A 130,590-nucleotide genomic window follows, 5' to 3' on the forward strand; every position below is an offset into this window, starting at 1 on the left:
TGTGTGTGTGTGTGTATATATATATATTATTGTTGACACTTGTGAAAGTAGAGTTAATTGGAAGTTCCAAAAAAGTCCAAGCAATTTTGATAATGCTGGTCCTTCCCTTTCCCTTGACACGCATGCCCTTGAGCACCGCTTTAAGCTTATTAGTCAAGATTAGGGACATATTTAAGTCATAGATATAGTGGTACATGTTAATACTGAGAAATAATTAAAGTCCCTACATTCTCTCCACAAAGCAATATTTTCCCATTATTTCTTGATTCTTCATTTTTTACACACATTCTTTTCCAGGGTTTCTCTCTAGTTCTCTTGAGTTGCTTTCTTTCATTCTAAAAATATATCTGAGTGCCTTGATTACAAAACAAGTTTTAGCCCAGAGGGATTCTGGTTTAAACCATACTCTCCACAGCTCACAGACCACACACACACTCACCCCACATACACCTGACAGCTGCACAGTCAGCAGTCTCAGACCTGAAGTTCATGGTCATACATCAGGGCCGAGGCTTCACGTGGGCTCATTCAGAGAAAACATACTAACCCTGAAGTTACAACTTTGCCAGGGGCTGGGACCGCAGGCAGGGGATGCCTGGTTCCTGGCCTCCAGACTCATAACCTCATCCCCCAGAATAACAATGCTATAGGAAATAGCAAGGCAGTTAGAGGGAAGAGCAAAGAGGAAAATTTCTCATTATTTGAGAAACACTAACATAGCATTTACTCTTTGCCAGCTCTGTTTTAAGTGCTTTACAAATATTAACCTGTGAGGTAGATGCTATTATTCACATTGAAACATGAAAAGATGGAGGCCAGAGAGGTTAAGTAACTTGTCTAAGATCACACAGCTACAAGATGATGAATTTGACCCAAGCCGTCTGGCTTCAGAGTCTGTGCTCTTAATTATGACTCTCTGCAACCTCCTTGAGCCTACTCTCTACCTTTCTAATCCTGCGATAATTAATAATCTGTTTCCATCATCGAAGGAATAGAGAGTGTGGGTGGGGAAAGGGCTTGGGCTAAGCCCAGAATCTACCTTTCCAGGCAAGCAGAGGAGCAGAAGCTAGAACAGGGGAGTCAGGGAACGAGGGTGTGGGTTCAAGATCTGAAGAGTGAGAATCTGGTTCTCCCTGGCCAGAACATGCTTGGGGATGGATAATGCTGGTCACCAAGGTGGAGAGAGGTGACTCCGGGCCTGGAAGCCATTCATAAATAGGAAATAAGCCAGAAGCAGAGGTTAAAGTCTGTCTGAACTGATAAGAGGACTCTGTGGATGGAGCACATTGGAAAATGAGCCAAATCACTGTCATCAGAGAAGCATATAAATAGCATTAAGACCTTGGCCTCTTTTCCCATTCAACTCAGTGAATGTTCATAAAGGCCTACTGTGAGGAAAGGGTCACATTCGACAGAATAAAATAAGGATATGGCCCAGACTTTTCTCATCTTGATGAGCCTTTACATTGAACTTGACTGTGGGTGTGATAGGCATGAGATGTTTGGAGGGGACCTCAGCCACCAAGGCCCCTTGAGAGCGCCGTCAGCACAGTCTGCAAGACTGAGAGCAGCAGGGCTTCTGGGAACCTCCACCAGGTGGAGGGGAAAATAAATGGGGGCGGTGGGGAGGGGAGCAAAGCAGCCAATATTAGTCAAGATAAAAGAAATCCACAATAGAAGGTCAGCCACTCTAAGAATAACTGTCCTGCAAAAACAAAACCAGGCCAAATATAACGTCTCCTACCCCAGCCAAAAGCATCTGCCTTTTGAAGTTAGTGTTATGTTCCGGCTTTGTTTTGTGTTTTTTCTCCTTTATCCCCTATAGGTTCTTCTAAGGTAGGCCATTCCTATGAGAAGATATATGTGAACAAGGTTTCATTTGACATCTGTTTTCCAACTATTAAACTTGAGGTGGTTATTTTTAGAATAAAAGACCATTTAAGAAATAATTAGGTGCCCATAGATAGTTTTAAAAAAAAAATTAGGGTTATGTCTAAAATAATTCAGACTGATTGAAAAGTAGGAGAAAATAATTTAGGTTTGAAGTTTATTAAAAGGACCAAATATTTAAAAATCAGCAATATAATGTATCTGCGTGCACCTCAATTTCCCCATTTTCATGCTGTACTGCCGTTTGCAAAACATGGCTCCCCTGACCCTCCCAGCCCCCAGCCTGGGAGCCAGCTTGAGCAGTTGGGTTTCCGGGAGTGGTGATGTGGTGATGGATTTGCTATGATCCACCCTCACCCTTTCTCCCGTTTCCACCCATGATGAATGGACACATTACAAGATGGTGACTGGGGTTAGGAGTGCACCTAGGAGAGCTCACCTCCAAGGGGGAATCAAACGCTGGACCTTGGCCTCTTTGGTGTGATGCTTTACCCCCACTGACCCAATCAGAAAAATGAGAATGCTTATCACTGGCTTGCCAAATGGAAGTGCTGTGAGAATGTATTTTTTAAAAAGAAGGAGAAGCATGAAGAAAGATGTTAGAAGCTTTGCTTTCACAGTAAAAAAAGCTTTACTTTCAAATGCCAGCTAATATTACTATAAATCAGGAACTGAGGCAATGGCATAAAAGCTGTTTCTGTAAGTCAACAACTGGCTAGAGACTACATGTGTCTACAAAATAGGTTTTGTAAGATCATGCTTATTTTAGAAACATCAATACTAAAACAGCAGTAACGGAAAGTGTTTTTCCCCTTAGTTTAAGCACTGCTTGAATATGCATTATATCCAGCCAAGCAATAACTGAGCAAATTCCTTTCTTAAATGTCCCCAAGTTCAAGTATATGGCTTCAAGCACACCACAAGCTTTATAAAACAGCCTAGCTTTAAGTGTGCAATAATCGCTCATTTCCTGGCCATTAATTCAGACATCATGCAATCAGTCAAAGACATCCATTTTCCTCTGCTGCTATTTTGGGGACTGCTGCCCTATTGTCATCCCTGCCTGAGACCCCTGACTTAGTCGTCTTTTAATTAGAGCCACCAAGAATGACAGGCGGAGCCAGCCCACTGAGGGTGATCCATCACATGGCCCATTTTGCTCCCTGGCCTCGTAAATGACAGTGTATAAACAGGACATCTTGGATATCAAGAGAGCTGCTTAAGGAAACAGAAGAACAAATGGCGACCACCTTGTAAGCTCCTTCCCTGCGATTATAAGCTCTAGTCTAGGGCTATATTTACTGACACAGTATTTTGATTAATCATCCAAATAAACTTTACCAATGATGATGCTATCGAAGATGTTTTCTCTAAGCTTGCCCTTAAACAAACTGATGTCATAACCTAACACTTGTCCAAGGCATTGATTCATACCAATATACTTACACTGAGCAATTGGGACAATTTTTAATGGAACTGCTTTTTAGCTAAATCCTTTCCACGTTGGTCAACAGCTATAGTCCCAGTCCTAGAAAATAAAATAAAAAAATCAACTCAATACTGGTAGGCTCTTTCTTTGTCATTACAGAAAGCACTACACATTAGCCTATAGAGTGTTACTATTCAATTATATTTTCCAGGTAAAATTAAAGGAGTTCTTTATGCCTGATTCAATATAACCTTATTATTACAGAGAGAAGATATATAAGGCCCAAAGTTATGTTAGGCTGGAACTCAACTCTATACCTTTGTGGTGAGCCAGAGAAATGGGGTCTGGAAGTGACGAAGGCCAAGAGGTAAATACTTGGTATTACCCTCCTGGGCTCAATGATTTGCCCATGTCTGGGAAGGTGCATGAAGTTTTGGTCCTCACATTCAATATCTACATATGGCCAGAAAGTTAGATGAAAGACAACTAAAATAATCATGTGGATGAAGCAGTTTTCATAAAAAGGAAGACTTAAAAAGTTAAGACTCCCTACCCAATCAAGTCTAAAAGGGAAACTGCATTAAAGCCTGTGAAATTAAGATAAATAATGAGTAGGCTACCATGATATACTTGCTCATCAAATCCAAGAGATCAAATTTAGACAAAATCCAGGCAACCAGGGCATTTCACATTAACCCAAAACTTGCAGAACTTCCAAACAAGGACCTTGGTATTTGAATTTTAACAAATGTCTCAGATGGTTCTTATGCTTAGGCAAATTGGAAATAACTAAAAGTAGAGGCTGCAAACTCCTAGGATGAGTAATATTAACTGCAAAAACGTTCTCACCTGTCCTGCTGTTTGTCTTACATATGCCAATTATCAGTGCACAGGACAGCTCGGATCCCCCCGAGGGATGGCTGGGGCTATTTATGGATAACACAACTGACCCAGAGCTCACCAGCCTCTTCAGCCCAGGGAGACAATAAAGGTTCAAGCAACAGTGTGTGACTGTGACGAGCTCAGCCTCCTTCAAAATGCACCTGTGGTTTCCCCAAGTTCCCTCACGGGAACATGATCATTTCAAGTCTTCTTCTCAAGCCACAGGCCATTGAAGGCAGTCATCACAGGGCAGCGGCAGCTCCTGGTGGCCTCCTGTGTCCCCCTCCTCTCTCTCTCTCTCTCTCTCTCTGCCCTTCTCTAAAGCCCTATCCTTCCTTCAGACTTCAGGACCACAATGGCTGGAGGAAGGGGCTGGGACTTGTGCGACATTCCCGTTCCTGGGTTTACTTTTCCAGGACTGCACTGCTAAAGGCAGTCCCCCTAAAAGACTTGATTTTTACCTGCTTGTCAAAAAATTTATTTTCATATTCACAACTATCACATTAGGTAATATTCCCAAGCACATAAAAGGTATTTTTAAATATCTTTATTTTTCAATTACAGTTGACGTTCAATATTGTTTTATATTAATTTCAAATATACAGCATAGTGGTTAGACCATTATATAACTTACAAAGTGATCCCCCGATAATTTTTGCACACATCTGGCACCATGAACAGTTATTACAACGTTATTGACTATATTCCCTGTGCTGTACTTTACATCCCATGACTATTTTGTGGCTGCCAATTTGTACTTCGTAATCCCTTCACCTTTCTCACCCAGCCCCCTAACCCCCTGGCAACTCTCAATTTGTTCTCTGTCTCTATGAGTCTGTTTTTGTTTTGTTTGTTAATTTATTTTGTTAAAAGAGAATTTTTTTTAAAAAAATATCTAGAATATAAATTGTTTTGTCAAATTTCAGCTTGATGGCATTTGAAATACAGAATCAGTCAAATGATGGGGCTTCTGCATCCTAGGAACCACTGGGGAAAGAGCATGCCTTTCCTGGCACTTGCATAAGCCAAAAGCAAATGGAAGACATTTACAGCTTAATGAATATGGTACGTAGCTGTTTCTAAAATGTACTTGCATTTCAATAATCTGTATTAAGTGAATATGTTCTAAGTAAGAGCTCAACTGAACTAGAATCATAAATACAACTGCATCACAAACCAAATCCAAAGCTCCAAAGGTTTAGGGTAAGTGTAGAACCTTCATTAGTCTGAGTCAAATTTGATCCCTTGTTTTTTGGTCATTTCACTGCCTGCTAAAACTGTCAACAAAAGGCAGAGGAAAGACCCCCAAATCAATCAATGACAGATGTTGATTTGCTACATAGAGAACTCTACAGTCTGAAAAGTCTGGAAGAACCCCTTCCTGGGTAATGTAGGCCAAGAGAAGTTTCTACGGGTCAAAACATTCTCATATGCTAAACAAGTGCATCAACAGTAGACATTCTGTTTACAACTTAATCAAATTTACTTACTAGTCAACATCAGGGTCAATTTACTACAACCACGTGACTCCTCAAGAGAATTACCTGAGTTTCATAAAGGGAGAAGAAGCCATCGCCACAGAGCCACTCCCCGGCTCAACCTGTTATCTTCAAAACACATATTGCCCTCGTGTGAAAGTGTGTAGGTCTTTGGTAATGATAATTCTCCTACTCAGATGCTTGCCCAGGATTGGGGTGTGCTCGCCCTGTCACTTCTGTTTCTCCATGTGATTAAAGTCTGGCCACTTGTGATGTGGATCTTTATTTAGAGAAGGGAATAGTTCTCTAAAGATGTCAGCCCTAGTCATAGGTACTGATCAACCACTTTTCATTATTCAACATTTTGTACCACAAGACCCTTTTCAAAATAAATTATGCGACAATATATTTGTTCATCTGGTGTGTTTTGGGTCCTAGACATACATCAGTGTTATTCTCTTTTCCCCCTTCAATTCATTGGATAATAGATCTTAGTGTTGAAATGCTTCTTTCAATTAAACTTGCAGTAGATCTAAAGATTCAGGATTGTAAACTCATTACAATGGGAGTAACATAGGAGAACAATACCATTGCTGGTGGCCCTGGGTACCCAGATGTAAGGGGGGGGGATTCCTTATAACAAGTTTCAAATTTAATCTTTGTGTGAGAGGATTCAATTCCTATGAAGAAGACAGAATCAAACATCAAAATGCATAAAAGGAACTCTGAGCATGTAAAATCAGTAGTGGTGAAATATTTAATAAAAGCCAAATATTGGACTTGGACTTGGACTTGGACTTGGGGAAGAAGACTTTGTTTCTATTGTGACCTGTTGGGGGTGAAATGGAAACCCCCAGTCCTACGTTGAGCCAGACAACAGAAAATGGCCACATACTCCAGCTCAGACTGTGGTGAAAGACAAGCTTGGGGGGGGCGGGGGGAGGGAGGAGTGTTCATTCCCAGACTATTTTACTTGATTATTTAAGCCCAACAACTAGGGTTGCCCTATTTAGCAAACAAAAATACTGAATACCAATTAAATTTGAATTTTGGATAAGAAATAATTTGTTAGTATAAATATGTCCCATACAATACTTGAGATATACTAAAAATATATTCTTTCTTTATCTGAAATCCAAATTTAACTGGGCATACTATAATTTGTTTTTGTTTTTTGTTAATTCTCATCCAATGATATTTTTTCATTGATTTTAGGGAGAATGGAAGAGAGAGGGAAAGACTGAGAGAAACATCGATGTGAGAGAAACACATCAATTGGTTGCCTCTTGCACAAGCCCCAATCACAGCCCAGGCCAGGGAGGAGTCTGCAACCAGAATCCAACCTGGGACCCTTTGGTCCACAGGCTGATGCTCTATCCACTGAGCCAAACCAGCTAGGGCTGGGCATACTATAATTTATCTGTTAACTCCACCAGTTCACTGCCACAGAAGGAGACCACATTTGAGTCTAAGATAAGAAACAAAATTTGAACTAATTTGTCTGGTTCAATATTACCTGAAGACCAAGAGTCCTAAAGCAGAGAGCAGAGATATGGTACAAAAGAAAATCTCTTGTTTTTTCCTTAAAATAAAAGGACATTGCATGTTGTGATGGTGGTTTTATTTTTGTTAAATTTCCTTGAGTTAATATAAAATCATAATCCTTTGCATTTGTAGTAGCCTGGAGAAATAAGAATGTCATCCCTATGGGAGTTTATGTGCATTTCTAACGAGACTACAGTGACAAAGGACTAAGTACATACCACAGTTGTATTTAACAAGGGAAAATAGGATTGTCAGTGTGGCCCTTATGATTCGAGATGGGCAACCTTAAGGTGGGTTTATTTATTGTTTGGGGTTTAAGGTTTGGTGTGTCTGTGGAAATGTGTGCATTTGAGAATGTCTCTGTTATAATAAGGTAAATCTCAGAGATGCATTGAACAGTGCACTGATAAAAACAAATTATTTTAAAAATCCATGATAAAAGATTTACATGTATTTTTTAGAATGCAGAATACATATATCTCTTTTTATAAATAGCAACCTGTAAGGACACAGAACACATTTATTAACTTGTACTAAAAATACCAAGGTGACTCAAGATCAAAACTTATCATATGTAATTCATTCCCAAATACACCGACTATCTGAGATGAAGGAAATTACCCAGCCACCTACTATACTTCTTGGATATTCTGATGTTTTTTAACATATATAAAATCCTATTTTCTCATTATGCATCAGGAAATCAGAAACTGATTCCAAAGTAAAAGTAAGATTGAACTTCTTTATTACACACATCAGTCTCTCTTTATTTATCTAGAAATCTCTTAAGCACAAGAATGTCTCTTTGTTTTTTATGTCCCTGCAACCCGGCAGTGCCTGACTCACCATAGGTGCTCAGGAATTATGCTCAGTGGATGAATCAATGATTCCAACAAGATTTTTTGGAAAATAATTCAATACTAAAAGGTGTCAACTGCCTTTTAGCATAGGTTTTATTGGGTAAGACTTGAAATGAGGTATGTGTGTTTTTTAATCTCCATAGTTGGGGGTCTAAGAAAAGTGACGTCAAGCCCTAACTTGGCTTTAGCTTCCAGCCTAAGACCTCCAAAAGGCGCGCTGGCTTTCTCTGCATCCAGGAAGGGCCCCGTTTGCTTCTGCGGGAGCAGAGCAGCGAGATTCCTGCATCTGTTCGTGTCTTCCAGGAGCCTGACCATGAAAGCAGGCAGCTTACTTACCAGCTCTTGTTACAAATACCATTCTATCAAAAAAAACCAAACACGTTGTTTTTATTCCTTTATATCTAACTCCAAATAAAATGAATTATATGAAAAAAGAAATATAAATTAAATGTGAATTTCTTCCATAGCACAGTATTTCTTCCATAGACATAAAGCTGTTGTGTCAATGGGACCCTGCAGAGAAAGGACAGGGAATGAAATAAACCATAGGTCTCTCTACCCACACCTGCATTACTGACGCCTTCGTAAAGGACAAGGGAGAAAGGAGGGTACTGCGCACTCAGCACCATATTGGAAAGCATTATGTACTCATTTTACAAATGAAGAAACTGACTTTGCAAAATTAGGAATCAGCAGTGCTAAGATTTGAACCCAGGTCTGACTGATCCCAAATGCTGCACTTTTGCTAAGGTATCATGAAGTTCTCCCTACACCAAGGGCAGATGGCTTGCAGCAGGCCATCACTGCTACTGCCTAGTCAATTAGTACACATAGCTGACTATGAGTGGATAAGGGGTGTCACGGCCTACTTGAAAGGACAGCAGATAATTCTATTCTTTTATGGAATGAGAAGTGCCAAAGTTAGGACGAATCAGTTCTCACTAAAAATTGCAATGGAGCACACAAGATCAGATTAGTACAAAAAGAATAAGATACATGACTTCTTGCATTGTTAAACTTGGATTTCTGTTCTCTGCATTTTTCATGCTAGCTTGCTGAAACATCAAGGTTAATGTCTGGGGAACCTTCCAATTCCTGAATGACCTTTATCCCAAGTATCCTTCCATACAACACCTGCTTCAGAAAAATTAACCTTCAAAATTCCCCTGAAATGGAATTTTCCCGAAGATCTGTATCCCATTCCACTCACTTCTTGAGTTAAATATGCTCAAATGTCCATGCTGTCACAAAGGGTAAGATTTCCTTCTTTTTTATGGCTGAGTAGTATTCCATGGTGTAAATGTACCACAGCTTTGTATCCACTCATCCACTGGTGGGCACTTGGGCTGCTTCCAAATCCTAGCTGTTATAAATAATCTGCAATGAGCATAGAAGTGCACGTATTTAAAGCTGATACAAGTCATCTAGAATCTAACTCTACTCAATGGCGCACAGGAACAATGGGAATGCGTGTATAGACAAGACTGTCTGTGAGTCATTACTGTTGAAGCTGGGCAATGAGCACAGGGAGCTCACTATAGTGTTCTCTTTGAATTTTTATATGTTTAAAATTAGGCATAATAAAAGTTTTTTAAGTACCATATGTAAATAGTCTAAAGTAAAAGAGAAATCAAGATCTGGACATGTGAGCTAAAAGTAGATGCCATGGAAAGAGCAAGCAGAGTTGGTAAAAGCTACAACTCAGCTTAAAGAACAACATTCTACAACTCGATGCAAGAAGTTAATAAGATAATAATGTTTGATAAGACATGTTTGATGAGACATAAATAATCAATCATACAATAAGGCCATGAAGTTCCTGGAGCTGGAAGAGGAAAGCAGTACACGGACCACAAGGAAACATGTACCCAGATAGAGCAGAGGAAGAAACTGGAGACCTCAGTCTGGAGAAAATAGTTAGCAAAGAGTAATAGAAGAACAATGAGGATCTGAAACCAGGAAACAGACAGTGACGTGAAGATGATGGGATAAGTTATAGAGATAATTCATAACAACAGTTGGCAGCTCTTGATATTGGGATGAGAAAGAAAGAGGAGCCAAAGATGATTCAATTCACTACAACAAATATTTACTGAGCTTGTCTCAGTAAACATTTACATGGTCTCAAAGACCTGCAGTCTAATTGAAAAGCTAAAAATCAAAACAATTGACTATATACAAGTGTTTTATAACAGACGTTAGCATGAAAGTTGTAGGAGATCACAGACGAAGGAGCAACTATACAGATGGTGATATTAACTGAGATGGGGAAACACTGGAGGGACCGCAGGTTAGAAAGGACTGGAGAATTTAAGATGCTTATGGGACATCCAGTTGCATAGGTTCAATAGGAGGTTAGACATAGAGTTCATATATCAGCATATCGCCAACGACTTCTAAAATAAATGGATTAGCTATGTGTGTTGGAAGACAATTTTTAAAATGCCATCTTTATACTTTGGGCCTATAGATATAATTTGATTTTATCAGCATCTTCATCAAGTTAAAAAATTTTTATTTAAATCTTGCCTGAATGCTAAGTAAACAAACTTCCAATTTAATGCTACTATAAAGATTTGCCTAAATCATCTGAACCTAATGTCAAATTCCCTGATGCACCATTTAAGTGCATCATTTAAGATAAATTAAAACAACTTCTTTGTAAATGCTTGCCTCACTGCACTTATCAGTACAGATATAAAACAGCAGCATGATAATGGCTACCTTCAATGAAAAAAATGTTACTTCAAAAATGGAAATGCAATAAATCTTTGTTTTAAGGGCTATGTAGCAGAAGACAAATGCAGCTCTGAATGGCAGTAATTTTCCAAATGAAAACAAATCATATTTCTCTTTAGAAATGTTTGTACTCAATTTCTGAATGCCCTTAGAATTTATTGTTTTCTTGCAAAGTAGGAAATTGTGAAACTGTCTTTAAAGTTCATTTATCAATTGGTCCAAATATATGCATAGAGCAATGACTCTGAAGTGTCTGCAACATTTGCTATGTATGGTTAAGCTGTAACACACAATTTTCAACATCAGTTGACGTCATCAAGAACTCAAAAAGCAAAAAGTGCCATATGGCATAAAGTTCATACTTATAGAAACAAGGGACTACACCATCTACTATTGTTTTTATGAGTGTGATTTATTTATTACACTTGAACTATGTGAGTCATACTGGAGAAGCAATTTTTGAAATGTGTGGTGCCATAAGCTAGTCTGAAGGGAAATCTTCTAGATTTTAACTTATATTTATAAAAGAAATTTGATAGGAATTTTTTTTTAATTTGACGATCATAAAAACTTACTGTTCATGAATTATAAATCTGAAAGAAACATTATCAAAAGATCAATGAAAAATAATTTATCAACCACAGCTAGAGAAAAGAATGAATTATCTTTCTATAGAAACTATTACAAATTGTTATGTTAAGAAGTGGCCGTCTACTATTTAATCACCACAATAATTTTCTTAGGTTGAGAAAGAAATCCCATATTACCAATATACAATATATAAAATTTAAGCAGGCTATGAGATATCATTGAACATTTGCATATGAACTTCTTTAATTTATTAGAAAACATAAGCAAAATTCTTTAGGATGAGCCATTTTCATCTTATACCTGTCTGCAGATCGTCATCGTGAGAAATGAAAGGCGATATTCTCCAAAGTAAACTCGCCAACTTGAACAATGAACTAAAGGTGAGTAATGGTACAGATGGAAAGGTTTATTTACTAGTAACTACCACCTCACCCAGATATGGCATGGAAGGCTGCCTGGAGATCCCCGCCCCCTGGAATGCACGTTTTTGTTTTTATCTGCGCAACGTGCATGATACAGTACATGACTAAACATAATCCGACTTGATTTGTGCCGCGGTGATTCTCTGAAGAACAAATCTGTAAAATGACAACGTGTGAAAGCTTAACACAGTGATAGAAAATGGCAGTGGCACGGTTCATATCTTAAACTGACAGACTGATGGTGATTATTGCAAGGACAATGCCCTGCATATGTCAAACGATTTGCAAATAATTTATGTCACCTTCCCCTCCATTATTGTTTTTGCAGAGGACATAAACTGTGTCACCAATATTAAACTGTCTGCAAAAAGAGCCGAGCTCAGCTCTCTCCTCTCTGACAAAGCAGAGCCATCTGCACCCAGACAAACATGCATATGGCCATCATTTGTCCAACATCTTACACAGTGTGAAGGTTTTTTACTTGAAATGCCAACCTGGGTGGCAGATGATGTATGTGTTTCCTCAGTCCTGTGATTACCAGGCCCGCGCGCCGCGCCGCGCTCTCACCTCATCAGTTCCACAAGCTGCGCGGCGAGGTGCGTGAGGCATTTGCAGCAAGATGGCTTCTGACACGCCGCGGTGCAGGCGGCCTGGTGTGACTATCCGACTCCAGATTTTGTTCCAATCAGGGTCAAAGTCTGACCCGCCGAAATCGGTGTGGGTAGAGATTTAGGACTGAAAAACGGCCATTTGAAAACTGGAATGAATATATTTTGATAAAGGGGAAAGCAAAGGGCGTTCGCTATCCCCCGCTTAACTGCTGTGCCAGATGCCTTGGAAATGGCCCGAGCATTGTTCCTCTGGAAGAGGATGCCGAGGAAGGCGCATTGGTTAGCCCCGGTGGTAAATAGGAAAGGTTACATCTGCAACTAGAAGGTGTCATTAGTTTGGGGGATTTGCCAGTACTCTCCACAAGAGTAGAGGGAATTGTCACCTCTGCAAAATGACATGACAAGGCAGCTCTCCTGCAGACCTGTAGTAAGGTTTATAGGGACACTTAGGTAGGATTTTCTTTTATGTATTTGTGTGTGTGTGTGTGTGTGTGTCTGTACACAGAGGATATGCGACCCTAAAATATAATTTCAAAACTATGAACCTCTTTTCTTTTTAAGAGCTCTCCAGAATCCAGGCATGTGATCCAAGGCAGAATGCATTATTTTTTCTCTTCCTGTGAGCCTCTGTTTTTATTGGGGAGGGAGAAGAAGCAATAGAGGAGAACTGAGTTTAAAATTGTCCCAAAGGGATCTGTTTAGACATCAAATAGCTTTTACAAAACCACACATTTTGATGAGTTACGTGTAAATTCATTAGAAACATATGGACTTAGTTTCCTATAAAATTCACATGGACATAAAATATCTCCCTGAGCTCCTTTATTCAGTGACGGGTGGTCGAGGGACTAAAAGAAGACATGTATACTTAGTTCTCATCTCTGTCATAAACAAAACACTTTTCAAACATGGACTTTGAAAATTCAACCAAATACCTAATTTTATCCCCCCCCCCCCCACTGATTTTTAGAGAGAATGGGAGGGAGGGAGCAAGGGAGGGAGGAAGGGAGATGAGAGAGAGAGAGAGAGAGAGAGAGAGAGAGAGAGAGAGAGAGAGATGAGAGAGACACATTGATTGGTTGCCTCCTGCATGAGCCTGACCGGCCTGGATTGAACCTGCAACCCAGCTACGCATCCTTGACCCTTGACCAGGAATCGAACCTGAGACCCTTTGGTTTGTGGGCCGACTCTCTAACCACTGAACAACACCAGTCAGGGCCAAAATACATAATTTTAATTAAAAGAAATAATTGCTCAAAATTAATTTATTAAGAAAAAAGTCTCTGTACTTGCCAAATTGAAAACGTATCCCACCTAGGAGCAGTTATGCTTATGGGAGTGAGTGAAATATAAGCCATCAAGACCATCTTAATAGTGACTCAATGTGATATGATTTCCAGAAATTGAATTCTCTCGATTGAAAATAATAGGCAGTTAACATTATTTCCATCAATATTTGCCACTTCCGATTACCTGCAGTTCTTTCAATTAATGACAAGAGGGATGAGAATGGAACATACATATGTTAATAATAAAATTATAGAAAAACAAGCATGATGGATTTTGTGAACTGACATTTGGGGAGTTTGTAAAATGTGGCCAGCAGCCCCTTAGGAACTTATTTTGACAAGTTTAATTTACATGTTTTTAAATGAGCAGTGTCAAGGTTGGCAGAGCTAAATAACATTCAGTTTACCCCTCCTCCAGGCTTTTTGTTCTCCTACACCTTTAAAATATCAATGATATGGTTATTAAAGGTCTCTTTTATGCACAGAAAATTTTTGAGATTCATTAAATTAGAATTATGAAAATTTAGTCTTATTTTTTTATATATTTTTATTTATTTCAGAGAGGAAGGGAGAGGGAGATATAGAAACATCAATGATGAGAGAGAATCATTGATTGGCTGCCTCCTACACACTCCCTACTGGGGATTGAGCCCGCAACCCAGGCATGTACCCTGATGGGGAATCGAACCTGTGACTGCCTCATAGGTTGATGCTCAACCACTGCAGGGCTAATGTCTTTTAAAACTGTCAATGGGGGGAAAAGGAGATACATGTAATACTTACAACAATAAAGAATTTTTTAAAAAGAGAGATGTCATATGCAGAAAAAAAAATAAAAATAAAACTGCCTACTGGACCTTTCCATTTGGATGTCCAACACAGCATATCTGAAACTGGCCTCCAAATTGTTAATGTCTCATGAATTGCTTTTCTATTAATTGCTTTTCTTCCATTGAGGTTCAAAGTCTTTAATGCTACTTTCTCCTTCACCACATCTGATTAGCTATCAGCCCTGTAAACTTTCCCTTTCCAGTTCTTATCAGATCTGCCCCTTTATTTCCTTTTCCTTGGCAATGTTTCTGACCCAAGTACTCATGACCTCAACTCAAATTAATGAAAAGGCCTTTCATGCTTGTTTCCTACCTCTAGGAGGCAGATGCCACATCACTTCCTGATCAATCCTTCTCAATGGTCAATCTAATCATATCTTATTCTTCTCTCCAATAAGAATAATATTTGGGATTGTGGAATACTTAAAAATCCACAAAGCACTTTCACATTCATAAATCTGTTTGACCTTCACACCAAGCCTGTGAGGTGGGCTGAACAGGTATGGACATTTCTGTTTTGTAGATGAGGAAGCTAAAACTTGGAGAGGCACTTGCCTGCAGCTGTACATAGCTACCAATTGGAGCAGAAGTCCAATCCCAGAGCAATTTCCATTACACTATTCTGTCTAGGGTAACTGCATGTTGCCTAAATGTAGAAATTGCTTAAGTACACTCAAGGCCTATTGCAATCAAGTCCAAATTTACACCTATAAGTTTATGTTTCATGGCTACACTACAGAAATCTTCTGATCCAACTGCATTGATTTACCTACTGTTCAAAATGTGCAAGGCACTCTTTGCTCCTACTGTGAGCTTCTAATAAAAGTCATCCCCTATTCAAAGTCTACTACCTACCTTTTATTTTTTATTTTTTTAAATATATTTTATTGATTTTTTTTTACAGAGAGAAAGGGAGAGAGATAGAGAGTCAGAAACATCGATGAGAGAGAAACATCGATCAGCTGCCTCCTGCACACCTCCCACTGGGGATGTGCCCGCAACCCAGGTACATGCCCTTGACCGGAATCGAACCCAGGACCTTTCAGTCCGCAGGCCGACGCTCTATCCACTGAGCCAAACCGGTTTCGGCTACCTACCTACCTTTTAAAATGCAATTTTTACCTTCTCCATGAAGCTTTCTAAAACCATTCCATTAAATGTCAATAATTTTTTCACATGTTTAAACTCGGGGTAATTTTTTTTAATACTAATTTGGTCCTCATCCCCTTCTGAGGCAATACCTCTGGGGATTCCATTTGATGACCATGCTTATCAGGTGATCTTTCCACTCACTGGTGGGAACACAAAATGACTTCCAGTCCTTTGTGAGCTCTAAAGATCGTTTTTGCTTGTTCTTTTCCAATAGTTCTTTTTTATTTAAAAGTCTTTATTTATTCTCTTCTGGAATGAGAACAACTACACCACTAGTTCTTTCCTGAGTCTTGGTAGTGTCTTCATATCCATGTGATGACCAACACTCAGTTGAAGTCTTGTAGCAGAACCCTCTACAGCTCTCTCGAGTTCTCTCTCTACGCAGTTATCTCATCTCCAGTGTTCTGCTATGTGAATTCTAGCCGCCTTAGTCTTCTCGAACTCTAAACCCTTTTTGTCTCAACTCAGGGAACCTCCTGGGCTGCATGGTTCCCCTCTCCTGTGCCTGGACATGCTCTCTAAGCAGAAGCTGGAATAATGAAGGACTCACCTTGTTTCTCTTCATGCAAGGATCACTATTCTGAACTACTGTTTCAGTCTGAACCATTGTTTCCTAAATTTTGTCTGGTTGCTTTAGTTATTTAAAGCAGAAGAATAAACCCAGTCCCTGTTACTCTCATCATGACAGGAGGTGGACATTCTTAGATAGCATTCTGAAATGTAAAGATTGCTCTAGAAGTCAGAGTAAAAATAAACCTTTCTTATTTGGAATTGCAAAAATAAAAATAAACAAAAAAAACAACAAAAATAAAAATTTACCCTTTCCAAAAATAAGCCCTTCAGCAATGGTATTTAGTTCAAAGTAGAAAAAGCAAAATGTATCGACTCTTTAGAGTGAAATCTTTAATTTATACACATATAAGGAGGTAATTCAATATTTTGGAAGTAATTTACCTACCTAACCTCTTTCAAACTCATTTTAATTTTTTAAAGGTCACAAAAAATTATTTCAGTAGCCAGAAATATTTTCTGATGTACTATTAAAATATAAGGCATTTCTCCATTTGTGTTGTTTAGTCTCAAAAAAAAAAAAGTGGGATTGGCAACACAAATATGTTTGTAGTCAGAGAGGGAGAGAGGGAGAGGGAGAGAGGGAGGGAGGGAGGGAGGGAGGGAGGGAGGGAGAGAGAGAGAGAGAGAGAGAGAGAGAGAGAGAGAGAGAGAGAGAGAGAGAGAGAGAGAGAATAAACAGAAAAACTGGTTTGAGCAAGCTAGTACTTTTTTTTCCCTACATGCTCCACTTTGTATTGGTAAGACCAGATAATGAGTAGCACTTTTTCTTTGTAACAATTCATTAATCAGAGAAATGATCCTTGCTAGTGTTTAGATGTTTTACTTAATTTGGTACCTCTGGCCTGCTGCCCCACTAGTGCCAAAATTATTATTTCTCACCCAGCAGGTGATAAATAACAACTTCAGTCGTGATTAATACCATGAATCCTTCAACCTGACTAATGCAAAAAAACCTTGAGACCTACAGAACAAGTGGGTGATAATTGTTGTGAGAACTGTTGAAGCTCTGCTCAGCTTGTGAGGAAGAAATCCACAGGAAATGGAGCGTTTGCTAGCAGTCCAGCTGATCCAGGGAGGCTTCATTAAGCCCATCTCAGCCACATTCGCCATGTGAATACCAGTGTTAGATTTTTCTCCCTCCCAATACTAAATTTTAAGTATCTTCTGAGAAAAGAAACCACTAACTCATTTTTGCATACATTTAAGTATTTATTGAATGGATAAATGAATGGATGAATGAATAATAAATGAGAAAATAGAATTCTTGCCGAAGTACTTGTCATTGTTAATATGGGTCATTTGAGAGCTACATATGGTTATTTCTCTAATAACGCAATTGTGCACAAATGTAGTTTTGCTAAAGCCCATAGCAGTATTAACACCCTCTTCTGGCGAAAAGAAAACTGTTAGCAATGGTCAGTAACTAAGGCCATCATCGTAATTATTATTGCTTAGCAATAGATATCAAGGTAGTATATGAGTAGTCAATTAGGCAGATGGTAAAGGGAATATGTATTGTTTGAAGAGCTTCTCTGCATACTCCTTGCCTCCTGAGAAACTTCTTTAAATGGTACAATATATTTTAAGTCAATGAATGGTGGTCAACCAGTTGAATATGGCTTGCAGGCGTATTTGTTTGGCAGACAAGTTGTTTTAATTTTTTAGGTTATTTTAATGGTTTAGGTGGAGATATGCATTCTCCAGTTTGGCACAGCCCCCCCCTATTCCTATTGTCTTAATAGCCAGTCTGTCTCACTCTCATCACCATATGCCTGGCTTCTGAAGTAAGTTTGTGATCCCCGACTAAATGGGGAGATGTAAAATAATGACAACCAAGGGGGGGGGCCCAGGGGGATGAAAAATTAGCTTGGATTGAGATATGTGGCTAAATACAAGGTGGGTCAAAAATAGGTTTGCAGTTGTTGATGTTGTAAACCTCCTTTTGCCCCACCCTGTACATCCAGAGATTTTTCAAGAATCACAAATTATCTAAGCATCAATTTCTTCAGTTAAAAAATATTTTACCTCACGTGGTTTAATTACATTTACTTGATGACTAAAAAACCTTTTTGCCTAATCCAAAGTTCTAAAGATTTCCTTCTATTTTTTTAGAAGTGTTATTGTTTTAGCTCTTACATCATTTAAGTGTATAGTCCATATTGAATTAATTTTAATGTATGGATTGCAGGTTGCAGGTCTGATTCCCAATCAGGGCACATACCTACGTTGCCAATTCAATCCAGGTCGGGGTGCATATGGAAGGAAACCAATGGATGTTTCTGTCTCTCCCTTCCTCTTTCTCTAAAAATCAATAAAAAGTGAGGATTAAACATACACATATATAGACCTGTTATAAATAAAAATTGTGCAAAGATTAAGTATATATACATAAGCCTGTCATAAAAATTGTGCAAAACCAGGTAATTGGGATTTTTTATTTTAAAAACAACACACATTACAAAAATTAGTTCGTGGAAGCTATAATAAATAGCACTGTAGTCCAAAGAGAGAACCCAAAGTTTAGGGGGGATTTAGACTAAGGAGACTATAATGTACGCCTTATATGGTATAAATTTATAATCTTCAAAAAAATAAGTATAGTGTTCCTTAAAGGCCAAACAGATGCCACACTGCCTGCGTTTGAATTCCAACTCTACCACTTACAACTCTATGACCGTGTGCAAGGTATTACCCTTTCTCTCTCCATTTCCTCTTTTTTGATTTGGGGATAACAACCTTTGCAGTGTTTTTGTAAGGATTAAATGAGTTAAAAATGCATGGTACCTAAAAATACAAAAGTAATATTATTATAGAAATTATTTTTACATCTGACTCTTTATAGCATCCCTGGCTTTATGTAAAGTATTAGAAAAATTGAAAAGGTCACAACATATAATCCTTATTGCTTATATATAAACTCTTGTTGATACTTCTGTGAACACTATCCTCCCTTCCCCACAAAAGGAATAAAAAAGCATTATTAAAATATTATCTCAAAGTTTCAAAAAAAGTTTTAAATTTATCAATATAAATTATAGTTGCTCTGATTAAATTTTTTTTAAATTTAAGCTTATTTTTATTCCTTTTTGAGTTTATTGGGGTGACACTGGGTAACAAAATTATACAGGTTTCAGGTGCACAATTCTACAACACATCATCTGTACACTATATTGTGTGTTCACCACCCCAAGTCAACTAAGCTTAGACATGAAGAATGTTCTTAAATGGTAATCTGTTCAAGGCTTTCATCACCTTGTAATCATTCACATTTTCCAAGAGTATACTCATTAGGAACATTTTTCCTATGAACAGGTTTACCATGTAGCTAGCAAAATAATCTTGGGTGTAGAAACACAAGCTACTTGCCTGAGAAAAGACACTGTTTACTTCATGTATGAAGCTCAGAAAGTGACTCTCAGAAAGATCAAGTAAATATAGCAGCCATATAGTTGTTCAAAGTTTATTTTTATGTGCATACAAGTTTCAAGAAAACAAAACTTTCAAGATACAGAGTATAACATATCAAATGGAGTCATTCAGAATTATTTCAATTTGTACATAAACAACAGTATAAAGTACATGTACAAGATACATTATATAATTTGTTTTGAGGTTTCAAAAGCAGTGTGTTGGTTTTAAAATTTTGATACCATTCACATTATCATTCAAGTAACAGATTTCAAAAGTTAAATTTTTTAATAACAACTAAATTAACACATAACTCTAAGACAATCTAATAGATGAGCTGCCTTTAGCACGATCTTCAAAATAGTGCTGTTCAATTCTTCTACAAAAAGCAAGAAGATTGCTATAGTTTTTCACCTTCTCAGAAAGTTCATCATTGGTCAATTGTGTGGTAAGAATGGTGTACAGATGGCCAAATACCAGTGCATCTAGTTCAGTAGGCCTAAAACAAAAGTAGAAATGAGAGTAACATAGTGTTTAACTTGTATGGTAGGGTATATACTATTTTTAAAAACATTTTATTCATCTATTTAAAAGAAAAAATCATAGAAAGAAATTCTACCCAACTTGATAGAATTTATTGTTTTAACTTAGAGTTTGTTATAAGATATGAAAAAATAATTTTAAACTATGATTTGCTAGTGTGTGGCTTGCTTTTTTGAATTAGTAGTATTATTTAAATGTGTTAAAATAATATTGGTATGTTTGATCATATTCGTTTTATTTATTAGTTTGTTCACTAGATAAATACAGCATGTTGCCAATGTGCCAGAACCGTGCCAGATGCTAGAGATAAAAACAAGAAAGATATTCTAAAACATAGACACAAATTACCACAACAGAATTTAGTAAATGTGATAATAGATGCATAGACAAAATGTTGGCAAAGCACAGAGAATTTCACTGTGGTGCCGGGACAACAAAATGATACCTGATTACCCAGTCATATACTAACAATATATCATTTTAATTTGACCATTTTTAAAGTGACTTAACTTTAAAAATGAAGTTGGCTTCAACAAAAATTTTTCCAAGGGGCTTTCCCTATAAAAAAATGAAATTTATCTACCTCACAACTAATGGCCTATAAGTGGGGCATCACCAATCTATATTACATTAAGATAACCATGATAATTATGAACTATTGGTAATTACTGCGATTAGTCTTACAGTGATACAAGTTTTTGAGAAAACATGTGTTAGTCCACCTAAATGTGAAAAAGTGTTACAGTCATCTGGTTTGGCAGAATAGATTGGGGGGGTCTATCAAATCTAAGTTTGAATCCTAAAGCTGCCACTTAGATTGGGGGGGGGGGGGGTCTATCAAATCTAAGTTTGAATCCTAAAGCTGCCACTTACTTACTAGCTATGTGGCCTTAATCACTATTGATGAATGAGCTCATGCAGTTCCATGGCTTTAAATGCCTCTTTATACCGCTAATTCCCAAATATTTATCTCCAGTTCTAGTCTTTCCCCTAAATTCCAGAATCATATATTCAATGATCAATAAAAAGGTGATACCACACTAAAACTATAACACCCCTCCCCCTCGATTATACTTCAAGCTATTTAAAGGTAACACTGCACATATCTTGATATCCCCAGTTCTTAGTAAAATATCTGAGGAACTGAATCTGTATTTGGTGAAAGAATGAAATAAAAAGAAAGCATCTTGCCTAAGTTATGTAAAATACTTAATTTTTCAAAGTCTCTTTCTCTCTTTTGACACATTCATGAAGTTTTCATCAAAGTCAGATACACAGTTGATGGCCATGTTTAAGCCGGAAGACAATAGGATGGTTTCAAAAAAATCACAAGTGTCCTTGGACTTAATAGAAATATAATTCTATCAGTATAAATGGACTATCAAGGGGGGAGGGCAGGAAGAGATTAACCAAAGAACTTATATGAGCACTAGAGGCCCGGTGCACGGATTCATGTACCAGTGGGGTACCTTGGCCTGGCCTGCGCCCTCTCGCAATCCAGGAACCCTTCAGGGATGCCAGAGAGTCGGTTTTGGCCTGATCCCCGCAGGCCAGGCTGAGGGACCCCACAGGTGCAGGAATCCATGCACCGGGCCTCTAGTATGCATATAAGATCTTTGGTTAGTCTCTTCCCGCCCCCTCCCTTCCCTCTGAGATTCATCACTCTGATCCATGTTTCCATGCCTGTGGTTTCTGCTCCTGTGTTGAGCGTCTGCCCCCTGGTGGTCAGTGCATGTCATAGCTACCGGCTGTTCGCTTAGGCTTTTATATATGTACACTAGAGGCCCGGTGCACAAAAATTTGTGCACTTGGGGGGGGGGGGTCCCTCAGCCCAGCCTGTGCCCTCTTGCAGTCTGGGACCCCTTGGGGGATGTCCACCTGCTGGCTTAGGCCCGCTCCCCAAGGGATTGGGCCTAAATTGGCAGTCAGACATCCCTCTGGTAGCCTGGGAGTCCTCGGGGGATGTCCACTTGGCAGCGGGGAGCAGGCCTAAGCTGCAGTCGTACATCCCTAGCGCTACTGAGGAGGCAGGAGAGGCTCCTGCCACCACCGCTGTGCTGGCAGCCATCAGCCTGGCTTGTGGCTGAGCAGAGCTCCCTCTGTGGGAGCACACTGTCCACCAGGGGGCAGCTCCTGCATTGAGCATCTGACCTCTGGTGGTCAGTGTGTGTCATAGTGACCAGTCATTCCCAGTCATTCTGCTGTTAGGGTCAATTTGCATATTATCCTTTTATTATATAGGATAGAGGCTTGGTGCATGGGTGGGGGCCAGCTGGTTTGCCCTGAAGGGTGTCCCAGATCAGGGTGGGAGTCCCTCTGGGGTGCCTGGTCAGCCTGAGTAAGGGGCTGAGGGCCGTTTTCAGGCTGGCCACACCCCCTTCAGAGTGGGGGTCCCTATTGGGGTGCCTGGCCAGCCTAGGTGAGGGGCTGATGGCTGTTTACAGGCTGGCCAAGCCCCCCAGCAAGGACCCTCGCCCCATGGGGGTGTGGCCAGCCTGGGTAAGGGGCTGAGGGCCATTTTCAGGCTGCCCACAGCCCCTTCAGGGTGGGGATGGGGGTCCCGCTGGGGTGCCTGGCCAACCTGGGTGAGGGGCTGATGGCTGTTTTCAGGCTGGCCATGCCCCCCGGAGACCCAAGCTTCCATCCTCTCCTTTTTTTTTTTTTTTTTTTTTTTTTGGTGAGCTGGAAGCAGGTATTTGGGACTTATTTATCTTCTATAATTGAAACTTTGTATCCTTGAGCGGAGCCCAGGGCAGGTCGGGGCAAGCAGGGAGCTTGGCTTCCTCCGTCACCGGGGGCAACCCAAGCCTCCTGCTCACTCCAGCTCCGTGGCCGCCGCCATCTTAGTTGAGTTAATTTGCATTCTCACTCCTGATTGGCTGGTGGGCATGGCTTGTGGGTGTAGTGGAGTGATGGTTAATTTGCATCTTTCTCTTTTATTAGTGTAGATAGATAACCCATAGACACAGACAATAGTACAGAAGGCCTTGGGGTGGGGGTGAGGGTCAATGAGTGGAATAAAGGGGACAGCTGTAATACTTTCAACAAAAAAGATAAATTTTAAAAATATATACCCCCAAAAAAAGAACAAATAAAAAACAGATACCTGGAAAGAACCAAGGCTGTAGAACAAGCATGTCAAACTTGCAAGCCTCGTTTAAATAAACCGTAGAAGGTGGATAAATGTAGAGCCTTGGCACTTTGTGAGAACTAAAACATCAACACTTCCATATCCCTAAACATATTTCTTAAAAGATTTATCTTATCTTACCAATGCAAAATTTATCTTTCTAATCCTTTTTTTATGGTGAACTACCCTTTGCTTCTTATACTAGAGCCTTAAAAAGTTGAATACATTCCCTGATGAAATTTCCAGTAGTGTAGATAGCATCCACTAAATGCTCTGAATGAGTTGGAAGTATACATGTATGTTTAACCTACTGTGGTCTAGAAATGCCTCTGAATTGTACAAAATGTTCTTAGCTGCAAATATACATCCACATAACTCAAAAGGTGCTGAATTACATATGGATAACAAGCACACAAAAACTGATCTGAAGTTCCATAAAAATAGTAGTTTTGTGGCCAGTTACTCTAGAACAAGCATGTCAAACTCAAAGGCTAACATGGGCCAAATAAACAAGGTTTAAGTTTATGTGAGCCGCAAAAAACCAAAAGCTTCAATTTTTATAGAAACATAGGTTTATTTCAAAAAGTACAGTACAAAAAAAAAAGAACAAGAGCAATGATAAAATTAATGTTTTCTTCCTGACACTTGGCATCTCTTCTCTGCTACTATCTTTCCTACTTCAGGGGAAATCTTGTTCAGTGATTACTTTTAAAACTGAACCAAGGTGAATGTCAGTAATTCTGGATCTGATCTGACAGGAGATTTATTTCCTTTCATAATTGTGAATTACTGCTCACACCGTTATATTGGCTGGGCCGCAAAAATATTCATTGTGGGTTGCATGCGGCCCACAGGCCACAAGTTTGACATGCTTGCTCTAGAACAGCGGTTTTCAACCTGTGAGTCACAACCCCTTTGGCAGTCGAACAACCATTTCACAGGGGTCGCCTAAGACCATCCTGCATATCAGATATTTACATTACGATTCATAACAGCAGCAACATTACAGTTATGAAGTAGCAACGAAAACACTTTTATGGTTGGGTCACAACATGAGGAACTGTATTTAAAGGGCCAGAAAGTTGAGAACCACTGCTCTAGTACATCTAGGGAAGTAGAATAAATACACCAAGTCAAACAAAACACACATACACACAAACTTTAATGCGTATTTGTTGCCATCCTTACGAATTTCAGCAATTACTTATATTTATTGACTCTGATATAAGTAAATTACCAATTCCCTCAATTCTTTCTTCTTAAAAGTATGCTTATAGTAGTGATTAACATAACTGTACACTATTACTAAAACTCATAGAACTATGTACATAAAAGTGTCAATTTTACTATATGTAAATTATACCACAATAAACTTAACTTTAAAAATGCAACAAACTCAGAAAAATGTTTGCAACTCATATGCAAGACAAGCACAAAAAATACACTTTACCCAATATTTCTACTGAATTATTTAATCAAGCCAAAATCCTTAAGTACTTCCAATTTAATTACCTCTCCTGTATCATATGGATAAGAAACATAACATTTGCACCCTTCTGTTTACTAAGTAGTTGGTGGACTGTAATTTGGATATAGATAACAATTCTCCTACTATGACTTTTAACATCTTTCATATATATTATTGCATTTATTTTTATACACTTTTTATTAGAAAAATATTCCAGGGTGACAAATATATTTTTAAAGTCCTAAGCAATTTGTTGCCTTCTTATTATTCTTTCCGCATTTCTGTTGGTTAGCTACTATTTTTTCATGTGAGTATTAAAATAAAAACAGCACTGTAAATGTGAATATTTTCCTAACCTTCCCCATTTAAATTGTTTGCACTAATCTTTTTTTGCTTTACTTATTATCTATACTAATAAAAGGGTAATATGCTAATTAGACTGATGTCTTCCAGATGACCTTTCTGCTAAAACTGGGCCCAGGCGAAGCCGCCCACAGTCTTGGGTGCCTGCAGCTGTGGCTGGCCTGGGAGAAGCCACCTGCGGTCCCGGGTGCCTGCAGCTGGCCAGAGGGAGGGAAGCCCAGGTCCCGGGTACCTGTGGCCAGCCGGAGAAGGGAAGCCTGGGTCTGGGTGCAGGGGCCAAGGCAGAGGCAGTTAGGGGGAATCAGGCTGGCAAGGGAGCAGTTAGGGGCGATCAGACTGGCAGGGGAGCAGTTAGGGGCGATCAGGCAGGCAGGCAGAGGTGGTTAGGGGTGATCATGCAGGCAGGCAGAGGGGTTAGGGGCGATCAAGCAGGCAGGCAGGCAAGCGGTTAGGAGCCAGCAGTTCCAGATTGCGAGATGGATGTCTGATTGCCGGTTTAGGCCTGATCCTGCAGTGATCGTGCCTAAACCGGCAGTCGGACATCCCTTGAGGGGTCCCAGATTGGAGAGGGTGCAGGCCGGGGTGAGGGACCCCCCGCCCCTGCACAAATTTCATGCACTGGGCCTCTAGTGATTTCATACTTTTCTTTCTGTCACAGTCAGTCTGGTTTCAAAAAGATGAATTTTGTCTGAGTGTTCCTTAATCTTTCTTTCCAATTACACTACTAACTTGTCATGTCTTCAGACCACTAGAAATAATCTACATATCCTTTCTTTAAATACTGGCCACTAATCTTTAGGAGAGTCATTCAAGTTTGTAAATCAAGCCCCTTGCCATCAACCTTTTCTATATTTTGTGTGTGAATATTTTTGAGCTATTTTCCCTTCATTTTCTTAACTGGTGATTTCTTAATTGAACAAACCTCAATAAAATCTTATTCCTTCCTGAAACTTTTCATCTTAAGATTCCCAAGTATAATTCTTGCACCATTTCTTCAATATACCTTCCCATCTGTATATGAAAGTATATTTTCAAATTTTACCATTTACTTAATGGTTACTAGCAATATTTTTTCTTCTTAAAATCTAACTCCTTTTCCAATTCCTCATTCACCTTAACCTAGTTTAACTAACATTTATTGAGCTGCTTCTAGCTAACAGGCTTTGTTTGGAAAACACAGCCCTGCAAGAAGGTCATAAATACTTTGGAATACTATAATTCTTTCTTGATTAAAATATTTCTTGATCTAAAATATTTTTTTCTACTATTTCTTCTCCTTTATTAAAAAGGTCACATATAAATATCACTTTAAGTTTTCAGTTTTCATTCCAAGTCTACACTTGAAGGGAACTAATGACCATGTAGTCTTTGTTTAGGTATCTTAACAGATCACACATCAGCAAGATAGCGTAGTACCAATTTTGGTTTTGTTGCATTTCAGAAATATGACTTAAGATAGTTAAAAGCTACCAACACTATATATTTGAAGGAATAAAAGCCACATATTTTAGCATCATTCATTTTCTTCTGCCTTTCCACCACTTAAGCTTCCTTGTCTTCTTTTCCCCATTACTATTCTTGCTGCAAATCTCCCTCAACTACCCTTTTTCCCTCTCTCATTAAGTTAAGCTATTGGGCTTCTTTCATGAGCTCTCTCAACAACCCCAGTAGGAAAGCAAGGAGAAAATTTTATTCTAATTTAAGAGGGTAAGGAGAGGACACATAGGAGAGTCAAGAATAGAATTCAGGGCCTCTAACTTGGAATCCAGTATTATACATCTTGACTTAAGCCAGTCCTCTTTTCACTACTCTTATAAAGTAAATATGCCTGCAATAGATAAAGGAATGAGAAAAGTTTTGGCACAACAAAACGCAAATACAAGTTACCTTTTCCTAAATGTAACTTTCTTTCATGTTAATATTAATTAAACAGTTGGGTGAAATTAAAATTAAAAACCAAACCTATTCTTTAATCATAACTGTTAAGGAAAAATGTTTATCTAGGTCTCATATAAGGTAAAATTATTTCAAATACCTATACTTAATATCAATTAAACTGTTCCTTGATAGGAAACCTCTTTGGTTTTGCAACTGTTCTAGATTTTTAATTTTTCATTACAAGTTTAAATATAATTGTACCCTTATGAAAAAAAATATTTTTTTAAATATGTTTTATTGATTTTAGAGAGAGAGGAAGGGAGAGGGAGAGTGAAAAAGAGAAACATCAATGTGTGAGAGAAACATCGATTGGTTGCCTCCCGTACACACCATGACCCGGGACCGAATCCCACACTGGCCAGGGCAGAATAGAAAGTTTTAATATTTTCACTAAGTCACATGCCAAATGTTACCTGGTTACTAAATCTTTGACAATGAGTTTAAATGAAAAGAAAAATAAGTTCGATCTATCCTCCCAAGAAGACAGCATGTATAACAAAACTAAATCCTAACACACAAGATGCACTTTAAACAGTAAAATGCACCCCTTCTGAGCTTCTCAACTCCTAGGGCTTTTGAACTCTTATGACCTTCCTTCAGAGATATTAATATCTCTAACCAAAAGATGTTTGATAAGGCCATAGAAAATGAGTGCCTATAAGACATAATAAATAAGAGCAAATAAAGGTTTATAAAAAATTATCAATCTAGCCCCGGCTGGTGTTCTCAGAGGTTAGAGCACTAGCTTTGATCCATGGCCCATTGGGGAATGTGCAGGAGGCAACCAATCAATGTGTCCCTCTTGCATCAATGTTTCTCTTCTCTTCCCCAATCTCCTTCCATTCTTTCTAAAAATCAATGAAAAAATATCCTCAGGTGAGGATTAAAAAAAATTATCAATCTAAAAAGCAAGAAAATTTTATTAAAAAGCCAAGAAAAGGTTAGAATTTCTAAGCAAACCATTGAGATTAAACTGCTAATTTAATTCCATCTTAAACTGGATCACAGGATAGCTGATCCTGGTACACTAAAAGTATAACTTAAAAAAAATCATTTTTTGCCTACATTAGATATTTTTCTCCAAATTACCAAAAAAGAAAAAATCTGTCTTAATGAAACATGAATTAAACTATATACATAAATATTTAATCTATATCCTTCACATTCTCTCTACGCTTTACAAATATTTTCACTACTTTAAAAGATAAGTTCATAATCGTGCTTGTCTACCCAACAGTATTTTTTATTGCTTAGCTTTTATTCACTTTTCTAGTCTTAGAGCATCACCCTACATAGACAAGTGTGTTCACTTCACTTCATACGTTAATAGTACTTTGCAAGCTTAGAATTCTGTTAATTAAGATGTCGTATTTCGCCTTGGCCAGGTGGTTCAATTGGTTGAAGCATTGTCCCATACACCAAAACGGTTGCTGGTTCGATTCCCAGTCAGGATACATACCTAGGTTTTGGGCGGGTATGGGAGACAACTAATGGATGTTTCTATCTCACATTGATGTTTCTCTCTTTTTCTCCCCCTTCCTTTCTCTAAAATCAATAAAAACATAACCTTGGGTGAGGATTTAAAAAAAAAAAGGTCATTATTTCCATACACAGCACCTTGAACTACCTCTAGTAGAACCTCTATCATATCATACACTAATGACTGGTTTACATATTTGCCCTTTAGAGAAATTCTCAGTCTCCCAGAGCCTAACACTTTGCCTGACACCTATGAGGTGCTAAGTAAATGTTTAATAAAAGCAAAAATAAACTTAAATACAACTAAATTTTTTCACAAATATTTCTTGATAAAACAATTCCTCTATGATTAAATAAGTTTGTAACCTAACAATATAGAAAAGAAACTAACTTTAAAAAAATAAAGTTTCTTACTGCTTATTGAAGAAATATGGCTGTGTTCCCAGTCTTTGAGAAAGAGCTTGACAGCACTGGTCAACATCTTCCAAGACCTAATATAGGCAATAGACCCCAAAGAAAAGTATTTAAATTAGCAAAACAATAAAATGTGTCTAAAACTATTTATAATACAGTTTATAACAAAAATATAAATTTAGGTAATCTTTTATAATATATTTAAATCTGCCAATAGGTCACATATAAAATATAAATAATATTTCCTATAGAAGACATACAAAGAAAATTTGAGAGCTAATTTCCTTTAAATGCAAGTACACTTAAGTTACTTATAAGGATTACTATCAAGTAAGTTTTTACCTTAAAACTTTACTCCATACGAAAACTGTTTTGCTGAATCCAATGATTTTACAAATATTAAAAAACCTGCTTCATAAAAATGACACTGCTGACCTACGATTGAGCAAAAGCATTTCAATTGTTTTTCCACTAGTAGAGATGGATTTTACTTACTCCATCCCTATTCGCTTACTCAAGATCCCTTACGGCCAATAGCACACACACATAAGTGAGTTGTCAGGCTAAGACTAGGGGTAGCCTTATAAAAGAGACATTAATTAGTCTAATGATATTTAAACTCATGACCTTGATAAGATTTGTATTTTTTAATCTTGCTACTTCAGTACATTTAAGACCAAAATCTTTAAAAATATATATTAAGCACTGTATTTAACAGGGTGTTTTTTAAGCCCTGGTATTGTAGATCAATATTTATTGGCATAAAAGATGCCCACAATATGTTGTTAAATGGGAAAAACATCAGGTTATAGAGTGGGCAGGTATAATATGATCCCATTTAAGGAAAATATTATTAAGAAACATCTAGAATAATGTTCTCCAAATAGTTAACAGTGGCTATTTCTAAGTGGTAGTATTTCAGGCCATTTTTATTTCCTTTTTTAGCTTTTCTGTATTATATAATTTGTTTTACAATCAGCATGTGATTTTTATAAAATTACTTCATGTCAAAGAAAATAAGAGCAAATGTTTTGTTAGTTTTTTATTATGTTGGGATTTTTTAAGAACTATCAATACAAAAAAATGAATTTAATACTTTAAAGGTTTATCTTAAATGCATTAAGGGTTTGTGAACTTCAGTCTGAACTGACCTGGTCCAGAGTCTTCTTACCCCATCCAATAGCTTTCATCTTACGTTTGACCTCCCACTGTTTCTGATAGGCCAAAATACGATTCAGAGGCCAAGGGTAAGGAGATCCATATCTAGCATGTGTGATCTAAAGCAAGAAGATTTTGTTAAAAACATGATTCTTCCTAAAAACAAAGCCTCTTTTTCACAAATAGAATTCTAAGGGAAACAGACTGTCAGAGAACACAAATAGAGTAACCTGAAAAAAAATACAGAGCTTGCAATCTAAAAAATTAAATTTTAAAACATTCCTTTTAAAAATATATAAACTTTTATGTACTTCGCAACCAGTTATATCAAACAATGACACATAGCTTCCCTAAAATGTATGTGCAAGCAAAATTAAAGTAAGTGAAAAACTAAAGCACTAATGGTATAAACCACAATGTTTCATTTATGAGCAGGGACTTACAATTCTGAACAAAAGTATTTTCTCATTAAATTTTAATTAAGATTAATGCTGCAGAACCACTCACCTCCCCTACTGTAGCTTCATCACACCACTGGAGATACAACTAGGAACAAAAGAAACAGTCACAAAAACTTTAGAATATCAAAGAGAAAAATGGTTAAAAGGAAAGTTATTTCTTGCCATGGTAATTTTTTATAAGCCAACTTTATAAAAGTCACATATGTGAGGGGCTTTTATCTTCACTAATGTTGCTATATATAAGTATTAAATTTAATGGTGGTACTTAATAAAAAGATTTTTTATTCATATAGTAACATCTCCAAATACCATTCAAGTATTTTACAGATATTATTTAAGTACACTTAACAAGGCCAAATAAAATGATAAGTGAGCAAGAATCATTGCTTTTTATAAACAGAAAATTAGAAGTGAAAATGTCAGGCAATTTGTTCAAAGATAATGATCAAATAATTTGGGTAAGCATCCTAGTCCTTGAATTGCTTGACTATTTTCCTATTTCTCAATAACTTTAGATAACCCATAAGAAAAGACTATCTTTTATGAAAGAAATAGCTTATTTTTAAGGCCTATTATTTTCTATTATACCTCTGCAGTCAACAGCATATTGTTGACTAATTCCATGTAGGCTTTCATTTCTGCTTTTTGGACTTCATCCAACCCATCACTAAGAGAATGGCCCTAAAGGGAATTTAAAAAAATTTAAGAGCATCATATTAAATATACAAAAACTTTCAGTTATGTTACTATCAAGTAATATAACATCAATCCTTTTACTGCAAATGTCCAATGGATTAATTTCCAAAATGTTTCCGAAAAAAAATTAATATCAAAAAATTATTTTATACTCTTGCTACAACATATTAATAAGTCGTATTTGTCATTATAAAATGATTCTTTCAATGGATAAAATTACGTTATCAACTATTTCACAAAAGAAGAAAACAACAATGGTCTATAAACATTGTTACTTTAAGAGACTAATCTTATTAATAATAAAATAAATGCCAAAAGATTGCCATGTGTTACTTATAAAATGGTCAAAGATAAATAAAGGTATAGGGAAATAGATACTAATTTTTAAAATCTACACTATAGTAATGAGTGAATGCATAAAATGATATAACCTTTAGTTCAATCTGGCAATCTGTTTTAAGATTTTAAATTGCATACCCTAATATCACAATATCACTCTTAGGAATTTAACCTAAGGAAATAATCTGACAAGTGTACAAATGTGTATGTACAAGAATATTTCTCGTAGCACTCAATAATAGCGAAGAATTGGCAACTTGCAACGTAAGTGTCCATCAGTAAAGACAAAAAATTATTATATATCCATATAATAAAACACTAGACAATTTAAAAGGGTAATTTATATATATATAGGTATACACATATGTAAATTTATATATATAGTCATTACTATGGAAAAATTTCCAAGCATACTGATGATTTTAAAAAACAGGTTGCAAAATAACTAATAATAGTATGATTTATATCTTTCTATATATACAAAAAAAGTCAGGAAGGGTTTCCCCAAAATGTTAATGGAGGCTGTCCTTTAATAACTATTAAAATCTAAACTGAGTAATTCAAATGAATAAATTAATACATTCAACTTCTAAACAGATCCTATATCTCCCTTCTTAAAGGTTAACTTGCTATTTTTTAAAAACTTAACAGTTTTCATTCATGGCCAAAATTCTCATAAGCATATTACAAAATTATCTACCATTTTGTAAAAATCAAATTACCTCTTTTGCCAATGACTTTCATTATTTAAAAAACTTGCACTTTAGAAATATTTCTCCAATAGTTTATACTGGCATTTTCTAAAACCAGGTTAAAATCAATGTAAATGTTAAGATATGCTAAGAAATGCTGAATGACTTATTTGAGTGGCTGTAATCAAATGCACTTAGTATCTTTTTTATTACCTTGGCTTTAACAAATTGGACTATTGGACCAAGTTCTGATACTACTTGATTTCCTACATGAATAAAAGGTACTTTACCTGTTGAAGAAAAAAAAAGTGTGAAAACACTTTCAGCATATTAAAGTTTGTGCTACTACACATAGGAAATTAACACAAAACTGAGACATGTTTTAATAATACAGAATACCAGAAAACTATAACTTTTGAAAATTACAGTTGAATGTGTATGTTAAATTCTATACATTTTTAAATACTGATTACTTAGTAATTTTAAAAAAAAGACAAAAGAACTATTTGAATTATTCATTTACAGACTTCTCACTTATATATAACAACAGATCACAATAGTCCCTTTTCAGAGCTAACACTAACAAATCACTCTATAGTAGTAAATATTAATTATTCAAATTACATGAACCAAGCCCAGATACTGGTTCATGACCACTGATAGATTTCAAAGCAATTCAACTTGGCCTTCTCTTCAACCCATATTTTAAACTACACTTAAGAAGACTTCTTTTTGTGTCTTCTACTTTCAAGTCTCAGATATTCATTAAGGTCGATATTTTAAGTACATAATGGTGTATTAATAAATGTCTTTGAATCAGAAATATCAGGAATTAAGAGTATTAACAATCCTTGAAAGTATGTTAGTTTATGAATTATAATATAAAGTATGTTTCCAACATATACTGGAAAAAAGAACAAGTAGGATACTTATAAAAACTGGCTTTTCTAAATAAATGTCATGTTAAAAAATTATTTCATTCCTATAAGCACTAATAGTTGATGAAATTATCAGAGATGATGAAAACAAAATAATCTCCAAGTAGCAATAAAGTTTACCCCAAAAACCAGAGAATAAACCTTGTTGTCAGGCCTAGTTCAAATAGAGTTCACATTAACAGCAGGTTTCTTCATGGTCCTTTTCAATAGATTCATTGCTCTCTGGCTCAGTTAGCCTGAGGGTAATGGATGAGGTGCAAAGCACCAACAAAAGCTTCATCTGCATCCATAGGATAACACATTACAAAGGAAAGTCAGGCCTCTTGGAATACAACTCAATAGATGTATTTAGAAGACATATCCATGTTACCAACATAGAAACACTGAATTCTGCATTCTTTTCTTCTACTGTTTTATAAACCTTGCAATAAAAAAAAGTTTATTATCTGGTTAAGCATTAGGGCATATTGTTTTTTAGTACAGATCCTCTGAGATAAAATAATCTTAGAATAAAAACTATTTATTAATGAATGCCTAGACCAGTGGTTCTCAACCTTCCTAATGCCGCGACCCTTTAATACAGTTCCTCATGTTGTGGTGAACCCCAACCATAAAATTATTTTCATTGCTACTTCATAACTGTAATTTTGCTACTGTAAACAATATGTAATTATATATGTGTTTTCCGATGGTCTTAAGTGACCCCTGTGAAAGGGTCGTTCGACCCCCAAAGGGGTCGTGACCCACAGGTTGAGAACCCCTGGCCTAGACGGAAGGGTATTTCTGGGGTGTAACATTTTGAGAGCAAAGTGTATTTCTCTTTTTCAATAACCAGTTTGGAGTTCTTGGAAGAAAGAGATTTCATTTTATTTCTTTTCTTAAAAATATTTTGAGCACTACAGTTTCTGAAAAAGGGAAGCAGTGTGGGTAATCAATTAAATACTTATATATCACTAAATATAAAGGTATATATAAAAGGCTAATATGAATAAAGTATATTTAAAAAAAATAAAAGGCTAATATGCAAAGTATCCCCTTGGGAGTTCGACTGGGAGTTCGATCGCTCACTATGATGTGCGCTGACCACCAGGGGGCAGCGCGGAATGAAGGAAGGCCCCAGCCAGTGGGCGGCAGCCAGGGAAGGAAGGCCCCAGCCGGCAGTGGAAGGCCCCGATCGGCCCTGATCACCGGCCAGGCCTAGGGACCTTACCCATTCACGAATTTCATGCACCGAGCCTCTAGTCTATATATATATAAAAGCCTAAGTGACCAAACGACTGGTCGATTGGTCACTATAACATGCACTGACCACTGGAGGCAGACGCTCAACTCAGGAGCTGCCCCCTGGTGGTCAGTGCGCTGCCACAGCCAACCTCCTGTGGTCCCTCACCCTGGCGGGCCAAACCTCCCCCAGGCTGGCCAGCCCCAATTGGCCTTGATCGGGCAGCCGGCCAACCTCCCGTGGCCCTGACTGGCCCCAAACCGGATCACCAGCCAGGCCTAGGGACCCTACCCGTGTACGAATTCATGCACTGGGCCTCTAGTATATATATATATATATATATATATATATATATATATATATATATATATATATATATATATATATATATATATGGCAGTGAACGTTTCTTGTTACTTGCTTGATTTAAAGTGAAGCCAAGGTTATATCTTTATTGTATCCTTATTATAAGGCAAAAAGCACAGTGAGACAGTTATTATCTGGCACCAATCAAAGGTTATAAAAGAAAACTAAAGGCACTTTTACTCACTTTAGGCAGAATAATCATTTTTAGAACTTTTATTTCTAAAGAAAGCAACGAGATGTCGCCAAGCAAGTATGAAGATTTAGAGAATATTAGAAAAAGAAAAAACCTTGGATGTCATCATATCCAGCCATCTCATATTACAGATGTGGTCACCAGAGCTCAAAAAACAGATGTCAAATTTCCCAAAGAAACTGTTAATATGTGACAAACTCACAGAAGAATTAGACTAAATTTCCTAACACTTAGCCAAGTGCTCTTCTGACTATCCCATGATCCTCTTTGCTTTAAAAATCTTCCACAAATTAGAAAACTGTGGTACATCTACACGATGGAATTCTATGCTGCTGTAAAAAAGAAGGAATTCTTACCATTTGCAACAGCATGGATGGAACTGGAGATCATTATGCTTAGTGAAATAAGCCAGTCAATGAAAGAAAAATATGACATGATCTCACTCATTTATGGATAATTAAGACCATTATAAACTGATGAGCAAAAATAGATACAGAGGCAGAGCAACATCGAACAGACTGTGAAACTACAGTGGGAAGGCTGGGGAGGGTTGGGGGGGTGGGTAAGAAATCAACCAAAGGACTTTTATGCATGCCTATAAGCATAACCAATGAACACAAGACACTAGGGGGTATGGGAGGCCAGGGGAAGGTCAAGGGGAGAAAAAAAAAAAAGGAGACATACATAATACTCTTTGTAATACTTTAAGCAATAAAACAATTTAAAAAAAATCTTCCACAATAACCCTGGCCAGGGGACTCAGTTGGTTGGAACACAGTTTTGTACACCAAAAGATTGTGGATTCCATTCCTGGTCAGGGCACATACCTAGGTTGCGTGTTCAATCCCTAGTCAGGAGGCAACCAATTGATGTTTCTCTCTCTCTCTTTCTCCCTTACCCTCTCTCTAAAATCAAGAAAAACATACCCTTGACTGAGGATTAAAAAAAATTTTCCAGGAGACCAACCAAAGGACTTGTATGCATGCATATAAGCCAAACCAATGGACACGGACAACAGGGGGATGAGAGTATGGGAGTTATTGGGGGGATGAGGACACATTTGTAATACCTTAACCAATAAAGAAATTTAAAAAAAAAAAATTCCACAAGGTCAAATAATAAGATGAAATACATTCCCCTGATCACCCCATGATGAAAAGACTAATACTAGAGATATGATAAAATGTAAATATCTTAACAGAAAGTGCCATTTCGTCTACCTATAGAAGCCCCCTCCTATGAATGAATGTATATCTGTACGTATGTATTACTGTAGTCTCTACAATATTTATCTGTTTATCTTTCATAGTCTATAAAAATAAGGTAGATATCTATCTAGGTGATACTTAAGTATATAATACAGTCATTTTAGGAAGCAGGTAGGTATGGCTTCTCCTTATTTGCCAAAGATATCAACTTCAGTATTAGATTACTAGCCATTTGGTACTAGAGGCCCAGTGCACGAAATTCGTGCACGGGGCGGGGGAGGGTCCGTCAGCCCAGCCTGCACCTTCTCCAATCCGGGACCCCTCTGGGGATGTCCAACTGTCTCTCACAATCCAGGACCGCTGGCTCCTAACCATTCGTCTGCCTGCCTGCCTGATTGCCCCTAACTGCTCCCTTACCAGCCTGACCGCCCCTAGCTGCCCCCCTGCTGGCCACCCCTGATCACCCCTAACCGCCTCTGCTTCACCCTGCACCCAGGACCCAGGATTCCCTCCTCCAGCCGGCTGCAGGCACCCAGGACCTGTGCCAGCTTCGCCCAGGCCAGCTGCAGCCATAGGGGACCGTGGACGGGTGACCTCGCCCAGGCCGCAACTGCAGGTGCCCGAGACCACGGGGTGGGCAGCTTGTCCCTCTCCCATGCTGCAGCCACAGGCACTGGTGCCTGGGATCGATGGGCGGGTGGCTCATCCCTCTTCCGGGCTGCAGGCACAGGCACAGCTGCTGGCACCCCGGACCGCAGGGCAGGTGGCTTGTCCCTCTCCTGGGCCGCAGGCGCAGCCGCTGGTGCCTGGAACCGCGGGGTGGGCGGCTTGTCCCTCTCTCAGGCCAGGCAGCAGCCTGGCTGGTCCCCATTTCTCTCTCCCCAATGTTGAGTGTCTGAGCCGCTAGGGCATGATGGTGTGAGTGTGTGACAACCATTTGCATATTAGCTCTTTATTATATAGTATGTGTACTTACATTCTTTGTATGGCTACCTAGAGAAAAAGGATAGATAGAACCCAATATAATTCATTTCTCCAGAATTCAGTAAAATTAACAACAACAAAAAATGAGTCAGCTAATGGCCTTCAAGAATATAAAATATGGGAGAAACTAAGATGGCGGCATAGATAAACACCGGGAAATTGTCGCCTCACACAACAATTGAAGAATGCCGCAAGGGTCAGAGCAAACATCGTCCAGAACAACAGGAAGGCTGGCTGAGTGTAATTTCTACAACTAGAAGAAAACAGGGGCATGCTGAGAGCCAGAGGAGCTGCGGAGGTGAAGTGCAGAGGTACGGCGGCGGCTCGCGCGTGGAAAGGAGGTGGCGCCTGAGGACGCGGCTGTCTTTTTGAATCACAAGCTCCCGACTGCTCTGAACTCCGGTTCCAGCGGGTCTCTGGGGACCCAGGGCTCATACGGGGAGAAGCTGCACTGTCGGGCAGCAGGCGAACTTGAGGGCGGCTTTCCCTCAGAGGTGCTTGCAGCCGTTACCAGGTCACTGAGACGCGCGGCTCCGGGCGCGGAGAATCACCATAGCTGCTTTCACCACCCTTTGACTCCCTGAGACCCCGCCCCACCCAGGCTGCGGCAGAGGCTTTTGCATGTGAATGTACCTAACTACAGCCGAGTCAGGCAGACCCGGAACTTCCAAGAGAAGGCCCAAGGCCCCGCAGCGGCTTGCATTGCTTCACAGCTGAGCCTCTTCGTGGCTCCTGCTGTGTGGCCTCAGGCAGAGGCTGAATTAGCACCTCCTTAGATCCAGGAGCCACTGTACCCAGTGGTCAGAGGGGGACCATTCTCCCACTTCAGACACAGCTGATTCCCACAGCCAATTGGCCTGGAGGTCAATTCCTCCCAGTGATCCTACAACAACCAAGGCACCAAGAGTGCACCAAGAGTGTCCACCTCAGGTAACTGGGGAGGCTGAGCCACTGGGCCCTACAGGACACCTGGCACACAGGGCCACTCTATCAACACAGGGAAGCAGCCAAAATGCGGAGACAAAGAAAAAGGTCACAAATGGCAGAAACGGAGGAAAGCAAACGACTGGATATAGAGTTCAAGGCCACATTTATAAGGTTTTTCAAGAATTTTATGGAAACCGCCGATAAATTTAATGAATCCCTCAAGGAGTATAGTGAGACCATGGAGGACATGAAAAAGGACCAACTAGAAATTAAGCATACACTGACTGAAATAAAGAATAATTTACAGAGAGCCAACAGCAGACAAGAGGATCCCAAGAATCAAGTCAAAGATTTGAAATACAAAGAAACAAAAAATACCCAACCGAAAAAGAAAAAAGAAAAGAGATTCCAAAAATATGAAGATAGTGTAAGGAACCTCTGGGACAACTTCAAGCGTACCAACATCAGAATTATAGGGGTACCAGAAGGAGAGAGAGGGCAAGATATTGAAAACCTTTTTGAAGAAATAATGACAGAAAACTTCCCCTACCTGGTGAAAGAAATGGACTTACAAGTCCAGGAAGCGCAGAGAACCCCAAACAAAAGGAATCCAAAGAGGACCACACCAAGACACATCATAATTAAAATGCCAAGAGCAAAAGATAAAGAGAGAATCTTAAAAGCAGCAAGAGAAAGACAGTCAGTTACCTACAAGGGAGTACCCATATGACTGTCAGCTGATTTCTCAACAGAAACCATGCAGGCCAGAAGAGAGTGGCAAGAAATATTCAAAGAGATGAATAGCAAGAACCTGCAACCAAGATTACTTTATCCAGCAAAGCTATCATTCAGAATGGAAGGTCAGATAAAGAGCTTCACGGATAAGAAAAAGCTAAAGGAGTTCATCACCACCAAACCAGCATTATATGAAATGCTGAAAGGTATTCTTTAAGAAGAGGAAGAAGAAAAAGGAACTCTTACCATTTGCCACAGCATGGATGGAACTGGAGAGTGGATAAATACCACAGGATCTCACTCATTTGTGGAATATAATGAACAACATAAACTGATGAACAAGGACTGATCCAGAGATGGAGAGGCATTGATTGGACTGTCGGGCCTTGGAGGGAAGGTAGGGGAGGGTGGGGGCAAGGGGGAAAGATCAACCAAAGGACTTATATGCAAGCATATAGGCCTAACCAATGGACACGGACAACGGGGGGGTGAGGGGATGAGCGGGGGGCGGGGGGGGTAGAGGGTACACATATGTAATATCTTAATCAAAAAAAAAAAAGAATATAAAATATGTCTATGTTTACAAGTCTGGAAATTATTTTATGGAAATGTTTTAAAATATATATTCATAAACCTATAAACACAAGGTGGGGCAAAAGTAGGTTTCAAGTTGTGAATATGCAAAACAGTTTATATCATATATTTTTTGAAATATATTAAAATTTAATCACTCATAAAAGCTGTAATTATTCTTATATTATTATTATATTATTTTCCACATGAATATCTGTAAAGCTACTTTTGCCACACCCTCTATAGAGTATTCATATAGAATTTTAGAATTTTCAATGTGTATGGAGAAAGCATCTTCACAGCTTTTGACAATTATTACGACCCTTAAGAACATAAGATGGAAAAAAATGTTTAACACAAGTTATCATTACAATGAAGAGACGGGTAAATGTTTCCCCCCAAAAAAATGTAATACACTTATGCCCATCAGTTATATTCAACAAGATTTATTCATAAAAGAATGACTCTATGTTATTATTGCTCCAGAAAAAGCATAGTTATAATATTCCATATCAATTTTACTTAACATTTATCAGCATTATATTTTATATTAAAAATATCTGAATCATCCTTATGTATTTTTTATAAATATATTTCTTTATTGATTTCAGAGAGGAAGGGAGAGGGAAGAGAGAGAAACATCAATGATGAGAGAGAATCATTGATCGGCTGCCTCCTGCACGCCCCCTACTGGGGATCGAGCCTGCAACCCAGGCATGTGCCCTTGGCCGGAATCCAACCTGGGACCCTTCAGTCTGCAGGCTGACGCTCTATCCACTGAGCCAAGCCGGCTAGGGCATGAAGCATCCTTATTTAAAACTGTACTAATACATGACACATAAAAAAGCAATACTGATTACGAAAAATAGCAGAAAGGCTAAAATCTTAATAGAAAGTATCTTAAAACTTGTTAAAACAAAAGGAACTAAAAACCAAAAACATTCAGAAATGACATTAAGACTTGTGACAAGTTAATTTAATTATTTCACAATTTCTCTTCTTCCATATTTATAATGGGACAATATAATTTAGAGAAGTCTGTTTAATAATAAATGGGTCCATCAATATTAAAATTTGTTTTGTGAAGAGGAAAACAGTCCTGTGTAAAAATCTGGCAAAATCTAAGATTTTCTATTTTCTTAAAATCTACTATTTAAAACAATTCCTTAACTTTCCAGTAAATATTTCTGACCACAGAGCTGAAATGCATAGAGAGGCCCACCACAGTACTGTCAAGTTTGCAATTTTACTTTATAAAACCATAGGGAAATTCTTCAAAAAGTAAACAAAAAATATACGCATTTTAAAAATCTAGGTACAGCCCTAACTGGTTTGGCTCAGTGGATAGAGCGTCGGCCTGCAGACTGAAGGGTCCCAGGTTCAATTCTGGTCAAGGGCATGTACCTTGGTTGTGGGCACATCCCAGTAGGGGGTGTGCAGAAGGCAGCTGATGGATGTTTCTCTCTCATCGATGTTTCTAACTCTATCTCTCTCCCTTCCACTCTGTAATAAAAAAAATCTAGGTACAAATTGGACTAGCACCAAGTTTGTCAATGTATAATAACAGTAGAGAAGAAGACACTTACCAGATGGAGACATATATTCTGCATTTGCCCTACAAACTACTTTGATAGGCAGATTACACATTTGCAAAAAGGCCTGTAAATCAAGAGAAATACAGTAAGCCTAGGGAAAGTATATGCATATTTGAACACAACTTTTTAAAAACTTCTTTTCTAAACTTAAGTAATCACTTAGATAATAGTAACACTTTATTGGAAAAGAATATATCTATTGAAAGTGAAAGATTTGTATTCCAAACAAAAATAAAATATTTCCCTACTGAAAACCCAGTATGATGTAAACACCAGTGAGTGTATAAAGTTTAAAGCATTTACACATTTAAGACTGGAAATGTAAATTATCACATTTATTTTACTGTATTCATTTTCATAAGTCAACAGTACTGTACACTGTTTTAATTTTCTTTAATAGATGGCAAAAGTCCAATTTTTATAAGGTATTATTACTTAATTTCACTATTCTTTCTTGTCTTAGGAAAAAGCTCTCAAAATGTTATTTCTGCTATTTTAAAGTTCTCTCCAATAATACTAAATATCCTAACATGTAGTTTTTATGCTCACTAATCACTTACTAAATATATAGTTTATTTTTATTTTGTTTAAAGTAACAAAAATTTTAAATATTTAACAATAGGAAATGGGTAAATCATTTATAAATCCAAACCATGAAATATTATACAATGTTAAAAATCACACTTTTAAGTAAAGAATATGACAGGAAAAATATCCATATTATAATACTAAGTGAAAAAATATAAAATTGTATTGACAATATATACTAATTCATTTTTAAGTGTTTTTAAGACATCAGTAAACTCTCTGCCAACCTATATGCCTTCCGACAGATTCTCTCCACTGTTTTTTTGTAACACTCAAAGGTTACTCCCCTTGTTCTCTTTTCTATGACATCTAGGTTTCTTTTTCTCCACTCACTATATTTACCTATCTTCTTTCTATAAAATTGTTCAATTGGGGTAGTCATCCTATATAATAAAAGGCTAATATGCAAATTGTCCCCTCTACCAGGAGTTCGACCAGGGGGTGGGGCCGGCCCACCAACTGCCTGCAGCCCCTCCCCCCGGCCAGCCACAGCCCCTCTCCCTAACTGCCCCATCGGTCCCCCCACCCTGATAAGTGGCGGGGCAAGCCAGCCAGCCTCCCGTATCCCCTCGGCCCCCACTTTCTATTCCCCACCCCCCGGCCCTGATCGGGCAGGGCAGCCAGACCCCACCGTGCACAAATTGCACCAGGCCTCTAGTATATCACAATGGTTTTCATTACCACATACAAATTAGAAAACAAAGTTTTTATCTATTTCAAAACTGAGGAAACTGCTATAAATACAGTCAAATGTCAGTTGAGAGAAATTAATAAATAACAAGGCTAATACTTATCATATATTAAGACTATTAATAGACCAGCCTATCCTAGCCAATAAAGATTTCTCATAGGGCTGTCTATTTCAATTCCTTCCTCAGTTTTATGTTGGAAATCAGTCTTAAGATTCTTTCAAAGTAGTAAGAGTGTTCAACAGTGATTATTATCTTATACGAAGAGCTCTATTTACCTAAAAATATGTCAATTCTCTTCTTTAAGTCTGTCTTCACAAAACTCCAGTCTTCTAGAAATGCTCCTCTCTAAAAATAAACCACACATGACTCTGATCCCTCTCTACTTATACCCTCTGATTCCTTCATTGCTCTAAAATTTATGTCTACATGTCTGATGTCAAGTAAATGTAATATCTTAGAGAAGCAAAGAATAGATTTGAATTTTTGTAATTCTGTCACCCCTCCAACCTCCCTCATTTTCCTACAGCTACCATAAGATAGTGCACTACTTATACTAAGCATTCAATACTTAGTGACTGAGCCAACCAAAGCTCTCAGAGTTTATTGTGGCAGAGGTGCAATTATCTCCCTATATATATGTTCCCCCACTTTCTCTATAGTGGTAGAACCCATGAGTTATATCTTCACACGTTACTGCCTGAAATAAGAACTTTATTTCCCAGGCTCTCTCGTAACAGGGTGTAACTTATGTGGAAAGATTATTAAAACACAGTTTGCTAGGAAGAGAATTAGAGAGGATAAATTTAAACAGCTCTTTCAAGAAGACTAGTGAGAAGAAGGAAGGAGGGATTAAAAAGGTGAACTCCCTTCCATTATATATGCAACTGCACTGATGATGGAGAAAGGCTGAGCTCATTAAAACATAAATAGAAAAAAAAGTGAAAATGGGCTGAAATGACAAGAAACAGTAGAAAAACTGACATGCAAAATCCATGCGAAGGTAAAAAGGAATGGAATAAAAGCACAGGTGGAGAGAATTTTTGTCAAAAAACAGGACACTTTTTCCACTGTAATATAAGGGGTGGTCGGAAACAGTGATGAAGACTGCAGTATAATAAGAAAATTAGAGCGTGCTCACATTCCGTGATTAACAGGAGAAATCATGTGCTAAGAATGAGGAACTAAGAGAGGACTGAGGCCCTCAAAAGAAGAAAGGAATCTGAAAAAACTGCTTATATCTTCTCAAAGGTCTAAATGATATTCAGTTGTTAGTTAACAGTCATAATATATAAAAAAATAGTAAATATGGTATACTGCACTTTGCTATACTACATGAATAGTGGCAACTGTACTAATCAATGTTCCAAAAGCTGTATTTCACAAAAGTGATTAAGCAAAATTTTAATGTTCTGTAATCAAAGCCATACTTCTAGTCCTGTTAATTTTTTACCCCTTTACTATAAATACAAACTTAATTTTGTCCAATTTAACATCAATTTTGTCCAATTGATGGAATAACTCTGCTTAGCCAAAGATTAGTTTTACAATATTTACTATAATTACTCTTCATCCCTGATTCAAAATACGTTTTCTGAATTAATCTGTACTTCACAAAGAAGTCTGATGTCACAAACACAGTATTTTCATCCAAACTTTCAAAATACAAAATAAAACAATACTACGATTGTGTTCAAGAATATAAAAATTCTAAAACCAAATCAGGCTTTGATTCAAACAGTATTACCCTTTCTCTTGTAGGATGGAAGAAAATCCCAAAAACATTCCAAAATAGTATTTTCATCTTTCATTTTCGTTTTCAATCCCCTATCGGAACTCCATTTACTCCAAATAAAACAGGCATGAAACAACAACCTAAAACACATTTTACTTTCAATCTGAAATCGAAATCTGCATGTTTTTATTCTTAGCTAAATCCAAAGGAAAATGTAGTTCTAATTATAGTAAGAAAACGTAGGATAACTCACCTAAGTCCTATTCCTCAGTTGGATATTTTATTCCAAACTAATTCAAGTGATTGACAATATAAAGTTTCTGAGTCAAAAACTTACTACATTCTATCAGAATAATGATGTATAAACTGTCCTGTCCAATATGGTAGCCACTAGTCATCTGTGGCTATTTAACTTAAATTTAAATGAATTAAAGTTGAATAAAATTTTAAATTCAGTTCCCCAGATATACTAGCCACATTTGAAGTGTTCAAAAGTCACATGTGGCTACTAGATATTATATTTATGGAACAGCACACAAAACACACACACACACACACACACACAAAAAAAAAAACAAAAAAAAACCCCACCAGAACATTTACATCATTGCAGAAAGTTCTATTGCACCCAGTGGGTCTGTAACAATGGTAATCAGTGCATTAAAAACATCTTAGCAAGAAAGGACATGAATAGCAAATAACTCCGCTCTCTTTTCAAAGACCTGGAGATGCTAAGATACAATTACATTCTTTGAAACCAGACAAGCATGTTCTACTGAAACACTGAGAAGCCCAATCTTGCAGGCCACCCCATCTCTTTTACGGACACAGGTGACAGAAGTATGTACAGATCAATATCATCTTTGTCAACACTTTCCTGGAGGTCTGTAATCAAGGTGTTAAGAAACTAATATTATACAGAATAAAAATACAATCAAGGATAGTTTTATCTTTGGTGATTTCTATCCCCTGCATCTACAGCCCACACCAAGTGAAAAGTCAATTTAACCGCCTGGTTAAAATAAGCAGCTTTAAGAAGCTAAGAAAGCCATCCAATCAGAGCAGTATTATCTTTCTGAAATTTTGCTGAGACATGAGTGACATGAAAAAGCCACTGCCAGCAGGAGTCCTTTAAAATCTCAGCAACTATGGCTCAACCTTCAGGAGATTAAAAATAAGTATGCAGGTCTCTTATAATTAATACAAGTAGGAAAGTAGAATAACATTAATGAGAAAATCAAACAAAACAATACATCTCAAGTATTACGCATATCTAGTTTCTTCAAGTCTTTATTCATGGAGAAACATACTAATAATATTCCAGAAGGAAATGTAGGGAGGAAATCAGTGAAATTAAATTCAAAGCCAAAAAGTCATTCAGTTCTTTTACAAAAAACAATAAATATGATAGTTCCTGACAGAAACAAGGAAATAGAAACCACAATATTAAAAACCTTAAAATATCTAATATTCTTTGATTTAATTGCATTATGGCTTTTCAAAAAGGTAACTAAAAACAGTTCAGAAAATGGTGAAAAGGGCTCAACCCCAGTTGAATGGAAACACAGCCAGCCAACAACAGGCCTGCCCTGGTGGCTACATTTACACAGGGAAGATGTTGCCTCATTAAGATGCTATCCTTACCATCATTTAGAGCAACTGACTTTCTGTTGCTGACTCATAAGCCATACCACTATTACGACTGGGTGAACCATTAGCACATCCCCACTCCTTAATTGTCACTGGGTAAGTGCCCTAGCAGAACTTAATGGATCCTAACAGAAGATAGATTTAAGAAGCAAGTTGTTTAAATGGAAGACTACAATATCTTTGAAAAATGAAAAGTCTCTGCATCAGTTTTAAGAGTCAATATAAAACAAAAAGGAGTTAATAGAGCAGAGCCTCCCAGTGAGACATCTCTCAGTGGAGTCTTAGTGACTAACTGCTTTAGCTTGAGAAAGTTCCTTTATCTCATAAGCATTCTGATTTCTAAAATGAAGACAATATATTAAGCAGAGTAATTGAGGTACTGTGTGTAAAATACCACTTAAAATCAAAATAGCAAAATTGTAGACTAAGCTAAAAATCTCTAAATAGATATTTAAAAGATAAATAAGTCAACACAACACAAAGTACTTTTTTAAAGAATAATGTAAAGAGCAAATATATGTCTGTTTTTAATATGTATCTCATTAATATAAAATCTTTCTAACAAGGCAAAAACAAATGAATAAAGATATTGACATAAACTTTTACTTTACAAATAATTTTTCTAAGTAATACACACTGATGAAACTGATAAAAGGCCTCTACCTCCAGAATACACGCTCCATTAGTACACAATGACCATGTCTATCTTATCCAGTACATTATCCTTGGCATACTACAGTTCTCAATAAATATTTGCTTAATGAGTAAGATATTGATATTCATAATAATAAATGCAAACATAACTTCATAGATAACTAGTAATATACAACAAAGCTCACTGTTTTTAAAAATTAGATGTGGGAGGAATGGGGGGGAGCATCTATAATACTCTCAACAATAAAAATTAAAAAATAAAAAGTCTGCAACCCAGGAGAGGGCCCTCCCTCACCAATGCTGCAACCCTGTCTTGAACTTCTAGCCTCCAGAACTATGAGAAATAAATTTCTATTGTTTACATGCATATAAAAAACTAGATGTAACTCCTGTTAAATTCAGAGAATTTTTAAAAGTCAATAATATTACAAATATCTATAAACAGTGTTTTAGGAAACAGTAATAGGAATTCAACTTAAAAAAAAAAAGCTGTGCAGAAGTAATCAGAAACCACAATTCAATAAGCATAAATAAGTTTTAAATAGAGCAAATTTGTTGCCAAAAACATAAAATGCTATTGAGAGCACATCAGAGGACCTCCCACAATACAACTTTCACCTGAAAACTATTCCTGGAATATTTGAGTCAATTTTAGATACATCAACATCTGACAGCTGTAGAAAAAAAATCAAGTTCAGAATAAAAGCAACAAAAACAATAACCAGAATAGGAAAAGATACAAGCTTTCCCTGTTAGAATAAATAAAAGTAAGTTGTAGGGTCGAAATTAAGCAAAGAGCTATAAAATAGGCAAAGGAAGAAAAAGAGTAATTCTTGTAAACCAAGAACCTAATGCAATACCAGTTGCCTGGCTGGCACTCAATGAATAATTTGGGAGTAAAGAAAAGAAACTACTTTTTTTCCCCCTGAGGTCCTATAATGAATGTTTTAAAGTTTTGTTATTTACAGATAAAATAAATATCCCCAACTGAGAAAAATAATAAAAACAGAAAAAAATTAAAATTCTTAGGATAAGCTAAATCGCAAATGGCAAGAATAAAATGTATTCCTTTCATTTTAATAAAATAATGGTAACTCAATATTGAATCATTTACCAATGAGCAGTAACAACAATCTTCTTTCCTCTCCTTTATTCCAAAAACAAAATGAGCATTGGTCTTACAAGAAAAATACATAACGGTATTCTTTAATTGCACTAAAAGAAATTCAACATCGCTTCCCAATCCTGTGTAATAAAAGCCTAATGTGCAAATCAACGGAGCAGCGGAACAACCGGTGGGATGACCAGTCACTATGACGTGCACTGACCACCATGGGGCAGACGCTCAATGCAGGAGCTGCCCCCAGCCCACAGGCCCCAGACCAGCCAAGGAGAGTGCCAGCGGGGGCCCCCAATTGCCCCTCTAGTCGCCCCACAAATCGGCCCTGATTGCCAGCCAGGCCTAGGGACCCTACCCAGGCACGAATTTTGTGCATCAGGCCTTTAGTAAAGATATAAAAATAATTCCAAAGTTTAAAGAATTATATTTAATAAGTATACTAATTAATTTTGTGGAATTTAAGGAATTATAAATATAGCTTCTTAAAAGTATGTGCATCACATTAACAAAGTTATCCAAATTCTAGATACTGGACAATCAATCCATTTTCAGTACAACCAGGTAAATCTATCCTGACAGCAGACCTCAAGTTTTCTTCTTTAGGACAAAGCTTTTATTCATTTCATAATTAAATTTGAAGTATTTTATGTAAAGATTCACCAAGGACTATTTTAAAGTGTGCAATGCCATTTTCAGGACCCAAAATGAAAATGGTTCTGAATTTTAATTCATATCTTGTTTTACTAGGATACAAAGGAAAACTATGATGACAACTGAAGAATTATTTTTCACTTTACTGAAGAGGCATGTTTTAAAATTAAAAACCATGAACAAATCTATCTACAAAATAATTCATTTTTATATCAAACAGCTGCAGATCTGGTAATTGAAATAATATATCTAAGGTTACAAATGAAAAGTGTTAGGTATCATTCTTGAAATGACAGATTAAGTACCTAATCCAGTTAAAGTAATAGCCATATTTGTAGTTTAACATAAATTAAGACCTTAATTATATTTGTGACTATTTTAAACAAAATAACAAACTCCTTTGTACCTGGGAATGTAATTTATAGCAAAGCCAGGTTCATTTTCCAAACCAATCTATTTCACACTGCAGAAGTACTTTGGTATAATGGTATAATGTAATTCTTGTTGTAGAATGTTGAAAGAGTAGATTCACTAAAAGCACAGAAGAGGTTTGAAGATAAATGAAGATGCTATTCATTCAAGGGTAATTTCATCTTAGAACTATATGAAAGATGTTTCACTCAGACGAGTAGTGTATGGCCTCAAATTTAAGTGTATTTTCAGCTCAAATACAATGCTGCTAGATCGATTATGTTGATACTGTATATCTAATCATGAAGAATTCTAGCCTTTTTCTGTTTAAAAAATTGACTGTCATTTTTCTCATCTTACTGCTGTCTTTATTGCTCTGTTTAACAGCAACAAATTTTGAAATTCTGGTTGCTATTTACTTTTTAAACAAAAAAGTATACAATCAATGTTCTTGTAATCTCTCAGAATTACAGGAGTATGATTTTTTTGCTAAGTTAAGTAGCTATTTATATTAGTAATCCATTACCCTATATAATCACTTTACATTATTTCACTAATTATTAAAAATAACAACTCTAGCCCTAGCCAGCTTGGCTCAGTGGATAGAGCGTCAGCCTGCGGACTGAAGGGTCCCAGGTTCGATTCCAGCCAAGGGCACATGCCTGGGTTGCAGGCTCAATCCCCAGTGGGGGGTATGCAGGAGGCAGCCGATCAATGATTCTCTCTCATCATTGATGTTTCTATCTCTCTGTCCTTCTCCCTTCCTCTCTGAAACCAATAAAGAAATATATTTAAAATTAAAAAAAAAATAACAACTCTAATAGCCACCTAATTCTATTTTAAATATTCTTCATTTTCACAAATCTGGTAAGATTAATTTAAATATTTTATATAACAATACCATTTCTGTGCTCATGGATTAATATTAATAATGAAAATTCTGTTTGTAACTTAAGTTTTATATATTTAAACTAGTGGCCCAGTGCACGAATTTCGTGCACTGGAGGGAGGGGGTCCCTCAGCCTAGCCTGCCCCCTCTCACAGTCCAGGAGCCCTCAGGGGATGTCCCACTGACAGCTTAGGCCCGCTCCCCATGGGGAGCGGGCCTAAGCTGCAGTCTGGCCTCCCTTTGCGGGAGGCGACCGGGCTGATCAGGGGAAGGCACAGCCCCCATCACCCCGCTGCTGCTGCCACTACCAGTCGCCACAGCCACCGCAGCTGCCAAGGTGTTTTCATCAACACGGACTCCAGTCCCTTCACCATGAAAAAATAACAACTTCCTTTAGGCATTTTCAAGATATCTCTTTCATAGAATATGACATTTCTTTTTTATCCTCACCTGAGGATATTTTTCCATTGATTTTTAGAGAGCGTGGAAGAGAGACAGAAAGACAGAGAGAAACATCACTGTGAGAGGCACACTTCAATTGGTTGCCTCCTGCATGAGCCCTGACCTGGGCCCCGGCCAGGGAGGAGCCTGCAACCTAGGTACATGCCCTTGATCAGAATCGAACCTGGACCCTGCAGGCCGCAAGCCAAGGCTCTATCCACTGAGCCAAACCAGCTAGGGCAGGATATGACATTTCTTAGCCCCTCTAGCAACGGACCTTCGTTTTTTCCTCCAGGAGTGAGGTGGAAAAACCCTTGATCACCGTCTTGGATTCTTATTACCCAAGTTAACAAGAACACTGTGAGCGGCGTACAGGGAGCTTAGCCAATGAGCAGTAAGAAAAGGTGTTTCCTCTGCAGCTCACTCACAGAGGCGGGACTGCTGGCACGCTGCAGCTGGCAGGCACCCTGTGTGTGTCTCCACTCCGGGCCCGCCCCCCTGTGTGTGTGTCTCTGCTCCGGGCCCGTGCCAGCCCCCCCTGTCGCCCCCGCACCCCCCCGTGTTTGTGTGTGTGTGTGTGTGTGTGTGTGTGTGTGTGTGTGTGTCTCTGCTCCAGGGCCCCAGCGGCCACGCCATGGACCACTAGGGCCGGGGGCGGGCCACCCTGTGTGTTGTGTCTCTGGCTCTAGGCCCGCCCCCAGCCGCTTCTCCTGAGCCGGTAGTGACTGTTACTGCGTCCTGGCCTAATTTGCATATTACCTCTTTTTATTTATATACTAGGGGCCCGGTGCACGAAATTCGTGCACTGTGTGTGTGTGTGTGTGGGGGCCGGGGGGGAGTGTCCCTTAGCCGAGCCTGCCCCCTCTCACATACTGGGAGCCCTCAGGCGTTGACACACATCACCCTCCAATCGCAGGATCGGCCCCTTGCCCAGGCCTGACGCCTCTGATAGAGGTGTCAGGCCTGGGCAGGGGACCCTCATTTTCTCCCATCACTGGTTCCGCCCCCAGCCCAGGCCTGATGCCTCTGGCCCAGGCGTCAGGCCTGGGCAGGGGACCCCCAGACCCCTCCGATTGCTGGCTCTGCCCCTTGCCCAGGCCTGATGCCTCGGCCAGAGGCGAAGACCCCCATCACCCTCCGATCGCCTGATCGGCCCCTTGCCCAGGCCTGACGCCTCCGCCAGAGGTGTCAGGCTTGGACAGGGGACCCCCATCTCCCCCCGATCACTGGCTCTGACCCCCGCCCAGGCCTGAGGCCTCTGGCCCAGGAATCATACCTGGGCAGGGGACCCCCATCTCCCTCTGATCGCTTGCTCCACCCCCCACCCAAGCCTGACGCCTCTGACCCAGGCTTCAGGCCTGGGCAAGGGGACCATCATATCCCCCCAATCCCTGGCTCAGCCCCCCAACCCCCCGCCCAGGCCTGATGCCTCGGCCAGAGGAGTTGACCCTCATCACCCTCCGATCACCAATCACCGGATCGGCCCCTTGACCAGGCCTGAGGCCTCCGGCAGAGGTGTCAGGCCTGGGCAGGGGACCCCCAGCTCCCTGCGGTTGCAGGCTCCGTCCCTGCTCCCCGCGATCTCCCGCTCTGCCCCTGCCCAGCCCTAACACCTCTGCCCGAGGCATTAGGCCTGGGCAGGGGACCCCCAGCTCCCCGCGCTTGCAGGCTCCGCCCCTGCCCAGGCCTAACGCCTCTGGCCTAGGCGTCCGGCCCGGGCAGCGGGGACCCGCAGTGGCAGCGGGGGGCACCGCGATTGTGCGGGCTCCGCCCCTGCCCCTGCAGAACACCTCTGGCTGAGGCGTCCGGCTCGGGCAGCGGGGACCTGCAGCTGCAGCGGCCCCGTGATCGTGGGCTCCGCTTTAGGCCCAGGCAAGGGACCCCTAGCTCCCGGGACTGCCAGCTTCGACCGTGCCCAGCTCCCATCACTGGCTCCACCCCTACTTCCTGCTATCACTGGCCAGGGCGGCAAAGGCGCCTGATTCTCCGATCACCTCTTAGCTCTCCCCCCTGGGTTTCCGATCACTGTCAGTGGCAGGGGGCTTGTTCCTGCTTTCCCTTTCGCCTCCCTGCATTGTGCCTACATATGCAAATTAGCCGCCATCTTTGTTGGCAGTTAACTGCCATCTTAGTTGGCAGTTAATTTGCATATAACCCTGATTAGCCAATGAAAAGGGTAGCGCCGTACGCCAATTACCATTTTTCTCTTTTATTAGTGTAGATAGATAGATTATTCCAGATTATAAGCATAATCACAAAAATGCTTTTTTTGGTATAGAAAAGGTGATGAGTATAAAATTTCAACTCAGTGATATCAAGGAAACAACTGCAGCTTCCATTTTGCTCATTTTGGAATACTAAAAAGGATTTTACAAGTCCCCTGATATGACAAAATAGAGGCCCGGTGCACAAAAATTTGTGCACTTGGAGGGGAGGGGGGTCCCTCAGCCCGGCCTGTGCCCTCTCACAGTCTGGAACCCCTCGGGAGATAACGACCTGCTGGCTTAGGCCTGCTCCCGGGTGGCAGAGGGCAGGCCCAAACCCTACGTGCAGCCCCTGGGCGGGCTCAGAGCAGGGCTGATTGGGGAGTTGGGGCGCCGCCCCCTGCCATGCACAGAGCAGGGCGGATCGGGAGGTTGTGATGCCACCCTCAGTCACACTCAGGGTAGGGCCGATTTGGGGGTTGGGGCACCACCCCCTGTCACACTCAAGGCAGGGTCGATGGGGAGGTTGCGGCGCCACCCCCTGTCACACACAGAGCAGGGCCAATCAGGAGGTTGGGGCGCTGCCCCCTGTCACACACAGAGCAGGGCCGATCAGGGGTTTGGGGCGCTGCCACTCACACACTCAGGGCAGGGCTGATGGGGAGGTTATGGCTCTACCCTGTCACACACAGAGCAGGGCCCGTGGCGGGGGGAGGGGGGGGGTTGGGGCGCTGCACCCTGTCACACACAGAGCTGCAGGGCGATCAGGGGGTTGGGGAGCTCCCCCCTATCAGGCACAGAGCAGGGCTGATCAGGGGGTTGGGGCGCCTTCCCCTGTCACGAACAGAGCAGGGTGGATAGGGAGGTTGTGGCCCCGACCCGTCACACACAGAGCCGCAGGGCGATCAGGAGGTTTGGCCGCTGCCCCCTGTCACGCTGATCCCAGTGCCAGGAGGCCTCGCGGCTCCGCTGATCCCGGTGCTGGGAGGCATATTACCCTTTTACTATATAGGGTAAAGGCCTGGTGCACGGGTGGGTGCCGGCTGGTTTGCCCTGAAGGGTGTCCTGGATCAGTGTGGGGGTCCCCACTGGGGTGCCTGGACAGCCTGGGTGAGGGGATGATGGCTGTTTGCAGCTGGTCACACACCCTTCAGGGTGGGGGTCCCCATTGGGGTGCCTGGCCAGTCTGGGTGAGGGGCTGAGGGCTGTTTTCAGGCTGGCAGGTGACGGAAGCTCCCAACCGCTCCTTTTTTTCTTTTCTTTTTTTATTCTGGGCCAGCTTTAGCTCTGAGGCTTGGCTCCAGCTCTTAAGCCTCCGCTGCTGAAAGTAGGTTTCTGGCCTTTGCTTACAATGTTGCAATCCTGCTGGCTGAAGCCCGGGGTGGACTAAAGCAGGTTTCTGGGGTTTTGTTTAGCTTCTATATTTGTTACATAGTTGCTTAGAGTTGCAGCTCAGAGGCCTGCAGCGGCAGGCGGGGAACGTTGGAGTCCTCCGTCACTGAAGCAAGCAAGCCTCATGTTAGTTTCAAGCTGCCTGGCTGCCGGCCGCCATCTTGGCTGGCAGTTAATACGCATATCGCCCTGATTAGCCAATGGGAAGGGTAGCGGTTGTACGCCAATTACCATGTTTCTCTTTTATTAGATAGGATGTTTACCAAATTCTCTCTACCCCTTAGTTTTCCTTTCCTTCTCCTAATCCTTAAAGTAAATACAGAAGCCTCATTTTGCAGAGGATGAGCAAAGTGGGAGGGGTGAGCAAATGTTAAAAAACTAAAATTTAGCACTCGTTAGGTAGCCCAGTTGGTTAGAGCGTCATCTGATACACCAAGGTTGAGGGTTTGATCTCTGGTCAGGGCACATACAAGTAATGCCTAAGTAAGTGGAACAACAAATCGATGTTTCTCTGTTTCTCTCTCTCTCCTTTCTCTCCAAAATAAATAAAAAAGTAAAATAAAATTTTCACTTTATGAAATTTTAAGATACCAATTTTTAAATGTTTTCCATAAAATATTAATTCTCTATTAAAATATATCCACTGATATCATCCTACATGTATTTGCATCAGATTTAAATTAAACTATAGTAAGACAAAAATTGCATACAACCATAAACAACTTGTTTCAACAATGTATCCAACTAAACTGAAAATTCAAAATTATTTCCTTCAAAATTCCGCAAGTAAGCTGTCCATTGTGGCCATCTGCTATACAGCATTTTCATAATCACAATGCAACAACAGACATGCAGTCCCAAAGGAGAGAGAAATATTCCTCCCTCTGTTCTTCCCTAATCACTACATTAGATTACTATTTAACTACACACCAAAAACAGGTTTCTTTTTATTTACTTACTTTTATATATTTTTTTATTGATTTCATAGAGGAAGGAAGAGGGAGAAAGAGATAGAAACAACAATGATGAGAGAGAATCATTGATCAGCTGCCTTCTGCAGGCCCCACACTGGGAATCGAGCCCACAACCAGGGCATGTGCACTTGATGGGAATCGAACCTGGGACCCTTCAGTCCGCAGGCTGACGCTCTATTCACTGAGCCAAATCGGCTAGGGCAAGCAGGTTTCTTTTTAAATTATCTTCTCTAAAACTGACTAGAAAGTAACATTTTATTATATAAAGACATTAAAAATATGTATATAAATCTTTGAAGCCAAAATAGGCACTAATTCAGCATTTAACATCATGTTTCTATTGCTTTTACTTTTTTCCCATTTATTACCAAACTTGAACTTCACAATAACTCATAATATAGGTAAGACTGCTTTTATCACATTTCAAAGATCCAAAAACTAAGACATATCTTTCTGTCACAACTTAATGTAATCTATAAAAATAAGATATAATTGGCTAGGAAATGTCAGAAATAATTTTTGAATTAACTGTGTGTATGTGTGTGTGTATATATATATACACACACACACACACATATATACCAAATATGCAAATTGTCCCCTCAGGAGTTTGACCGGGAATTCAATCGTTCGCTATAATGTGCGCTGACCACCAGGGGGTGGCGTGGAACGAAGGAAGGCCCTGGCCGGCAGCTGGCAAAGGGAGGCCCCGGCCGGCAGCCAGAAGGCCCTGATTGGCCCTGATCACCAGCTAGGCCTAGGGACCTTACCTGTACATGAATTATGTGCACCAGGCCTCAAGTCTATACACACACACACACACACACACACACACACACACACATACATACATACACCTAAGTGACTGTTTGACCGTTCGACTGGTCACTATGACACGCACTGACCACCAGGGGACAGACGCTCAACGCACAGGCATGGAAACATGGAACAGACTGATAAATCTCAGAAGGAAGGGGAAGGGAAAGCACGGGAAGAGGTTAACCAAAGATCTTATATGCATATTAGAAGCCCGGTGCACATATTCATGCACCGTGGAGTCCCTCGGCCTGGCCTGCAGGGATTGGGCCGAAACCAGCAGTTTGACATCCCCGAGGGGTCGTGGATTGAGAGAGGACGCAGGCCAGGTGGAGGGACCCCACCAGTGCACAGATTCATGCACCGGGCCTCTAGTTTTTGGATGAAAATTTAAAGATCTGTATCACTGGACTGAACTGATATGCAGCAGTTATGAGTGTGAATTCTCCACTCAGACTCTCTGGGTCTATGTTCAAATTCTGCCAAGTACTACTCATATAATTTTGAGTCAATTGCTTAACCTCTCTGCCTTAGTTTCCTAATCTGAAAAATTAGAATACCACTACCTACTTCATAGGGCTGCTGTGTGTGAGGATTATCTATGATACCTGGACTACATATAACAACACCTGGCACACAGAATAAGTGCTGTGCAAATTCTTGCAACATTATTATTATTGCTCTAACATTATGCACAGAATGGGAATTATACTGGCACCTACCTCATATAGTTGTTATAAGAATTAAATGAGTTAATAAGAATTAAGTGCTCAGAACAGTGATAAGCACTCAATCGATACTGTTGTATGTTTACCTACATAGTTTCTGGGATCTATGACCTTGAGTAGAGTTTTTCTAAGCTTCAGTTTCTACATATTTAAAATGAGCAGTGTTATGGTTAGGACTGACTGAGATACTTTACATAAAAGCTCTTAGTAGAGTGTCCTTTACAATAAAAGCATTCAATTTTAAAAGAAATCTTATTCAGTACTATTAAATACTAGAGGCCTGGTGCACGACATTCGTGCACTGGGTGTATGTGTGGGGGGGAGGGCCCTCAGCCCGGCCTATGCCCTCTTGCAGTCCGGGATGCCTCGGGGGATGTCCACTGAGGGGTCCTTAGCGCTGCCACGGAGGCGGGAAGGCTCCTGCCACCACCACTGTGCTCACCAACCAGAAGCCGGGTTTGCTGCTCCTTAGCGCTGTCTCAGAGGCAGGAGAGGTTCCTGCCACTGTGCCAGCCATGAGCCCAGCTTCTGGCTGAGGGGTGTTCCCACTATGGGAGCACACTGACCACCAGAGGGCAGCTCCTGCATTGAGCATCTGTCCCCTAGTGGTCAGTACGCATCATAGCGACCAGTCATTCCCCCGTTCAGTCGATTTGCATATTAGGGTTTTATTATATAGGACTAGAGGCCTGATGCATGACTTCGTGCACCAGTGGGGTCCCTCGACCTGGCCTGCGGGATTGGGCTGAAACCAGCTCTCTGACATCCCCCAAGGGGTCCCGGATTGCGAGAGGGCACAGGCCAGGCCGAGTGACCCCACCAGTGCGTGATCGAGGCCAGAGAGGGATGTGGGAGGTTGGCCAACCAGGGAGGAATCACGGGAGGGCTCCAGGGTGTGTCCAGCCTGTCTGACTCAGTCCCTATCAGCCAGACCCCAGCAGCAAGCTAACCTAGTGGTCAGAGTGTCTGCCCTCTGGTGGTCAGTACATGCCATAGCAAGTGGTTGAGCAGCCTTAGCATATCATTAGCATATTACGCTTTGATTGGTTGAATGGACAACCAGACAACTGGACACTTAGCATATTAGGCTTATATTATATAGGATTATGTTTGATTTAAAGCATTCAATATTAATATTTTGGGGTATGGAATAAAAGCATGATTACGAAAATTATTAATGCTCACACAAATTCAACATGTCCTAACATTTTTTTTAACACTTCGGTTAAAAAAAACAAATCTTCCTGCAATCTTCCATTCCTCCGGCTGACATTGATTACATGTACTTCTCTCAAGGATCGGTAGTAGTGCATATTTACAATATACCAGATACTTTTTCTAAGTGCTTTATGTATATTAACACATTCACGACTCCCAAGAAAATAGATTCTATATCTTCATCATCTATCATATCTTACAGATGAGGAAACTTGAAACAAAGAATACTGTTTAAGGTATACTGTATTTGGAACAGAGACCAACTGTCCATTTCATTTGTGGAATCTGCTACAAAAAAAAACACACACACCAGCATTTGAAGAAGCTCAAATAAAATATTTCTCTTTGCAGAAAACTTATAAGTAGAGTTCATATGTGTTTGTTCATACTGTATTTCTAGACGTGTGTAGTCAATACAAGAGTCACCAACTACATGTAGCTACTGAGCACCTGAAATGTGAGTAGCACAAATTGCAATGTGATTTAAGTATAAAATACACACCAGAGCCTGAATTTAATATAAATGTAAAACATACCATTAATAAAGTTTGTATTGATTACATGATAAAATGATAATATCTGGAAACCCTCATTAAATAAAATAAAATATATTATTAAAATTAATTTCATTTGTTTCTTTTTACTCTTTTAATGGGGCTATTGCAAAATTTTATACATATGTGGCCCACACTATTATATTACACTAGCGGCCCAGTGCACAAATTCGTGCACAGATGGGGTCCCTCAGAGTGACCTGTGGGGACTGGGCCAAAACCGGCAGTCCAACGCTGCCTGTTGCTCCCCCGCATCCCTGCCCCGCTGCACATGCCATGGGCTCCCACCAGTCAGTACTGATGGGGAGAGGCTCACCCCGGGGTATTGGCACTTGCCAGCCATGAGCCCTGAATCTGGCGCCTGTCCCGAGGGAGGTGGAGGGGGCCGAGACGTGATCAGCCCTCTGGAAGGGCAGTGGGACGCCCTTGCTGGCCCGAGATCCGGCCCACTCACATTCGCGCCAGGTGTCAGGAGCCACCTGGTGGCCGCTTTTATATTGTTTCTTCCTTGCAAATTGTCTAGGGAGGGGAAGCGGCCGCAGTGCCCGAGGCTGACTTCCAGGAGGCCGGTGGCGCTGTCGGGATCGTGTAGGTGTAGGTGGCGCCGGTCCGTCAGTGCCTGGCCCATTCTCTGGAGATTAGACCTGCAGGACTACTGAGGGGTGGTGCTACTGGGATGGGTTGGTCAGCTGAAAGGCACTCCTACTGTGGGAGCACACTGACCACCAGCAGGCAGCTCTGCGTTGAGCGTCTGCCCCCTGCGTTGAGCGTGATCAGTGTGCATCATAGTGACCAGTCGTTCGGTCATTCGGTTGCTTAGGCTTTTATATATACAGAAATCTATTAAATAGTTGGTTTAGGTTTAGAAATATGAGTAGCCACAGAAAATTATTATCGAAGTTCTTTTACCAATCAATACAAGCTTAACTCCTTCAAAGTGGAAGTATTATAAAATGGAAAGTTTCTCTCTCACTGTTTGTGTGTATGTGTGTGTAGTATGTCATATAGATGTATATATACCTACATGTATGTATGTATGTATGTACACATGTATATATCATGAAAAACAGAGGAACACACACTACACTAATACTTAACTACATTCAACACATGAGATTATTTTATGACCAGGCAAACACTTGAGGTAATACCAATACTTTGTGGATGAGGAAAGAAAAACAAATCTAAGAGGAAATAACAGCCATGAGAAAAAATTTTATTTTCTTTTAAACTGAACTCATAAAGGTTCCTTTAATCAAAAATGATCGAACCACTTAGCTTCAGGGGTGTAATAAATGCCAACTCTATGTGGTAAGCAAAATTTAAATTTCTTGATGGCTTAACTAGCAGACTATTAAAATATCTGATGTATGATATCTGGTATCTTCTAGTAAATAATCCAGTTTATGGATACCTGTCACATTGTTTTGATCAATTTCATACATTTAACTGATTCTTCTAAACGGATGCTGGTCCACTATATAGATGAAAATTACTCCATAAAGTTTACATCAGATATCTGGAAAAGTCACATTTATAGTCATGGCTACTATCAGCTGTCAAGCCAAAGAATATTAAAGAAAACCAAGAATTTTTAATATATGCTGGTTAATTTATCATCTAAGTGACATATGTAGTATAACAAAACAATTGAAAATGGTTAAGCAAAATTCTGCATTTTGAAAGGTTCCTTTTTTTCTGGTTTTATTTTTTATTGCAACTATGATTTGAGAAGCCATGGTGAGAAAGCAAATTAGCAGGAACCATAAAAATAGAGTTGCTAAATAAAGTACACACTAAGATTTTTTTTTCCCTCCCACAGATTATTTAAGACATTCATTTTTTTATCGCTAATATACCAATATTTTAGTTTGCTATGAAAACTAGTTAAACCAAAAAAAAAAAAAGAAAACTAGTTAAACCATCTATCCCAGGGTTTCTCAACATTGACACTACTTATATTTGGGGCTAGATAATCCTTTATTATGGAGAGACTATCCTATGTATTGTAAGATGTTTAAGAGCATCCCTGGCATCTACCCAATAGATGCCAATAGTACTCTCCCACAACAGCTGAGACAACTAAACATGTCCAAACATGGTCAAGTGTCCTCTGTGGGGTTGAAATCTCCCTTAGTTAAGAACCATTGGTGTATTCCTACCCAAAATACTTTCCTTGGTGAAAATTACTTCAGTACTTCCTAAACTACTCTTCCTTGGGGATTCCCAGACAGCTTCAGCAGAGAGATCATTAAACTTCCTAAAGCCATATGCAGAATACTCTGGGTAGGTTTTTACTTGTGTGCATGCACTGGGATGTGTTTCATCAGATCCTGAAAGAGTTATCCCAAAAATGGCAATTAAAAAAGGGTTAAGAATTAGTGCTTCAACTAAAATATTCACTGTTCCCTGAGCCATCTTTTCAAGGCTATAAAGATTGACAATACTAGTTTATACAAAGCAAATAATTTATTGGTGCTATTAATTATTAGGCAAAATTGCTTTTACCACACGTACAAACCCTTCATTCAACAAATATTTGCTGAGTGCATTCTATAGGGTGTCCCAAAATTCACGTAAGAAGTAATTTTGATAGAAAACACAATTAAAAATTGTAAATTTTTTATTGATTCATAAAGTATACAGTATAGGGTTATGTATGGAATAGCACATCGGGTAAATGGCCTCCACGGCTTTGCTGGCACATACGCAAAGCCATGGTCTTCAATGGTCTTCATTGTCCCTGCTCCTGGGCCATAATTGGTACTTGGTAATGCTTATCAAATTGAAGGGATTGAAATCAAAGGGCAACAGATATTAGAATCTGATTCAATAAACCAAGTAAAATTAGGCTTTTGTTGTTGTTGTTAATGCTCACGCAAAATTCAAATCTTGCGTGAATTTTGGGACACCCTATATATTCTAGACACCATGTTATTAGTATTTAAAAGCTAAACTTAAATTCTATTTCCCTTACCAAAAATAAATAAATAAATAATTTTAAAAAAATTAAATAGCAGTATAAAATCCATATTTATTGCCTATAACCAACTAAAATTTCTGCTTCTCAAAAGTTAACATAAGAAAATGCACTAGTTATAATGCTAGTGCCTAAAGATAAAGGTAAATAAATAAAATAAACATAATTTATTTTCTAAAAAGATACAAATCTTCAAAAAGAAACTTAAAGATACTCAGACTTATATAAATAAGTTATTGTTCAATAGATTCCTTTTCATCTCTCCTTTCCCTATCTTAAACAAAACTCAAATGTACTGAATGATATACTATGTATTAGACATAGTTATTAAGCCCAGAGGATACCAAGTGAATAAAAAAATATAATGAGATAACCAAGTGCCTAACATCATGCCTTAGAACACAGCAGAAGTTCACAGTTCCTTTTCTTCCTTTCTGTCCTCAAGATGCTTACAGTCTCATCTCCAATAAATATCACATGTCTTACATTTCTCTTTTAAGTTATCTTTTAGATGCTGGACCAAAAAAAAAAATTCTCTTTGTAATTCAAATTATGTAAACTAACTGAATAAACAGCAGCTAAGTATGTAAAATGTTTGAATAATTATAATTCTATAACCACATGAACATTTCTTTCTTTTGTTAAAGCAAATAATCCCCAAGAATCCCATTCTTCCTATAGTACAATTTAAAATTTATAGAACCACTAATCTTTTTTGGATTATACAACTGTGATATACAACTTAAAGAGCTATTGCATTCAATAAGTGGTTTGGGGATAAACACTAATGTAATCAATAAGTATATAAAAAATTACTAGAAAAGAATATGTCTGTTTCAAAGTTATCAAATGGATTAATGTTAGAATGAGTATAATGAGAAAATGATGCTTTAAAATATGTGGTGAATAAATCTTCACAAATAAGTTAGAAAGTAATCCTGTGTCTGTAAATGAACATATCACCCCCAAAAAATCAACACCATCATCTCTAGCCAAAAGCAAAACTACTAAGAAACAGAAGTAATTTTTTATAAAAAGAACAAATAATGAAATTGTTATGCTTATTTTATATACTGACAATTAACTGAATAATATTATGTAATAAACTTAACCTTCACAGAAGAGATTATATTGATCATTGTAAATCACACGAAAATTCTAAACAGACCGTATCAAATTATCTAGGGGGGGAGCGGATTTTCCAACTCAAAATGAAAAAATGTTACATTATTTATATATTTACCTGCACAGCAAGGGAAGCGGCATTGTCAGAAAGCAAAATTTGCTCCCCTGTGGAAATACAATAAAATGTTTGAGTCAAAAGTGTGATTGCTAACCAAGTCAGATATACTTATATTTTTATTTTTAAAAATTATTCTTATTTTTAAAAAGATATAGCCTTCTAGTAACATAAGTATTAAGTTCTAGATCAATGCTATTTAATTATAATTTTGATTATATTATCATTGTATGTAAACAATTATAAAACAAGACTACGCTAAAACTGATTATCACATTGTTATCAGCAATATATAATTAAAATCGCTCACTTAAAAACAAATTCATTTTTCAAGTTTTCAAGATATTCCTCTTCTTTTCATTAAAATTAAGTATATTTTAAAATTAAGTACTATTTGTATCTACTCAAACCTCTCTAGTTAAAACTATTTGAAATCATATAAAACCAGCTTGCAGTTAATATTGCACAGTGTGTTTAGGTCTGTCACACAAAAGAAAGATGACAAGTTCACTGCAATAAAAATTCCATGCTTAGAAGACTAGGGCTGCTGCCTATTAGTCTTCATTACTTTGCAGTCTTCTGACAACTGTAGCAGGCTGCTGAGCCCCAAATGGGGTCCATAATGTGATCTGATGATATATGAAGAGCTGCTAAAGGGAGCCTGAACATCCTGGCCTATACATTTTAACAGTTCCTTTTTACTGCGAGCCCACTTTACCACAGGACTTCAAAAATCTGCTGTGTCAGCTATTGGTGCAGTAAATCTGCCAACTGCTCCTGCAACCACATCATTTTACACTGCCTACAGCAGCCAATATAATGAGTCAATAATAAACTAAGGACCTTATAGGCCATGAATAGTTGGTTTACACTGGCAGATACAAGTTTAGGCAAAATCTCTTAGACAAATTATACAAGGGAAGCCTTTTTATGTTTTATGTTCTCCTTGCAGTAAATTATATTATTGAAGGAATTTTTTTTAATAGATATATTTTGATGCAAGGCCATTTTTAATTGTGAACAAGTTCCTACCTTTCAGTTGCTGATATAATGTAGCATTTTCAGGCCAAGGTTCTACAGCTGTGGAAACAAGGCAGTGGTAATTAGGCACATAGGGCAAAAACATATAAATAATCCACCAAGTTAAATAAGCACATGCATTGGCCTAGAGCAGCGGTTCTCAACCTGTGGGTTGCGACCCCTTTGGGGGTCGAACGACCCTTTCACAGGGGTCGCCTAAGACCATCGGAAAACACATATATAATTACATATTGTTTACAGTAGCAAAATTACAGTTATGAAGTAGTAACGAAAATAATTTTTTGGTTGGGGGTCACCACAACATGAGGAACTGTATTAAAGGGTCACAGCAGTAGGAAGGTTGAGAACCACTGGTCTAGAGCATTTAAAGTCAATTGCCAAGTTACCTTAACTGTGGCAACTACTCACACTACCTTAGAATCTAACTTAGATTACACAGGTTACACAGGTAACCTGTGTAAGTAGGTTAGATAATGTTTTAAATGCATGTTTGGTTTATTGTTTGGTGGTCATTTGTTTTCTGTTTGTTTGTTTGTTATGGGGAGGAAGTGGAAGATATCTTGCCCAATCGAAAGTAAGAATTGAAAAAACTAACTTAGCCTATATGCTACTATTCCTTTAGCCTCCTTCAAACACAGACATATCCAAAATGTTACTCATATATATATAAAGATACTGAATTCTGATTTACTATAAAAATAGTGAAATAATATTTATATTTCACTGTAAACATTTAACAAAGTAAATTTTCAAACAGACAACAATGCATGAAAGAATCAAATATATCTGTATGATGCTATGCATGTTGCTTTATAAGCTGGTAGTACTTAAACATATAGTGGAATCCTGCTGTATTCTAGAACATTTCATTGCCTTGATCCCACCACCACCACCCCACAAAATCGAAGGAGAGTAGCATGACAAAGCAGTAAGTACCTACAATGTCAAAGCTGATAAAGTTAATTTTAGACCTAAAGTCAGGTTTGACCTTGACTTTTAACCATTCATCTACAGAAGACTAGTTAGCTACAAAAATATTAGTAACTTATCAGTGCTTGGAAAAGGCACTAGATTTAAATTCTATATAATCAATTGCACTTAAGAAGCAACGTCTCCACTTATAGAATATATAGGATATGATTTGTTGAATTGTCCTTTGTAAAAGCCATAAAACATCAGAATCACCAATTCTGGCATAGTAACTACATTTGCTCTCAGGAAAAAAGTAAATTAAATACATGAAATTTGATAATAATTGGTATTTTCTTATTCTGTTTATAATAAATACAGTTTCTGTGATATAGCCATAAGTTATCATTTAATATATAACCCTAGCTGACTTTTTTAAAGAAATGTATGTATGTGAAGTATTTTTTTTCTTATGAATGATCATTTAAGATGCACTAAAACAGTCCCAGGGATAAGGTGACTCCTTAACTTGCTTTTATTTACACTTTAGAATTAAAAGGAAAACGTAATAGTATTATAAATTATAAATGCTAGCTTTGCTTTGGTTTAGTTTGGGCTACACAAAATTAAGCTCATACTTAAGGTTAATACCATGAAATCACCAAGCAAATAATGAACATACATAGTTTTATATGCTATTACCCACCACATTATACACACACGTAAAGGCTACTGAGTTTCAACTCACATACCAAAAAGCAGTGAAACTAAGTATTTATTATGTTATTGTAAACTTTTTAACAAAGTAAAATTGCAGTAAGAAACCCAATTAACCTGTGTAACACAGTTTTATAAAAAGTCAGGGAAACAAAAACAAGCTGACATCAGCAAATTACTCAAAAATAACCTTTTAGGATAAATTGTATGGTCAGCACACCTACACTGTTTACATCTATATGAGAAACAATACAATGAGGTTCATTCATTATAAGATCCTACATCATCAAAGATTCAATTGTATGTACTATATTAATATTATTAAAGCAATAAAGCATAGAAATAAAATTTACAAAAATTTCAAAGATCTTGAAACTAAGTTCCTTGAGGACATAGATGTGTTATATACAGTATATCTTCTGTATCGTGTTGTGCATATAGTTGGTGTTCATTAATTGTGTGTTGAAAAAAAGAAAAGGGTTATTTTGGTTAAACCTACTACTCTATTCCCTAAATATTTTGGCTAATCAAAATTTTATCTGAACTGCCCTGGCTGGTGTTGCTAAATGGTTAGAGCATCAACCTGTACATGGAAAGGTCCTGGGTTAGATTCCCAGTCAAGGGCACATACCTGGGTTGCAGGTTCAATCCCTGGCCAGGATCAGGGAGCATGTGGGAGGCAACCAAATGGTATGGTATGACTCTCGCATCAATGCCTCTCTCTCTCTCTCTCTCTCTCTCTCTCTCTCTCTCTCTCTCTCTCTCTTCCCACCCTCCCTTCCACTCTCTAAAAAATCAGTGGAAAAAATGTCCTTGGTACTGAACTTAATATTATCAACTATGTTAAAGCAATGGATGTCCTAATTAAATATTACAGTAATTTTAACTGCTGGTTAGCTGTTTTATACACACGAGACATAGATTTAAATTTTTAAAAACAATGGAATAGCATTCCCTTAGCATTAAATACATGCTGAATATAATTTAAGTGTTCTCTGATAAATCAGAAACTATTTCACTACTCTGCAGTATCAAGTTCTCATATAAACAGTAATTTATGTTGAGTTAATTTATCATCGCCCCCATAGATTCTTCAGATATATTACAATAGACATATGTGAAAGTAAAAGAAATCTTGCAACATACTGCCTAACTGCAAATAAGAACAAAGGAGTTGCCTACAAATACTAAAAGCTCTGCTATTAAGAACCTAAAGCTGAAAATGGGGGTGAAAGTGCTATGCTTTTCTTGGTCCAAGATGCAAACTATGTTCCAACTCAGAAATTATTATTGAAAAGAAATTCTTGGAAAGTAACTGCCAAAACGTCTGATACTATCTTCACAGCTAGAACCTACCATTTAAAAAGAGAAGGCAAGACGGCTGACAGAAACCTATTTAATCATGTTATTTTAACAGCCTGGAATTCCAGTGCACCCACAGACCAGGTGGCAAGAAATGCTAGATGAGGCAGGGAATGATTAGCTACCTATCTCACCCATGAGCAGTTGAGAGTATACAAATATCACTGATTTAAATGTGTCACCTACCTAAAGCAGCTCAAATAATTACATTTTAAGCATGACATGGAACAAGAAATGGCTAGCTTGTTATTCGATAGAGTGTCCAAAGTGAAAATCCTAAGTTGTTAGAAAATGAGCTCTATAACTGCCTTTATAAGTCCATGAATCATGAACATTATTACCCACACATAGCAAAGTACAAAGCTTATTTCTTGGTTTGGGTAATATTAATTAAAGCCTTTTTATTGAGACTATTATGTGAAAGACAAAGTCCAAAAATACAACTTCTTCCCCACTCCTCTTCCCAAGATTAGGCAAGTCAATACCCACCCCTTGTTTCTGACCCTACGTAATGGAGAGATTACGAACTTAAAATTATAATGATGACTACAGTCCTTAAAAATCTGTAGTATTTAAAAAGAAAAATCTTTTTAAAACAATAATAAAACATTTTCATCTCATACAAGTTTTACTTCAGTCAACCTAAAATGTTTCAGACCACAGACTAAGTCTTTTTATTTTATTTTTATTAAATTTATTGGGGTGACATTGGTTAATATTATCTGTCCACCATTATGTGCCCACCACCCAAACCCAAATCATCTTCTGTCGCCATATATCTGCCCCTTTACCCTTTACTGTCCCCTACCCCCTTCCCTCTGGAAACCATCATAGTGTTGTCTAATTCAAGAGTGAATAAAATTTCAAAATTCATCCAACATATTTTCAATTTATACCAGCAAAAGTATACACTGATATGAAATGTCTTTTTAAACCTGCCTTAGAGAAGGGCCAAACTTAGAATAAATATAGAAGGTGTAGCTAAAAATTTCTGAATAGAAGGCTAGTAGGAAATGGGGATTGAGAGAGAATGCTGTCAAATGCTATCAAGGTGCAAGTTATTGGTATTATTAGACAAAAAGTAAACTTTATGCTTAACATACATCAATAGTTTGTGTGGCTCTTGAAATAAACATCAGAATCATCAGTTTGGCCTTACACATAATTCTCTCTACTCTTTGGCCTCAGCATAACTCCACTCCACCCACTCTGTACTCCAGCCACACTGGCCTTCATCCTGTTCCTGAATGAGCCCCATTCCTTCCTGCCCTAGAGATTCATTTGGGCTGTCTGTCTCCTCTGCCCTGGAGCAATCTTCCCATCCTTCTGTGTCCTCACATCTCTGCTCAAACATCACTTCCTGGGGTTGGGCCAATTTCATGGACATGCAACCTGAGCAGATGCACAAGCCTACACTTAGAAAGGCTCCACCCTTGGTTTAATGTTGTGCTATCTCAATCCTGGAATACTTTTGAACAAGGGGCCTCTCGTTTTCATTTTGCACTGGGCCTACAGCCAGTCCTGTCTTCAGGGAAGCCTTTGACCTCCCTGAATAGTTCAAACACTCTTTGCAAACTTGAAGAGCATGCACACTCCGTTGTACCAGTTAACAGTCAACATTTTGACACAGAAGTCAGGATTATTTGATTGCTTATCTCTCCCAAGAACATAAAAACACCGTAAGTCCCCATGTCCAGTTTTTGTTACCACTTCATCCCCAGAACCTAGCACCTTATAGGCAATCAGTAGATTTTGACTGAATGAATGTTTTCTATTCCCTATCATTATTATTATCAATCTGTTACCATTTAGGCTAAGAATGCAGCAGAGAAGATTAGGAAACTATACAACATGCCCTAAAAAAGGAAACTTTACCCAAAAACTTTAATACCACAACCAGTAACACAACTGTAAAAATATTAAACAGCTGCCTGAAATAGTTGGCAGAATTTAATTCTATAAACTTACCTATGCAATGACCCTTAACACTGGAAATCTGTTTATATATTTTATATCAAATATGTAGTTTTCATGAGATATTACTGTTATAACCCTCCTAAAACTAATAAGGCCCTCAACCATTGATAAGTAATCTCACTAATCCCCTTTCCACATTCTAAAACCAACTCAGGGATCACCAGCTTTAAATCTCATGTCCCCATCAATAAAATATATGCGCATGCAGGCCCAAATAGATTTAGAAATCATACCGTTGATATTCCTGAACTAATAAATCACATCCATTATAAAACATACACTAAAAATGAAAGTAGAGTTTTTAAAAATTGAAATCCAAGTTTCAATAGTTTAGTCCTGTAATTTAAAGGATTGCTTTGCACAATACAGGGTGTTTTTACCACACCCAACTTTGGATAACACTGTTCTAGTTAAATAACTATCTCTTAGAAATTTTAGAAGAGAACCCAGCCATTCATGACCCTTGAACAAAGAAGTATCCTCCTCTATTTTAGTAAAATCCTTTACTGACCATAGAAAAAGCTTGGAAAGAACACACACAAATTAATGGGAAGAAGGGATATCTGCCTACCTTATCTACCTAGCAACAGGACCCTTTTTGGGGGCAAGTGTGAGAGCACTTAAAATTTCCCCATACATTTCATAGTTTCTCACATTCGTGACTTTGCTCAAATTATTCCCTTCTGTCCAGAATACTCCTTCAGCAGCACAAACTTAAATCCTATACCTTTCTCAAGACCAAGTTAAAATGCTACCTCCATCTAGAAGGCTTCTGTTAACTTATCAAACCTAATTTCTCTTTTATCTATACTGTCCATAGCAGTTTGTACTTGTCTTAGATCATATATTACTTTCTACTCTATTCTATTATTGTGTCAATATCTTATCTCCCATTCAAGACAGTAAGTTCCTAGAATGTGAAAAATTCCTATGGTCCTGAGATTATTTATTAAAGCCTTGGATTCTCAATTGCTCCAAACTGAATATGGCATTTATAATAATGCATGCCAAAATATGAAATTCAAATTAAGCAAGATTTAAATGTTTTGATCAAAGTATCATTTAAAGCTAATATCTTTATTATAAGAGTTCCAAAGTAAAACTACCCACCTTTCAGAAATTTATTGTTTCACAATAAGAAACTACTATATCATTTTCATACCAAAGCAACAATTTAAGGTACTCTTAGTGACTGCAAAACAAGGTTTCTCTCCAATTAACATTATTAAAAGTCTTTTATCCACCTAGTTAGTCCTTTACTTATTTTCCAATTTTGCCCAAGCAAAATGATTACATTTAGTATCTCTTTTACCAGGAGCAAAGGAGATGCCTCTTATGATTTCAATCTTCAGTGGAATAGAGAGGGTTTTTTTCATTCAAATGAGTATTTTTAAATTTTTCAAAGAAACTTTCTCTATGCCTAAGAGTATTTATGTTGGAGAACAAAGTTTAAAAAACAAGAGAGAGAGGGGATCTATATGCTTGGATTTTTGAAAGTCATAAGATAAACTTAATAATACATAAATAAATTAGTGTTAAAAATGCACACATTGTAAAGAAACACCCATAGCCCCCCCAAAATATATATATGCTTCTCTTTTAATTATCTTTAAGGTACCTACTATTTTTAAGTTTTATCAACCAATACAACAGAACCAAAAAAATCAATATTCTTCACTACTAATCCATTATAATTTTTTTTATTTTTTTAAATTCTTTATTAGTTAAGGTATTACAAATGTGTCCTTATCCCCCTCCCCCATTAACCCCCATCCTCCCTCGCCCCCCCCCCCACTCATGCTCTCATCCCCCTGTTGTCCATGTCCATTGGTTTGGCTTATATACATGTATACAAGTCCTCTGGTTGCTCTCTTCCCCTTACCCCCTCCCTCCCCTACTTTCCCTCTGGGGATTGATAGTCTGATCACTGTTTCTCTGTCTTTGGATCTGTCCCTGTTCATCAGTCTATGTTGTTCTCTATAATCCACAAATGACATTATAATTTTTAGAGAAATGACTACTGGCCAATAAATTTTAGGGATATATATATATATATATATATATATATATATATATATATATATATATATCCCTAGATCTCTTAGAGGCTCTACCTTTTACCTGAGGTATTCTTTCAAGTATCAGGTTGGGTGACAAGTCATTGTGGTAGTAGATGATCTCTCTATTCCATTCAATTCAGGGTACATCAGTATGAAAGTGCTATGACCTAATAAACAAATCTAATTCCAAAGTCCATCTCTTGATGATCTAACCTAAGAGGACAAGAGAAAGGCCATGAAAAGCAGTGCCCTATATTGTTGTTGGTTTTTAAATTCTGCATTCTTAATGTACAATATGACTCCTCTGGCATATGAATGTAGGTAAAGACATAATTTGTAGAATAATAAGCACTAATATTACATGCTGCTTCAGTGCTGTCATATTTCTAATCCATCAAATTGATTAATGTTATAATAACTCTACACAAACCTATCATTTGTGCACTAATGAAGTAAACTACAGTTTATCCTTAGGCAACTGGATCCCAAAAGCTCATAGATGTCATCTCTTCAGCTTCCAAAGACGATGTAGACAGTGCTATACAAAAGGAGTAAGAAACATGTATAGCCTACCTCCAAATTTGAATGGCTTTCTGCCAAAGGTGTAAATACAAATACTACTAATATAACAAAATGCTCAAAGAGCATTTGACAGCTCTAAAACATGGACAAGTTACGGCAACACACAAAGAGAAAAGAAGAAAATGAATTTACTAATTTGACATAAATACTATTCTGATGATCTCAGTGATACCAGCAGACATTAATTTCAAAACCTAACAAGTTTTAAACGGTTATGAAATGAAGGCCTTATTTAAAGTAGATTTTAAAAATGTTTAGACTTAAAATATGATAACGTGACTTTATTAAAACTAGATTTTTAAGAGCTACGTATTAAATTCAAAAACAATTCAAACTGCAAACTATAGTACAATTCAAAGATAACACTATATCTCAGATATCACTGATAATGAAATGATTAAATAGTGATGCTCTGAGCTACTGTTTCATAGGGGATGTTTAATGATATTACACACGATATGTTAGGAGGAAGTGACTCTTCCCACAAAAAAAGTTTAAAACCTATCTCCCATCACCTCAATAGCCAGAGAGCAATGTTTACGTCAGAAAGTGGCTCATGTGAAAAAATGGAGAAGTGCAGTGTAAAATGTCATTTCCATAAACCTAAAAAAACTGGCAGGTAGCATTTTGTATTATTAGCTGTAAGTCTACTGTCTTAGTCCATTTGGGCTGCTTATAAACCAAAGAAATATATCTCTCACAGTTCTGGAGGCTGGAAGTCCAAGAACAGCATGGTCAGGTTCTGGTGAAGGTCCTCTTCTAGGTCATTCACTACTGACTTCTTGCTATGTCCTCACATGGCAGCAGGGCAAGGGAGCTCTCTGGGGCCTCTTTTATAAGGGCACTAATCCCAATCATAAGGACTCTGTCTTCATGACCTAATAAACTCCCAATGGTCCCACCTTCTAATACCATTACCTTGGGGAAAAAGATTTCATACATAAATTTGGGAGAAACACAAAAATTTAGATCATAGTAGTTACTTAAAGAATATATTGGAAACAAGTGCAGATACAATGATTACAGACTATGTTAGATTGAAATAAGGGCCCTGAAGCCAATGGCAAATACAACTTATCCCATAAATCCCTCATCAATATCCTCAACCATCCATTCATTTGTAACAAGTGATAAACAAAAAATTAAAATGATCCAAAGTGAGGACACATGAATGAATAATAAAGAATTAATTCTATATTATTAATATAGAATTAAGGCAAATGGATTCTCATATCCTGCCATTCATGAAGCAGAAAATAGAAAGCAAAACAGATTGAAAATTCAGGAAAACTAGTAGAGGGCAGAATTTCTTCCCCACAACCCAACGTTAGAGCCCAAATGAAACAAGAGAATAATGAGAATCTATCTTCTACTCGTCAAACACTACCCAGACTTCTACCTAGGCAGATGATGATGATGATGGTGACAGCAGTTAAAATTTTCTAAGACTCATAAAGCTTATATCCAGAATATACAAAGAACTTTTATAACTCAACTAGAGACCCGGTGCATGAAATTCGTGCCGGGAGGGGGGGTTTCCCTCAGCCCAGACTGCACCCACTCCAATCTGGGACCCCTCGAGGGATGTCCAACTGGCCCACCAGGATTAGGCCTAAACCAGCAGTCAGACATCCCTCTCACAATCCAGGACTGCTGGCTCCCAACCGTTCACTGGCCTGCCTGATTGCCCCTAACCACTTCTGCCTGCCAGCCTGATCACCCCCTAACCACTCCCCTTCCAGTCTGATCGATGTCTAACTGCTCCCCTGCCGCCCTGATTGCCCCTAACTGCCCTCCCCTGCCGGCCTGATTGCCCCAACTGCCCGCCCTGCTGGCCATCTTGTGTCCACATGGGGGCAGCCATCTTGTGCGTTGGAGTGATAGTCAATTTGCATATTACCTCTTTATTATATAGGATAATAAAAAAGGCAAATGACCCCCCAAAATTTTATGGGCATAGGATCTAAATAGACATTTAAGCAGATAACAGCCAACAAGCATATGAAAAGATACTCAGTATCATTAGTCATTAGGGAAATACAAATCAAAATCACAACATACCATTTCATAACCACTTGAATGGCTATTATCAATAAGACAGACAAAATAACAAATATTTATAGGATGTGGAAAATTTGGAACTCTCATACATTGTTGCTGGAAATATAAAAAGGTTGGTAATTTCTCAAAATGTTAAATACAAAATTACCATATGACCCAGCAATTCTACTCCTAGGTATTCACTCAGGAGAAATGAAAAAACATATATCCACACAAAGACCTGTACGTGAATGAGCACAACAGCATTATTCACAATAGTCAAAAACTAGAAACAAATGACCATCAATTGGTGAATGGAAAACCAAATGTGGTATATTCATGCAATACTATTTGGCAAGAAAATGGAACCAAGTATTAATATATGCTACAACAGGGATGAGCTTCAAAAGCATTGTGCCCAGTGAAAAAAGCCAGACACTAAAGAAAATACATTGTATGATTCCATTTATATAAAACTAGAGGCCCAGTGCATAAAATTCATGCACTGGGGGGGGGGGGAGGGTTGTCCTTCAGCCCAGTCTGCACCCTCTCCAATCTGGGACCCCTCAGGGGATGTCGGACATCGGATATCCCTCTCACAATCCAGGACTGCTGGCTCCCAATTGCTCGCCTGCCTGCCTGCCTGATTGCCCCTAACCACTTCTGCCTGCCTACGAGCCTGATCACCCCCTAACCGCTCCCTTGCCAGCCTGATTGACGCCTAACTGCTCCCCTGCCAGCCTGATTGCCCCCAACTTCCCTCCCCTGCAGGCCTGCCCCCGCCCCCCCCCCCCCCCCCCCGCCAAATGTTGGATCATCTCTGCCTTTGGTTCTTTCCAGGTGAGAATTCAGACATTGTGAGGTAGACACAAGCCATCCCTCCTGTGGCTATCTGAATTACTGGCACACAGGATCCATGAAGGTAATAAAATAGATGTATAGTAGCCATAATTTGTGGTCTGGTTTATACACTACAACAAAAACTGAACAGTTATCTACATCATTAAAGGCCTGTGGTCATGACACCGTTATGGCATCACAACCACATCTGGTCACCAGGAGGTGCATGGAGCACCTCTTGCAGGCCGGGACTCATGGCTCACGGGGCGAGGCGGGGCTGGCGTGGTGGAGGTGGGGCCCACAGCTCACGTGGTGGAGGCGGGGCCTGCAGCTTGTGCAGGGTGGGTCTGGGGTCTGCTGGCACAGCAGGTCTGGGTCTCACGTGATTTTGCACGCTGGACCTCTAATATTTTATTAATTACTATTATTCACAGATTTAGCATGAAAGACAAAATTAAATGCTTATTCATATGAAGCTTTAGAATTCCCTCTGTTCATCTAAATCAGTTATCAAACTGATTCCTGACCATGTTACTTTCATAAACTCCATTATGCTGCTTCAGGCACTGATCCTGACATTTCCATCCACCTACCAATCAGTTCTATTTTATTATTAACCCATTACTTTGAAACTTTACCTTTCTGAAATTTCCCTCTCCAACTTCCTTACCACATAACAACTCCCTGGCTCCTAGTCCCCAGAATTTGGAATCCAGTGGCCACAATGGCTTACCACAATCATAAACTCTGGTCTGATGGCAGTTGCTACATTATGCAGGAAATTAGAAAAAAAGAGAACCCAAGAGAAAAATGACTTAATTATACTAGCTAAACTCAAATCTTACCCTAATCTTTTAATAAAATATTAGTAAAGTCATTTACCTATGAAACAAAGATAATACAAAATAGCAAATAATAAATATCCTATCTAATAAAAGAGAAAAATGATAATTAGCGTACAACCGCTACCCTTCCCATTGGCTAATCAGGGCGATATGCGTATTAACTGCCAGCCAAGATGGTGGCCGGCAGCCAGGCAGCTTAAACTGAACATGAGGCTTGCTTGCTTCAGTGACAGAGGACTCCAACGTTCCCCGCCTGCCTTGCCAGCCTCTGAGCCTGCAGTTTGAAACATTGTAACAAATATAGAAGCTAAACAAAACCCCAGAAACCTGCTTTCAGAGCTGGAGTTATAATTGTTTCGATTATAGAACCGAAACAAACCAGATACCTGCTTTCAGCAGCTGAGGCCTCAGAGCTGGAGCCAAGCCTCAGAGCTAAAGCTGGCCCAGAATAAAAAAATAAAAAGAAAAAAAGGAGCGGTTGGGAGCTTCCGTCACCCGCCAGCCTGAAAACAGCCCTCAGCCCCTCACCCAGACTGGTCAGGGACCCCCACCCTGAAGGGTGTGTGACCAGCTGCAAACAGCCATCATCCCCTCACCCAGGCTGGCCAGGCACCCCAGCGGGGACCCCCACCCTGATCCAGGACACCCTTCAGGGCAAACCAGCCAGCCCCCACCCATGCACCAGGCCTCTATTCTATATAGTAAACGGGTAATATGCCTCCCAGAACCAGGATCAGCGGAGCCGCGAGGCCTCCTGGCACTGGGATCAGCATGACAGGGGGCAGCGCCCAAACCCCCTGATCGGCCCTGCTCTGTGCCTGATAGAGGGGAGCTCCCCAACCCCCTGATCACCCTGCGGCTCTGTGTGACAGGGTGCGGCGCCCCAACCCCCCCACCCCACGGGCCCTGCTCTGTGTGTGACAGGGTAGACCCATAACCTCCCCATCGGCCCTGCCCTGAGTGTGAGAGTGGCGGCGCCCCAACCCCCTGATTGGCCCTGCTCTGTGGGTGATAGAGGGTGGCGCCCCAACCCCCGCCCCCCCCACGGGCCCTGCTCTGTGTGTGATGGGGTAGAGCCATAACCTCCCCATCAGCCCTGCCCTGAGTGTGACAGTGGCGCCGCCCCAACGCCCTGATCGGCCCTGCTGTGTGTGTGACAGGGGGCGGTGCCCCAACTCCCCTATCGGCCCTACTGTTAGTGACAGGGGGGAGCTCCTCAACCCCCTGATGGGCCCTGCTCTGTGCATGACAGGGGGGAGCTCCCCAACCCCCTGATGGGCCCTGCTCTGTGCGTGACAGGGGGGAGCTCCCCAACCCCCTGATGGGCCCTGTTCTGTGTGTGACAGGGGTTAGCTCCCCAACCCCCTGATCGACCCTGCTCTGTGCGTGACAGGGGGGAGCTCCCCAACCCCCTGATGGGCCCTGCTCTGTGCGTGACAGGGTACGGAGCCCCAAACCCCTGATGGGCCCTGCTCTGTGTGTGACAGGGGGTGGCGCCGCAACCTCCCCATCGACCCTGCCTTGAGTGTGACAGGGGGCGGTGCCCCAACCCCCAAATCGGCCCTACCCTGAGCGTGACTGAGGGTGGCATCGCAACCTCCCGATCCGCCCTGCTCTGTGCATGACAGGGGGCGGAGCCAGAACTCCCCAATCGGCTCTGCTCTCAGCCCGACCAGGGGCTGCACCTAGGGATTAGGCCTGCCCTCTGCCACCCAGGAGCAGGCCTAAGCCAGCAGGTCGTTATCTCCCGAGGGGTTCCAGACTGTGAGAGGGCACAGGCCGGGCTGAGAAACCCCTCCCTCCCCCCCGAGTGCACAAATTTTTGTGCACTGGGCCTCTAGTATTTTATATTTGTCTATAAACTACATTCCATGATTTCTAAAATATATCTCCCTTTCTAAATATTTATTTTAATATTAATATTAAAATTATTTTATCTTCGCCAAACCACCACCAAATGTTATACTACGAGAAAACTGGTACAAGTATACGGCAAGAAGGAGAAATCTGTTTTAGGAAAAAATACATCAAGAACAATTCAAAATCTCAACTAAAGAACAAATATCAATTACCATGCAGATAACTTTAAATAATTAGTTCTCATCCACTAACCTAACCAGAATGCTAAATTGATGAATAGTAAAAATAACAATGCCAATGTCTAATGAAAAAAAATATAGCAACTTTTATTTTTATATTATTTCTCATGATGTATCTTTTAATATATAAGAAAATTAGGAGCATTGCTTATAATTCATGATGCCAATATATTTTCCTACAACATAAAGATTAATTTGAGTTACTGTTAGGTCAAGCCTTCCATATTTGAGTGAAAATTGAAAGAAAACATCATCAAACTTCTTAACATTTTTCAAAAGAAAAGGAGGTGGATAAAAGGCCAGATGACTAACGTATCATCTGTCAATATTATCTTACAGAAATAAATGCTGGAGTAATGATGGCCTCTTCATGGCTAACAAATGATACAATTTTTTTGTATGAAGTTCCAGTCAGTGCTCTAGTTAGACCAAGTAATGAAATATGACCTGAAGGGAAAAATATCTAAGGATACTGTATTCACTGATATATACAACTATATACAAAAGTCTTTTTTTTTTTTTTCATCCAAAGGCAGGTTAAGTCATAAAGAAGCTTCTATGACATAAGAATTCTTAGAGATAAAAATATATAATCAGCACAAAAACATAGCTAAGTGTATAAGCACAATGAAATGCTTTTTATGGTTTCTATTTTGCTAACACAAGTTACAGTTAATGGGAATTGTCATGGGAAAATGATTGTTTTTATGAAATGAACCTTCTTTATTACTAACCAATCAAATTTAATTTTTATTACTGATGTAGAAAAGTCATGATTCATTTATAGAGAGTACAAAAATAAGAAAAGTGTTCAAGAATAGAGGATCATTTACAAAGCAATAAAAAATTAAAACATGCATTTCTCTTACTGGCAAGGCAAATACTTCTACACAAATGTCTGTAGATGGATTTGCTGAATATTGTAACATTTCTGAACAAAAAATGAGAAGCCTGAAATTAATATCTCATCCTCCATTTGGTATTTCAGTCCATCTGATAACTGCTTATCAAGAAATTTTTAAAATGTTTGAAAAATGTTAAGAAGTTTGATGATGTTTTCTTTCAATTTTCACTCAAATATGGAAGGTTTGACCTAACAATAACTCAAATGTCTTCATAGAAATAAGAGTGACTAATTTTATGGGGCACCCATCACCAAAACCTTTAAGTTAAAAACAAAAAGTCATTTAGGCGAACCAAGATGGCGGCATAGGTTAACGCCGGAGTTTGCTGCCTAAAACAACCACTTCAAAAGTGAAACCAAAAGACGGAACGGACATCACCCAGAACCACAGGAAAGCTGGCTGAGTGGAAGTCCTACAACTAGGAGGAAAGAGAAACACATACGGACACTCAGAGGAGGCGCAGTGCTGAAGTCAAATTCTGAGGTGCAGAGGGCATGCAGAGCGGGCTGGTGGCTGAGGGCGCGGTTGTTGTTTTCAATCGGGAGGGAGTCGAAGACTCTGAGCTCCAGATCCGGGCGAGTCTCTAGGGACCCAGACTCAAACGGGAGAAGCAGGACTGTCTGGCTTCGGTCAGAGAGAGTGCAGTTTTCTCTCCGAGGTTTGCAGAGGTTGCTGGGACTCAGAGAGGCAGAGCCCCTGGGGACAGGACTGAGAGCAGCCATAACTGCTCTCTCCGGCCCACCCTGTTGATCCCGTGCGACCCACCAGCCCCGCCCAAGCCCTGCACAGAGGCATTTGCCAGATAGCCTCAGGCAAACGCCAGATTAGCACCTCCCTAGAGGACAGAAGTTCTCTCACTGCAGACACAGCTGATTCTCACAGCCACTTGGCCTGGAGGTCAAATCCCCCCTAGTATTAGCTACAACAATCAAGGCTTAACTACAAGACTGCGCACAAAGACCACTAGGGGGTGCACCAAGAAAGCATAACAAAATGCGGAGACAAAGAAACAGGACAAAATTGTCAATGGAAGATATAGAGTTCAGAACCACACTTTTAAGGTCTCTCAAGAACTGTCTAGAAGCCGCCAATAAACTTAATGAGATCCTCGAGAAATCTAATGAGACCCTCAATGTTGTGATAAAGAACCAACTAGAAATTAAGCATACACCAACTGAAATAAAGAATACTATACAGACTCCCAACAGCAGACCAGAGGAGCACAAGAATCAAGTCAAAGATTTGAAATGCAAAGAAGCAAAAAACACCCAACCGGAAAAGCAAAATGGAAAAAGAATCCAAAAATACGAAGATAGTGTAAGGAGCCTCTGGGACAGCTTCAAGCGTACCAACATCAGAATTATAGGGGTGCCAGAAGATGAGAGAGACCAAGATATTGAAAACCTATTTGAAGAAATAATGACAGAAAACTTCCCCCACCTGGTGAAAGAAATAGACTTACAGGTCCAAGAAGCGCAGAGAACCCCAAACAAAAGGAATCCAAAGAGGACCACACCAAGACACATCATAATTAAAATGCCAAGAGCAAAAGACAAAGAATCTTAAAAGCAGCAAGAGAAAGAAAGTCAGTTACCTACAAGGGAATACCCATACGACTGTCAGCTGATTTCTCAACAGAAACTTTGCAGGCCAGAAGGGAGTGGCAAGAAATATTCAAAGTGATGAATACCAAGAACCTACAACCAAGATTACTTTATCCAGCAAAGCTATCATTCAGAATTGAAGGTCAGATAAAGAGCTTCACAGATAAGGAAAAGCTAAAGGAGTTCATCACCACCAAACCAGTATTATATGAAATGCTGAAAGGTATCCTTTAAGAAGAGGAAGAAGAAGAAAAACGTAAAGATACAAATTATGAACAACAAATATGCATCTATCAACAAGTGAATCTAAGAATCAAGTGAATAAATAATCTGATGAACAGAATGAACTGGTGATTATAATAGAATCAGGGACATAGAAAGGGAATGGACTGACTATTCTTGGGGGGGAAAGGGGTGTGGGAGATGCGGGAAGAGACTGGACAAAAATCGTGCACCTATGGATGAGGACAGTGGGTGGGGAGTGAGGGCAGAGGGTGGGGTGGGAACTGGGAGGAGGGGAGTTATGGGGGGGGAAAAGAGGAACAAATGTAATAATCTGAACAATAAAGATTTAATTTAAAAAAAGTCATTTAATTTCAGAGTATAAAATGTTAATAAAGCACACAAGAAAATTAAAACTCGCATTATGTTTAACTACGGACTATTTCAAGATCAAAATAAGCCTTTCAAGTGCTCTTAACACATCGAAGTTTTCCAAAAGGCAACAAAACACCTCTAAGAATTTGGCTTCCAACCTATTCATGAATACAAGTATGATAAACTAAAATAGCCACACTGCTGTCAATAAATTGTACTTTGCCTCTAAGCCTCTAATCTGAAGTATAACCATTTTTTGTCTTGGTTTTGCTTCTCCATCTGCCCCTTCTATATCTACTTCACATGTGCCAAAGTGCTAACACTATAATATGAGACTATTCATATAGCTAATATGAATCAAAGATTCTCTGAAATGTAACAGCCAGTTCAATAACTTCTCAATAATTCCTCAGTGCCTTCCTCCATACTGGAGGATCCTCCAAATACTGGTTATAACTAACTAACAAAATATCTTTATTTTCAAGAACAAAAGAATTAAAGGCATTGTGTTTGGGGTTGTTTTTGTTTTTTTCAATTATCTGTTGCAATTATCAGCCTCAGATATTTGGACATGCAGATTTAAAAGCCTTATCATTTTCTTCATTTTCAATAAACCTTCTGAACAATAGCATCACTTCTATTTTAAAAAGGACTTTTAAGCTATGTTTTCCATTTCTTTGCACCTCTAGAACCCTTCTGAATGCTTTTCAAGTCCAGATTTCCCAGTACTCATGTGGAAACGGGATGAAATAGAAGCACTTTATTACTGATATAAAAACAAAAATTTTTTAACATGCCTGTTTTGATTATACTTACTTTTAATATTTTTACATATGGATTCCATGGAACCTGTAAAACTACTTTCCCAGATCATACCATAAACTAATCCTACTGCTAAAATGAAGTTATTAATACATTTAAATAATTAAGTACCCACATGCCCACAACGAGATAAATGAAATATTCCAAGTCTTCTTTTCTCATTCTTTATATAGTTTTGAGCTTCTAAATAAAGAACAGACAGATATTGTCGTGATTTCAAAAGATGAATAATTACAGTATGACAAAATTAACCAATATGCTTAAAATATAGCAAGACATTGGGAAGTAATAAGATCATTCAGAAAAGATGGTATATGAGTTAATAAAAATAAAGGCACTTTGGACATTTTCTGCTGTCTAAAATGGTTACGGGATAACATCCTCAAAGGCTCTTAGGTAATAAAAGTAATAACAGAAGCTACCATGTATTGAACATTCATCATGTACCACCATATACTAGGTGTTTAATACATATTATAAAATACATATCCCCCTTTTAAAATAAGGAAACTGTAGCAAAGAAGGGTCTGCCCAAGATCATTAAAGAAGAGACAGAGATGAACTTAGAACTCAGTTCTTCTGTCTTCCTTCAATGGCCTGTTCCTAACCTTGATGCTTCCTTACCTAAGGAAGCTTCAATTTCTTCATCTATAAAATAACAACACCTATCTAACGGGATCAAATTACTAACATTAACAATTATGTATATAAGTCATCTAGCACAGTGGCTCAAAAAGGGATGCTTACTTTTCATATAGTAATCAGATAATTATCAGCTAAGTTTATAAAGCTAAAACTTTTGGGCACTAATAAATCTGCCTGTACTGAAAAAGACTCAGGATATATGTATATCTATGACCTATACCAAAAATTCTATTTTATAGTAAAGACTAGAGGCCCGATGCACAAAATTCGTGCAGGAGTAGGCCTTCCTTCCCCCGGCTGCTGGCACCGGCTTCCCTCTGGCACCCATGACACAGGCTTCCCTCACAGTCCTGGCTTCATCCGGTCTAATTAGCATATTATGCTTTTAAATTATAGATAAACTAGAGGCCCAGTGCACAAGAATTTGTGCACTTGGAAGGGGGGGTCTCTCAGCCCAGCCTGTGCCCTCTCGCAGTCCAGGACCCCTCAGGGCATGTCCACCTGCTGGCTTAGGCCTGCTCCCTGGGGGATCGGGCCTAAGCTGGCAGTCAGACATCCTTAGTGCTGCAGAGGAGGCAGGCACCGCCACCACACTCGCAGCCATCAGCCCACCTTGTGGCTGAGCTGAGCTCCCCCTGGGGGAGCGCACTGACCACCAGGGGGCAGCTCCTGCGTTGAGCATCTGCACCCTCGTGGTCAGTGCATGTCATAGCGACTGGTCGATCTGCCGTTAGGGTCAATTTGTATATTACCCTTTTATTATATACTAGAGGCCTGGTGCACAAAAATTTGTGCATTCGAGGGGGAGAGGGGGTCCCTCAGCCCGGCCTGTGCCCTCTCGCAGTCTGGGACCCCTCAGGGGATGACCACCTGCTAGCTTAGACCCGCTCCCCGGGGGATTGGGCCTAAGATGGCAATCAGACATCCCTCTGGCAGCCCGGCAGCCCTCGGGGGATGTCCACTTGCCAGCGGGGAGCAAGCCTAAACTGCAGTCGGACATCTTAGCGCTGCTGAGGAGGCAGGAGAGGGTCCCACCACCACTGCTGTACTGGCAGCCATCAGCCTGACTTGTGGCTGAGCAGAGCTCCTCCCATGTGAGAGCGCCCTGACCACCAGAGGGCAGCTCCTGCATTGAGCGTCTGCCCCTTGGTGGACAGTGTGTGTCATAGTGACCAGTCATTCCCAGTCCTTCTGCTGTTAGGGTCAGTTTGCATATTACCCTTTTACTATATAGGATAGAGGCCTGGTGCACGGGTGGGGGCCGGCTGGTTTGCCCTGAAGGGTGTCCCGGATCAGGGTGGGGGTCCCGCTTGGGTGCCTGGCCAGCCTGGATGAGAGGATGATGGCTGTTTGCAGCTGGTCACACCCCCTTCAGGGTGGAGGTCCCCACTGGGGTGCCTGGCCAGTCTGGGTGAAGGGCTGAGGGCCATTTTCAGGCTGGCGGGCAACTGAAGCTCCCAGCCTCTCCTTTTTTTCTGTTTTGTTTTTCTTTTGTTGTTGTTTTTTTTATTCTGGGATTTATTTACCTTCTATAGCTGTCATGGAGCTAAGAGCTGGCTCCAGCTCTGAGGCCCGGCTCCAGCTCTGAGGCTGCGGCTGACTGAAAGCAGGAATCTGGAGCTTGTTTAGCTTCTATAATTGCAACATTGTTTCTTAGAGTGCAGCTCAGAGGCCGGCAGCAGCAGGCGGGGAACATTGGCTTCCTCCATCACTGAAGCAAGCAAGCCTCCTGTTCGCTTCAGCTGCCTGGCTGCCGGCCACCATCTTGGTTGGCAGTTAATTTGCATATCGCCCTGATTAGGCCATGGGAAGGGTAGCGAAGTTACAGTTAATTACCATGTTTGTCTATTATTAGATAGGAGGATATGGTTGGAGTTTATCAAATGTATAATCTTGAAACAAGTATCTTAGAATCATTTGTTATAGGAGTAACCTTAATAATTGTAATAACTGTAGATGTTTTATATTATTGAAATAAATTTTGTATTCTATTTATAAATAACTTTTAAAATCTTGACCAAACATATCTTCACATAGGAAGTTAGAGGCAAAACCCAGTAGAAGAGAAAAACTGGTAAGTAAACAGCTAAAAAGACTATTAATGAACAATTATTGAGTGCTTACAATATGCCAGACACAACACTAAGCATTTTATATCTCTTCTCATCATTTTAAAATAACATATAATTTATATTCGATATTTTACAAATAAGAAATTTGAGGCTTAAAAAGCCAAGAATTTGCCCAAGGTCACACATTTAGTAAGTAGCTAAATAAGAACCCAGATCTGATTCTTACTCCAAAATTCAGACAGTGCAAAAGCAAGATGAAGGAAGTTATCAACACTACATAGATGTCTCCTGCTTGCGCTTATCACCTCTCTCTCCTTTTCTATGTACCTGGTGGCACTGTGGAGCCCTAAAGTCAGGAGCCACACCTGGCACAGGAATGTGCAAGTAAGTCAGGCCTGTCCATCACAGTACACCATCCTTTTGTCAATAGTGACTGCTCCAAATGTGGTCACACAACTCACATAGGGCTGCTTAATCCTCCCCTTGGATATATTCATACTCAACTGACAGTGAAAAATTTCTAAAAAACAAAAACAGAAATTCAAGTAATGTACTGGAATACCTTGTCATTAAAAGAAAAAAATGCAAGTCAAAATTTTAAATACACAGGCTGTTATAAAAGGTTTGAAATCCATTCAATATCCAGGACTGTTTTTATCTTTCTTCTAAATTTCTAAATCTACCACATAAAAATCCAACAACCCAAACTACTAGTTCAAAATTCATGCTTTACCATTCCTTTCCATGTTACTGAATTAAAAGAACAATTCAAATTCCTTTTCCATTTTAAGAAATTTATCCAAAGAAACTACTCATTAGATACAAACATATCTATGCAAACACTACTTATACAGAGAAAAATCACATATACCTGTGATGGCTTTAGGATGCATCAACTTGGCTAGACCAAACTAATATTTGCCAGAATTCCCTTTCTACTATATTTCTGATTAGGGTGAGCTACAAGGAATCTTCTCTCACAGACTTTAGGAAAACAGAAGGGGTAAGAGTCACCCTATAGCATGTAAAACACCTCCTGGTTATTCAAACTCACTGCTGTGAAGGGATTTTGCTGATATAACTGAAGTCCCTGGATTAGCTGACTTTAATAAAAAGGGAGATTATCCTGGGTGGACCTATTAATCAGTTGGAAACCCTTTAACAGAGGCTCTAAGTCCTCCCAGAGATCAGACACTGCACGCAGCACCTGCTACATGTGTTCTCTCTCTCCTGGATCTCCCACTCCTGTCTGTCTGCCTTGTGGACTTAGTACTTGGTTGGTCAACCCACACAACAGCATAAGCCAATTGTGTGTGTGTGTGCGTGTGTGCGTGTGTGTGTGTGTGTGTGTGTGTGTGTGTGCAGGGACACAGAGATAAAGATAGAGATATAGAGCTCCTACTGCTTCTGCTTCTCTGTTGAACTAATACACACCCTACATACCCATCAGAATAAGACTAGATAACTAAATTACGATTTTTATTACAATGAAATACTGTATGACCACTTTTAAATGATGATGTATAACTCCATTCATAGACATGACATATGACAAAACAGATTACAAAGAAGTATGCATATTTTACCTTTATGTCATTTTTCAATATTAGGGAAAGAGATAGAAATAGCTTTGCTTACCAAAGTTTTAATGATGAGGATGGGGTTTTAAAGTCTTAATCTGGGTGTTACGATATTAGGTGATCCTTACTTCATTCTTTTTATATTTATTTGGGGGAGGAAGTTATTTTCATTTTCTACAATGGCCATGTATCATAATTTTTCAGAAAAGAAATAAACCTTTCTCAATTGAGAGGGGGAAATGTCAGGCAGACTTACAGGTTAAAATGTGCCAAAAGCCTTAAAAGACAAACAGGAGTTATCCAAGCAAAGCGGACATTTCAGGCAGAGGGCAACATGTGCCAAAGGTGGACAAAGTTTAGAAAGGAGAATGTTCAGGAAAGGAGTGACAAGAGAGGAGGCTAGACAGGCTTGGACTAACTTATGGAGAGTCTGACATGCTCCCTCCACCTACTGACAATGGGTAACAAATGAAGGTATTAAAACAAGAGGATCACATTTGCATTTTAGCAACATAAAAATAAAACAACACAAACAAAACCCCACTGAGGCTTGCAGTGTGGAGACTGTATTGGAAGGAGACTAGACTGGAAGCAGGGAAACCAATACAGAGACTACAACAGTAATCCAAGCAAGAAGAGCAGCGGAGATGGGGAGAATAAGCCAGAGTCACAGGAGTAAGAACTGAGAGAACTTAGTGGGGGACACACTGGTAGTGGAGACAAAAGTGGTTCACTTAACCTGGGGGTTCAGAGAAGGCTTCCAAAAAGATGTCCTTGTGAATAAGGCTCCCCAGATATCACAGACAGCCTTACAGGCAAGGGGTCTTTAAATGTTTCCAAAAGAAATATCAAACATTGTGGTGGCTCACAGCCACTAATGAGCAAAGTGTTAAATACATTAAAAATGAAAGCTCTCGACTACGAAAACAGATTCACAATGATTTATTAAGTTAAAATAGGACTATGTATGTACATCTCTCAAATCTCCTGAGGTTGAGCTCTTCCAACAAAATCATATTACTGCCAAAAATAGAAGATTCTGAATAGTTGTTGGATTTGAGTCACACTTAGATGTCACTTCAAGTCAAACGCAGGGTTTCATATAAATTATTATTTCATCTACCCTTTTTTTTACTGCTTGCCAAAGTAAAATCTTTAAAATTAGAATTGCTTAAATTACAAAAGTAAAATATTCTCACTAGAACAATTTAAACAATTCAGAAATGTAGTTCTTCCACCTTCCACCAATGCCCTATCCTGATTACCCTTGAAATTACTCCTTAAAATTAGTTGAATATTTTTCTGTGGGGTTTTTTTTTGTTTTGGCTTATATATACATGTTTACACAGCATTTATTTAACAATAATGGGCTGATACAATATATATTTATTCTATAACTTGTTTTTTACTTAAGATAATCATAACTCAAGCCAATATATTCAACAAGTGTACTTCTTCATTTTTAGTCTCTGTAATTATGTGAGCAGACGACTTGATATATAATTAGGACATTTCTGGTTTTCTGCTCTTACAAATATCATTTTATATTTCTTTTATTTTTCTGCGTATTTCTTTAAGAACTGGTCCTTACATTTCTATCAGATTGAATCCCCTGAAGAAGAATTTCTGGGTGTTATGTCAGTCCATCAAATCAAAGGTGTTTTTAAAAAGCACATGTCGCCCTGGCCTGGTGGCTCCGTTGGCTGGAGTCCCCCCAAACACAAAAACAGCTGCAGGTGCCGCCCCCAGGGGGAGGCATATGGGAGCAACCCATCCATGTTTCTCTCTCTTTCTCTCTCAAATTCAATAACAGAGAGCAAATCCTCAGATGAGGATTTAAATATATATATTTAACTGTAGTCGGTGTTGCTCTGTGGTTTGCCACACACAGGAGGGTTAGATTCCAGTAGATTCCAGGTCAAGGGCACATAGATTGCAGTCAGGGCAAGGGCAGGAGGCACCTGATCGATGCACATCAATGTTTCTCTCTCTCTCTCTCTCCCCCCCTCCCCTTCTCTCTCTAAAAACAGAGCAAAAAAATATCCTCGGGTGAGGATTTTTTTAAAAAATTTTAAGTATTTTTTAAATACATGTAGATGTAAAGATGCTTCCGTGAATCCTAGAGACCTAGCATGTGGCTCTGTTGCGTCTCTTGGAGATAAAACGAACCCTTCGGTGGCCCCTCAATGACAAAAGGTCACTGGGACGACTGCCGAGTGGCCCTCACCTTACCCTTCAGGTCTCCCCACCGAGGCCGCTCCCGCTCCCACGGAGCCTCGGGCCGCCGGGCCCCGGTGGCCACGCCCCCACCCCAATCCCAACCCGCCGCCGCCTCGCCGCCCGCCCCTCCGGCCGACAGGGGCCGGACCAGCACCGCCCCGGGGGAGCAGCCGCGCTCCCGCCACGGCGGGGTGACCTTGGCCCCGCGCCTCCCCTCAGTTTTCCCATCCGCGGGAGAAGGCTGGTCGCCGCGCCGCCTCCTTCCTCAGGCCTGGGTTCCGCCTCTCAGGCCGCCAGCCCGGGGGTGAACTGCGGCCCTAAGCCGCACGCTGCTCCCCGCCGCTGGCCCGCGCCAGCCCCCGCCTCCCCCGCGGCCCCGGGCCACGCGCGCTACCTGCGATCTGCGAGACGAAGGCTTCCGCCACGAGAGACATGTCGGCGGGGCGACCCTGCGCCCGCGGTTCCTGCGCCCGCGGCCCTCCGCGCCCTCCTCCGCGACCCCGGCGGCTCCCGGCAGCTAACAGGCCTGGCCCGGGCGGCGGCGCGGACTCGCCAAGCCCACCACCACGGCGATCGCGCCGGCGTGGACCCCAAGGTTACCGCCAGCCCGGCCGGGAACTTCCGGCGCAGCTGACAGCGGCGCGCGCGCGCTTCCGCCGCCCCGCCCCGCCCCCGGCCGCCCAGCGCTCCCGGCGGGTGGAGGGCGGAGGAGCGGGGGTGCCTGGCTGGCTCCCGGGTCCGAGACTCCAACCCAGGGCGCGGGCGGGGGGACCCAGGGCGCGGGCGGGGGGACCCTGGCCGGTTTTCGTGTCCTTTCTGTAAGCGAGACTCTTGTGAACAGCTCACATTTTCAAGGGCACTCGAGATACCGGGCACTTATTAAAATATATGCAGCATTCTGTTTCATTTCATCCCCGCAACAACCCAGTGAAATGCCACGGTTATCGCCATTTTACTGATAAGAAGACAAGCTTAGAGGGTTTAAACGTTTGCTGGGGGAGCCTGCTTAGGCCCAGATTCACCTCCATGTTAATTTCCTCTCCTCTGTGCTGCTAGGTTGGTTAGCCCATGGACAGACATTAGTGTTTAATTATTCCTTTATTCAAACATGCTTGCCAAAGAGGAGGAGACTTGAGCAGCGCCTGAGCCGAGAGACTGTTTGCCCTTCAGCTCTACACACCGCAAATGCGAATAAGAATACTCTAGTTTCTCACACTTCTCCGCTTTTGGGGGTGAGAAGGGCAGGGAGAGAAGACACTAAATCCCCTAAGTGAGTTTTTAACCCCTTAACTTGATAACTTCCTAAATTACACATACATAATTAAAGGGAAAAAACAGAATATGTTACAAATTAAAGAGTGGAACAGACTTAAGCGGTCATCTTGTGGGCCAGAGCCCTCTCGCGCTGATGAGAAACGGGTTCAGAGGCGCAGGGGCTGATTTTAAATCACACGGCCAGTCAAAAGGTCAGGTAGCTTCCTACGGTTTTGCAGAGGAAACCTGGTGTTCTAAGAATTGCCGTCCGTGACACAGGAGAGTTAGGAAGTTAAGTCTCCTTTCTGTTCGCTTCCATAACTCTAAACCTCTATTACAGTTTACTGATCATATTTCTGCCCAGTTCACTAGTGTACTCGTTTCCTAACTGATGGCCACAAACTAAGTGGCTTAAAACAGCAGACATGTCTTCTGGGGGCTACAAGTCCAAAGTCAAGATGTCCGCAGGGCCATGCTTTTTCTCATGGCTCATGCCTTCCCTGCCTCTTGGTAACTTCTAGGGGTTGCCAGAAATTGTTGGCCTTCCTTGGTTTAGGCATATCACTCGAATCTCCGTCTCCATCATTACGTTATTTTCCCTGTCTGTCTGTGTCCAAATTTCCTTTTCTCATAAGAGTACCAGTCATTGAACAAGGGCCCACCATAATACAGTATGACCTCGTCTTAACTTAGTTTCATATGCAAAGACTCTGTTTCCAAATAAGGTCATATTCATTGGTAACAGGGGTTAGAACCTTGAACATATCTTTTTTATTTTATTTTGTGGTTGTGGGTGGATTCTACCCACTACACTAGATACATTTTTTTATGTCTTATCAATATTTGCCTCACCCTCTGCAACTATAAAACTGGTTGAATTAAATTTAAATTTACCCCAAAACTTACATGAACAAAAGCAGTGTTTTAAGAAGCAGAGTTTGTTCAATGGCTGAGATTCAGAGCTGACAAGAGGCTGAGAAAATAGGCTCTTCTTGCTCATGCTGAGGGCGGTAACACTGATAGTAAGGAGTGTGCTATGCCCAGTTTCCTCCTCATCATCCCATGGGTGGTATTGACCAAGAGAAATGAACTGTCCCAGGTACCTGGGTGTCAATTGAAAGAAAACTTTCAGGTCCTGTCTGTTCTCTGCACAGTGGGGAATTATATATCACCTGTACCAGTGAAGAAGATCATTGGCTATTCAAGTTCTATTACCAGGTTTGGTTGGTTACCATTAAAAAGCTGAAGATAAAGTATTTTGACTACTTTTTGACACATGCAGGGTTTCTTAGATTTTTTTATGTCATAGACTTGAGCCAGAGCTCTTAGAGAGTACTTAGAATTGAACTGGGGAAAACAAAATCCATGTCCAAGGGGCAGAAGTGAGCCCCAAAATGGAAGAGAGGGGCAAGAGCCAGGGACTGGGCATTCAGGCAAAAGAAACAGAGCAAGCTGAGAGGCAAAGGAGAATACATCCTTGAAATGTCAGTACTCATCTATGGCTTGATGCATGGCACATTAATGAACTGGATTGGCTGAAAGTGACTGGGTTGGGGCTGACATCAACTCTCTTCTAGCAAGGTTTTGAGAAAGAAACAGGGATCTGCTAGGGGCACTGTCTTTGCTCAACCTTTCTTCATTGTAGCCAGGGAAACAGAAGCATCAGCGCCATATGGATTCACTTTTTCTCCCTGACTGATGGTTCCTTTGCTTCCCACACAGGCTAATTTAGGCTGGAAAGAATCTGTAATGTGGGAGGTCTTTATTACTAAAAATTAAATCCAATAAAATGCAGATGTCCTGATGGTACCCACAAACAAGCTGTCTTTGTAATAAACAGCCAACTGGAGAAAATATATTTATGCATCTGCATTAGGACAACTGGCAGCTTTAAAACTGAAGATCTGTTTAAGATCACCACAATTAAGGAAAATACAAGAAAACAAGCCACTGGAATTTCTAAGAATGAGGTTATAAAACAAAAGTGTTAGGGAATCCATATGTTTCTAAAAGGATAATCACACAATTATTTAAAATGAAATATTAATGCATAACACTAAGAGCCTTATTGTTTGCCCTAATAACATCACTTATCTTGCAAAACTGTACCATCAGAATATTTTTATGTCTGTAATCTAGATTTCATATTACTATATTAAATAGAAAATATACAGCTATCATGATGAATATAGACTTTATAAAGATTAATATACTAAGGCATTTTATCTGCATTTCATTTTTCTCTGACAAAATGTTAATATTTTAAATGTAAATACTTTCTTTTTAAAAAAATGCCTGCAAGAGAAAAATTTGGGCTAAGATTCTTTCAAAATTAACTATTTATAAAACCATGATATAATAAATTCTAAACTGTAATATTTTTATGTCACTTTCTCTCCCTCTGCCCGTCCTCCCTACTTCTATTAATTAATTAATTAATTAATTAATTAATAGTGACTGTTATGAGAAGTGCTCTGGCCTGTCTACTACATCCAGGCCTTATATAATATTGGTCTCATTAACTTTTCATTGTACTGCTGAGAACCTATCTTAAATCAGCTTCATGTTCCATAGCAGAGAGTCATTCTGACAGTAATAATGACAGAAAATGTGCAGACAGAACAATATCCAAAAGTTATTATTTGATTGTATGTCCTTATTTAAGACTGTGTACAGATGGGCAAGACACATATCATTGGGCAACTTCTACTGCTTAATACAGAATGATGTGTTAAACAAGGAGAAACTGGCAAACTTTGTAGACTGGTTGCAGACACTCTTGCTTTTGATAATGGTTTGGCATTGGTTTTACACTATTCCTGAGCTCTCATTTTTTTACCCTTAAACCAAGCCAAAGAATTGGTAATGGTGATTAAGGAGCCTGAAGCAAGAGTGTCTACATGTGTCACACAAACAACTGGAAAGGGATGGGCCTAAGCCGAAATTTGTCAGGACTCCTGAGCACTTGGAGCCATTTTGAGGAAAGGGTCCCATGATGAGGAAATAGGCCACCTCTGATGTAAAGTCACATGGAGAAGCTTATGCCAAATGACATGGCCACCATGTTCTCCTTCGCCTTCTGTCCAAATTAGACTCTATATCAGAGCATGAGATTTTTTTCAGTCAGTCAATCATCAGATAATTATTGAACCCCAAATTGTAATGCTGAGCCCTCAGCTAGATCATGAAGATATTATGGTGAACAAAATTCAGTGTCCACTCTGAATTACAATCCATCTCAGGAGATGGATCCAATTGAGAAGGTGGACAAGCAAACAAGCCATTTCAACACAGGGTAATAAGGACTATGAGTGTCCAAACCTATTTAAAGTCATAGACAATCTTACCTAAGAAATGTTTCAAGTTGCTGTGTTGCCATAGTTACCACAACCCTTCAGTGTAAGCGAAATGCCTTTGCCAGGATACCAAATGCTTTTCTTAAATTTAGATGTATGAAAAAATAACTCCTTGGGCTGGTGTACACCTTTAGTAACCCAACAGGTCATCAAATATGTTAGCATTAAAAGGGGTAATGAACAACCTCACAATCTCTCAGAGGTGCAGCGTGCTTCTGTCCATGAGAATTATTTTTACTTTCTAGATACTATATAACTCTTTTTTTAAAATATATTTTATTGATTTTTTACAGAGAGGAAGGGAGAGAGATAGAGAGTTAGAAACATCGATGAGAGAGAAACATCGATCAGCTGCCTCCTGCACACCCACTACTGGGGTTATGCCTGCAATCAAGGTACATGCCCTTGACTGGAATTGAACCTGGGACTCTTCAATCCTCAGGCCGACGCTCTATCCACTGAACCAAACTGGCTAGTCAGTGGTCAGCAAACTGTGGCTCGTGAGCCACATGCGGCTCTTTGGCCCCTTGAGTGTGGCTCTCCCACAAAATACCAACTTCTGCGCATGGGCCGCGAAGTTTCAATCGCATTGTACGTGCGCGCCCGTACGTGGTATTGAAGTATACATTTATTACAGCAAGACATAAGGCTTTTAGAAAAAGAATGCATACTAGAAAACACTTTAGGCTCACCAGCCCTGCCAGATCATGTTGTAGCAAGAAAACATATTAAGGAAAGTGGAAGTTGGATTAAAAGGCACTATAACAGGCTTAAAATTAAAGTTAATATCATGACTTTCCCTGTATTTTTAAAATTTAAGTTCTTGAGTTTTAAAGCATACACTCCTGATAGCCAAAGGTTTGTCCTATTTTATTTGTTTTTAAATTTTGTGTTGATTGTTAGACTTACAGAAAAGTGGCAAAAAATGTAGAGTTCCCATATACTCTTCACTCATGTTTATCTAATGCTAATCACTAATAGTAAAATATATAATTTGTATTTTGTGTAAATACAACATTGTATTTGCAAATGTAATGCATTTGTATTTATAAAATGTATGCGTATTTATAAATGTAAAAATAAAATTACTGAAACCAAGAAATTAACATTGATGTGGTACAATTAACTAATCTCTAGACCTTCTACTCGTTTCTCCAGTTTTCCCACTCACTTCCTTTTTCCTGTCCAGGCTTCCATATTGCATTTTTGTAATTAATAAGTACATTGTGGGAGGTACGTTGACACTATACAAAATCTTCTTTCTAATCATATTTTTGTCCACTAATTTTAATATCCATTGATGGCTCTTGCCTGTGGCAATTATTAATTTGGTGTTCACCTAATGGTGATTTTCTATTTTTATCATTCCTCCTACATTTATTAATTAGAATCCTACTGCAAGCCGAGACCGGTTTGGCTCAGTGGATAGAGCGTCGGCCTGCGGACTGAAAGGTCCCAGGTTCGATTCCGGTCAAGGGCATGTACCTGGGTTGCGGGCACATCCCCAGTGGGAGATGTGCAGGAGGCAGCTGATCGATGTTTCTCTCTCATCGATGTTTCTAGCTCTCTATCTCTCTCCCTTCCTCTCTGTAAAAAAGCAATAAAATATAAAAAAAATAAAAATTAAAAAAAATTAAAAAAAAAAGAATCCTACTGCAAGGAAAAGCTATGCCTTCTCCCTTTTATTTATTTATTCAATTACTTATTTGTATCAGTATGAATTTTGTTCTATTGGTTATAATCCAAAACTATTATTGTTAATGTTATTACTCACATGTCCCCAGATTTGGCTATTGGTACATTTTCCAAGTTGTTTCCTGTATCTTTTCAAGTGCCCCTATAATTATCTGAGCACCTCCTTATTTTCTAGCACTAGAAGATGTTCCAGGATCATTTTGTATTTTCCCTGTTCCAGCCATGGAATCAACCGTTTTCCAAGGAACCCTGGTTTCTTTTGGTGAAGCATGGTATTTAGAAAACAAGATCTGGATGCTTCCAGTGGACAAAGGTAGGAAATATATGTGCATAGTAACACCTGCACACACACACATCTATATTTATTTCTACAACTGTTTGTGTGTATACATGTGTGTATGTATATGTATATGTGCATATACATATATAAAGCCATGAATTTATACTGATAATTTCCATTTTAACCCAACATCACAGAATTCATTCTAGCCTGGTAACTTCTTTCTCTGACGGTGAGAAACCTGGCTTTCATTATCCACAATATATTTTCGTATTTGTTCAATCACAATATATGCATAAAGAAGTTACAAAATTGCAAACCCGTATCCCCATGAGAAACAAATTTACTGAATAGAGTACAATATTTCTATGCAGGATTTTTGGCTTTAGCTTTACAATGTATAGTCAATAAATTGTTTTCCAAAGTAGTTAGGTTAGTTCTTTTCTTCCCTCCCCATTTCATGTGATTATGTTATTCATTTAATATACTTAGGTTCATGTATTACTCTTTATGTTCCATTTGAGGTTCCTCCCAAGTCCTGGCTGATTTTAATTATTCATTTGGGGGGTGAGGAGCATGTAAAGCATTATCATGGTCCTCAGAGTCAAAACAATGTAGAAAGACATACACAGAGAAGTGTGACTCCTCCCTAATTCCTACTACACAGCCTTTCTACTCATTCCCATCCACTCCCTGTCGGTAACCAATCCCCTTCTTTCTGCTTTATCCTTCCTGCATTTCTTAAGCACAAATGAGCAGATGTTTATTTTCTTAAACTCTCCTTCCTCTTTACATGAAGTAGTTTATCTTCTTCAATATCTTTTCTTATAATTTTGAATGTTATCTTGGCTATTCTTGCATGTTTACTTTTCTACATAAACTTTAATATCAACTTGTACAGCTCCATAAAAAAAGCTTGCTGGTATTTTTACAGGATTAGCATTAAATCTATAAATCCACTTAAGGAGCACTGACATCTTTACAATGTTGACTCATCCTATCCAAGAACAGAGGATGTCGTTCTATTTGTTCAAATCTCCATTTTTGGCTTTCAGGAGCGTTTTGGATTTTTCACATCTAGGTTTTACACATTTCTTATTAAGCTTATTCCTGGGTATTTAATCACCTTTATTGTTGTTAGAATGTGGTTTTCTCTAACTTCATGGACTTTAGCTGGTTATTGTTGGTGTATATATACAGAAAGGGGTGCATGTTGTAGGAAGAGAAGTGTAGACATGATTTTCAGGTGGCAGCAGAATATACAAATGAAAGTACTCTGGAGGTATTTTGAGATGCCTAGAGCTAGGAGGGATAGCAGGATTGATTTATTTTTAAAATCCACATATGGGTGATGATTGAAAGCAGGGGATGGAATGTGATCCCAAAAGAAGAGAATTATAGGAAGAAAGAAAAAAAGAAAGAAAGAAAGGAAGGAAGGAAGGAAGGAAGGAAGGAAGGAAGGAAGGAAGGAAGGAAGGAAGGAAGGAAGGAAGGAAGGAAGGAAGGAAAAAAGAAAGAAAAAGAAAGAACTGTGAGCTGAGGCCTGAACCTTGGAGAATACTCCGGTTAGGTTGGGACACAGAGAGGAGATAGGAGAAACATCCAAATAAGGGAAGTCACCGAGGCCAAGAAAGAAGAAAGATCCAGAGAGATAAAGTGGGCCTCTATGGCAGAAGTGGCAAAGACAATGAGGCCTGACAAATGCCATTAGATGTGGGTAATTCTAGTGTTTCCAAAGCTTGGTCCCTAGCATTCTAGTTCCTTCAGGATGATAATATGTATTGTTCAAAAAGTGTTATGGCGATCAAATAATTTGGAAAACACTAGATTAATCAAAGCTGAATAGGTTTCTTTACTGCAGAACTCTTCAAAGCTATTAATATGTTCCTGTGAATTATGAATTTCCATAAAAGAGATAGTATGCAGATTGCTACAATTTTTTAACCAATTAACCTTAAGTTTTCTTAACCCATCTTTTTTCCGGAAGGATTTCTCAGGATGAGACGTATGTTGGAACACACTTGGAAATTTTAGAGCACACTGCAAACGAATTTCCCTTAGCCTCTTCTCTGCCCTCAAAGTCAAATACAGAATTGAAGAATTTCCCTTTTTTTAAGTTAATTAATTTTTTTGTTAATATTCACCCAAGGATATTTTTTTTTCCATTGCCTCTTTAGAAAGCATGGGAGGGAGGGAAGGAGAGAAAGAAACATTGATGTGAGAGATGCACATCAATTGGTTGCCTCCCACACCTGGGATCAAACCTGCAACCAGATACATGCCCTTGACTGGGAATCAAACCCGTCACCCTTTGGTGCATGGACCAATGCTCTAAACACTGAGCAACACCAGCCAAGGAAGTAACTTGTCCTTTTCTTTTCTTTTTTTTTTTTTCTTTTTTTTTTAAATATATTTTATTGATTTTTTACAGAGAGGAAGGGAGAGGGATAGAGAGTTAGAAACATCGATGAGAGAGAAACATCGATCAGCTGCCTCCTGCACATCTCCCACTGGGTAATGTGCCCGCAACCCAGGTACATGCCCCTGACCGGAATCGAACCCGGGACCCTTCAGTCTGCAGGCTGACGCTCTATCCACTGAGCCAAACCGGTTTCGGCAACTTGTCCTTTTCTTATGTCCTCAGTTTCTTCCTTGAAGTCTACAGTTGCATAAATCAGATACTTGTTAATATTTAAACAAATGCTTCCATTAATTGAAGCTCTGACCTTCATTCATTGTAGGTTATTTCCTTGCATATTTCCTAATTTTAACCTGTGCAGCTTTTTCTGTGGAAATTATGTGCAACTCAGGTTAAGTGTATATTCCTGCAGAAAGGTTTTGCATTTGCTTCTACCAAGCACTCCAGCCTAGCATAGACCACGTTTTTGTTATTGTTGATTTATCAATGTGGGAGAGTTCCTAGCCCCCTACAGATGGTATAAATTCAAATGACAAATCCATATGAGGGCTCGTAGTTTAGAACTTTAAGTGGATACTGTTTTGGTCCACCCAGGGCACAGGTGAAGAACATCAAGATCCCGGTTGCCTCCCTGAGCTGGTAGGCAGGTGTTTGTTAGCTTGCCTTTTCTCTGATGGCACAGCCTTTCAGGGGTTCCAGCATGATGGAGGTGTCCTACCTGGCCCTGGCCCAGGCCTCTCGTGTTCTTGCATGGGGTAATAAACCCCAGACGCTAAGTTAACAAGACCAAGACCCTTTCCAGGGGCAGCAATTCATCCTCTTCCGCAGCACTCTTTTGCTTTTCAATCCACTCTTCACTTCTGGCGTATGGGGACATTTTATTCTACCTGATTACCAAGTGTTTTGTAATGAGGGAGTTTTTCGAGTTATTTAAACCACAATTTTTCTGTGTCAGTGTGCCTTTTTAATAACAAAAAAATTCAATCAGTAATTCTATCAGTATAATTATATTTTATTTAATATGATTTTTACATACACAAAAACTACCCTCAAGAAAAATAGTACAAAACCTTACAATGATGTACTTTAGATAATATCTCATTGTAGTTTATGTTATAAATCGAAAGGTCTAGAATGTACCTACTGCTCTTTGAAATAATAAAATATCATTCATTTCCTATAACCTTGTTCCATAGTCTTTATATATCCACTACCATTCTGGTTCAAGCCATATTCTCATGCCAGAATTTAGGAAATAGACTCTTAATTGATCTTCCCATTTCCAGTCTTTCTCAACTCCACATCATTCCGCAGATAACCGCAAAATTAATCTTCCTAAAATTCTGCTCATTCAGTGACATGCTTTCTACATATCCCTGCTACTTCTCTACACAACTTAGACATTTACTCACTACATTCCTGTACTGTTTGTTAATTCTTGTTTCTATTCATCATTCTCCTCTCATTTAGAATGCCCTTCTTCCTCTACCCTGCCTTTCCAAACTCCTGCCCATTCTTAAATGTTTTGCATAAATCTTCCGCCTTGAAAAGTTCCCTCACCTACCTCCCCACTCCCAGGGGGGCCTCTTTAGTACACTTCTAGTGTCCCATATCTGAAATACTCACTTAGCATTTATCATATAGAATACAGAGAATCCCCAATTTACAAACAAGTTGTGTTTCAAACGTATCTTTGTAAATTGGCTGCTCGAAACGCTGACTTCAATTTTCTTCAGGAGTCAGATTACAAATGCTGGTTAGATTTTGAAGCACGAATCCCAGAAGTCTATTCAGCCCTTGAAACTGAATCAAAGTACTAATAGTACCAGCTCAAGAACCTATAGGCCAAACTTTATGCTGTCCAGAAAAAGCAAAAGGATAAGTATTAACTTATTCCTCTCTTTTGATAAAGCAATTGTTTCCACTCTTGGGACAAATTTCTACTTAATATAACAAACGTTTAGTGGACAATTACTAGGCATCAGGTACTCCTGAAGTACAACTAAGACAGAGTCTCCACGTGGGCTCATGATGTCTTTCATCTCTACCCCTTCATGTATACAGTCCTCCCCATTCACCATGCTCTTCACCCTGGGCCCAACATTTCTGACCTGGTGGCTAAGTTATTGGAGGTATTGCCATTCACCACGGTGGAATTGCCAGAGAAAGGATAAGTTTGGATTTGTTTGGTTTGGGGTTTTGTTGGTGGCTGTTTTTTGTGATAAAAGTGGTTTCTGCTTTTATTATATTTTGTTTGGGAGAGAGATGGTATGTTGGGGACAGATTCTATATTATATTAGAACTTAAAGTTTGGCATGCTTATGGGATACCGGGTAGACATTTGCAGAGTGAAAAAAATAAGGGAAATAGACGTAGCACTTATATGAGTAAGAAGTGACCTGGACGGGTAGCTCAGTTGGTTAGATCCTTGTCCCAATAGGGCATGGTTGTGGGTTTGATCCCTGGTCAGGGCACATACAAGAATCAACCATTGAATGCATAGATAAGTGGAACAATAAATGAGTCTCTCTCTCTCTCTCTCTCTCTCTCTCTCTCTCTCTCTCTCTCATCAATTTAAAAAAAAACAAAAAACTTTTTTTAAAAGAAGATATGGCCTGGACCAGAGCTAGAGGTTTTGACTCATCAGTGTGTCAAGGGAATCATTCTCATCATGAGCATGAACAAAACCATTTTTGTAGGTATAGGTTACTTGAAGGTTTATTTTTTAAGTGCTAGGTTATGTGATCTAGCTTTTTATTTTGTGTTTTTTTTCCCTTGAGGGCATTTTAAAACAGCAACTAGTCTGCTCCCTTAGGGCAAAATCCTTTCCAATCCAACTTTATGCCCCATAAAGACTGCACACTATATGGACTCAATAAATATTTATCCATTGTTCCACTGTGTCAATGTTAGATTTCGAGACACATCAATAATTTCCCTAGGGTTAATAAAAGTAATTGTAAACAGTTGGACAGCCTGATGTACCACAGGCTGGCTAACTATAGCAATAATAGCTACCACATTTGCTAAAATAACAGCTAAGCTGCTATACACAATTTTGGATTAAAGACTCAGTAAATAATAATATTCTTTTCAGCCATATACTGACCCACTCATTATTCCCCGACAGGCATTGAATATTTCTGCTCCCACGTTTCTGACAACTCCATTTATCACACCTGGAAAGACCTATCACTCCTCTTCCCCGATGTCCACACTCTTCCTTTTGTTAACCTCTCTCAGGTGCCATTTGTGAAGGGCTTCCTAAGCACTCTGGCCTCAGGTTATCATTCCCGCCCAGCACACATCACCCTGTTTCCGCAGTTTTATCTGTCTAACCCACCTTCCCAGCCAGAATGAAGAGGAATCTTTTAAATTGGTAAAAAGATTCCTTGCCGAGCCCAATATGGTAAAATAATAGGCACCCCACAACTCATTGTTGTTGGTGATGATGGAAGCATGGCACCAAATAAGTCATAGAACCATGGACTGTTAGAGTTGAAAGGAAACTGGGAATTCTGTGATCTCAGCCTAACCTCTAGCAGGCATTGGGCTCTTGTCCTCAAATTAACTACATAAGCTAATTGGAGGTTCCTAACGAGGAGTCCCTGGATAGCTGCTAAAATGAGGTCCTCTGGAGGTGACGAAGGTCAGGAAAACTAGTCCAACCAAACTTTCTTATTTTGAGAGTGAAGAAACAGAGTTACAAAGAGCCAAAATTATTTTTCCAAGGTTGTACAACTGATACAGTGCAGTAGAGTCTAGGAACTCGGCTTGCTGACCCTTACCCTGAAGGTTTCTGCATAGTGTCAAAATATTTGGAGGCTGATACCTTAGTTACATTACCAATATAAAAGACATACACACTTGACAATTTTCCCTTACTGCTTTCAATAATATTTTTAGTTCAAAATCTATTGAATAATTGAACTAGACAGTGACTGGATAAAAATTGTCCTTTAGGTTAACCAAAATAACTTTACACTTAAAAGTGTTCTTTATGGTTATTACCACTGAAGCTCAATTCCAAATGGAGTAAAGTAGGAGAAAGATTCCAGAATGAAGCTGCCTCCACTATTCTAGCCTTGCTCCCAACTCCCACAGGGGCAAGGCTGCTATGAGTGACTAAGTCCCCTAAAATACTTTTATAATATCGGTATGGCTTCTTTGATGTTGTAAAATTAAAATGCTTCATTTTGTTTTGAACATCCTAGATAGAATTCAATCGTCTTAGAAATATGAAGCTTTAAAATGGGGTAAGCTAGAACACAGTCAAAAAGAGAGTTTATCATGTAAATGAGCACAGGTAGCTTCCATTGCATCCTCTTAAAGCTCTGGAATGGGAGTAATCAGTACCAAAATTAAAAACCATTTCTTTCCTATCTGTGCTTATTAAGAATTTGGGGGTACTACCTCAATAAGAAAAAATACCATTTACTAGAGGAATTAGCTTTCTTGCTCTTTCCCTCCCCCCATCTTTTAAACTAGCAATAAAAAAAAGAAATGTGAATTTTACTTTTCAGACAATTTATTCAGTCTTGCTATTGCTATATCTCCAGAGACTAGATTTACATTTTGGAAAAAAAATACTGTGCTGCACAAATGTGCATACCCCATTCAGCCAACATATCATCGATACTGTGTAATGACATGTGGGAATATTAAACTTTGCCTTCACTGGCAACCCAATTGGCATATTTAATTTACATTGCAGATGTTTTATACTGATGTGTTTTGGAAATATTTGAAGTATTCTTAAGACAGTATTCTGAGGTTTCTGGAATGGTCCACTTTCATCCTTTGAAGTTCTTTAGACAATAGGATACATACATAGATTTCCCCAAATATGCCTTGTTGGGGGGATAGAAAGAAAAGTTCAAGTTGGCATTACCCAAAGCTTCCCTGAGGGGTCTGTGCCTAATTCCTTTTTGGCACTGTTGCTTTGGCAGTCAGTGAGCTTTACGATACCCATCTGATAAAACCGTTCCTGTTCCCAGACTGCTTCGTGCAATCTAAATCGTTTTAATGCCTGGTATTTATGAAACACTCATATTTATAAAGTACAGATATTAAATTTTAATTTTACTTCTGAGCACATCGTATTTTGGCTGAGCATTATCCAGAGGGCGATGCCCCATGATAGCAATTACTGCCTGAATGTGCGGAGATGGCTGGTGAACCCAGGCGCGATGGTGTGCGCTTCCACGGGGCTCCCACTAAACAGTGTTCTTTCATTCCAGACCTCTGGCACTTCTCACGGAGCTTGCTCCTGTTTACGCCACTGGCTTCTCAACTTGGGCACAGTCCGGCTTTTGTTTAAAAGGAGCTGCCTAAACCATCCACTGCCAGTGTTTGCCAGGGCTCCACTACTGTGCCTGGTGCTTAACATGTGGACTTCGGAACATTTTTAAAGCAGGGTTTACATCTCTCCTATTTCATCTCCTTCTTCTATTATGGAGACAGCAATACTTTCTGATCAGGCTGCAGTGAGGATTAAATAAGAGGAAGTGAACAGAACATTTTCCGCAGTGTCAGACCCCATTAGGGTGTGCAATTAACATTCTCTGAACTCACTTGGATTAGCAAGTGTTAAAATGCACACTGAAGTATGCCACAAGTTTTTTTCCCCACTATTAAGCAAATCAGTTTTTAAATAGTTTGAAGAGTATGAGACAATAAATAAAACATATGGTATCATATTTGGTCAAGTCAAGGAAAAATATGTAGATATAGTGTGTATACTTCAAGAAACCCCAAATGCTGGAAATTATTGAAGAAATGAAATGATTTGGCAGAGCTGCTTCTAACATTGAGGAAAAAATATTCATCTCATAGAGGCATCATTCCAGAGTGACTATCCCATTTACCTGCCCCTGAGTTTGCCATCTGTGGGGGCCCTGTCTAGAGTGCGCTGGATGTTCAAGGCCACTCTGAGCATGGGAATGCCAATCAGGATGTTCAAGACTAAGTTGCTGTACGAAGGTGCCAAAGGAAAGACACAGCTATCTTACTGCATGTACACTGCACAAGAGTGCCCTTCTATAACCCAAAATAGTGGGTCCCCATTTGGAAAGAAGCCTCTTTTGTCTAAGTTAGTGTTCAGGTATGTTACCGACCAGCAGGTAGCTAGTTGGCTTGGAGGCAGCTGCTTCATGTGGCTGTAGCTCTAAGGATGGCTCCCGTATAGCTCCTATGTTGGAGGCTACTGCTACTTTGTAGGAAAGATGTATTGTTACCTAGCCAGTGTATGGCTACTGTGTGGGACTTTGCTTTGAAGAACTGTTTGGTCTAAAGGCTCCTTGTTAGCAATGGCTACTTGGGCTACAATAAAGACTCTCTTATAAATCCACGACTTCTCATGTCTTCTCTATCAAACACCTGGAGCCTAAGGAGGTCTAGTTCCTGGCAGAGGGGCTCAGACCTGACACCATTCCTCTATTTTTTTTAAATATATTTTATTGATTCTTTACAGAGAGGAAGGGAGAGAGATAGAGAGTTAGAAACATCGATGAGAGAGAAACATCGATCAGCTGCCTCCTGCACATCTCCCACTGGGGATATGCCCGCAACCCAGGTACATGCCCTTGACCGGAATCGAACCTGGGACCTTTCAGTCCGCAGGCCGACGCTCTATCCACTGAGCCAAACCGGTTTCGGCCATTCCTCTATTTTTATTACCTGTCTACTCTGTCAATGCCTACCTTGATATCCTAAAAGTCATGTCTATTAGGTAAATATCACAAAAGCTGATAAACACTAACTGCAACAGGTTTCTCCTGAATCTCCCAGGTATAAACTGAACAGATAGGTTGCACAGCTAAAACAGGACTGTCTGCAAATCTGCTTGGCTGTCAAAAGAAAGAGAAGAATTATACAGGAAGTGAAAGAGTCAATGAGACAAATTAAAGGAAATAAAGAATTCTAGTGGATTGAACTGACAAGCTCAAGAACAAAATGATAAAGACTTTTAATCACTTCAGAAAGTCTATAAAACTGTATTAAGTACAAGAACTAGAAGATGTTATTAATAAACCTTATCCTATTACATAAGAGACAAAATTAATTGCCAGAGCTTCAGAAACATCAGCTCTATCATATATTGTATCTGTATTGAATGTTCATACTGAAAACTAATTGGAAGTCTAATGAAGAATTTGCTTTGCTAGGAAAGAACGATCTTTTTAATTAGTCAAATGATTTCAAATATGTAAGCTTCTTAGACCCCTGTAATTGCCCTGAGAACATGCTTGGGCTAGTCTGCTACAGGGTGAAACACAGGAGAAGATGAACCATCCCACCAGAGTCCATCCTAGATTAGACAACTAGTGAGTGAGTCCTAGCTGAGCCCAGAAAAATTGCCAGCTAAGCCCAGCAAGATCAGCAAAATTGCCCAGCCAACCCCACCACTCAGTCCCTCCGTGGATGCTATCCCTTACAGTGTGGGAGCAAGGGCAAGTGGGGAGACCAGTGAGGAGGCTACTGCAATATGCTATGCTGATGGCCCCCAAACCACTGATCAACGCTAACATCACAAAAAGAGAAACGAGGCAGTATGCGCCTTCTGATGTGATGCAGTAGGGAGTACTCACAATCTCTTGGAGTTGTTTTTCCAAACAATAAAAACTGCTCTAACTAAGCATCCAGATCTAACTACCAATTTACAAGAAATACAGGAGACAGAAAACATGTTAAATAATAACAGGGGATGCAATCAACAAAATTTAGACTATGGAAAACTCTTATGGTACAAATTACCTGGTTTCTTCAACAAACAAGGGGTAAGAAAAAAATAGAGCAAGGGTAAAAAGGCAGTCACACAAGCCAAATGTAAAAAAAAAAAAAAAAGACCCCACATTTATGATACAAACAGGGAAATTTTAACAATAATTGGGTACTTAATAATATTAAGAAATTTCTAAGGATTTTTAGATGAGATATTATAGTTACTTTTTTTAAGCTCTTATGAAAATACATAGTGAAATATTTATGAATTTAAAAAATATGATATTTGGATTTGCTCCAAAATAATTCAGTTGGGATGGGGAAAAGTGGAAGTATAAACAAAACAAGGTTGGGCATGAATTGATCATTGCTGAAGCTGGTGGATGGATACATGGGGGTCTATTATACTACTAGAGGCCTGGTGCATGAAATCCGTGCACGGGTACAGACCTTAGGCCTGGCCTGCGAACAGGGCCATCTTCCCTGGCTGCCAGCAGCCAGCCCCACCCCCTGCCACCACCCACCCACGGTTCCTGTTCGCCATCAGGCAATGGGAGCCTGCCTGCCGGGGAAAGAGACCAAGAGGTGGTCAGTATGCCTCATGTTGACTGGTCAAGCGATGGTTCTGGTCGTTCCACCGTTAGGGTCAATTTGCATATTATACTTTTATTATATAGGATTCTCTCTACTTTTGTGTATTTTAGAATTTTTCCATTTTAAAAAGTTTTAAAAGCATGTTGTGTCATTTACATACAACAAATGACAGGAAAAGGTTCATAAAAATAGCTCTTTTTCATGATTGACAAGCCCTGCTGTTGCAAAAAGCCCTTCTCCCTTTGAAGACCTTTGTTCCTCTGGGAACCCGCAATGACATTATTAATGCAAAAATCCCCCTGAGCTAAAAAGTGGCTCTAACTCAAGAATGAAATTGAAAGCATGGTGCAAAAGCATATGTACAATGCATGCCTGTAGGCTATAGTATGTATTTCAGGGTATGCTCACTGAATGACTATCCTTTTTAATTAGCCAGCTTTTAAATTATTAAAATAAAATCATGTTCCTGGCCAAAAAAATAATAATAATAATCCCAACAGTACAAAAGGTGGGGGAAAGGCGAAAAAGTTTTCCTCAACACCCAGTCTCTCTCCCAGAGGTGTGGAACCACATAATTAACATGCTCTTGAGTATGCTTCCAGAAATGTTCAACACATAATCATGGTGTGTGTGTGTGTGTATGTGTGTGCGTGTGTGTGTGTAAAAGTTATTTTTAGGAAATATTTGATTAAGTGCAAGAATGATCTGACTTTTGGTTAATTTTATTATAAACAATTATTGGTGAATATATAATACATCTTTATTTTGTAGCAACACTTTTATATTTGCAAAGTTGCCTATACATACAATTTATTCATAGCCCTCATGTCACATGATTTTCCATGTCATTCTAATATAGTTATTTATATCTTTATTGGTCATTTAAAAATATAGCTGAATTTTTCACCCTAATATAAAAGAAGATACATTAAAATGATAACAAATTAATCGTTAATTTATCATTGTTTCTTTAAAACCTTTCAAATTAAAAAATGTTTAGATAGATTTTCCTCTGGGGCTGTTATGGTGCTGTCTCACATAAATAAAGTAATACAAAACTTTAATGCATAAGAATATTGCTATCTTTGCTTATTCTTATGCCATCTACCTCAGTTAGTAGTAAAAATGGTTATGTTATAGATATATGCAAAAAATTTTTCAAAGTATATTCAAATTGTGAGAGTAGCTCTTTTATATTAACCTTTTTTCTTACGTTGTAAGGTTTGCATCAATAAACAAAAATGTTTCAGTCTCCTGACATTTTTAGTCTCTTAATTTTCCTCACACCTAAAGATGACTCTCAAATGAACATTGACCACAACTTCTTTCTTTCCTATTAACTTGCTTATGATATGACAATATTTACCTCAGGCATGTGCTACCCATTACCCTGTTACCTTCCAATATTGCCCCAGTCGGCATGTGATCATTTTGTTTGTGCTCTTCCGGTGATTACTGGTTTTTCAATTACTGAAAAACGCCAGATAACTCTTACTTTGCTTACATGCAGGGCTGGCTTCAAAGGTGTGTGGCCTCTGTAGTAGTCACCCAGGGCCCCACATTCAGAAGGTCCCCACACTTGGTTTTAATGCTCTACTGTCACTGTCTTGAAGTTCATAAGAATTTTGTCTGTGACCTTGTGTATTGTAAGTGAAATCCAAAGGGACAATGGCCTGAGCAGACATTCGTGTGCCCGTTGCTCCTTGCCACCCCATTTGCACAGGACATTCTTGATGCTGCAGGAGCACAGAATTCCAGTGGACCCAGCATGGCAGTTCAGCAGGACTCAAAGCAAGTAAAGGTCAGCATTTCCAGGAGTGAAATAAAACATAGTCAAATTAGTTTTTGCAGCATTTCCAGTGTCCTGGTAAGAACAAAATACATGTGCATGGTATGAGCTACAAAATACAAATTGTGTAATTTTGGTGATTCCTCATACAAGTTAAATGTTCTCATATTTGCATTTAAAACTGGCATTTCACAATAAAAAAATGAATGGTAAAAATCATGCCAGTAATTTAGGATTTTTAATTTTTCTTTACTGAGGAAAGCATTAAATAACAAAAACAACAAGATGACAAATCAAGAGAGAAACTGGAGAAAAGGAAAAAGCCTCTATTTTAGTATCTTTTATGACACCTTTTTTCTGACTTTTGAACAAGGGGCCCCACATTTTCATTTTGCACTGAAACTCACAAATTCTGTGAGCAGTGCTGGTTACATGTTCTTTGTCTGCCTAGAAAATCCTCCTGCAGAAAGTATCTGTCTTCCATTCTGAAGTCATTAGTTCATTCTTGCAGCTGAGGTCTGGCTGGAGAAAGGACATCTTTATTTTGGCAAATGGGCAGAACTGGCAAACAGAAGTAGCAAAAGGAATAATCTTGTGTCCTGAAATCTAGTCTGGTAAAATGCTTACACTCAATGATTGGGTTTTGTTTGGTTGGTTTTTGTTGTTGTTTTGTTTTGCTTCATTGTGGTTTACAGCTGAGGGTTTTTCACATTAAAGAGCAGTTGTCAAATATTTTCCTTCATCACTTTTTTTTTTTTACAAAAGCTCCAGACTTCCCACTGCTGTCTTGGTGTAAATTTTCTTTTCTCCTAGAACTAGTAGAAATGACCCAGACTAATCAAATGCTGTGTTGTTCATTTTTATGTGCTTTCCTGTCATTGTCTCTGATGGGCCCAGAAATATTTATTGAGGACCAGCTTTGTGACAGCCACTATGATAGGATACCAAGTGAAACAGGAAAAGTCGCTGGCCTTAAGGGGTTTACATCTAAATGTCCCCCAGAGGGAACAAGTGAGGCCAAAATGTGATGGTGAGAGATCTGGTGGTTCATGGGAAAAGGCCTTTTGTTTTGTTTTTTTATTTCCATACAAACTAGTGAGCTCTATTTTTCATGGTACATAAATCGCTCCCGAATAGTGAGTTAAGAACGGTAAGTTAACCTCGTGCTCGCTTCAGCAGCACATACTAAAACTGGACCCATACAGAGTTAGCATGGCCCCTGCCTAAGGATGACACACAAATTCGTGAGGCGTTCCATATTTTTGTCTGGCTTTGTTAACCAAAGTCACCCCAATAAACTCAATTTTTTAAACAGTAAGTTAACTTTACCATTGAATAAATATATCATTGCTGTGGGAAATGGCAAGAAGGGATTGAAACTGACCCATTTGGGAGGGAAAATGCTCCTTTGAAATAAGCCATTGTCATTTTAAGTTGAAATTTCAATTTCTCTGATTTGAAAATCTAAGTACAGAAATGGTGCTTAGGAGAATCCAACCTAAATGAAACTCCCCAAGTCCCAAACCTGTGGTTCAGAGTAACTCTACTGACAATGACCAAAACGTCCCTCACGGGTGACAGGCTGCTGTTCCACTTCCAGAGTGCATTTACCCACCAGTCTCCGAGGTCTTTGTTCTCAACATGCACTCACTCGCCCTCATTCTCAATACCCACAGAAGGAGTAATAACTTGTGAAGTGCTTCTAAGTCCAGGCTCTTGAGAGTTGTGCTTGTAGCTCTATAAAAAAAAAAAAATGTTCCTGAAAATGATTTACATATATTTAAATTATTTAATATTGGAAGGTAGAAATCCTTTGGGACTTGTTTCATGAAATGCTTGTGGATTTTTTTTTACCCCAACAGTTCTTAGTTACATCATATTTATCTATTTCCCAACATCTATTTTTCTCTTTTTCCTTGCAATAATACTCCTAATTTTGGGCTTGGTACATGAGCACCTGATATAAAGAGATTTTCCAGGCCCTGACCAGGTAGCTTAGTTGGTTAGAGTGCCGTCCCAAAACACCAAGGTTGCAGGTTAGCTTTCTGGTCAGGGCACATACGAGAATCAACCAATTAATGCATAAATAAGTGCAACAACAAACCGATGTTTCTCTTTCTCTTTCCTTCTCTCTCTAAAATCAATCAATAAAAAAAAAGTTTAAGACATTTTTCAGCTTCCCAGAAGTTAGGTATGGCCATATGACCAAGTTTTATCTAATATAATATAAGCAAGGTATATGAATCTAATACCCATCTATCCGGTTGACAAATGTGACAGCTAGACTTTCAACAACTACTTTGGACCATGAGATAGAATATTAAAGACAGTAAAACAAAAAGACAGGAGGAGCCTGAATCCTTAATGACTTCAAAGACTGTCTCCTTCTAGCCTTTTCCATAGAGAGAAATAAAGTTCCATCTTGTTAAAGCCACTATTACTTTGGGTTTCTGTTATTTGCAGCTAGATCTAATCTTAACTGATACATTTTCTTATAGATTCCTGGCTCATTCTGCCTTAGGTGAATTTAGTCTTAATACTGCATTTCCTACCTTGAAAATTATTGTTCCTCCTGCTGAAGATTCCTTAAGGAAAGTTGTACTTTTCACAGTTCCAGTTAATTCATTCCTAGTTACAAAATAGATTTAAGCACCATAACAGCTGTAAATATTAAAGTAATAGAGAAAATATCAATTACTAGAGGACAGGTGCACAAAATCCATATACGGGTAGGGTCCCTAGGCCTGGCTAGCAATCAGGACCAATCAGGGTCCCCACCTCCCGGCTTCCCAGCTTCCTCCTTCCCTCAGCACCCCGCTGCTGCTTCTGGTTGCCCACCATGTTCTGTGCCACCCCCTGGTGCAGGAGACAGCCAATCAATGATTCTCTCTCATCACCTATTTTTCTATCTCTCTCTCCCTCTCTGGAATCAATACAATATATATATTTTTAAAAAGTTTGCTAGTCAACTGACCTTAAAATAAGGAAATTATTCTAGAGTATCTAGTAAGCACAAGAGTCTTTAAAAGTGAAAACAGCCCTGGCTGAGTGGCTCGGTTAGGTGGAGTATCGTCCATGCACCAAAAAGGTTGTAGGTTCCATTCCCAGTCAGGGCACATACCTAGGTTTTGGGTTTTGCTGGGGTCCAGCCCCAGCGGGTCCAGGGGTCCCCAAAGGTGTGGACAGAGTTGGCGAAGAAGGAATGACATGGAGACAGCGTTCAGTTGATCAGTAGCCTAGCCAGGATCTCTAGCCAAGTTCTGGTCAGGATCTCTAGCGAAGTTCTGGTCAGGATCTCCAGCGAAGTTCTGGTTAGGATCTCCAGCCAGGTTCTGTGTCCATGTTCTCTTGCTAGGTTCTCCAGCCAGGTTCTCCAGGTTCTCCAGCCAGGTTCTATAGCCATGTTCCCTCGCTAGGTTCTCCAGCCAGGTTCTGTCCAGGTTCTCCAGCCAAGTTCTGTCTCCAGGTTCTAGTCAGGTTCTCTTGCCATGTTCTATCCAGGTTCTGTAGCCAGCTTCTGTCTCTAGGTTCTTCAGCCATGTTCTCTCGCTAGGTTCTGTCTCTAGGTTCTGTGGCCAGTTTCTGTCCAGGATCTTTTGCCAGGTTCTCTCGCTAGGTTCTGTCTCTAGGTTCTGTCTCCAGTTTCTGTCCAGGATCTTTTGCCATGTTCTCTCCAGCAAAGTTCTTCTGTCTCTAGGTTCTGTCTAGGTTCTGTGTGTAGGTTCTGTGTCTAGGTTCTGTGTCCTGTTGTCTTGTTACATCTGTATTTATACCAGTTGATTCCAATCCTATCAATCTCTATTCCAAAGGTTAGGGCATTTCTTATCTCCATTCCAGGGAGTAAAGATTATGTAGCTTAAGCATGATTGTTCGTAGTTAAAGTGATTAATTACCCGCCTGGCACTTAGTTAAGGGGTTTTATTCCCTCCCTAACTTCAGGGGAAAATCCCTACCTGGGGAAACAACCTTTCTCAGAGAGGTGACCTTGGTTAAAAAACACATAGTGCCAAGAAGGTGAGCAAACATATTAAGAACAGTATGCCATATACGCCAGGTCCCTTGAAACAGCAAGGATGGACCGGCTTCTGGCAGGGTTTGATCCCCAGTCAGGGTGCATATGAGAGACAACCGATCCATATTTCTCTCTTCTCTCTCTCTCTCTCCATATTCCTCTCTCTCTCTCTCTCTCTCTCTCTCTCTCTCTCTCTCTCTCTCTCCCTCTCTCTAAAAGTCAATAAAAATATATCCTTGGGTGAGTATTTTTTAACAAAAAGTGAAAACAGAAAGCAAAAGACTCAGTGTTAGTGATGGGCTGTGAGAAAGACTGGCCTGGTTACTGCTGGCTTTTGAAGATCATGAGTCAAGGAAGCTGGAAACGACTTCTCCCCTAAGGTCTTTGGTTTGTAAGTACCAACACCTTGCTTTTTGGCCAGTGAGACCTGCATTAGACATCTGACCTCCAGAACTGTAAGATAATACATTTGAGTTGTTTTAAACCACTGTTTGTGATTATTTTGCTAGGGCAGTTGCAGAAAACTAACACCAGTCACAAGCAAAACAAATTGCTAAAGTACAGCTTTTTCAGTCTCACTTAGATTGAATGGTTGTTTTACTAGGAGGGGTTGCACAGGAATGTAAGAACGTTTTGGACCTGGCATATAGGACTACTGTGGCACAGTCTAAGCCTGCCATTGCAGTCATTAGAAGTGGTCACAGAAACAGGAGTCTTAAATTTCTCATTGACTGTTCACACTGAGTTGTGTTAGTAACTTGCATCCACTGCAGACATTTATGTCAGTTAGTGAAGAAGCTGGAAAATATAGGCCTGTTTATTTCAATGGAAAAATAAACACACTTAACTTCTGCTGATACTCTGAGAGCATAAAGCCTGTTCTCAGTTTTTAGTCTGAGAGCTCAGAGACATTTTGGGCAAGGCCAGAAAAAAAAAAGAAAAAAAGTCCTTTAATGTCCAAGGAGATCAGAAGGGCCTGGCTTTTTAAAGCTTGTTCTTCATGGAGTAAGTTAGATGAAATCCCATTAATCTATTCCAGAAAGCTAAAGAGCAGAGTCCATCCTCCAGGGATGGGAATACATGATTCCAAAGAGGTTAGCCTTTTAAAGCTAAGGCGGTGCTGTGGAGGACTGGTAAGCATAAAGAGATGGACTCCTCTTACTTGAAAATTCTGGGAGATGCGCTTCCCTTTCCCACTTCCTTTAAGTGCCTGTGAATGGAGCCTGACAGATGAACGCGGATGTTAAGAGGTAGATGCTTCCGATGATGCACTTGCTGAGCTTCCATTAACACTTCAGGGAATTATGTGCAACTATCAGTGGGAGAATATATCCCTAATACTCTATTTAAATTTTTTTCAATTAACAATTATGTTTAGTCAATCCCCAGCAGGATATGTTAGTGAGATTGCTGGCTCCCTGATGCAAGATTCTTTGCAGTTAGCTGAGCTAATGCTGATGACCTGCTTTCACTCGACGACGCACTGTTAGATGTATCCAGTGTCTACCTAAATGCATTTGTGAATTAAATCTTGTCTGGGAAGGCTTGCTCATTCAACCTAGGGATTAGAAATTATATTGACCCAAGGAGCAAGACTTGCTATATTTAGTCTGGGATCAGTGCCAAACATGCACAGCCAGACCAAGGAATTAGGAGCCCCGGACATCATTTTTATTCCAAATGACTTATAAAGCATCTAAGGTTAACAATTATGCCCCATCATTTGAACAGTACAATTCCCAGGTTTCAAATTATTTAAAATTTTTTGGTGGGGAACCTCATTTTCACATCAATGATATTCAGTGCTGAAAGGGAAAGGAAGGGACTAAAAGGGGATAGAATCAGCTTTCAGCAAGGACCAACTGATAATTTTATTCTCATTTTGTAATGGGGAAACCAGTCCACAGAGAGGCTAATTAAGTAAATTACAGAAAAGTACAGTTGCATCGGTAGCAGGATTAGTACCCTAACCCAAACCTGACTCCAGAAACCAAGCTCTTATCTTGTTACTATTCATCCATCTTTGTGGGAGAGAAAAGGGGTGTATATGTTTCATTTCAGTTGGAGAAGTGAGACCATTATAATAATGAAATGAGTTCAGACTCTCCCAAGAAAACCTGAATAATAGCTTCTGACTCGAGCTTCCATCCCTTTTTAGACAATCATTTTCCTCCTCTCTGTCTTTCCTTCCTAATAAAAGCACGAATGAAATTAAACATTAAAACTCCTAAAGGAAAAAATTCTCCAGGAGGGCACAGATGGTCATTTATCTTTGTATCTCCAGTGCCTTGTGCATTACCTGGCTCAGATTAGGTGCTTGTCACTGATTTGTCATAGGTACTAAAGAATGAATTAAGATTGTTTCATTTCTAGTGCTTATTGAAGCTGCTGTTTCACTTTCAAAGGTAGGCAAGTATTTTGTTATTATTTTAATCCAGCTGTTTTGAATATGTTAAATATTCCAAATTTCTGAAATGTGTTACTAAAGACTGATTCTGGACAGGGATCTATTTTTCTCTCTTACTGTACACAGAAACACATATACATGTATATTTAGTGTTATATTGTTATCATGCTTCTAAAAATGATTTGAAACAGTTTATATTTGGAGCGGTATGCACTCTGAGATACCCAGTAGCAGTCTCGGGAAGGGCCTTTTAACTTTTCATTAATTAGAAATAAGATCGCTAACAATGAGGGCATTCATAGGTCTCTCTAAAATGTAGGCAACTCTTGGACAGGATTTATAAATTGTCCAACTGTAATGTAAAATAGTTACAGAAGCTCGGGTACATATGGATGGTGTTACCATTAGCAAGAAATTAAGAAAAAAAAAACAGTAGCTCATATGTAAAATCTGGCTACATTTGAAGCAGTGGTTATAACTATTGTCTATACAACCCCAGAGGCAGTCAAAATTTTCCAAAAGTATATGTAATGATGCTCTGAGAATTCTTCTCAAGATGTACACCTACTGTTTACCACAATAGACTTTTCTTTAGAAGAAAGTGTAGCATTGTAAATGTCTTTCTAGCAAAAAGTCAAACAAATTTTAGAAATTTTCTTATATAGCATTTCATGAAATACCTTGTTTCCAAGCGAAAAATATCCTAAGGACTTGTAATTAAATATAAGTTTTGCTACATTTCCAGAACTTTATTTCTATTAAAAGTGGGATATTTCCTATGAAAGACCTTAGTTCATATCCTAAAGAATAAGGATTTTTTTTTCATAATATCACCTTTGGAGGATGAATTGGTATAATGAAAATGTCAATACACGTAGGTCATACATGAGGTGTGTTTGGATTGATTTTGTGTTCTAATAGCCTGAAATCTAAATGAAGAGCTTTTTTAATAAGAAGGTAATAAGACTATAGAGATCCCTGTATGGCATAAAAATACGTGGGGAGGTGTGTTGTAATGTGAATAAGACTAATTGATCATCTTATTGGAGAAACACTTATCTCAAGATGAAAAATGGCCACATTGTTATTTGACATTTGGCTTGTCGATGGCTTGACCAGAAGAAACCTTAGTCAAACACTCCAGAGACACAAGCAGTTCAAGAGAGCACTTGCTTGCCAAAGGTCACTGATAGAATAATAAGGTTTTTCTTTACAATCTTAAGAAAGTCATCTGATGCTGCTTACATCCCAGTGGGGGGGGGGGTAAAATTAGGGACAAAAGTCACACTTTTATTAAAAATAATACCATTCATGTAACAACCAATATGACAGGACAAACTCCAAAATCTTTCCATAATAGAATCCCTAAATGGCATACTTACGCATGTAACCTATACTTTGCTCATTTGATGTACATCAAAAGAAAACCCTTTGCCCCAACTGGTTGGGCTCAGTGGATAGAGCATCGGCCTGCGGACTGAAAGTTCCCAGGTTCGATTCCGGTCAAGGGCATGTACCTCTGTGAAAAAGTCAATAAAATATATTTAAAAAAAAAAAAAAGTAAAGCCTTTAATTCTTTTTGAGAAAACATTAGCTAAGAAAATATCCAAGTTGAATCACTAGTTTTCTAGCTTGAAAATCATTCAAATGAATAGAATTCTCAAGATAAATTTTTGCCCTAGCTGGTTTGGCTCAGTGGATAGAGCGTCGGCCTGGGAACTGAAGGGTCCCAGGTTTGATTCCAGTCAAGGGCACATGCCTGGGTTGTGGGCTCCATACCCAGTAGGGGGCGTGGAGGAGGCAGCCAATCAATGGTTGTCTCTTATCATTGATGTTTCTATCTCTCCCTTCCTCTCTGAAATCAATAAAAATATATATATTTTTTAAAAGGTAAGTTTAGACTCCATGTTTGTTTTTAGATTTCCATAATAAAAAGAGTCTTTAGGTAGGCTAAAAAGTATTTTTTAAAGAAACAAAGAAAGAGATACAGAGGGCCTCTCTTCTCTACTGTGGAGTGAAGCTTTTCAGAAAAAGGGCGGATGGATGTTCTTAGCCATTCTAAGCACCTTTGCTAATTTCAGCATTTGCTATCCCCTGAAGCTGCTCACATTAAAACTTGACTTTTTTAAATTGTCTGGGATTTTAATGCCAATTAGCAAATACCACATGACTGAGTTATTTAACAAGGTGTTGGTAACAATGCTAAGACTACTGGTGGACATGAGGTTCTCCCAAGCCTTGGACTTCTCACTCTTCACCAAGGAAAATATTTCACAAAATCTTTCACAAAACTGCACATTTTAACCCATGTAGTGCCATACCAAGGAGATACAGAGGCTAGGATCATATCTAGGGGAGTTAAAATTTCCCCACTACCTCCCACTCCAGAATCTTTGCACAGTGGATTTCATGTTAAAATATGCAGTATGGGCAGAATTAAAAGCAAAAAGAAGTCAAAGCAATGAAATGTGAAGCCTGAACTGCATTCAGGGGAAAGGCGAAAGCAATTCTATTGCCCTCTACCTTGACAAGAGTTGGCAGGACGTGAGCTTCAGCTACCCTGACCTCCTCCCACACAATAAATACACACTCCTTCCTTGCCTATCTTGTTCACTCTAGCAAAAAAGGCTCTCCAAGCAACATTGCCCCAACTCATGCTGCATCTGTGGACAGTTCTGAAAGTTATTTGCCGGTGCTTGTGAGTTCCTAAATTGACCACCAAACTTCTTTCTGCCCACAGCAATGTGAAATAAATGTTGAGTTCTCTTAGAACAGCCTTATCTTCTTTATAATGGAATTATTTATTAGAAGGCTCTAACAAGCAGTGCAGTTTGAATCAAAGGTTGAACTAATAACCAAATCACTGTGAGATTCAAATTCTCACTAGCATTTTCTTCATCCATATGCGTAGGTCATCCCCATATAGCCTGAAGAGCATGGAAGAAGCTCAAAAACTTCTCACTTGTCTTCTTCAATCAGGAATCCATGCTTTTAAGTCCCAGCAGAAAATGTATGGACATCTGAAATGCCCTTTCTTATGTAGCTACCTGTTCCATGAATTCAGTAAAATTAGTTTTTTGCCAACATTGTTTCTATAAGATTCTCTGCAGATCAAGATATCATTTGCAGCCAGAGATTGTCAAATCCTCATAGCTTCTTATAGTCCATATATGGGAGATAGCTACAGGATCCTCTGCCACTCCAGAAAGAGTCCGGGGAGCCAGCAATGTTTGGGAAGCTGAAATATAACTTGAAATCAAAGTGTCCTGAAGTACCAAGCTCAATTGCTGATCTATAGGAAGATTGTAGCATCCAATCCTCTATCTGAGTTTGAAGATGAGTTGCATCCCAATAGAACCATTCAAGTGCTTGAACAGTTTTCTCATTGTCCCCTCTGAATCGTAAGCCTTAAGCTAAAAATGGCAAACCAGAGCTCCCACAAGGCACCCTGTCCACCAGCATGGCCTTTGTCACTGACTTCTGTTTCTGACTACTCTTTAGAAAGAAGTCCATGCATATAATTCCAAAGAGCTCTCTCTCTCTCTTTCTTTTGTTTCCTACTTTTTAAGGTTTATAATAGTCACATTACTTAATAATTGAGTCTTCAATAATGGATATCTTATTAGAAATAAAGACATGTTTAAATTTGTCTCAGATCTTCATGCAGCTGAATCAGGTGAAAATCCTGAACCTATCGTGTCCTAGCTGTGTGACCTGAAAAAATTATTTTACCTCTCCCAGCCTATTTTTTGTTCATTTGTAAATGGAGCTAATAATATATGCCTCACTGGCTATACTATTAAGATTAAAGAACATATAGAGTAACTAGAATGTCAGAGGCAGTAAGAAATGTTAGATTCTTTTAAACAAACATCTAAATGTATTTACATAAAAACTTGTAAATAGATTTTTTTTCTTCTTTGTTAATCCTCACCTGAGGATATTTTTCCCATTGATTTTCAGAGAGTGGAAGGGAGGGAGGAAGAGGAAGAGAGAGGGAAACATCGATGTGAGAGAGACACATCAACTGGTTGCCTCCTGCACTCACCCCATCCGGGGGTTAGGGGGAGGCAGGGAGCGAACCCACAACCCAGGTAGGTGCCCTTGACCGAAATCAAACCCTTCACGCTTTGATGTGTAGGTCAATGCTCCAACCACTGAGCTACACCAGCCAGGGTGTTTTTCTTTTGTCAGTCAAGTCTTTTAGTGTTAAATTATCTCTTTTTTACCATTTCAAAAAAAAAAAAGAACTGATCAAGCTTGTTTAAAATGTTCATATTAAGGATTGATTTAAAACATTCATATACATACAATATTTCATCCTGCTTCTCCTGTTTAGTCAGCTTTGTATTTTAAAGAAACATTTCACATAATTACATAGTCTTTATAATATCCATGTGTGCACATGAAATTTCCATAGAGTGATGTATAATTATTTAGTTTTATTATTGGATATATGATTTGTTTCCAATTCTCCAATATTATCATCAATAATGTTGTGTAGGAGAAAACTTTGTGCCCAAGAGCTTTTTCTAATTTGTCAATTGTTAGTTTCTTAAGCTATGGTTCTAAAGATGGTATTGGTGGGTCAAAGAATGTGAACACATTTTTATGATTTAGATCTGTTTTATTGATTTTAAGTAGAAGAGGAAAGTTACTGTAAGGTCCGGTTATCAGAAGTCAAAATATGAAGATTTGGACAGTGTAAAAAGGAATCTTTTAGGGAGAAAAAAAATGCCTTAGAAAATAAACAGAAGCAAGTAAGAGCTTTATAAGACTAAAAGACAAAAGGAAGCTAATCTAACTGAAGTACAAGTAGAGGTGTTTGGGGCAATAGTGGGAAATCAGGTGGGATGAGTTAAGTAGATTTTTTTTAAAGGTGGCTCTTAAAAGTGAGATAAAATAGTTTAAGCTTGCTGTGGTTTTCCTAGAGCCCAGGCCAGTAGCACAATTTGGGGGTTGGGGAGAGTAGCAGGGGAGATGGTTTACAAAGAATCACTGGTGACAGGACTGAGGCTGAATTAGATGGAAAAGACACTGGAGTCATGGGAAATAGCTATAATCAATCGAAAGTGAATCCAAACACCTGAAGAGAAAAATGAATAAAGAGATTTACAAAGAGGGTAGTGTAGAAAAAGGAAGAAAATTGTATTTCCCAAGAGTTTTCACCTGAGAGCCTGGAAGTGAAGAGAACTGGATGTCACTAAAGTGACAGCAGTCAGATCACTGGGAAGGGGATATTGATTGCAAGTTGAGAGTAAGATGGACATTCAGGTGGAAAGGCCAAGTATAGGCAATTGGGAGCCCTTACATTCTTCAGGACTTTAGTGGATTAAGTTGGATACACATAAAACAAAGAGTTCAGCCAGCAGGAATGGCTAAGTGGTTGAAGGTCGACCCATGAACCAAGAGATCACCGGTTCAATTCCTGGTCAGTACACATCCTTAGGTTGCAGGCTTAATCCCCAGTAGGGGACATGCAGGAGGCAGCTGATACATGTTTCTCTCTCATCCATGCTTCTATCTCTCTATCCCTCTCCCTTCCTCTCTCTCTAAAATCAATTTTAAAAACATATCTAAAATGCACAATGGAGACCCTGAAACTCAGAAAATCTTCTCTGAAGAGCAGTATGAATAGCTTTCAAGAAATGACACAATAGTGAAAATTTGGCAGGCCTCACACCTGCAAAAACTTACAGATGAGCTCCAATGTCCACACCAAACAGTCAGAATTCCAGATTCGTCTTTTAACTACAGAAAATTCCACATGAAGAATCTAATAATCCCCTGGGTCATCCAGAACCACTGAACACATACCCTATATTCTAAATATAACTTTGCATGTTTCCTTAGAGAAGCATTAATCACATGTGTGGGCCATATGTTATAGTCTAATATCTCCCCAATCAGCAAGGAATTTCCTCAGATTTTTCTTAGGATCCCCGAGGAACCAGAAATAGACAGCAGGAGGATCCAGTTTGAAGTAATCATCTTAGATTGAATTAAATATAATCATATTTGTAATGGTACCAGAATCTGATAGATAAATTGGGATGTATTAAGTGTCCCTGAACTTGTGGGTTTTATCTTTATTTTTTACCCTCATCCAAGGATATATTCATTGATTTTAGAGAGAGAGGGAAAGAGAGACAGACAGACAGATAGACAGACAGACAGAGAGAAACATTGATGTGAGAGAGTAACATCAATTGACCATCTCCAGTCTGCACTTCAACCAGGGATCAAACCTGCAACCTTTTGGTGTATAAGATGATGTTCCAACCAACTAAGCCACCTGATGAGGGCTTATCTATTTTCAATTATTTCTTTTAAACTTATGGGGGAAATCTCTCATCAAAATATTTTATAATTCAAGAATCATAAATAAGATGGTTGGTGTAAGGCCATAGTTAGTTACCTCAAAAATACTCTATTTTCACAATGGAATACTATGCGCTGTAACAAAGGAATTCTTACCCTTTAAGACAGCATGGATGGACCTGGAGATTATTATGCTAAATGAAATAAACCAGACAGAGAAAGACAAATATCACATGATCTCTCGTATATGTGGAATCTAATGAACAAAATAGTTCCAGAGGCATGGATGCGTAGAACAGACTGACATACCTCAGAGGGGGGTGGATGAGAAGAGATTAACCAAAGAACATATATGCATATATGTATAGCCCATGGACACGGACAATAATGTGGTGAAGGCCTGGGAAGGAGTGGGGTCTGGGTGGAAGCAGGCAAAGTGGGGGTGGGGGTGGGGGAAGTGAGGGACATCTTTAATACTCTCAACAATAAACTTTTTAAAAACAACAACACTTTATCTTCAAGGTGAGTAGGGAATGCACCAGAATAACTCATAGAGAGTGGGACCACTTGTGGCTCAAAGGTCGCCCAGCACAATCTATCTGCTGAGCATTCCCTCTGCCTGCAGAGGAGGAAAGCTTTGGAAACTGCAGTTGTTGGGTCCCTCTAAAGCCCTGCATCAGAATCAAACATCCATCTCCCAAGAGTTCTGAGCCACAAGTTCATAGCCCCGGATCTCCAAGGCCTTCTGAGCACAGAAAATGCCCTGGCCCAGGGCCTCCTTCTGCCTCAAGGTCAGCGGAGCTGGAGTGAAGGGAGACGGAAGAGAGAGGGGGGAGGGAGCATACAAGGAAGCACTTTCTTGCCCATTACCAGAGGTTGTTTTGATTCTTTTAAATTGATAGTTCACAGAATTATATATTTTTTCTTTTCTGTAACTCCAGTAAATATGTTCATTGCAATTAAATAAGATTTTGCAGTCCATTACCTTATAATGGATGTAGCCTTTGGGTATTTTTGAAAACTAAAAGAAAAAAGAGCAAGTAAATATGTTGATTAATGCATCTATGAGGATCTTCCTACTATCTTTTAAACAGACTAATGAACATTTTGAAGCAAAATAATAACATGAAAATAAGTATACTGTCTTTGTAATGATAAACCTGCTTTTCGAAACCACCACCAGTGAGTGAATAGTCAAACCCATTCCAAAGCTGAAGACAGTGAGACAGGAAGAGACCAACTCGCTGTCACACACAAGTTGGTAGGAGCAGCAGCTGCTATCAAAAACTGCTGACTCAGCCAGGTGACAGGGATTACCAGGATATTTGTTAAAAGTGTCCAAGTGGTAGCCAATTTGCTTTAAAAAGGAATGGCTTTATTTCTTTTCACCAGTCTGTACCTTCCTCCAGGGGCGTGCCTTCCTGATTCCAGCTGCTTTTCAAGCCCTCTGTTAGGTCAGGGAAAGGCAGGCGAAGCTTGCTTGGTGTCTCCCTGCCGCCCGCTCAGGGCCAGTTTAAGGCCTTCCTCCAGATCCCACCCACCTCCACGTCTCCCCTATTTCTGGGCTAACTCACAACTAGAATTGGAGCTGGAGAGGGGATGGCAGCCAGCCTCTGAGAGCCTCACTTCCTGGTCTTCAGCCTCCCACACTGTGAGAAATGGCTGCGTTCAAACTTCAAATGATGGACTAGGAAACAGAAGCATGGCGAAAATCAGGCTTAATGACATGCTCGAGAGAGCTATTTATTTACACCCTCCTCCAGTTCCTCATTGGCTGGGTACTGTTTCATCACCTATTTCCTAATAGGTCGCCTAGCTCTTGTTGTCTCCCATTGGGTTATTTTTTAAAAATGGGCTGGGGCCTTCTCTAGTCGCCTCCGGAATCTTCCTAGGACATGAACTGTACATCAGCCACGTGTACAACTCTCATCCTCTCTCCCCACGCTCACATCCTGTTTGCTCTGGGGAAATTCAGCAGCAGCCTCCTGGCCACATGCTGTTTCTTTTCTATGAAGATAAATCAGAGGCGTATTTCTTACAACTGAATCATAGAACATTCTGTCGTGATAGTGTGTCATTTCAGAGGTTAGATCGGAAAGGCATTGTGGCTTCCACCTTGTTTTTGTTGTTTTTTATTTCTTGTTTTGGAGGACTCGGTAGCTATGTCGTGAGGGCATTCAAGCAGCTGCATAGAGAAGGCCACGTGGAGATGAGTGAGCCATGTGAGTGAGCCACCTTGGGAGTGACCACCTTGGGAGTGACTCTCCAGGCCCAGTCAGGCCATCAGATTGCTGCAGCCTGGGTGACATCTGGCTCAGCGATCCTGAGCCAGAACTACCCAGCCGAAGCCACTCCGGAATTCCAGACCCACAGAAACGGGGAAGTTTAATAAGTGATTTCTGTTGTTTTGAGCCACTAAGTCTGGGGGTGATTTGTTACATTGCAGTGGGTAACTAATGCAGGAAGTTAATATATAACCCCTCCTGAGGGGCATTTATACTTTAACCAGAGTCTTTTACTAAAGGAAAAAAATGGTGAAATGACAGCCCCTCCATCACCAGGCAGCCCCTCCCCTGCTCTGCCTTCCCAGTGAGCCTGTCCTTCTTTCTCTTGTGGGAAAATAAAAGGTAGGGATTTGGGTATCAGGTTACATTTTCCCCCTCAGGCCTGGGCAGAGAGATTTTTGATTGTAACCTAATGTTCTCCCCTCATCCTGGTTTCAAGAAAACCAGAGAGCTAATGGGCATTTAACGAATCTGATTATTGTAGCTCCAGCCCTGGCTCTACATTGAGCCCTCAGTGCAGTATCTCTGGGCCTCAGTTGTTTAATAGTAAAAGGAGGGATAGCTAACATAGGGTTAGTGCTTACTATATACCAAAAACCATCCTTAAATACTTATATGTTTTATTTAATCCTTACAACAATCTTAAAAGGTAATACCGCCGAGCCAGTTTGGCTCAGTGGATAGAGCGTCGGCCTGTGGACTGAAGGGTCCCAGGTTCGATTCCGGTCAAGGGCATGTACCTTGGTTGCGGGCACATCCCCAGTGGGGGGGCGTGCAGGAGGCAGCTGATCAATGTCTCTCATCCATGTTTCTGGCTCTCTATCCCTCTCCCTTCTTCTCTGTAAAAAAATCAATAAAATATTTAAAAAAAAAAAAAAGGTAATACCATTTTGCTCATTTCCCTGTAAGGAAACTGAAGCACAAAAGAGGTCAAATGACTTGCCCAAGGTCAAACAGTAAGTACTGGAGTCAGAATTTGAATCCAGGTCCTATGATCTCCAAGCCCATGTTCTGAGCCCAAACAGTTAGGATTCTTTGCTGTGAGAAGCTGCTCCTAAACCACCACCCACCTTTAGCCAGGTGTGCTGGGGCCATAGAGCCATCTTAGGTCTCACCTGTCCTGCCACAAGTCTCACCTCCTCCTCCATCCGCTTGCTGCTCTCTTGAACTTTCTATTTTCACATTGACTTGAACTCATTAGGATCTATTCAAAATAATTCCTGGTTAAAATGTAAACATGTTATCTGGGAAATGCACAACAACCTTTTGTCATCAACCCTGGCCTAGTTGCAAACAACAGGGCCCAAAAGAGTAGGAAACAGGGCAGATACATTTGAATCTGGCTGGAATTTGGAAAAGACCTAAACATGTAGCATTTCTGGGTGTTGGAAGGCCACCTGAGCAGTGGAGGAGTGTGAAGTAGGTGAGCAGAGAGTACCGCCCCCTCATACACACCCCCACTCACACCCCAGACACCGAGAGAAAATGTTAACTTCAATTATCCAGAAGTGTGCAATCAGAAAACCCAGAAATGCGCTTTTTTAATTTAAGCATATACATAATTTAGTGTCATTCTGAACAATATAATTTTATTATAAATTACTTGTAATGAAGGTGAAGTACAGCAAAATCATTTATATTGAAAATATTATGCTAATGAAATAAGCCAGATACAAAATATCAAATATTATATGATTCCACTTACTTGAAGTATTTAGAATAGTTTAATTTATAGAGCTAGAAAGTAAAAGGGTGGTTACCAGGATCTGGGCCAGGGGGGAATGGGTGTTTAATGTGTGCATAATTTCAGTTTGGAAAGATGAATGTGTTTCATGCCACTGAATTGTACATTTAAAAATAGGTAAAATGGTAAGTTTGAATTTATGTACATTTTACCATGACTTTTTTTTTTTTTTTATCATTTCTGTTTCTAGAGCTCTAAAGTCTATGTCTGGTCTTACATCGTCTCTTTTGCATCAGTTACTAACCCCTTCACATTTTTCCTCCAAAGTGTCTGTTTTGTGTTTGATGTTTCTTCATTGTCTCAAGCCTTCATCATCTCTCATCAAGCCTATTGAAATGAATCCTTAAGTGGCCTCTCTGACTTCTGCCTCTTCCCATCTAATCCATCTTACAACACTGCTTTCTAGGTCATCTCAGTGTTTAATACTTTCTGTGTCTCTCATTTTTGCCTCTAGAAGAAGCTTAAAATATATTAAAACAGTCTTATCTCCTGTTCAGAGGGAAACTCAGTACTAGATGTAGTGGTGGGCACATGTTTTTAACGTGCATTATTTCACTTTTTGATTGTGATTGTGAAATATAGCACACATCCAGAGCAGTACATGAACTTTTGGGTGGGGCTTAAAAAAACAATCATAGGAGACCACTTGTGCAACCAGGTTAAGTTAGAACATTGCCAGTTAGTACTTTAGAGCTGACTTAATCCACTCCTGACTGGAAGGTGTGGGTTGACCTACAGGGTGGGCATTCGCAGAAAACCCTCAGAAGAGGAAAATACAGAGACAAATGTCTCTTCCTTTATCCTTTAACCCAAGCATGGGAGGCAGCACCTTCTAGAACAGGGGTGGGCAACCTTTTTGTGAGTGCGTGCCAAAACCAGCAAAATCTCTGACTCAAAATTCTTCTGCGTGCCAACCCTAATTTTTTGAGAACATGTTACGCCTACTTGATATCTCTTAAGGTGTACGTATGTGAAGAACCTTGAAGAAATAATAAAATTCATTCGAGCGACAAAAACACAGTATATGATGATGAAAAAGACATGTATTTTTTAACATATACATGTACACTGATAGTGTACAAAAAACTTTATGACTCCGTTTGATATTATCAGTGGGACTTTTGCTGCTGCATCACTGATGACAGAGATTTTACATCAGGTTTATATTTCGTGGCCTTCAGAAATATGCACAAGCTGTTACTTTCATCCGTCAGGCTACTCCTATTACGAGACTTAACAAAATTCATCACTGAGAACAAAGATTCAAAAGCGTATGTGGATGAAACCAAAACACTGGTCGGATCTAGGAAGGCAGGGAGAGTTAAGGCAGAGGCATAGAAATTGCTCTTCCCCTCTCTCGTCAATCCATGTCTGTGGTCTTTAAGATTACTTGTTATGTAAAATTATTTATTTATCTAAGATGCACCTACACTGAATTTATCTGGAAAATAAAAAAGTCGATATTAAGAAAAAAATTGTAAATGGAAGATTATAAGAGAGGGTTTCGAGTGCCAGCAAAAGTTACTGGCATGCCATGTTTGGCACGCGTGCCAGGGGTTGCCCACCCCTGTTCTAGAAGGATCAAAGTGATGCATATACACAACTCTTTTTTTTTTTAATCTCCTCAGGAATTATGGCATATAAATCAGCACAACACTAAACATAGCAAAAATGGATACGGTAGGGAATCCAGAGTTAGGAAGATGAATATATCCTGCTCCAGCCCTGGAGGAGACAGACACAGATGCAGATCATCGCAATAAACAGCAATCATTCTGTAAGAAAGATGTGTACAAAGTGCAATGTGCAGCACAAAAGGGCTTGGAAACGGAAGGAAATAAAAGTAACCAAACTATGACACAAAGCAAGAAGCAAGTGGTAGTGGGACCTTTGTTCATCCTTTAGTCCAAAATGCCCATTTGAGCTGAGAAAGTTCTTGGGAACCAAATGACCTGAAGGAAAAAACCAACTCCACTTCTTCATTGCCAGAGTCTGTGGAGCACCTTAGAGCAAATTACCAGTGGAAGTTCTGGAACCCCCTTCTCCAGAGATCTTCTGATGGACTCTGAAGGCTTATGCAGTCAATGGGCTGCCAAGTTTGTTAAAGCAACTGGGTGTGCGCCAGACTGCCACTTCATTTTGTGCTGCGCAGACACAGTCCTAAGCATGTGAAGCTCCCATTAAGCACTTAACGTTATTTTTGGGCTTGTCCAATCTCCCTTACTACTGAGTTTATAAGTTCCTTGAGGGCAGTGCATCACACAGGGTTTGAGAGATAAACACTGTTCCCTTTAAGCTGGTTTAAACAGGAAAAAAAGAAAAAGAAAAATGTTATCTTTAGTTATCTTCAGGGCTGTGGACCCACCTGGGCTTGGCGGTGGCTCCACAACCCTGAACGTAAGCCAGGTACAGGCCCAAGTTGACATCACCACCATGGGCACAAGACTCAGAAAAAGTGGAGAAGGGCTGTTAGAGGAAGGAGTGGATACAGGGCAAGCCAAAACAGCAAACAGCCTTTTAACAGATGCTCCACAGAGTTTTAATAATTTCAGCCAAATGAAGATACCTAATACAGTTACAAAAAATATACACATTTATTTTAAGTTTTTTTTTCCACACATACCTAAAAGTATCAAGTTGCTAATGAAATAAAACCAGTAAAAGAATTAACATTTTCTCATGGTGGTTATCTAACCCTTAATTAACCTCTTAGAGGCTTAATTAAATCTGTCTTGTATTGTTGTTGTTTTTCTTTTTTGGTGTTTATCTCACAGACCACTGAAATTTTATGTCTTCCTACAACTGAAAGATAGAAATCAAAGAATGTTTTGGTGTTGCTCTCCAGAAAAAAATGCAAAGCTTATTAAGAATACACATTCTTGCCTGGCCTGTGTTGCCCAGTGGTTGAGCATTGACCCATGAACCAGGAGGTCAGGATTCAATTCCAGGTCAGGGCACATGCTGGGGTTGTGGGCTTGATCCCTGCTAGGGGTCATGCAGGAGGCAGCCAATCAATGATTCTCTCTCATTGATGTTTCTATTTCTCTCTCCCTCTCCCTTTCTCTCTGAAATTAATAAAAATACTTAAAAAGAATACACGGTCTTATAAAAAGTTTGATTGTATCTATATAAACTTGCTTTCACCAGTAAAAGCAGCATTTCTTTTGTTTTATAAGTATTACAAAAAATGGTACTCAGAAGTATAGTTTTCCATATTTCATGACTCTCCACTTTACTTAAGCAAAAGGTATTCTTCTCTTATTCTTTTGCTAATCGTGAATTCTGCTTTTATCAGCACAATTTGGAGCTTGTTTCCAACTGGTAGGATGAAAATTGAACATATGTGACAGCCAAGTGCTGAATTCCCTGTTGAAGAAATGAATGATAGACCTTATCTATCATTTATTTGACTCATGTGTATATCCATGTATATTATAGACCTTTTTATTTAATTATTCAGGAATTGGCACATGAGATGCATTATCTAATTCCTCTGGGATTACCAACTGGCAAAAATAAATGCAATGACTGTGACTACCAAATGTTTTTCCTTTTTCACATATTTTAAAATAATGACTTTATTACCTCTACATTTAATGTTTTATTATTTAAAAATTTTTAAACAATGTAGAAGAAAAGTACTATAATGAAAAAAAATGAACAAAATCTTACTATGTAGAAATATCATCATCAACATTAGGTGAACATATTTCTTGACATCTCTCTCAGTGTAGACACAGATATGCAGAGTGATGATTACATGGAGAGGTAGTTTGGTACACAGCAATAATTTTTTTTAAAACTGGGTACATTCCATGCATATTATTTTTAAAATAAAAATATTAAATTTAACAAAAGAGAGAAACAGATGAAACTAACAAAGGTTTCTTCTTCACTAAGAGAGTAGCTTTTAACAGAGCCTTCTGACATTAAAAGGGAAAAATATCTTAAAAGTGCCGAGACCGGTTTGGCTCAGTGGATAGAGCGTCGGCCTGCGGACTGAAAGGTCCCAGGTTCAATTCTGGTCAAGGGCATGTACCTGGGTTGCGGGCATATCCCCAGTGGGAGATGTGCAGGAGGCAGCTGATCGATGTTTCTAACTCTCTATCTCTCTCCCTTCCTCTCTGTAAAAAATCAATAAAATATATTAAAAATATATAAAAAATATCTTAAAAGTTTGAATTTTTTAGCAACCCAAATGTGGTTTTGAATTTTATTAAAATGACCCTAATACTACATAATCTTAATTAAGAAAGAATTAAGCTAACTGTACTTATCCTGAATTCAAAATGATTATTGCTTTATAACTAAAATTGGAAGGGGCAGAAATGGAAAATATGAACTTTTATTTACAAACTAGAGACCCGGAGCACGAATTTGTGCATGGATGGGGTCCCTTGGTATAGCCTGCGAGGATCAGGTCCCAGCTCGGGTTCCCAGGCTTGTAGCCCCAGCTCACGCCTCCAGCCTCACAGCCCCACCTGGCTCCCCTCCTTGGCTTGGCTCTGCCCCCTAACCTGCTCCAACCATCCTACCTGCAGGGCACTTGATTGGGCTGGTCCCTCAGCCCCCACTTGCACCCGCCTTGGCCTGGCACCATCCGCTCACCTGCTCCACCATCCCGCTGCTGCGATCCTGCTAGCGCCTCCACTGCCGCCTGCTGCCAGAGCCATGTCGCCCATGTTCCGCACCACCCCCTGGTGGTCAGCACACATCAGAGCGAGCGGTTGAACTCCTGGTGGAAGAATTTACTTATTAGGCTTTTATTATATCGGATAACCTAGCTTTGTGATGCATATTGAGTCATGGACATTTATAAAGCAGTATCTTTATTTACCTTTGATCGTTCAGAATGAAATTTATTCAGTTTATTGGTGTATTAAAATATGTAACATACAATAGTTTGTTGTCAAAAAACCTATGACATTTTCTTATAAAATATATAAATTTTCAAAATCAAGGGCCAAGCCAAAAATCACAAACCTTCGATAGAAGTGGTCTTGGACAGTTCTTGGATAGCATCACCATGTGACAAAATCCAAAGCATATTCAGAGATTCAAACACAAGTGTTTTTGAAGTTTACAAAGAAACCATATGCTGGTAGGGAAAAAAAAAATTATTCTGGTTGCATGTAGTACTTTATTCAGTCAAAACAGAAGAATAAATTGTACTTTTTGGCAGGTTAACCCAAGAAAGATTAAATTGTTTTTAAAGTCGATTGAAGACTTTTAGGGATAAGTGGTATGCTACTTTTGTCTGAATAAGAAATACTATATTTTAATTTGTCCATTGAAGCTTATTTTATTTATTTACATTGACTCTATCTTTTCTATGATTCTTTCATAGTAAAGCCAACACACTTCATGAATTTGAAATTTAGATCACGTTTAAAATGTAAGAGGAGAAATAAACATTTATATCTGATAGAATAATCACTCATTCAAGCAAGTGAATACTAACACTATTTGGACAATTGGTCATAGGCATTGAGGAAAAAATAAAATACTTTCTACTTTATTTAGGACTATCCTTTAGCCATCAATTAGACCTCAAAGTGTCCTTTTTGTAGTAAGCCCCCTCCAAACACACACACACACAACTTAATAGCAGGCTTTCATAAACCTACAATGGACATAGTTACAGGTTATGCCAGTTGGGAAAATTCATGATTCCCCACTTCCAGAGTAGGTAGAGGGGAAAATTTCTTCTTTCCACAGCAATAGAACCAAGAATATGGTTGATCCTATTTTAACTTTGATGTCAACAGAACACAGCAACCAGAGTTTCTGTTTTTGAGAATAATAAATTCAACCCGGGGAAGCACCACAATGTAGGAAACTCGTGGAAATCATCACTGCATTCTAATTTATGACACCTGACCCTCAAAATACCATGCATGCAAATTCACATGTCCTTTTGCATAGGGAAAAAATGAGCGGAAGTGTGATGAATTTCACTTTTCTGCATTTCCCAGAATGACCCAGTAAACCAGAAGCAGGGTTTAATGATCTGATGCCACTCCTGTCCTTTATTTCTCCCAGGCCTCTTCTAAGGTCTTGGGCTCTTACTTAATTCAGTGAGTGCTCAACCATCAACTGCCATTTTACTTTCGTATAGCTTGCAAATTTTATCCATAATCCCAGGCCTTTGCTTATTCTCTCTAACCTGATTTCCTGCGATTCTTGTTCCTTTCTCGGTATCTCTTTAATCCTAATAGTCTGTACCTGGCACTTGGTAAATCAATAAATATTTGTTGTATATATAAATATTTCTCTCCCTCACCCCATATTTCCATCCTAGCTGCCTATCACAACTCTTATAATCTATTCCATCTTAATAGCAAATTTTTATTAAGCATCAGACATTGTACTATGCAACCTATATATATTATCTCTGGTTATCCTCAGAATTCAATGAAGTAAGGACATTATTATTCCCATTTTTAAGAGAGGAATTTAGCCGAAACCGGTTTGGCTCAGTGGATAGAGCGTCGGCCTGCGGACTGAAAGGTCCCAGGTTCGATTCCTGTCAAGGGCATGTACCTGGGTTGCAGGCGCGTCCCCAGTGGGGGATGTGCAGGAGGCGGCTGATCGATGTTTCTCTCTCATCGATGTTTCTGACTCTCTATCTCTCTCCCTTCCTCTCTGTAAAAAATCAATAAAATATATTAAAAAAAAAAAAGAGAGAGGAATTTAGAGCTAACTAACATAGTGTCACTTGTCCCAGAATGTGCTCCCAAACCTATCTGCCGCCTAGGTGCACTTCTATAACCACTATATTTAATTGTCTCTAGACCTTGAGAAACCCCACACTGGACCTTGCTTGGTTTCAACAGTCCTCCTCCCATGATTTTTGTTCCCATAAGGTACATAAGTGACAGTAGCAAGTAACAAATGCAATATATTAAAAAGCCTCAAACAACAACTAAAGTGCATTGTAAATTATATTCTGTAAAGATAAAAGGGATCTTTTAGATAACATTCACACTCTTTATTGGTTTACACTGTACTCAATCAAAAGAATGTGCCTTAAAGCATAGAAGGGAAGTCTATAGTTTCTCTCATTCACCTCTAGCCTCCGATTTGTATTTTATTGTGTGGTCAAGAATAGCTATGTTCTACTGTAAATAATGAAATCCAAAGAATACTTAGTAATAAGTCACTATAATGCTCTGCACCTAGTAGAAGAGGTGCTTGATGAGTAGCACTGTACCTTTTAATCTAATAAAACTATATTCAACATTCAGCAAATAGTGCTATATACAAGGTACTCAATGAGAGATAAAATATATACCCGTGGAGAGAGAACTAATGGGAAGGGGGAGAGGGAGATAGCAGCAGAGAGGGAGAGAGAGAGGGAGGGGGAGAGAAAGAAAAAAAAGAGATGATTTAATATGGCAGAAGACTGTAAGTGCTAAGTGAGTATTATAAACAGTAATGCTGTAGCAACTCAGAGGAGTTTGCTTTAGAATTGGATGGTGCAAAAAAGATTTCACAGAGGTGGTAGGACTAGAGCTGTGCTATTAAAGAATGACTTTGAATAGGGCGGGGAAATGTACAAGATAACTATGAGAGAGCAGAATGGCATGAGAAAGGGTTCCAAGGCAAAAAGCAAAAATTTCCTTGGGGAGAGAATGAACAGACTATTCTAACTGGGGTGACGTTTTTCTGTCAATAAATGGTATGAGCCCTGGCTTGTGTTGTTCAATAGTTAGAACATCAGCCCAAACAACAAAGGGT

The 130,590-nt window shown here is 39.4% G+C and overlaps 1 protein-coding gene and 1 pseudogene across 3 annotated transcripts; one reads left to right on the forward strand and one right to left on the reverse strand.

Moving 5' to 3' along the window:
• Positions 1-19,739: 19,739 nt before the first annotated feature.
• MTX2 (metaxin 2) lies at positions 19,740-87,620 on the reverse strand. 3 transcript variants are annotated; one of them, XM_059703999.1, is made up of 11 exons: positions 87,367-87,620; positions 63,088-63,135; positions 62,059-62,105; positions 41,113-41,185; positions 32,594-32,670; positions 31,242-31,334; positions 30,700-30,738; positions 30,186-30,311; positions 29,035-29,111; positions 28,601-28,686; positions 20,063-20,198 (listed from the first exon to the last, which is right to left on the reverse strand). In XM_059703999.1, the coding sequence occupies exons 1-10, from the start codon at positions 87,404-87,406 to the stop codon at positions 28,647-28,649; spliced, it is 660 nt and encodes a 219-aa protein (XP_059559982.1). In that variant the 5' UTR covers positions 87,407-87,620; the 3' UTR covers positions 20,063-20,198; positions 28,601-28,646. The 3 variants fall into 3 exon arrangements, with proteins under 3 accessions (XP_059559981.1, XP_059559983.1, XP_059559982.1); XM_059703998.1 differs by lacking the exon at positions 28,601-28,686 and having other exon boundaries at positions 19,740-20,198; positions 87,367-87,619; XM_059704000.1 differs by lacking the exons at positions 28,601-28,686; positions 32,594-32,670; positions 41,113-41,185 and having other exon boundaries at positions 19,740-20,198; positions 87,367-87,619.
• A 19,626-nt stretch (positions 87,621-107,246) lies between these two features.
• Positions 107,247-107,345, forward strand: LOC132238921 (U6 spliceosomal RNA; annotated as a pseudogene).
• Positions 107,346-130,590: the final 23,245 nt, after the last annotated feature.

This window comes from Myotis daubentonii, chromosome 7 (genome assembly GCF_963259705.1).
Source record: "Myotis daubentonii chromosome 7, mMyoDau2.1, whole genome shotgun sequence".
In the NCBI taxonomy this organism is placed as follows: Eukaryota; Metazoa; Chordata; class Mammalia; order Chiroptera; family Vespertilionidae; genus Myotis; species Myotis daubentonii.

Excerpts from the sequence above, each read along its gene's own strand:
- MTX2 (XM_059703998.1), bottom strand. The coding sequence starts at position 87,406 with ATGTCTCTCGTGGCGGAAGCCTTCGTCTCGCAGATCGCAG. Across the intron at positions 63,136-87,366 it reads CTTCGTCTCGCAGATCGCAG|CTGTAGAACCTTGGCCTGAA; the intron begins GTAGCGCGCGTG and ends TTGTTTCCACAG. Across the intron at positions 20,199-29,034 it reads CCATATTTCTTCAATAAGCA|GCCTACTGAACTAGATGCAC; the intron begins GTAAGAAACTTT and ends CTTTTGTTTTAG.